The 117,080-nt window shown below is 58.6% G+C and overlaps 7 protein-coding genes across 7 annotated transcripts in view; 2 read left to right on the forward strand and 5 right to left on the reverse strand.

Annotated features, from left to right (window-relative positions):
- STRA6 (signaling receptor and transporter of retinol STRA6) overlaps nucleotides 1-229 on the forward strand; it is a gene marked incomplete at both ends in the record, with an annotated part of 16,938 nt that extends 16,709 nt beyond the window's left edge. Inside the window, one exon of the mRNA XM_082290644.1 lies at nucleotides 51-229. Coding sequence (XP_082146770.1) covers nucleotides 51-229 — 179 coding nt within the window. The remainder of the gene's footprint in view (nucleotides 1-50) is intronic.
- A 2,892-nt stretch (nucleotides 230-3,121) lies between these two features.
- On the reverse strand, nucleotides 3,122-6,542 carry ISLR (immunoglobulin superfamily containing leucine rich repeat). Its single transcript, XM_082290597.1, has 2 exons — nucleotides 6,455-6,542; nucleotides 3,122-5,240 (listed from the first exon to the last, which is right to left on the reverse strand). Exon 2 carries the CDS (start codon nucleotides 5,229-5,231, stop codon nucleotides 3,984-3,986), a length of 1,248 nt encoding a protein of 415 aa, XP_082146723.1. The 5' UTR covers nucleotides 5,232-5,240; nucleotides 6,455-6,542; the 3' UTR covers nucleotides 3,122-3,983.
- Nucleotides 6,543-13,406: 6,864 nt separating this feature from the next.
- On the reverse strand, nucleotides 13,407-15,542 carry LOC309578177 (immunoglobulin superfamily containing leucine-rich repeat protein 2-like; the record flags this gene model as incomplete). Its single annotated transcript, XM_082290596.1, has 1 exon — nucleotides 13,407-15,542. One exon carries the CDS (start codon nucleotides 15,540-15,542, stop codon nucleotides 13,407-13,409), a length of 2,136 nt encoding a protein of 711 aa, XP_082146722.1.
- A 36,880-nt stretch (nucleotides 15,543-52,422) lies between these two features.
- On the reverse strand, nucleotides 52,423-61,894 carry PML (PML nuclear body scaffold). The gene is made up of 7 exons (XM_082290965.1): nucleotides 61,811-61,894; nucleotides 59,734-60,307; nucleotides 57,720-58,297; nucleotides 56,771-56,814; nucleotides 54,086-54,154; nucleotides 53,811-54,003; nucleotides 52,423-52,930 (listed from the first exon to the last, which is right to left on the reverse strand). The coding sequence occupies exons 1-7, from the start codon at nucleotides 61,839-61,841 to the stop codon at nucleotides 52,842-52,844; spliced, it is 1,578 nt and encodes a 525-aa protein (XP_082147091.1). The 5' UTR covers nucleotides 61,842-61,894; the 3' UTR covers nucleotides 52,423-52,841.
- On the forward strand, nucleotides 61,840-77,757 carry LOC309578223 (zona pellucida sperm-binding protein 3-like; the record flags this gene model as incomplete). Its single annotated transcript, XM_082290645.1, has 10 exons — nucleotides 61,840-61,953; nucleotides 69,895-70,089; nucleotides 72,681-72,799; nucleotides 73,539-73,642; nucleotides 73,725-73,902; nucleotides 76,161-76,281; nucleotides 76,376-76,467; nucleotides 76,553-76,689; nucleotides 77,454-77,537; nucleotides 77,624-77,757. The coding sequence occupies 10 exons, from the start codon at nucleotides 61,840-61,842 to the stop codon at nucleotides 77,755-77,757; spliced, it is 1,278 nt and encodes a 425-aa protein (XP_082146771.1).
- A 1,606-nt stretch (nucleotides 77,758-79,363) lies between these two features.
- LOXL1 (lysyl oxidase like 1) lies at nucleotides 79,364-97,197 on the reverse strand. The gene is made up of 7 exons (XM_082290963.1): nucleotides 96,950-97,197; nucleotides 89,205-89,313; nucleotides 87,931-88,068; nucleotides 85,681-85,837; nucleotides 84,118-84,213; nucleotides 82,051-82,166; nucleotides 79,364-79,540 (listed from the first exon to the last, which is right to left on the reverse strand). Exons 1-7 carry the CDS (start codon nucleotides 97,158-97,160, stop codon nucleotides 79,534-79,536), a joined length of 834 nt encoding a protein of 277 aa, XP_082147089.1. The 5' UTR covers nucleotides 97,161-97,197; the 3' UTR covers nucleotides 79,364-79,533.
- Nucleotides 97,198-103,444: 6,247 nt separating this feature from the next.
- Nucleotides 103,445-113,837, reverse strand: INSYN1 (inhibitory synaptic factor 1; the record flags this gene model as incomplete). Its single annotated transcript, XM_082290964.1, has 2 exons — nucleotides 113,739-113,837; nucleotides 103,445-104,095 (listed from the first exon to the last, which is right to left on the reverse strand). Exons 1-2 carry the CDS (start codon nucleotides 113,808-113,810, stop codon nucleotides 103,445-103,447), a joined length of 723 nt encoding a protein of 240 aa, XP_082147090.1. The 5' UTR covers nucleotides 113,811-113,837.
- Between the last annotated feature and the right edge of the window lie 3,243 nt (nucleotides 113,838-117,080).

The following is a 117,080-nucleotide window of genomic DNA, read 5'->3' on the forward strand; positions in this document are numbered from 1 at the left end:
TCCACTTCGGCTCACGGAATCCTTTTCCCGTTGCTCCCGTCTCCTTCCAGGTCTCCACCTGCTGCATCACAAGCACCTGGCTCCGGGAAAAGCTCGGATCCGGCGCATCCGGGCCCGCTGGTGCCTGGCCTACACTCTCCTGCGCAACCCCTCGCTGACCTCTTCCCGAAAAACCGCGCTGGCCGACGCCTCCGCCAACGGCGCCCAGCTCGGCGTCCCCAAGCCCTGAATTCCTGGGAATTCTATCCCCATCCCATCCCATCCCCATCCCAACCCCATCTGCCCCCGGCAGGAATTTCGGGCGCTTCCCATCCCTTTTCCCAACCTCCGGATTCTCTCTGGGGGTTTATCCCTAAATTCACGTCGAGTCACTGCTGAGGTTCGGAGGTGAGGGCTCCGAGCCCGGCATGGATGGAGTAGAGCTGAGGAAAACCCTCCCAGCATCCTGGCAATTTTTTGGGAGTCACTTTTCCAGCATGGGGCAATTCCCAGGGAATTGGGAGAGGGAGAGGAGCGTGGTGGGATCCTCAGCCAGCCCTGGAGCTCCACATGCTCTCCCCACAGAGAAAATTCCCAAGTTTTCCTTCCCAATCCTGGCTCTGTTTGGGCTCCGGATCAACTCCCGGGATGGGATTTTTTGGTTTTTTCCCCAATTTTTAGAAGGATCAAATCCCAGCCGCTCCTGCTCTGCTCCCATCCTCTCCCATTCCCGGTTTTGTGGCTATCCCACGGTTTTCCAGGGCTGGGATCCATGGAAAACCTCCCTCGGAAGGATAATAAATTGATACCTCGTTCCTACACCCGGGATGTGCCTTTTCCCTTGGATATTCCCACTTCCGGCAGGATTTGGGATCATCCCAGCCTCGAATCCGGGGGATGTTTGGGATGACCTCACCCAGTGGAGATTTTGGGGATGCCAGGATCCAATCCTCGATCCAACTTTTTGATGGGAAAACCGCTCCCTTCGCATTCCCACGTTTCGGGAAAGCCCCAAAACCACAATTTTGGGAAGGGTGGGAATGGGAACAGGGAATTCCGGGGCTAAAACCCCAACGGGATGGGAACAAGGAGGTGTGGGATCACCTCTTCCTACCCTTAAATCCCGGAATTCCCGACTTTTTGGGCTGGACTCAGAGCTCCTGGGTGGCTCCTTCCATCCCAAACACCCCAAGGTTCCCTTGGGAATTCTCAGCCCGTCCCACACGGAGCTGCGGGATCATCCCGGATCATCCCAGGATCTCCTTGGGAGTGACCAGACCTGCTCCCCGCAGGATCCCAAGGACCCCATTCCCTCCCTCTGGAATGTCGGGATGGGTTGGAGGTCGCCAAGGGCCTTTCCCGTGCTTTGGGGTTTCCTGGGAGCATCCCCTCCCTTTTCCCAGGATTCCCTTCCAGCCCATCCCGACCCCTGCGGCTCCAAAAATCCCTAAAATTCCTTTAAAAAAATCCCTAAAACCAAAAAAATCCCCCAAATCCGTGGTGCCTCCACGCCATGGGCGGGGCTGGATTTTGGGATCGGTTTCCACAGCTCCATCCCGGGATCCCTGGGGATGGCAGGGGGTGTATCCATGGATTTGTGGGGTTTCCGGGATAGGAGCAGCACCCTGGGCAGGATTTGGGATTTTCTTCCCCTTCCAGGTGGTTCCTGGTTGGCCTGGAAACCCCAAATCCTCATCTTCATCCCTCCCATCCCTCTCCACGTCCATCCCGGAGGTTTTGGGAGGAGGTTTTGGGACCGATGCTTAAAACCACGGATAATTCCCATAAAACCCTGGCCGAGGGGGAAGAATTCCCTTTTCCAAAGCTGCCGTGGGAGGAGGGCAGAGAATTCCAGGCCTGGATGGAATTGTTTTAATCCCTGTCCCCAGTCCTGTTCCCAGCGCTGGAATTTCGGGAATAAATCCCAGCATCCCGCAATTCCCAGGGATAAAACTGAGCTTAAAGGTCGGATCCTGGGAAAACGAACCCGAAACTTCCATTGGGGCCACGGGTTTTTATCCCATGACGGGAAAAATTTATGGGAATCCAGGAGCTCCGGGATCTTCCTGGGATGTTTTCACCTCGGGACCCCCCTGGAGACCTCAACCGCCCCTTCCCTTTTTCCCTAAAATCTGGGAATTGTGGGGCTGGAGAGCTCCGGGCTTGGCTTTTCCCGCTTCTTTTGGGATCAGGCTGCTGCGAGCAGGGCTTGAGGGGTGGGGAGGGATTTTGGTGTTCCCAAAATCCCAGCAATGGGGTTTCTTTCCAGGATTGGGGTGGGGGAGGGGAAATTTGGGAGAGCTGAGGGGATTCTCTGGCACCAGGAAGGATTTGGGGATGTTCCAGCACCGGGAAGGATTTGTGGGATCTGAGGGAATTCTCTGGCACTGGGAAGAATCTGTGGGATCCGAGGGGATTCTCCGGCACTGGGAAGGATTTGTGGGATCTGAGGGGATTCTCCGGCACTGGGAAGGATTTGGGGAAGCTCCAACACCAGGAAGGATTTGTGGGATCTGGGAGGCTTCTCTGGCACTGGGAAGGATTTGGGAAAAGTGGGGAGATGCTCCAGCACTGGGAAGGATTTGGGAAAGCTGAGGGAATTCTCCAGCACTGGGAAGGATTTGGGGTAACTGGGAGGATTCTCCGGCACTGGGAAGGATTTGGGAAAGCTCTAGCACCGGGAAGGATTTGTGGGATCTGGGAGGATTCTCTGGCACTGGGAAGGATTTGGGAAAGCTCCGGCACCGGGAAGGATTTGTGGGATCTGGGAATGCCAGGAGGTGTCCCCTCATCCAGCAGGGTCTGTGGGATTCATGGGACCCCCAGGAGCTGCCGGCTCGGGGGGATTTGGGGGATTTTTGGGGGATTTTTGGGGGGATTTTGGGGTGCACAGAGCAAGAGGAGCTCGGCTGGTTTAGGGAAAAAAAAAAGGAGTTTATTAAAGGTGTTTAAAAAAAGTAATTCTTAATTAAAGGTAATTCTTAATTACAGGTAATTCTTAATTAAAGGTAATTGTTAATTAAAGGTAATTCTTTATTACAGGTAATTATTTATTACAGGTAATTCGTTATTAAAGGCACTTATAAAAGGTAATTATTAAAAGTGTTTATTCCAAGTATTTATTAATTAAAAGTAATTATTGGCATTTATTCCAGGTATTTGTTAATTAAAGGCATTTGTTAAAGCCAAGGCCAGGGGGCTGCAGGACATGCCCAGATCCCAGTGGGAATTCCGGCACCGGATCCCGATCTGGGGCTGATGAACATTCCCAAATGCCCCCCTCCGAGGGGTTCCCCGGAATTCCTGGATAAGGAATATTTATCCCGCCGGGAATGCTGAGGCCCCTGGGGAGTGGTTATGGCTTAAAGGCAGCTCAGCTCTGCTTTTCCCCATTTTCCCTCCATCCCGCTGCGTTTCCCACCGGGAATGGTTTGGGAATCTTTGGCTCAAGCCTTCCCCAGTGGGTCCAGCCCGGATGGGTTTTTAGGATGGCAGCGAAGGGTTTGGAATTCCTGCGGCATTCCAGGGGCTCGGAAGGATTCGGGAATGCTGCCAGCATCCGACAGGGAGAAAATCTGGGAATTTCTCCATAAAACTGCCCATTCCAAGGCCGTGGCTTCATCCCCATCCTGCTGTCCCCATCCTGCTCCCACCCCAGGCCCCCATTCCCAGGGGGAATGGATTTCCAGGGGATTTTATCCTCGGATCCCTCCCCGGTGGCAGCCGCGGCGGCTCCCGGCTGCCTCTGGCATTGTCCCCTTTGCCACACGTGGATCTCGGCAGGGAGAAAAGCGGGATGTGGCACATTGGGACCGCCGGGAAGCGGCAGCAGATCCCAGCCGGATCCAGCCGGGATCTACCCCAGGAAGGGCTGGACCACCAGCCCCTGGGCCCGCGGTGGCCCCCTCGGGTTCCGGAGCGCTCCCGGATCCCAGAAGCTCAGCAAAGGCACTACGAGAGGAAAAACTATGGAAAAACGGGGATCTGGGAGGCGCTGCCCCCCTTCACCAGCAGAGCAGCAGCCCCAGAGCCAGCAGAATTCCCACGCGGATCCGCGGCTCGGCCGCTCCCGCGCCGCTCCGCGCCTCCCTGGGCACGTGGTAGACGATGACCAACTTCTCGCCCATGCCCGAGGGATCCAGCTCGTCCCCCTTGGCACAGCTGTGCCCACCGGGGTGCCCGGCGTGGGGGTCATCGCGGGGCAGCTCCTCGGCCGGGTTCCCGGAGCCGGCCAGCGCCACGTTGACGGACACATCCCGAATTCCCACGTCGTTGACGGCCAGGCAGGTGTAGGTGCCCTCATCCTCCTTGCCAAAGTCGGGGATGGCCATGGTGCCGTTCTTGAAGGCCAGGAAGCGCTGCCGGCCCGCCTTGGCGCTGCCATCCCGCGCCACCGTGGGCCCGTGGATGTCCACTCGCCGGCCGGCCGTCCGGATTTGCCAATGGATCTCCGGAGGCGGGCTACCGGCCACGCTGCAGTGCAGGGTCAGCGTGAGGCCGTCCCGAGGCGTGGCGTTGGCCAGGCTGGACAAATAGGTCAGCTGGGCCGAGGGGGCCACGCAGAGCTGAGCGGGGATGTCGGTGACCGCTCGGCCGCGCAGCCGGGCCGGCGCGGCGCACAGCGTGGAGCCGGCCCTGGAGATGACCACCGAGGTGCCGTCCGCCCACTCCTTGAGCCAGAAGAGCTTGCAGGAGCAGTTGAAGGGGTTGTGGAAGAGCTGCAGCTGCGCCAGCGCCGGCAGCGCCTCGAAGGTGCCCTGGGCCAGCGTGGTGAGCTCGTTGTCGTTGAGCCACAGCGAGCGCAGCTCCCGCAGGCCGCGCAGGGCGTCGCGGGGCAGCCCCGCCAGGCGGTTGTTGCTCAGCTTGAGGATCTGCAGCGCACTCAGGTTGCGCAGGTCCTGCCAGGGGAACTCGGCCAGCCGGTTGTGGCTCAGGTCCAGGTTCTTGAGCTGCAGCAGCGCCGAGAAGGTGCCCGGCTCCACGGCCGCGATGTGGTTGTAGCCCAACCACAGCGACTGCAGCTCGGGCACCTCGGCCAGCGAGCCGCGGCTCAGGTGGCCCAGGCGGTTGGCGGAGAGCGTCAGGATGGTGACGTTGGGCGACAAACCCCGCGGGACGTCGCGGAGCTCCCGGTAGGCGCACTCGGCCAGCAGGCGCCCGTTCTTCTTGGTGGAGCAGGAGCAGGGGCTGGGACAGGCCAGGCTCGGTGACAGGAGCGTCGCCAGCGCCAGGCAGCCCAGCAGCGGCTTCATCCTGCCGGCCTGCCGGGAACACAGACGGGGAATGAGGGGATGCGGAGCCGCTTTGCCCTGCCAAACGGTGAAGAATTCCGGCTGGAAAAGGCCGTTTGGGATATTCCCTAATCGGGCCCAGGCGTCTCCTCACCACCAAGCCCGGCCTGAGCGGGGGGGAGCTTCCCCCCTCAAGCCTCTCCTTCTCCCTCTGGAAAACGCCTTTTCCGGGCCGGCGATGAAATCCCACCCTCGGAATGTTGTTTGGGACATGAAGTGGGAGTTGAGGGGTTCGGGAATGAGGAGGGATAGGGAGAGAGAAGCTCTTGCCCGACCACAAACCGTGGAATCGTTGGGATTTCCAGCGGCCTCCCAGACCTCAGACCAACCCCCCCTCTCCACCCGCCATCCCCTGCTCCAGATTTTCCCGTGTCATGGAAAAACCCGGCTCCTCTGGCGCTTCTCCTCAGCCAGGGGGGTGTGCGGTGTGTGGGAGGGAAATGTCTCCACACTAACTCCTTCTTCCCCCTCTTCCATGCTTTCCCAAGGCGCTCCAATCCCGGCTCCGGAGGCCGTGTCCCACCGGGAAGAGGTTAATTCCCGCTCCTCCAGGAGCTGGCAGCCAGACCCCTTTGTTTCAGCCTCGCAGGAAAATTTGCCTGCTTCTTCCAGCTCCCAACCCTGCCATTCCCAGCGGGAGAGCGCGGGCGGGCGGGGGTGGAAAAGACGTTTTCTTGGGAATGCAGAGGAGGAATAAACCCGCTCCGATCAGGGGGAGGGCTCAAAGCGGGGCAGGAACGGAGGGAGAGACCCCGGGATTGGGATTGGGATTGGGATTGGAGCGGTGGGGAAGGCGCCGCGGTGGCTCTGGGGGATCCTGGAGGGGGGAAGCGGGGGCTTGGTGACATTTTGGGATGCCCAGCAGGGGACAGACGCCAGATGTGGGGGGCGCAGGGATTGGGGAAGGGGGGATCCTGGAAGTTTTCTGCTCCAGGAGCTCCCAGCCCGCGCTCCGGTGCCATCCCAGCCCATCTCCGCCGGGGCTCCGGTCCCCGTCCAGCGGCGCGGGGGCGGCGTGAGCGGGGCCCGCACGCCGCATTCCAGAGCCGTGAATAAGCGCCCTGCCTCCTTCCTTCCCTCCTTTCCCCTCCTTTCCCCGGCTTTCCCCTCCTTTCCCCGGCTTTTCCCGGCTCTTCCCGGCTTTTCCCCGCTTCCCAAGCCCCCGCTCCCCCTTCCCCCGTCACCGGCGGATGGATCCCGCTTGTCCCCGCTCCTCTGGAATTCGCCACCGGCTCTCCCTGGGCCCTGCCCGGGCTTCTCCTCCTCCTCCTCCTCCCGTCCCCTCCCCGTCCCCCGGGCCCGGTTTGTTTTCTATGGCACCGACCCCGCTCCTGCCTGCGGGGGCCCTTCCTCCTCCCTCCCGGCCCCCAAAAACCCCGTCCGCTCCCCCCATCCCAGCGCCCCAAAATCCCTCCTCGCCCCCAAAACCTCTCCCCCCCATCCCCGCCCCATAAATCGGGGTTTGTCCTCGCCACCCCCTGGGCAGGGCGTGGGTGGCCTCTGCAGGACACGAGGTGGCCTCCGGTGAGTTGTGACAGGGTTTGGGGACAGCGGGTGGCGGGGTGACCCCAGGGAGGGGCTGCGGGGCCGGGAAAGGGCGCGTGGGGCTCGAGGGGTGGAGCAGGGAGCAGGAGAAGGAGATTCCAGATCCAGGGAGGTCACTCGGAGCTGTCCCTGCCCACGGAGGTCACTCAGAGGTGCCACTGCCCAGGGAGGTCACTCGGAGGTGTCCCTGTCCTGGGAGGTCACTCGGAGCTGTCCGTGCCCACGGAGGTCACCCGGAGGTGCCACTGCCCAGGGAGGTCACTCAGAGGCGCCACTGACCACTGAGGTCACTCGGAGGTGCCACTGACCACGGAGGCCACCCGGAGGTGCCACTGACCACTGAGGTCACTCGGAGGTGCCACTGCCCACGGAGGTCACCCAGAGGTGCCACTGACCACAGAGGTCACCCAGAGGTGCCACTGCCCACGGAGGTCACCCGGAGGTGCCACTGCCCACGGTGGTCACTCGGAGGTGCCACTGCCCACGGAGGTCACTCGGAGGTGCCACTGCCCACGGTGGTCACTCGGAGGTGCCACTGCCCACGGAGGTCACCCAGAGGCGCCACTGACCACGGAGGTCACCCAGAGGTGCCACTGACCACGGTGGTCACCCAGAGGTGTCACTGACCACAGAGGTCACCCAGAGGTGCCACTGACCACAGAGGTCACCCGGAGGTGCCACTGCCCACGGAGGTCACCCAGAGGTGCCACTGACCACAGAGGTCACCCAGAGGTGCCACTGCCCACGGTGGTCACTCGGAGGTGCCACTGCCCACGGAGGTCACCCAGAGGTGTCACTGACCACAGAGGTCACCCAGAGGCGCCACTGCCCAGGGAGGTCACCCGGAGGTGCCACTGCCCACGGAGGTCACTCGGAGGTGCCACTGACCACAGAGGTCACCCAGAGGTGCCACTGACCAGGGAGGTCACTCGGAGGTGCCACTGCCCACGGAGGTCACTCGGAGGTGCCACTGACCACAGAGGTCACCCAGAGGTGCCACTGACCAGGGAGGTCACTCAGAGGTGCCACTGCCCACGGAGGTCACTCGGAGGTGCCACTGACCACAGAGGTCACTCGGAGGTGCCACTGCCCACGGAGGTCACTCGGAGCTGTCCCCCAGCGCCACCTCCTCGTCCCTGCCGCCAATTCCCCAGGAAACTTTGGAAAACGGCCTTCCTGGGAATTCCATCCCGCCGATTTCCGGCCTGGGAATGTCGAGAGGGATCCTGGAGCCCCGCCCAGCCCAAACTGGTCCAACTGGGGCGGCTCCAGCGAGGATCCCGGGATGGAGCCGGGAGGAGAGGGATCCCCCCTTCTTCCCGGGAAAAGCTCCATCCTCATCCTCCGGGATGCTTTGGGATTCCCAGCGGGAATTTTTCCCGGGAAAAGCTCCATCCTCATCCCCCGGGATGTTTTGGGATTCCCAGCGGGAATTTTTCCCGGAAAAAGCTCCATCCTCATCCCCCGGGATGTTTTGGGATTCCCAGCGGGAATTTTTCCCGGGAAAAGCTCCATCCTCATCCCCCGGGATGCTTTGGGATTCCCAATTGGAATTTTTCCCGGGAAAAGCTCCATCCTCATCCCCCGGGATGTTTTGGGATTCCCAATTGGAATTTTTCCCGGGAAAAGCTCCATCCTCATCCTCCGGGATGTTTTGGGATTCCCAGCGGGAATTTTTCCCGGGAAAAACCCCCTCTGGAAGCAGAGCCCCGCCCCCTCTTCCTGTGCCTTTGGGATCCCTCCCGGCCCGATGCCGCGAATTTCCCGGGAAATCCACGATTCCCTAATTAATGAGGCCGCGCTGATTGTTCTTTTCCCATTCCCGCCGCGCCTCCCGAGCGTGACGCTCGATTATTGGGAATATCCACAGGCGGGAGGGGAGGGAAACGCCTGGAGGAGCCTCGGATTCCCGGGATTTTGGGGGAATTTTTGGGGATTTTTTTTTAGTTTTTGGGGATTTTTAAATTTTTTTTTTATATAATTTTTAGGGATTTTTTAGGGATTTTTTGGGGGGATTTTTGGGGGATTTTTTTGGGGTTTTTGGAGGGATTTTTTTGGATTTTTTTTTGTTTTTGGGGGAATTTTTTTGATTTTTTAATTTTTTTTTTTTAGGGATTTTTTTGGGGATTTTTGGGGGATTTTTTGGGATTTTTTCGGATTTTTTTTGGAATTTTTGGGGGACTTTTGGGGGACTTTTTGGGGATTTTTGGGGATTTTTTGGGGTTTTTTTTGGGATTTAAAAAAATTTTTTTAGGGATTTTGGGGGGGAATTTTTGGGGGGATTTTTGGGGGGGTTTTGGGGCGATATCTTTGGGATTTATTGGGGTTTGGGGGGGGACTTTTTGGGATTTTTTTGGGGATATTTTTGTGGATATTTTTGGTTTCTTTGGGGGGATGTTGGGGGAGACTTTTAAATATTTTTTAGGGATTTTTTGGGGACTTTTTGGGGATTTTGGGGGAGATTTTTTGGGGATTTTTTGGGGTTTCCTTGGGGGATTCTTTGGGGATTTTTTTGGGGGTTTTGGGGGGGATTTTTTTGGAATTTTTTGGGGGACTTTTTTTTATTTTTTAGGGATTTTGGGGGGGATTTTTTGGGGATTTTTGGGGGATTTTTTGGGGGATTTTGGGAGGGTTGGGGGGGGGAAGAATTTGGGGAGAAAAAGGGGCAGAAAAAAAAAAGGGGGGGGAGTTTAACCTGGGTTTTTTTAAAAAATAAATCCAAAATCCGCGGGGCGGGGGTTGCATGAATGAAATATGAAATGATATCAAATTAAAATGGGATTAAAAGGACGAGAAATTGAAAAGGTGGCAAAAAATTGGAGGCAAAAGGACGGAAATTGTATTTTTTAGAAAAAAATTAAACGCAAATGGTGGAAATTAGAGCGAAAGTGGGGGAAATTTTATGTAAAAATGAGAGAAATTCTGGGTAAAATGATGGGAATTTTATAAAAACATGAAAGAAAATCCGGATAAAATGATGGGAACGATCTAATAACGAAAGACAATACAGATAAAATGCTAGAAATTCATATCAAATGATAGAAATCATGCATAGAGTCACATAAAATATATAAAATGATTGAAATCATGCGTAAAATCATACAAACATATAGCTACAATCCAATAAATTATAGATAAAATGGTAGAAATGACATTAAAAATGAGAGAAATGACATCAAAATTATTGCAATGATATTAAAAAAAAGAAAGAAATAATTGATGGCACGAAATAAATTATTGATGCAATTAAATAAACTGCAGATAAAAATTAAATATGGCTAAAACGATGGAAATAATCCAGATAAAATGCTGGAACCGCAGGCGAAATGATAAAAAGATAGAAAAAATGGGTAGAAATTGATATAAAACGATAAAAAAATAGAAAAAGCCAACAAAAACCAGACCTCAAACGACACAAACTCGCCATAAAACCACAGAGATGAGACACAAAATCCCAAAACCCGCCTTAAGCCCCCATCCATCCCATCCCTCCGCCGTTTTTCCACTCCAGCGGCCACCAGGGGAGAGCAGAATTCCCATTTTTCCCTCCGGGCTGAATTTCTTGGGATTGGAGCTCTTCCATTTCCCCCCCCCCCCCAAGGAGCGCGGCTGCTTTTTTACGGCCGGAGAAATAAATGGAGCTTTTTCTGCCGGTGGCGAGCAGGCTTTGATTTCCTCGCCCAAAGGCTCCTGGGCGACTCCCTCGCGTCCCTCGTCGCCCCCCAAGCACCGAGGCGGTTCCGCGTTCAATCCCTTTTATTTCACTCTTTCACACACAGAAGCGCGCAGAAAGCAAAAAGCGCCCGCGGCTCTCGCCGGGAGCGGCCTGGGAGCCACCGTGGCCACCGTGGCGACCTCGGCTCGCGGCTCCGGGCGCGTCTGCGGCACAGACACTTGGCTACAAGGCTACTCTACCCAAAAACACATCGAGAGGGCCCCGCCGGCAGCGGGGATGGGGATCGGGGACGGCGCATCCGGGAGGGCCCGGTGCTTAAAGGGGAGCGGAGCTGTCCCGGCTCGCCCGGTGCTGAGCGGGGAGAGCGGCGGGAGCCACCGGGAGCCACCGGGGAGAGCCGGGAGGCACCGGGAATGGGGGTGGGGAGGGAAGGGACCGGGGAGAGCCGGGACCCACCGGGAATGGGGAGGGAAGGGACCGGGGAGCGCCGGGAGCCACCGGGAATGGGGAGGGAAGGGACCGGGGAGCGCCGGGAGCCACCGGGAATGGGGGTGGGGAGGGAAGGGACCGGGGAGAGCCGGGACCCACCGGGGATGGGGATGGGGAGGGAAGGGACCGGGGAGAGCCGGGAGCCACCGGGGAGCGCCGGGAGCCACCGGGAATGGGGGTGGGGAGGGAAGGGACCGGGGAGCGCCGGGAGCCACCGGGGGATGGGGGTGGAAAGGACCGGGGAGCGCCGGGAGCCACCGGGAATGGGGAGGGAAGGGACCGGGGAGAGCCGGGAGCCACCGGGGATGGGGATGGGGAGGGAAGGGATCGGGGAGAGCCGGGAGCCACCGGGGATGGGGATGGGGAGGGAAGGGATCGGGGAGAGCCGGGACCCACCGGGGAGAGCCGGGAGCCACCGGGAATGGGGGTGGGGAGGGAAGGGACCGGGGAGCGCCGGGAGCCACCGGGGGATGGGGATGGGGAGGGAAGGGATCGGGGAGAGCCGGGACCCACCGGGGATGGGGATGGGGAGGGAAGGGATCGGGGAGAGCCGGGACCCACCGGGGATGGGGATGGGGAGGGAAGGGATCGGGGAGAGCCGGGACCCACCGGGGAGAGCCGGGAGCCACCGGGAATGGGGATGGAAGGGACCGGGGAGCACCGGGACCCCACCGGGGGATGGGGATGGGGAGGGAAGGGAAGGGATCGGGGAGAGGCGGGAGCCACCGGGAATGGGGATGGGGATGGAAGGGACCGGCGAGCACCGGGAGCCACCGGGGAGAGCCGGGAGCCACCCGGGATGGGGAGGGAAGGGATCGGGGAGAGATGGGACCCACCGGGGAGCACCGGGAGCCACCCGGGAATGGAGATGGGGATGGAAGGGACCGGGGAGCGCCGGGAGCCACCGGCGGATGGGGATGGGGATGAAGGGATCGGGGAGCACCCGGACCCACCGGGGGATGGGGAGGGAAGGGATCGGGGAGCACCCGGACCCACCGGGGGATGGGGAGGGAAGGGATCGGGGAGCACCCGGACCCACCGGGGAGAGCCGGGAGCCACCCGGGGTGGGGATGGAAGGGACCGGGGAGAGACGGGACCCACCGGGGATGGAGAGGGAAGGGACCGGGGAGCACCGGGAGCCACCGGAGATGGGGATGGAAGGGACCGGGGAGCATCGGGAGCCACCGGGGAGCGCCGGGAGCCACCGGGAGACCGAGAGCAGTTCCCGGGGGTGGCGGGGACCGGGGAGCAGCAATATCCATCGGGGGATGGAGAGAACCGGCCGGGAGTGGCGGGGCCCTGGAATGTCGGCACCCATGGGGGAACGGGGGCCGAGGAACCCCGGGATCCACGGGGAGAACCGCGCGGGAAGTGGCAGGGACCGGGAATCGGGATGCACCCACCGGCGAGCGGCGGGGATCCACCGGCGAGCGGCGCGGGGACGGGGACGCCGAGGAGCGGCGGCGACAGCTCGGGGCTCGGTGGGGACAGCTCCGGGCTCGGTGGGGACAGCTCGGGGCTCGGTGGGACAGCTCGGGGCTCGGTGGGGACAGCTCCGGGCTCGGTGGGGACAGCTCCGGGCTCGGTGGGGACAGCTCGGGGCTCGGTGGGGACCGCTCCGGGCTCGGTGGGGACAGCTCGGGGCTCGGTGGGACCGCTCGGGGCTCGGTGGGGACAGCTCGGGGCTCGGTGGGGACAGCTCGGGGCTCGGTGGGGACAGCTCGGGGCTCGGTGGGGACCGCTCCGGGCTCGGTGGGACCGCTCGGGGCTCGGTGGGGACAGCTCGGGGCTCGGTGGGGACAGCTCCGGGCTCGGTGGGACCGCTCGGGGCTCGGTGGGGACAGCTCGGGGCTCGGTGGGGACCGCTCCGGGCTCGGTGGGACCGCTCGGGGCTCGGTGGGGACAGCTCGGGGCTCGGTGGGGACAGCTCCGGGCTCGGTGGGGCTGGACAGGGGAGCGACAGGAGAGAACCGGGGAGCAGAGGGGACTCACCGGGCACCGAGGAGCGGCGGGGACCCGCCGGGGACTGAACCGATTCCAAAAAAAGAGAATTTTGGGCTCCCGGCCTTTTTGCTTTTGGGCGTTTTTTCCCGTTTTTTTTCGTTGTTTTCCCGGGAGGGGGAAGCAAAGCCGCGGCTCGCGGGTGGCAGGGGCGGCCGGGGCACCGGGAATCGTTGTTGTTGTTGTCGCCGAGCCGGGAGCCCGAAATGGAAACGAAATCGTGGGAGGCTCATCCCGGAGGCACCGAGCATCTCCGGGGGCCGAGGGCCAGGAGGAGGAGGAGGAGGAGGAGGAGGAGGAGGAGAAGGAGAGGCGGGGATCGCTCCGCTCGTTCCCGGAGGATTTTCCCCGGGCGGAGCGGGGGGTGGGCGAGCGGGGGGCGGTGGGGCCGGGGCCGGGGCCGGGGTCGGGGGGAGTTCTGGGGCTCAGCGGGGCCGCTGCCGGTAGTTGCCGTTGATCTCCGGCGAGATGGTGACGGCCTCGGCGCCCAGGGGCAGCTTGTCGCTGTACTCGGAGCGCACCTCGAACTCCTCGGCGCCGCCCTTGGACTGCGACTCGGCCATGGAGCTGGCGGCCACGCTCTCCTCCCGCTCCAGCTCGGCCGCGCCTTCTCCCTCCCTCCTGCGCCTCCACCGCGCTCCTTCTTCATCCTCCTCCTCGTCCTCCTCGTCCTCCTCCTCGGCCTCGCCGGCCGGGCCGGGCTCGAAGTTCTTCTCGGACTCCAGGTAGGACGCGCGGGGGTCGAAGTCGGCGGCCATGCGCTTCTCCATCTGGTCGGGGTTCTGTGCCTTCATGATGAGCTTGTAGGGCTTGCCGTGCAGCTTGGCGAGCAGGTGGCACCACGTGGCGCCCAGCAGCGGCAGCGTGGCCAGCAGCAGCAGGAAGATGCTGACCACCACGATGATGATCAGCGACGGGATCTCCTTCTTGGTGCTGAACACCACCTGCACCTGGCACTCCTCGCCCAGGTAGCTCAGGCACACCGAGTAGTTGGTGCCGGGGTTCAGGCCCTGGAACCAGTACGAGTTCACGCCGGCCTCGATCCGCGACCACTGCACCAGGGCGTGGCCCCGGCGGCCCTGCTGGCACAGGTAGAGCACCCCGAGGTGGCCCCCGCCGGGCCGCGGCTGCGTCGGGGTGAGCTGGACGCGGGCATCGCGCTCCGCCACGTCCAGGGCGATGACGCCCAGCTCGAAGCTGTGCTGCTTGAAGTCGCCGCTCTGGTTGAAGGCGTGGTTGGAGATGTACTTGGTGCTGCTCGCCGCCGAGCCGCACTTCTTCTCCAAGGCTGGCGGCTCCAAAGGGACCCGGCCCTGGCCCTGCCCCTCGAGCTCCGTCCCCTCCTCCTCCTCCTCCTCCTCCGCCGCCGCCGCCGCCGAGGGCCGGCTCTGCCGGGTGGGGCCCAGCGCTTTGCTCCTCTCCTCCGGGGTCAGCACGCTGTTCTTCGCCCCCTTGGCGCCGGGTTTCTTGTCCCCCGCCTGGCCCTTGCCGCCCAGCGGGTCCCTGCCGGGCTGCAGCGGGTATTTCTGCGCGCCCGCCACCGCCACGTTGACCGAGGTGTGGTTGCTGCCCAGCTCGTTGGTGGCCAGGCAGGTGTAGGTGCCCTCCTCGCGCTTACTCAAGTGCGGGATCACCAAGGTGCCGTTCTTGAAGACCAGGAAGCGCTCGGGCTCCTGCTGCTGGGGCTGCTCCTTCCCGGCGCTCTCCGGGGGGCTCCCGCTGAGCTCCAGGCTCTGGCCGGCCGTGCGGATCTTCCAGCGGAGCTCGGGCGGCGGCGAGCCGGTCACGGCGCAGTGCAGGCTCAGCGTGAAGCCGTCGAAGAGCTCGGCCGCGTCCAGGTTGGGCGAGTAGCTGAGCTGCACGGTGGGCGCGGCGCACTGCAAGTCCGGCACCTTGGCCAGCGGCACCCCCCGCAGGCGCTCGGGCAGCGCGCAGGCGATCGAGTCCTTCTCCGGGATGGAGATGAGCGTGCTCTCCATCCAGCGCTTCAGCCACTGCAGCGCGCACGAGCACTCGAAGGGGTTGTTGTAGATCTGCAGGTGCGACAGCGAGCCCAGCGAGTCGAAGACGCCCTCGGGCAGCGTGGCGAAGCGGTTGTTGTTGATGCGCAGCGAGCGCAGGTCCTTGAGCGTGCGGAAGGCGCCCTGCGGCACCAGGGCCATGCGGTTGTTGTTCATCTTGAGCAGCTGCAGCGCGCTCAGGTTGCGCAGGTCCTGCCAGGGGAACTCGGCGATCTGGTTGTGGCTGATGTCCAGGTTCTTGAGCTGCACCAGCACGGCCAGAGCGCCGGGCTCGATGGCGGCGATCTCGTTGTGCGCCAGCCACAGCGAGCTCACCTGGGTCACCTCGGCGAAGGCGCCGCGGGGCAGCGAGCTGATCTTGTTGGCCGACAGGCTCAGGGTGGTCACGTTGGAGGGCAGCCCCGCGGGCACGGCCTGCAGCTCCTTGTAGGCGCAGTCGGCGAACTGGTGCGCGTACTTGTCCACGCAAGCGCACGGCTCGGGGCACGCCCGGCCCGAGGCCAGCAGGGCGGCCAGCAGCAGGGCCAGCAGCGGGGCCATGTCCCCCTGGCAGGGGACAGCGCGGGGCTCAGCGCCGCCGCCCCCCGGCCCCGCCCGGCGGCAGGAGGAGGAGGAGGCGGCGGGGCCGCGCCCCATTGTCTGTGCCCGGCTCCCCCCACCGCTCCCGGCTCGAGCTCGTCCCGTCCTCGCCCTCTCTCTCCCCCGTCGCTTTCCTCCGCTTCCCGGCTGGCTCTTTGCACCTTTCTCACTCTCTTTTTCCCGGCTCCATGGGGCTTTTCCTTCCCTCCCCTCCGGCCGGCTTTTCCCACCCTTCTCACTCTCTTTTTTTTTCCCGGCTCGATCGGGCTTTTCCTTCCCTCCCTCCCCCCCCACCTCCAAAATAATTAATTAACCCTCATTTCCTTTATCCTCTGCTTCAATCCCTCTCCCTTCCCAATTATTCCTCCCTCTTCCCTTTCCTCTCCCTTCCCTCCGGCTCTCCCAGTGCCCACTTCCCTCCCTCGCTTCCCCCGTCTCTCGCAGTCCATCCTCGCCCTATTCCCCCTCTCCCGTCCCCACCCCTGTCCCCGTCCCCCACCGCCACTTACCCTGTCCTAGGTGCCTCTAAGCCACCCGCAGCCCTTCCCGGCGCTCCTCATCCTCCTCCTGCGGAGCCTTCGCCAGCCGGGAGGGGCGGGGGGAACCGAGGGGGACCCCGCCCGCTGCCCCCGCGGCTCCGGGGCTGAGCTGCGAGCGGCGGCGGGGCCGTGCGGGCTCTGGGCTGCCAGAGAGGCAGCGATTTGCATTCCTGCCAGCCTCCCCCTCCGCTCGCCGCCCCCTTTTCCCAGCCCACCACCCACCCACCCACCCACCCGCCGCCTCCCGCCCACCCGCGGCCGCTCCCGCACCGCCGGTACACCCCAAAAAATAGAGGAAACCTCACCCTCCTCCCCCCCCCCAAAAAAAAAACCCCGCGGGGTCCGGCTCAGGCCGCGGGCGTTCTCCAGAGCTCCGCCGCCGCTTTCCCGTTCCCGGTTTTCCACCCGGTGCCGTCGGGGCGCGGCTCTCGCCGTCCCGTCTCGTGCCGGGCGTGCCTTGTGGGGTCGGGGGAAGGAAGATCGGACCTTCCCGTGCCGCTATTCCCCATCCAGGCGGGAATTGCAGCGGCCCCGTCCGGGCGCTCGGCGAGCGCAGAAGGGTTTTAAAGCCAGAGGGAGGACGGGGATGGGAGCGGGGGGAACCCGCAGGGGACCCCGAGAAGGGACCCTGCTCCCGCATCCGCATCCCGGAGGGGTCATGCCTTGGAAAAGCGGGATAAAGGGAGCCCCGCCTGGACGTGGGGGATGTTCCCCCCCCCCCACCTCCGACACTCAGCGCCTGGAGGGAGAAGCATCGATTTTGGGAGTGGGATCGATTCCCCGCCCCGCCAGCCCGCGGTTCCCCCGCTCCTGATCCCGCCATTCCCAACCCGGAGGGCCGGGGGGGATCAGTCGGGATTCGGGGGGGTCGTGACAGACATCGGCCCCATTCCCCATTCCCCATATCCTATGGATGGAGGGATGGATGGATGGATGGATGGATGGATGGATGGAGGGATGGATGGATGGAGGGATGGATGGAGGGATGGATGGATGGAGGGATGGATGGAGGGATGGATGGATGGATGGATGGAGGGATGGATGGATGGATGGATGGATGGAGGGATGGATGGATGGAGGGATGGATGGACACAGGGCTGGAAGGATGGAGGGCACAAATCCATTTCCTCACTCAGACAGGATTTATCCCACTTTTTTTTCCATCCCATTTTTCCTCTCTCCCGCTCCCGGATCCCTTTTCCCAGAGTTGCTTTAGGAATGGATTGATGGGGCCGTGAATTATTGATCCCATCCTGTTAGGATCATCAGTACCCTTCCAGCACAGCTACTCTGGCCCTAAAAACACCCGCAGAGTTTCCCGTTCCTCCCGGAAAACAGGATTTTCCTGGCTCCAAAGGGACGTTTGGTCAGTGGGATTTTTTGGGGGGGGAATTTTTAGACCCTCTTTCCCAGGATTTGGGGTTTTTTTGGGCGCTGTTCTTTCCCCTTGGAAGTTTCAGCCCCGTTTTTGTGGGATCGATGAGTTTTGGGGCAGGATTGGGGCAGGAAAAAGCTGATCCTGCTCCTCCAGGCCCCAGTGTTCCCAGTGTCACACGTGTGTCCCCAGTGTCCCTAGTGTCGGTGTCCCAGTGTCCCCAGTGTCACACGTGTGTCACCAGTGTCCCCAGTGTCCCCAGTATCGGGGTCCCCAGTGTCACCCTGTCCCCAGTGTCCCCAGTGTCACACGTGTGACCCCAGTGACCCCAGTGTCCCCAGTGTCCCACGTGTGTCCCCAGTGTCCCCAGTTTCCCCAGTGTCCCAGTGTCCCACGTGTGTCCCCAGTTTCCCCAGTGACCCCAGTGTCACACGTGTGACCCCAGTGTCTCCAGTGACCCCAGTGTCACACGTGTGACCCCAGTGACCCCAGTGTCCCCAGTGTCACACGTGTGACCCCAGTGACCCGAGTGACCCCAGTGTCCCCAGTGTCACACGTGTGACCCCAGTGACCCGAGTGACCCCAGTGTCCCCAGTGTCACACGTGTGTCCCCAGTGTGCCCAGTGTCCCAGTGTCACATGTGTGTCCCCAGTGTCCCCAGTGTCGGTGTCCCAGTGTCACACGTGTGTCACCAGTGACCCCAGGGTCTCCAGTACCCCCAGTATCCCCAGTGTCCCCAGTGTACCCAGTGTCCTCAGTACCCCCAGTATCCCCAGTATCGGTGTCCCAGTATCCCCAGTATCCCCAGTATCGCGGTCCCAGTATCCCCAGTGTCCCCAGTATCCCCAGTATCGATGTCCCAGTATCCCCAGTATTGGTGTCCCAGTATCCCCAGTATCCCCAGTATCCCCAGTATCCCGGTCCCGGTATCCCCAGAGCCGCCGCCGGCCCTGAGCCGCTGTGCGAGGGCGCCCCCTGGCGGTGGCTCTGCCTTGTCACACCCAGCCCCGCTCGGCGCCCGCGAGCCGCGGGCCACCGGGGCTACCCCGGGCCGGGCCGGGCCACCAGGGGTGCACAAGTGTCCCCAGGTGTCCCCAAGTGTCCCCAAGAGTCCCCAAGTGTCCCCACGTGTCCCCAGTGTCCCCCTTCCAGGGACAAGGTGTCACCAAGTGTCTCCAAGTGTCCCCAAGTGTCCCCTTGACAGGTACAGGGTGTCCCCAAGTGTCCCCAGGTGTCCTCAAGTGTCCCCACGTGTCCCAAGGTGTCACCCCTGCCAGGGACAAGGTGTCCCCAGGTGTCCCCAGGTGTCCCCAGTGTCCCCCTTCCAGGGACAGGGTGTCACCAAGTGTCCCCAGGTGTCCCCAAGTGTCCCCAAGTGTCCCAAGGTGTCACCCCTGCCAGGGACAAGGTGTCCCCAGGTGTCCCCAAGTGTGCCCAAATGTCCCGAAGTGTCCCCCCTCCTAGGGACAAGGGGTCCTCAAATGTCCCCAGGTGTCCCCCCGGCCAGGGATAGGGTGCCCAAGTGTCCCCAAGTGTCCCCAAGTGTCCCCAAGTGTCCCCCCTTCCAGGGACAAGGTGTCCCCAAATGTCCCCAAGTGTCCCCAGGTGTCCTCAGTGTCTCCCTGCCAGGTACAGGGTGTCCCCAAGTGTCCCCAAGTGTCCCCAAGTGTCCCCCTGCCGCCCGGGCCACCCAGGAGGACACGCCCCCGTCAGTGACCTCTCACTTACTTTGCGGCATTCATTTGTCATTGGATGTCATTTATTCCACAGGGATATTAATTAATGAATCAATCAATCGGCTTCATTAATTAATCGAGTAATAAAGGGTTCATCTCGAGCTGGCTTGGGCCATTCCTGGCACCCCTGGGGAGTTCCTGGGTCCTGCCCGGCTGGGGTCACCCCAGGGATGCTCCCACAGCCCCCTGAGGATGAGCTTTTACCCTGCCAGGACCTTGGCACAGGCACTCGAGTCCTTCACGGCTCTTCCAGCCCTCTGAGGATGAGCTTTTACCCTGCCAGGACCTTGGCGCAGGCACTCGAGTCCTTCACGGCTCTTCCAGCCCTCTGAGGATGAGCTTTTACCCTGCCAGGACCTTGGCACAGGAACTCGAGTCCTTCACGGCTCCTCCACCTCCCCAATGACGAGGTTTCGTCCTGCCAGGACCTTGGCACAGTCACTCGAGTCCTGCCCAGCTGGGGTCACCCCAGGGATGGCCTCAGAGCTCGCCAGGGAGAAGATTTTGCCCTGCCAGGACCTTGGGGCCGTTCCCAAGTCCCTCACGGCTCCTCCAGCTCCCCAAGAACGAGGTTTCGCCCCGCCAGGACATTGGCGCTGTTCCCGAGCCCTGACGAGCTTGGCCAGTGCCACCATCATAGGTCAGTCGGTGCCACCTCCATGGGTCACACAATGCCACCACAATGAGACCCTCGGTGTCACCTCCATGGGTCACTAAGTGCAACCTCCATGGGTCAGCAAGTGCCACCTCCATGGGACAACTGGTGACAGCTCCATGGGTCACTCGGTTCCACCTCCATGGGGTCACTCAGTGCCACCTCCATGAGTCACTCAGTGCCACCACCATGGGACACTCGGTGCCACCTCCATGGGACACTCGGTGCCACCTCCATGTCACAATCAGTGCCATCTCCACAGAACACTCAGTGCCACCTCCTTGGGACAATCGGTGCCACCTCCATGGGTTAGTCGGTGCCACCTCCACAGGACACTCAGTGCCACCTCCATGGGTCATTCGGAGCCACCTCCATGGGTCAATTGCTGCCACCTCCATGGGTCACTAATTGCCACCTCTTTGGGACACAGTGCCACCTCCATGAGGGCACCCGGTGCCACCTCCATGGGGTCCCTCAGTGCCACCTCCATGGGTCACTCAGTGCCACCTCCATGGGTGACACGGTGCCACCTCCTTGGGTCATTCGGTGCCACCTCCACAGGACACACAGTGCCACCTCCATGGGACACTTAGTGCCACCTCCATGGGTCACTCGGTGCCACCTACATGGATTATTTGGTGCCACTTCCATGGGTAACTCACTGCCACCTCCATGGGACAACCGGAGCCACCTCCATGGGGTCACTCAGTGACATCTCCATGGATTACGTGGTGCCACCTCCATGGGTCACTTGGTGCCACCTTCATGGGTGACTCTGTGCCACCTCTGTTATTTCACTCACTGCCACCTCCATGGGACATCCGCTGCCACCTCCATGGGACACTCACTGCCACCTCCATGAGGTCACTCGGTGCCACCTCCATGGGGTCACTCAGTGCCACCTCCATGGGACACTCGGTGCCACCTCCACAGAAGACTTGGTGCCACCTCCTTGGGACACTCAGTGCCACCTCCATGGGGTCCCTCAGTGCCACCTCCATGGGTCAGTTAATGCCACCTCCATGGTACACCCAGTGCCACCTCCATGGGGTCACTCAGTGCCACCTCCATGGGACACCCGGTGCCACCTCCATGGGTCACTCGGTGCCACCTACATGGATTATTCGGTGCCACCTCCATGGGGTCACTCAGTGCCACCTCCATGGGACACCCGGTGCCACCACCATGGGACACTCGGTGCCACCTCCATGGGACACTCGGTGCCACCTCCACAGAAGACTTGGTGCCACCTCCTTGGGGCACTCAGTGCCACCTCCATGGCTCAGTTGGTGCCACCTGTGGGGCACTCAGTGCCACCTCCATGGGTCATTCGGTGCCACCTCCACGGGTCACTTGCTGCCACCTCCATGGGTCACTAAGTGCCACCTCTGTGGGACACTCAGTGCCACCTCCATGAGGGCACTCAGTGCCACCTCCATGGGGTCACTCAGTGCCACTTCCATGGATCAGTCAATGCCACCTCCATGGGTCATTCGGTGCCACCTCCATGGATTATTCGGTGCCACCTCCATGGGTTACGCAGTGCCACCTCTGTGGGTCACTCTGTGCCACCTCCATGGGTCACTCAGCGCCACCTCCATGGGACAGTCAGTGCCACATCCATGTCACACTCGGTGCCATCTCCACAGAAGACTTGGTGCCACCTCCACAGGACACTCAGTGCCATCTCCATGGGTCATTCGGTGCCACATCCACAGGTCACTTGCTGCCACCTCCATGGGTCACTAAGTGCCACCTCTGTGGGACACTCAGTGCCACCTCCATGAGGGCACTCGGTGCCACCTCCATGGGGTCCCTCAGTGCCACCTCCATGGGTCAGTCAGTGCCACCTCCATGGGACAGTCAGTGACACCTCCATGGGAAACCCCGTGCCACCTCCATGGGTCGCTCATTGCCACCTCTGTGGGACACTCAGTGCCATCTCCATGGGGTCCCTCAGTGCCACCTCCATAGGGTCACTCAGTGCCACCTCCATGGGTCACTCAGTGCCACCACCATGGGACACTCAGTGACACCTCCATGGAAAACCCGGTGCCACCTCCATGGGTTACTCAGTGCCACCTCCATGGGACACCCAGTGCCACCTCCATGGGGTCACTCAGTGCCACCTCCATGGGACAACCGGAGCCACCTCCATGGGATCACTCAGTGACATCTCCATGGATTACGCGGTGCCACCTCCATGGGTCACTTGGTGTCACCTTCATGGGTGACTCAGTGCCACCTCTGTTATTTCACTCACTGCCACCTCCATGGGACACTCAGTGCCACCTCCATGAGGTCACTCAGTGCCACCTCCATGGGACACTCAGTGCCACCTCCATGGGGACACTCAGTGCCACCTCCACGGGTCAATTAATGCCACCTCCATGGTACAGTCAGTGCCACCTCCATGGGGTCCCTCAGTGCCACCTCCATGGGTCAGTTAATGCCACCTCCATGGTACACCCGGTGCCACCTCCATGGGTTAGTCGGTGCCACCTCCACAGGACACTCAGTGCCACCTCCATGGGTCATTTGGAGCCACCTCCATGGGTCACTAAGTGCCACCTCTTTGGGACACTCAGTGCCACCTCCATGAGGGCACCCGGTGCCACCTCCATGGGGTCCCTCAGTGCCACCTCCATGGGTCACTCAGTGCCACCTCCATGGGTGACACGGTGCCACCTCCTTGGGTCATTCGGTGCCACCTCCACAGGACACACAGTGCCACCTCCATGGGACACTTAGTGCCACCTCCATGGGTCACTCGGTGCCACCTACATGGATTATTTGGTGCCACTTCCATGGGTAACTCACTGCCACCTCCATGGGACAACCGGAGCCACCTCCATGGGGTCACTCAGTGACATCTCCATGGATTACGTGGTGCCACCTCCATGGGTCACTTGGTGCCACCTTCATGGGTGACTCTGTGCCACCTCTGTTATTTCACTCACTGCCACCTCCATGGGACATCCGCTGCCACCTCCATGGGACACTCACTGCCACCTCCATGAGGTCACTCGGTGCCACCTCCATGGGGTCACTCAGTGCCACCTCCATGGGACACTCGGTGCCACCTCCACAGAAGACTTGGTGCCACCTCCTTGGGACACTCAGTGCCACCTCCATGGGGTCCCTCAGTGCCACCTCCATGGGTCAGTTAATGCCACCTCCATGGTACACCCAGTGCCACCTCCATGGGGTCACTCAGTGCCACCTCCATGGGACACCCGGTGCCACCTCCATGGGTCACTCGGTGCCACCTACATGGATTATTCGGTGCCACCTCCATGGGGTCACTCAGTGCCACCTCCATGGGACACCCGGTGCCACCACCATGGGACACTCGGTGCCACCTCCATGGGACACTCAGTGCCACCTCCATGGCTCAGTTGGTGCCACCTGTGGGGCACTCAGTGCCACCTCCATGGGTCATTCGGTGCCACCTCCACGGGTCACTTGCTGCCACCTCCATGGGTCACTAAGTGCCGCCTCTGTGGGACACTCAGTGCCACCTCCATGAGGGCACTCAGTGCCACCTCCATGGGGTCACTCAGTGCCACTTCCATGGATCAGTCAATGCCACCTTCATGGGTCATTCGGTGCCACCTCCATGGATTATTCGGTGCCACCTCCATGGGTTACGCAGTGCCACCTCTGTGGGTCACTCTGTGCCACCTCCATGGGTCACTCAGCGCCACCTCCATGGGACAGTCAGTGCCACATCCATGTCACACTCGGTGCCATCTCCACAGAAGACTTGGTGCCACCTCCACAGGACACTCAGTGCCATCTCCATGGGTCATTCGGTGCCACATCCACAGGTCACTTGCTGCCACCTCCATGGGTCACTAAGTGCCACCTCTGTGGGACACTCAGTGCCACCTCCATGAGGGCACTCGGTGCCACCTCCATGGGGTCCCTCAGTGCCACCTCCATGGGTCAGTCAGTGCCACCTCCATGGGACAGTCAGTGACACCTCCATGGGAAACCCCGTGCCACCTCCATGGGTCGCTCATTGCCACCTCTGTGGGACACTCAGTGCCATCTCCATGGGGTCCCTCAGTGCCACCTCCATGGGTCACTCAGTGCCACCTCCATGGGACACTCAGTGACACCTCCATGGAAAACCCGGTGCCACCTCCATGGGTTACTCAGTGCCACCTCCATGGGACACCCAGTGCCACCTCCATGGGGTCACTCAGTGCCACCTCCATGGGACAACCGGAGCCACCTCCATGGGATCACTCAGTGACATCTCCATGGATTACGCGGTGCCACCTCCATGGGTCACTTGGTGTCACCTTCATGGGTGACTCTGTGCCACCTCTGTTATTTCACTCACTGCCACCTCCATGGGACATCCGCTGCCACCTCCATGGGACACTCAGTGCCACCTCCATGAGGTCACTCAGTGCCACCTCCATGGGGTCACTCAGTGCCACCTCCATGGGACACTCAGTGCCACCTCCATGGGGTCACTCAGTGCCACCTCCACGGGTCAATTAATGCCACCTCCATGGTACAGTCAGTGCCACCTCCATGGGGTCACTCAGTGCCACCTCCATGGGTCAGTTAATGCCACCTCCATGGTACACCCGGTGCCACCTCCATGGGTTAGTCGGTGCCACCTCCACAGGACACTCAGTGCCACCTCCATGGGTCATTTGGAGCCACCTCCATGGGTCAGTTGCTGCCACCTCCATGGGTCACTAAGTGCCACCTCTTTGGGACACTCAGTGCCACCTCCATGAGGGCACCCGGTGCCACCTCCATGGGGTCCCTCAGTGCCACCTCCATGGGTCACTCAGTGCCACCTCCATGGGTGACACGGTGCCACCTCCTTGGGTCATTCGGTGCCACCTCCACAGGACACACAGTGCCACCTCCATGGGACACTTAGTGCCACCTCCATGGATCACTCGGTGCCACCTACATGGATTATTTGGTGCCACTTCCATGGGTAACTCACTGCCACCTCCATGGGACAACCGGAGCCACCTCCATGGGGTCACTCAGTGACATCTCCATGGATTACGTGGTGCCACCTCCATGGGTCACTTGGTGCCACCTTCATGGGTGACTCTGTGCCACCTCTGTTATTTCACTCACTGCCACCTCCATGGGACATCCGCTGCCACCTCCATGGGACACTCACTGCCACCTCCATGAGGTCACTCGGTGCCACCTCCATGGGGTCACTCAGTGCCACCTCCATGGGACACTCGGTGCCACCTCCACAGAAGACTTGGTGCCACCTCCTTGGGACACTCAGTGCCACCTCCATGGGGTCCCTCAGTGCCACCTCCATGGGTCAGTTAATGCCACCTCCATGGTACACCCAGTGCCACCTCCATGGGGTCACTCAGTGCCACCTCCATGGGACACCCGGTGCCACCTCCATGGGTCACTCGGTGCCACCTCCATGGATTATTCGGTGCCACCTCCATGGGTCACTCAGTGCCACCTCCATGGGACACCCGGTGCCACCACCATGGGACACTCGGTGCCACCTCCATGGGACACTCGGTGCCACCTCCACAGAAGACTTGGTGCCACCTCCTTGGGGCACTCAGTGCCACCTCCATGGCTCAGTTGGTGCCACCTGTGGGGCACTCAGTGCCACCTCCATGGGTCATTCGGTGCCACCTCCACGGGTCACTTGCTGCCACCTCCATGGGTCACTAAGTGCCACCTCTGTGGGACACTCAGTGCCACCTCCATGAGGGCACTCAGTGCCACCTCCATGGGGTCACTCAGTGCCACTTCCATGGATCAGTCAATGCCACCTCCATGGGTCATTCGGTGCCACCTCCATGGATTATTCGGTGCCACCTCCATGGGTTACGCAGTGCCACCTCTGTGGGTCACTCTGTGCCACCTCCATGGGTCACTCAGCGCCACCTCCATGGGACAGTCAGTGCCACATCCATGTCACACTCGGTGCCATCTCCACAGAAGACTTGGTGCCACCTCCACAGGACACTCAGTGCCATCTCCATGGGTCATTCGGTGCCACATCCACAGGTCACTTGCTGCCACCTCCATGGGTCACTAAGTGCCACCTCTGTGGGACACTCAGTGCCACCTCCATGAGGGCACTCGGTGCCACCTCCATGGGGTCCCTCAGTGCCACCTCCATGGGTCTGTCAGTGCCACCTCCATGGGACAGTCAGTGCCACCTCCATGGGAAACCCCGTGCCACCTCCATGGGTCGCTCATTGCCACCTCTGTGGGACACTCAGTGCCATCTCCATGGGGTCCCTCAGTGCCACCTCCATAGGGTCACTCAGTGCCACCTCCATGGGTCACTCAGTGCCACCACCATGGGACACTCAGTGACACCTCCATGGAAAACCCGGTGCCACCTCCATGGGTTACTCAGTGCCACCTCCATGGGACACCCAGTGCCACCTCCATGGGGTCACTCAGTGCCACCTCCATGGGACAACCGGAGCCACCTCCATGGGATCACTCAGTGACATCTCCATGGATTACGCGGTGCCACCTCCATGGGTCACTTGGTGTCACCTTCATGGGTGACTCTGTGCCACCTCTGTTATTTCACTCACTGCCACCTCCATGGGACATCCGCTGCCACCTCCATGGGACACTCAGTGCCACCTCCATGAGGTCACTCAGTGCCACCTCCATGGGACACTCAGTGCCACCTCCATGGGGTCACTCAGTGCCACCTCCACGGGTCAATTAATGCCACCTCCATGGTACAGTCAGTGCCACCTCCATGGGGTCACTCAGTGCCACCTCCATGGGTCAGTTAATGCCACCTCCATGGTACACCCGGTGCCACCTCCATGGGTTACTCAGTGCCACCTCCATGGGGTCTGTCAATGCCACCCTCATGGGTCACTCAGTGCCACCTCCATGGGACACTCGGTGCCACCTCCATGGGGCTCTCGGTGCCACATCCATGTCACACTCGGTGCCACCTCCACAGAAGACTTGGTGCCACCTCCTTGGGACACTCAGTGCCACCTCCATGGCTCAGTTGGTGCCACCTGTGGGGCACTCAGTACCACCTCCATGGGTCATTCGGTGCCACCTCCACGGGTCACTTGCTGCCACCTCCATGGGTCACTAAGTGCCACCTCTGTGGGACACTCAGTGCCACCTCCATGAGGGCACTCGGTGCCACCTCCATGGTGTCCCTCAGTGCCACCTCCATGGGTCAGTCAATGCCACCTCCATGGGTCATTCGGTGCCACCTCCATGGGACACCAGGTGCCACCTCCATGGGGTCATTCGATGCCACCTCCATGGGTCAGTCAGTGCCACCTCCATGGGTCAGTTAATGCCACCTCCATGGTACACCCGGTGCCACCTCCATGGGTTACTCAGTGCCACCTCCATGGGGTCTGTCAATGCCACCCTCATGGGTCACTCAGTGCCACCTCCATGGGACACTCGGTGCCACCTCCATGGGGCTCTCGGTGCCACATCCATGTCACACTCGGTGCCAACTCCACAGAAGACTTGGTGCCACCTCCTTGGGACACTCACTGCCACCTCCATGAGGGCACTCGGTGCCACCTCCATGGGGTCCCTCAGTGCCACCTCCATGGGTCATTCGGTGCCACCTCCATGGGGTCATTCGATGCCACCTCCATGGGACACCCAGTGCCACCTCCATGGGGTCACTCAGTGCCACCTCCATGGGTCAGTTAATGCCACCTCCATGGTACACTCAGTGCCACCTCTATGGGGTCCCTCAGTGCCACCTCCATGGGTCATTCGGTGCCACCTCCATGGGACACTTAGTGCCACCTCCATGGGTCACTAAGTGCCATCCCTATGGCTCACTCAGTGCCACCACCATGTGACACTCAGTGCCACCTCAATAGGAAACTCAGTGCCACCTCCTAGGGTCGCTCAGTGCCACCTCCTTAGGGTCACTCGGTGCCCCCTCCATGGGTCAGTGAGTGCCACCAACATGTGACACTCAGTGCCACCTCCACAGGACACCCTATGACACCTCCATGAGGTCACTCGGTGCCACCTCCACAGGACACTCAGTGCCACCTCCACGGGTTTACTCGGAGCCACCTATGTGAGGTCATTCAGTGCCACCTCCATGAGGATAGCCAGTGCCACCTAAATGGGTCATTCGGTGCCACCTCCATGGGTCGCTCATTGCCACCTCCATAGGGTGACTCACTGCCACCTCCATGGGTCACTAGGTGCCACCACCATGTGACACTCAGTGCCACATCCGTGTAACACTCGGTGCCACCTCCACAGAACACTCGGTGCCACCTCCATGAGGTCACTCAGTGCCACCTCCATGGGTCACTTGGTATTACCTTCAAGGGTGACTCAGTGCCACCTCTGTCATTTCATTCACTGCCACCTCCATGGGACATCCGCAGCCACCTCCATGGGACACGCAGTGCCACCTCCATGGGGTCACTCAGTGCCACCTCCATGGGCTACCGCTGCCACCTCCATGGACCACTCGGTGCCACCTCCATGGATTACTCGGTGCCACCTCCATGGGTTATTCAGTGCCACCTCCTTGTGTCACTCAGTGCCACCAACATGTGACACTCGGTGCCACCTCCATGAGGTCACTCAGGGCTACCTCTGTGGGGTCACTCAGTGCCACTTCCATGGGACACTCACTGCCACCTCTGTGGGGCACTCAGTGCCACCTCCATGGGTCATTCGGTGCCACCTCCATGGGACACTCGGTGCCACCTCCATGGGTCACTCTGTCCCACCTCCATGGATTACTCGGCACCACCTCCAAGGGACAACCGGTGCCACCTCCTTGGGACACTCAGTGCCACCTCCATGGGTCAGTCAGTGCCACCTCCATGGGTCACTCAGTGCCACCTCCATGGGACACTCGGTGCCACCTCCATGAGGTCACTCATAGCCACTTCCAGGGAACACTTTTGCCGCCCCCATGGGGTCACTCGGTGCCACCTCCATGGCTCACTCGGTGCCACCTCCATCGGTCAGCCAGTTCCAGGTCCATGAGTTCACTCTGTGCCATCTCCATTGGACATTCAGTGCCACCTCCATGGGGCCAGCAAATGCCTCCTCCATGGGTCACTCAGTGCCACCTCCATGAGGTCACTCACTGCCATCTCTATGGGACACTCGGTGCCACTTCCATGGGACCCCCGGTGCCACATCCCTGGGTCACTAAGTGCCACCCCTATGGCTCACTCAGTGCCACCTCTATGGGGTCACCCGGTGCCACCTCCATGGGCTACCCGATGCCACCTCCATGGGTCACTCGGTGCCACCACCATGTGACACTCGGTGCCACCTCAATAGGAAACTCACTGCCACCTCCATGGGACACCCGGTGCCACCTCCATAGGGTCACTCAGTGCCACCTCCATGGGTCATTCGGTGCCACCTCCATGGGACACTTAGTGCCACCTCCATGGGTCACTAAGTGCCACCCTATGGCTCACTCAGTGCCACCACCATGTGACACTCAGTGCCACCTCAATAGGAAACTCAGTGCCACCTCCTAGGGTCGCTCAGTGCCACCTCCTTAGGGTCACTCGGTGCCCCCTCCATGGGTCAGTGAGTGCCACCAACATGTGACACTCAGTGCCACCTCCACAGGACACCCTATGACACCTCCATGAGGTCACTCGGTGCCACCTCCACAGGACACTCAGTGCCACCTCCATGGGTTTACTCGGAGCCACCTATGTGAGGTCACTCAGTGCCACCTCCATGAGGATAGCCAGTGCCACCTCCATGGGTCATTCGGTGCCACCTCCATGGGTCGCTCATTGCCACCTCCATAGAGTGACTCACTGCCACCTCCATGGGTCACTAGGTGCCACCACCATGTGACACTCAGTGCCACATCCGTGTAACACTCGGTGCCACCTCCACAGAACACTCGGTGCCACCTCCATGAGGTCACTCAGTGCCACCTCCATGGGTCACTTGGTATTACCTTCAAGGGTGACTCAGTGCCACCTCTATCATTTCATTCACTGCCACCTCCATGGGTCATCCGCAGCCACCTCCATGGGACACGCAGTGCCACCTCCATGGGTCACTCACTGCCATCTCCAGGGACACTCGGTGCCACCTCAATAGGACACTCAGTGCCTCCTCCAAGGGTCACTCACTGCCACCTCCACAGGGTCACTCGGTGCCACTTCCATGGGTCACTCAGTGCCACCTCCATGGGTCAGTCAGTGCCACCAACATGAGACACTCAGTGCCACCTCCACAGGACACCCTATGACACCTCAATGGGTCACTCAGTGCCACCTCCATGAGGGCACTCGGTGCCACCTCCATGGGGTACCTCAGTGCCACCTCCATGGGTCAGTCAGTGCCACCTCTGTGGGGCACTCGGTGCCACCTCTATGGGGACACTCAGTGCCACCTCCATGAGGTCAGTCAGTGCCACCTCCATGGGACACCCGCTGCCACCTCCATGGGTCGCTCATTGCCACCTCGATAGGGTGACTCACTGCCACCTCCATGGGTCACTCGGTGCCACCACCATGTGACGCTCGGTGCCACATCCGTGTAACACTCGGTGCCACCTCCACAGAACATTCGGTGCCACCTCCATGGTGTCCCTCAGTGCCACCTTCATGGGTCACTCGGTGCCACCTCCATGGGACACCCAGTGTCACCTCCATGGGTCAGTTAATGCCACCTCCATGGGTCACTCAGTGCCATCACCATGGGACACTCGGTGCCACCTCCATGGGGTCACTCAGTGCCACATCCATGGGACAACCGGAGCCACCTCCATGGGGTCACTCTGTGACATCTCCATGGATTACGTGGTGCCACCCCCATGGGTCACTTGGTGTCACCTTCATGGGTGACTCAGTGCCACCTCTGTTATTTCACTCACTGCCACCTCCATGGGACATCCGCTGCCACCTCCATGGGACATTCAGTGCCACCTCCATGAGGTCACTCGGTGCCACCTCCATGGGGTCACTCACTGCCACCTCCATGGGACACACAGTGCCACCTCCATGGGGTCACTCAGTGCCACCTCCATGGGTCAGTTAATGCCACCTCCATGGTACAGTCAGTGCCACCTCCATGGGGTCACTAAGTGCCACCTCCATGGGACACCCGGTGCCACCTCCATGGGTCACTCGGTGCCACCTCCATGGATTATTGGGTGCCACCTCCATGGGTCACTCAGTGCCACCTCCATGGGACACACAGTGCCACCTCCCTGGGACACACAGTGCCACCTCCCTGGGTCACTAAGTGCCATCCCTATGGCTCACTCAGTGCCACCACCATGTGCCACCTCAATAGGAAACTCAGTGCCACCTCCTAGGGTCGCTAAGTGACACCTCCTTAGGGTCACTCGGTGCCACCTCCATGGGTCAGTCAGTGCCACCAACATGTGACACTCAGTGCCACCTCCACAGGACACTCTATGACACCTCCATGAGGTCACTCAGTGCCACCTCCATGAGGATAGCCAATGCCACCTCCATGGGTCACTCAGTGCCACCTCCATGGGACACTCGGTGCCACCTCCATGAGGTCACTCATAGCCACTTCCAGGGAACACTTTTGCCGCCCCCATGGGGTCACTCGGTGCCACCTCCATGGCTCACTCGGTGCCACCTCCATCGGTCAGCCAGTTCCAGGTCCATGAGTTCACTCTGTGCCATCTCCATTGGACATTCACTGCCACCTCCATGGGGCCAGCAAATGCCTCCTCCATGGGTCACTCAGTGCCACCTCCATGAGGTCACTCACTGCCATCTCTATGGGACACTCGGTGCCACTTCCATGGGACCCCCGGTGCCACATCCCTGGGTCACTAAGTGCCACCCCTATGGCTCACTCAGTGCCACCTCTATGGGGTCACCCGGTGCCACCTCCATGGGCTACCCGATGCCACCTCCATGGGTCACTCGGTGCCACCACCATGTGACACTCGGTGCCACCTCAATAGGAAACTCACTGCCACCTCCATGGGACACCCGGTGCCACCTCCATAGGGTCACTCAGTGCCACCTCCATGGGTCATTCGGTGCCACCTCCATGGGACACTTAGTGCCACCTCCATGGGTCACTAAGTGCCATCCCTATGGCTCACTCAGTGCCACCACCATGTGACACTCAGTGCCACCTCAATAGGAAACTCAGTGCCACCTCCTAGGGTCGCTCAGTGCCACCTCCTTAGGGTCACTCGGTGCCCCCTCCATGGGTCAGTGAGTGCCACCAACATGTGACACTCAGTGCCACCTCCACAGGACACCCTATGACACCTCCATGAGGTCACTCGGTGCCACCTCCACAGGACACTCAGTGCCACCTCCATGGGTTTACTCGGAGCCACCTATGTGAGGTCACTCAGTGCCACCTCCATGAGGATAGCCAGTGCCACCTCCATGGGTCATTCGGTGCCACCTCCATGGGTCGCTCATTGCCACCTCCATAGAGTGACTCACTGCCACCTCCATGGGTCACTAGGTGCCACCACCATGTGACACTCAGTGCCACATCCGTGTAACACTCGGTGCCACCTCCACAGAACACTCGGTGCCACCTCCATGAGGTCACTCAGTGCCACCTCCATGGGTCACTTGGTATTACCTTCAAGGGTGACTCAGTGCCACCTCTATCATTTCATTCACTGCCACCTCCATGGGTCATCCGCAGCCACCTCCATGGGACACGCAGTGCCACCTCCATGGGTCACTCACTGCCATTTCCAGGGACACTCGGTGCCACCTCAATAGGACACTCAGTGCCTCCTCCAAGGGTCACTCACTGCCACCTCCACAGGGTCACTCGGTGCCACTTCCATGGGTCACTCAGTGCCACCTCCATGGGTCAGTCAGTGCCACCAACATGAGACACTCAGTGCCACCTCCACAGGACACCCTATGACACCTCAATGGGTCACTCAGTGCCACCTCCATGAGGGCACTCGGTGCCACCTCCATGGGGTACCTCAGTGCCACCTCCATGGGTCAGTCAGTGCCACCTCTGTGGGGCACTCGGTTCCACCTCTATGGGGACACTCAGTGCCACCTCCATGGGTCAGTCAGTGCCACCTCCATGGGACACCCGCTGCCACCTCCATGGGTCGCTCATTGCCACCTCGATAGGGTGACTCACTGCCACCTCCATGGGTCACTCGGTGCCACCACCATGTGACGCTCGGTGCCACATCCGTGTAACACTCGGTGCCACCTCCACAGAACATTCGGTGCCACCTCCATGAGGTCACTCAGTGCCACCTTCATGGGTCACTCGGTGCCACCTCCATGGGACACCCAGTGTCACCTCCATGGGTCAGTTAATGCCACCTCCATGGGTCACTCAGTGCCATCACCATGGGACACTCGGTGCCACCTCCATGGGGTAACTCAGTGCCACATCCATGGGACAACCGGAGCCACCTCCATGGGGTCACTCTGTGACATCTCCATGGATTACGTGGTGCCACCCCCATGGGTCACTTGGTGTCACCTTCATGGGTGACTCAGTGCCACCTCTGTTATTTCACTCACTGCCACCTCCATGGGACATCCGCTGCCACCTCCATGGGACATTCAGTGCCACCTCCATGAGGTCACTCGGTGCCACCTCCATGGGGTCACTCACTGCCACCTCCATGGGACACACAGTGCCACCTCCATGGGGTCACTCAGTGCCACCTCCATGGGTCAGTTAATGCCACCTCCATGGTACAGTCAGTGCCACCTCCATGGGGTCACTAAGTGCCACCTCCATGGGACACCCGGTGCCACCTCCATGGGTCACTCGGTGCCACCTCCATGGATTATTGGGTGCCACCTCCATGGGTCACTCAGTGCCACCTCCATGGGACACACAGTGCCACCTCCATGGGACACACAGTGCCACCTCCCTGGGTCACTAAGTGCCACCCCTATGGCTCACTCAGTGCCACCACCATGTGCCACCTCAATAGGAAACTCAGTGCCACCTTCTAGGGTCGCTAAGTGACACCTCCTTAGGGTCACTCGGTGCCACCTCCATGGGTCAGTCAGTGCCACCAACATGTGACACTCAGTGCCACCTCCACAGGACACTCTATGACACCTCCATGAGGTCACTCAGTGCCACCTCCATGAGGATAGCCAGTGCCACCTCCATGGGTCACTCGGTGCCACCTCTGTGGGACACTCAGTGCCACCTCCATGGGTCACTCAGTGCCACATCCATGGGTCTGTTAGTGCCACCTTCATGAGTCAGTCAATGCCACCTCCATGAGGTCACTCTATGCCACCTCCATGGGTCAGTCAGTGCCACCTTCATGAGTGACTCAGTGCCACCTCTGTTATTTCACTCACTGCCACCTCCATGGGACACCCGCTGCCACCTCTATGGGAGACTCAGTGCCACCTCCATGCGTCTGTCAATGCCACCTCCATGGGACACCCGGTGCCACCTCCATGGGTCACTCAGTGCCACCTCTGTTAGGTCACTCGGTTCCACCTCCATGAGGTCATTCAGGGCTACCTCTGTGGAGTCACTCAGTGCCACCTCCATGGGACACTCACTGCCACCTCTGTGGGATACTCAGTGCCACCTCCAAGGGGTCATTTGGTGCCACCTCCATGGGACACTTGGTGCCACCTCCATGGGTCACTAAGTGCCACCCCTATGGCTCACTCAGTGCCACCTCTATGGGGTCACCCAGTGCCACCTCCATGGGCTACCCGATGCCACCTCCATGGGTCACTCGGTGCCACCACCATGTGACACTCGGTGCCACCTCAATAGGAAACTAACTGCCACCTCCATGGGACACCCGGTGCCACCTCCATAGGGTCACTCAGTGCCACCTCCATGGGTCACTAAGTGCCTCCAACATGTGACACTCGGTGCCACCTCCACAGAATACCTGGTGCCACCTCCATGAGGTTACCCAGTGCCACCTCCATGGGTCGCTCAGTGACACCTCCATGAGGTCAATCGGTGCCACCTCCGTGAGGTCACTCAGTGCCACCTCCATGTGACAGTCAGTGCCATTTCCACAGGACACTCAGTGCTACCTCCATGAGCTCACTCAGTGCCACCTCCATGGGATACTCGCTGCCACCTCCGTGGGTCACTCAGTGCCACCTCCATGGGTCACTCGGTGCCACCTCTGTGGGACACTCAGTGCCACCTCCATGGGTAACTCGGTGCCACCTCCATGGGTCACTCGGTGCCACCTCTGTGGGACACTCAGTGCCACCTCCATGGGTCACTCAGTGCCACATCCATGGGTCACTCAGAGCCACATCCATGGGTCTGTCAGTGCCACCTTCATGAGTCAGTCAATGCCACCTCCATGAGGTCACTCTATGCCACCTCCATGAGTCAGTCAGTGCCACCTTCATGAGTGACTCAGTGCCACCTCTGTTATTTCACTCACTGCCACCTCCATGGGACACCCGCTGCCACCTCTATGGGAGACTCAGTGCCACCTCCATGCGTCTGTCAATGCCACCTTCATGGGACACCCGGTGCCACCTCCATGGGTCACTCAGTGCCACCTCTGTTAGGTCACTCGGTTCCACCTCCATGAGGTCATTCAGGGCTACCTCTGTGGAGTCACTCAGTGCCACCTCCATGGGACACTCACTGCCACCTCTGTGGGATACTCAGTGCCACCTCCAAGGGGTCATTTGGTGCCACCTCCATGGGACACTTGGTGCCACCTCCATGGGTCACTAAGTGCCACCCCTATGGCTCACTCAGTGCCACCTCTATGGGGTCACCCAATGCCACCTCCATGGGCTACCCGATGACACCTCCATGGGTCACTCGGTGCCACCACCATGGGTCACTCGGCGCCACCTCAATAGGAAACTCACTGCCACCTCCATGGGACACCCGGTGCCACCTCCATAGGGTCACTCAGTGCCACCTCCATGGGTCACTAAGTGCCTCCAACATGTGACACTCGGTGCCACCTCCACAGAATACCTGGTGCCACCTCCATGGGGTCACTCGCAGCCACCTCTCTGAGGTCACTCAGTGCCACCTCCATGAGGTTACCCAGTGCCACCTCCATGGGTCGCTCAGTGACACCTCTGTGAGGTCAATCGGTGCCACCTCGGTGAGGTCACTGAGTGCCACCTCCATGGGACACTCGCTGCCACCTCCATGGGTAACTCAGTGCCACCTCCATGAGGTCACTCGGTGCCACCTCCATGTGACAGTCAGTGCCTTTTCCACGGGACACTCAGTGCCACCTCCATGAGCTCACTCAGTGCCACCTCCATGGGATACTCGGTGCCACCTCCATGGGTCACTCGGTGCCACCTCCATGGGTCACTTGGTGTTACCTCCATGGGTAACTCAGTGCCACCTCTGTTATTTCACTCACTGCCACCTCCATGGGACACCCGCTGCCACCTCTATGGGAGACTCAGTGCCACCTCCATGGGGTCACTCAGTGCCACCTCCATGGGACAACCGGAGCCACCTCCATGAGGTCACTCAGTGCCACCTCCATGGGTCACTTGGTATTACCTTCAAGGGTGACTCAGTGCCACCTCTATCATTTCATTCACTGCCACCTCCATGGGTCATCCGCAGCCACCTCCATGGGACACGCAGTGCCACCTCCATGGGTCACTCACTGCCATTTCCAGGGACACTCGGTGCCACCTCAATAGGACACTCAGTGCCTCCTCCAAGGGTCACTCACTGCCACCTCCACAGGGTCACTCGGTGCCACTTCCATGGGTCACTCAGTGCCACCTCCATGGGTCAGTCAGTGCCACCAACATGAGACACTCAGTGCCACCTCCACAGGACACCCTATGACACCTCAATGGGTCACTCAGTGCCACCTCCATGAGGGCACTCGGTGCCACCTCCATGGGGTACCTCAGTGCCACCTCCATGGGTCAGTCAGTGCCACCTCTGTGGGGCACTCGGTTCCACCTCTATGGGGACACTCAGTGCCACCTCCATGGGTCAGTCAGTGCCACCTCCATGGGACACCCGCTGCCACCTCCATGGGTCGCTCATTGCCACCTCGATAGGGTGACTCACTGCCACCTCCATGGGTCACTCGGTGCCACCACCATGTGACGCTCGGTGCCACATCCGTGTAACACTCGGTGCCACCTCCACAGAACATTCGGTGCCACCTCCATGAGGTCACTCAGTGCCACCTTCATGGGTCACTCGGTGCCACCTCCATGGGACACCCAGTGTCACCTCCATGGGTCAGTTAATGCCACCTCCATGGGTCACTCAGTGCCATCACCATGGGACACTCGGTGCCACCTCCATGGGGTAACTCAGTGCCACATCCATGGGACAACCGGAGCCACCTCCATGGGGTCACTCTGTGACATCTCCATGGATTACGTGGTGCCACCCCCATGGGTCACTTGGTGTCACCTTCATGGGTGACTCAGTGCCACCTCTGTTATTTCACTCACTGCCACCTCCATGGGACATCCGCTGCCACCTCCATGGGACATTCAGTGCCACCTCCATGAGGTCACTCGGTGCCACCTCCATGGGGTCACTCACTGCCACCTCCATGGGACACACAGTGCCACCTCCATGGGGTCACTCAGTGCCACCTCCATGGGTCAGTTAATGCCACCTCCATGGTACAGTCAGTGCCACCTCCATGGGGTCACTAAGTGCCACCTCCATGGGACACCCGGTGCCACCTCCATGGGTCACTCGGTGCCACCTCCATGGATTATTGGGTGCCACCTCCATGGGTCACTCAGTGCCACCTCCATGGGACACACAGTGCCACCTCCATGGGACACACAGTGCCACCTCCCTGGGTCACTAAGTGCCACCCCTATGGCTCACTCAGTGCCACCACCATGTGCCACCTCAATAGGAAACTCAGTGCCACCTTCTAGGGTCGCTAAGTGACACCTCCTTAGGGTCACTCGGTGCCACCTCCATGGGTCAGTCAGTGCCACCAACATGTGACACTCAGTGCCACCTCCACAGGACACTCTATGACACCTCCATGAGGTCACTCAGTGCCACCTCCATGAGGATAGCCAGTGCCACCTCCATGGGTCACTCGGTGCCACCTCTGTGGGACACTCAGTGCCACCTCCATGGGTCACTCAGTGCCACATCCATGGGTCTGTTAGTGCCACCTTCATGAGTCAGTCAATGCCACCTCCATGAGGTCACTCTATGCCACCTCCATGGGTCAGTCAGTGCCACCTTCATGAGTGACTCAGTGCCACCTCTGTTATTTCACTCACTGCCACCTCCATGGGACACCCGCTGCCACCTCTATGGGAGACTCAGTGCCACCTCCATGCGTCTGTCAATGCCACCTCCATGGGACACCCGGTGCCACCTCCATGGGTCACTCAGTGCCACCTCTGTTAGGTCACTCGGTTCCACCTCCATGAGGTCATTCAGGGCTACCTCTGTGGAGTCACTCAGTGCCACCTCCATGGGACACTCACTGCCACCTCTGTGGGATACTCAGTGCCACCTCCAAGGGGTCATTTGGTGCCACCTCCATGGGACACTTGGTGCCACCTCCATGGGTCACTAAGTGCCACCCCTATGGCTCACTCAGTGCCACCTCTATGGGGTCACCCAGTGCCACCTCCATGGGCTACCCGATGCCACCTCCATGGGTCACTCGGTGCCACCACCATGTGACACTCGGTGCCACCTCAATAGGAAACTAACTGCCACCTCCATGGGACACCCGGTGCCACCTCCATAGGGTCACTCAGTGCCACCTCCATGGGTCACTAAGTGCCTCCAACATGTGACACTCGGTGCCACCTCCACAGAATACCTGGTGCCACCTCCATGAGGTTACCCAGTGCCACCTCCATGGGTCGCTCAGTGACACCTCCATGAGGTCAATCGGTGCCACCTCCGTGAGGTCACTCAGTGCCACCTCCATGTGACAGTCAGTGCCATTTCCACAGGACACTCAGTGCTACCTCCATGAGCTCACTCAGTGCCACCTCCATGGGATACTCGCTGCCACCTCCGTGGGTCACTCAGTGCCACCTCCATGGGTCACTCGGTGCCACCTCTGTGGGACACTCAGTGCCACCTCCATGGGTAACTCGGTGCCACCTCCATGGGTCACTCGGTGCCACCTCTGTGGGACACTCAGTGCCACCTCCATGGGTCACTCAGTGCCACATCCATGGGTCACTCAGAGCCACATCCATGGGTCTGTCAGTGCCACCTTCATGAGTCAGTCAATGCCACCTCCATGAGGTCACTCTATGCCACCTCCATGAGTCAGTCAGTGCCACCTTCATGAGTGACTCAGTGCCACCTCTGTTATTTCACTCACTGCCACCTCCATGGGACACCCGCTGCCACCTCTATGGGAGACTCAGTGCCACCTCCATGCGTCTGTCAATGCCACCTTCATGGGACACCCGGTGCCACCTCCATGGGTCACTCAGTGCCACCTCTGTTAGGTCACTCGGTTCCACCTCCATGAGGTCATTCAGGGCTACCTCTGTGGAGTCACTCAGTGCCACCTCCATGGGACACTCACTGCCACCTCTGTGGGATACTCAGTGCCACCTCCAAGGGGTCATTTGGTGCCACCTCCATGGGACACTTGGTGCCACCTCCATGGGTCACTAAGTGCCACCCCTATGGCTCACTCAGTGCCACCTCTATGGGGTCACCCAATGCCACCTCCATGGGCTACCCGATGACACCTCCATGGGTCACTCGGTGCCACCACCATGGGTCACTCGGCGCCACCTCAATAGGAAACTCACTGCCACCTCCATGGGACACCCGGTGCCACCTCCATAGGGTCACTCAGTGCCACCTCCATGGGTCACTAAGTGCCTCCAACATGTGACACTCGGTGCCACCTCCACAGAATACCTGGTGCCACCTCCATGGGGTCACTCGCAGCCACCTCTCTGAGGTCACTCAGTGCCACCTCCATGAGGTTACCCAGTGCCACCTCCATGGGTCGCTCAGTGACACCTCTGTGAGGTCAATCGGTGCCACCTCGGTGAGGTCACTGAGTGCCACCTCCATGGGACACTCGCTGCCACCTCCATGGGTAACTCAGTGCCACCTCCATGAGGTCACTCGGTGCCACCTCCATGTGACAGTCAGTGCCTTTTCCACGGGACACTCAGTGCCACCTCCATGAGCTCACTCAGTGCCACCTCCATGGGATACTCGGTGCCACCTCCATGGGTCACTCGGTGCCACCTCCATGGGTCACTTGGTGTTACCTCCATGGGTAACTCAGTGCCACCTCTGTTATTTCACTCACTGCCACCTCCATGGGACACCCGCTGCCACCTCTATGGGAGACTCAGTGCCACCTCCATGGGGTCACTCAGTGCCACCTCCATGGGACAACCGGAGCCACCGCCATGGGGTCACTCAGTGACATCTCCATGGATTACGTGGTGCCACCTCCGTGGGACACCCAGTGCCACCTTCATGGGTCACTCGGTGCCACCTCCATGGGACACCCAGTGCCACCTCCATGGGTCAGTTAATGCCACCTCCATGGGTCACTCAGTGCCACCACCATGGGACACTCGGTGCCACCTCCATGGGGTCACTCAGTGCCACCTCCATGGGACAACCGGAGCCACCTCCATGGGGTCACTCTGTGACATCTCCATGGATTACGTGGTGCCACCCCCATGGGTCACTTGGTGTCACCTTCATGGGTGACTCAGTGCCACCTCTGTTATTTCACTCACTGCCACCTCCATGGGACATCCGCTGCCACCTCCATGGGACATTCAGTGCCACCTCCATGAGGTCACTCGGTGCCACCTCCATGGGGTCACTCACTGCCACCTCCATGGGACACACAGTGCCACCTCCATGGGGTCACTCAGTGCCACCTCCATGGGTCAGTTAATGCCACCTCCATGGTACAGTCAGTGCCACCTCCATGGGGTCACTAAGTGCCACCTCCATGGGACACCCGGTGCCACCTCCATGGGTCACTCGGTGCCACCTCCATGGATTATTGGGTGCCACCTCCATGGGTCACTCAGTGCCACCTCCATGGGACACACAGTGCCACCTCCCTGGGTCACTAAGTGCCACCCCTATGGCTCACTCAGTGCCACCACCATGTGCCACCTCAATAGGAAACTCAGTGCCACCTTCTAGGGTCGCTAAGTGACACCTCCTTAGGGTCACTCGGTGCCACCTCCATGGGTCAGTCAGTGCCACCAACATGTGACACTCAGTGCCACCTCCACAGGACACTCTATGACACCTCCATGAGGTCACTCAGTGCCACCTCCATGGGTCACTCAGCGCCACCGCCATGGGGTCCGTCAGTGCCACCCATGTGAGGTCACTCAGTGCCACCTCCATGAGGATAGCCTGTGCCACCTCCATGGGTCATTCGGTGCCACCTCCATGGGTCGCTCACTGCCACCTCCATGGGTCACTAGGTGCCACCACCATGTGACACTCGGTGCCACATCCGTGTAACACTCGGTGCCACCTCCACAGAACACTCGGTGCCACCTCCATGAGGTCACTCAGTGCCACCTCCAGGGACACTCGGTGCCACCTCCAGGGGCCCTCAGTGCCACCTCCCATGGGACACTGGTTGCGGCCTCCATCGGTCCCTCAATTCCACTTCCATGGGTCACTCACTGCCACCTCCATGGGTCTCTCAGTGCCACCTCCATATTGTCAGTCACTCCCACCTCCATGGGACACCTGGCGCCACCTCCATGTGACACTCGATGCCACATCCACAGGACACCCGGTGCCACCTCCCGGGGTCACTCAGTGCCACCTCTGTGAGGTCACTCAGTGCCACCTCTGTGAGGTTACCCAGTGCCACATCCACGGGTCACTCAGTGCCACCTCTGTGGGACACTCAGTGCCACCTCCATGGGGTGCCTCAGTGCCACCTCCATGGGGTCACTCAGTGCCACCTCCATGGGCTACCCGGTGCCACCTCCATGGACCACTCGGTGCCACCTCCATGGATTATTCGGTGCCACCTCCATGGGTTATTCAGTGCCACCTCCTTGTGTCACTCAGTGCCACCAACATGTGACACTCGGTGCCACCTCCACAGGACACTCCGTGCCACCTCCATCGGTTCCTCAGTGCCACCTCTGTGAGGTCTCTCGCTTCCACCTCCATGAGGTCACTCAGGGCTACCTCTGTGGGGTCACTCAGTGCCACTTCCATGGGACACTCACTGCCACCTCTGTGGGGCACTCAGTGCCACCTCCATGGGTCATTCGGTGCCAGCTCCATGGGACACTCGGTGCCACCTCCATGGGTCACTCTGTGCCACCTCCACGGATTACTCGGCACCACCTCCAAGGGACAACCGGTGCCAACTCAATAGGACACTCAGTGCCACCTCCATGGGTCAGTCAATGCCACCTCCATGGGTCAGTCAATGCCACCTCCATGGGTCACTCGGTGCCACCTCTGTGGGACACTCAGTGCCACCTCCATGGGTCACTCAGTGCCACATCCATGGGTCTGTCAGTGCCACCTTCATGAGTCAGTCAATGCCACCTCCATGAGATCACTCTATGCCACCTCCATGGGTCAGTCAGTGCCACCTTCATGAGTGACTCAGTGCCACCTCTGTTATTTCACTCACTGCCACCTCCATGGGACACCCGCTGCCACCTCTATGGGAGACTCAGTGCCACCTCCATGCATCTGTCAATGCCACCTCCATGGGACACCCGGTGCCACCTCCATGGGTCACTCAGTGCCACCTCTGTTAGGTCACTCGGTTCCACCCCCATGAGGTCATTCAGGGCTACCTCTGTGGAGTCACTCAGTGCCACCTCCATGGGACACTCGGTGCCACCACCATGTGACACTTGGTGCCACCTCAATAGGAAACTCACTGCCACCTCCATGGGACACCCGGTGCCACCTCCATAGGGTCACTCAGTGCCACCTCCATGGGTCACTAAGTGCCTCCAACATGTGACACTCGGTGCCACCTCCACAGAATACCTGGTGCCACCTCCATGGGGTCACTCGCAGCCACCTTTCTGAGGGACACTCAGTGCCACCTCCATGAGGTTACCCAGTGCCACCTCCATGGGTCGCTCAGTGACACCTCCATGAGGTCAATCGGTGCCACCTCGGTGAGGTCACTCAGTGCCACCTCCATGTGACAGTCAGTGCCATTTCCACAGGACACTCAGTGCTACCTCCATGAGCTCACTCAGTGCCACCTCCATAGGATACTCGCTGCCACCTCCGTGGGTCACTCAGTGCCACCTCCATGGGTCACTCGGTGCCACCTCTGTGGGACACTCAGATCCACCTCCATGGGTCACTCGGTGCCACCTCAGTGGGACACTCAGTGCCACCTCCATGGGTCACTCAGTGCCACATCCATGGGTCTGTCAGTGCCACCTTCATGAGTCAGTCAATGCCACCTCCATGAGGTCACTCTATGCCACCTCCATGGGTCAGTCAGTGCCACCTTCATGAGTGACTCAGTGCCACCTCTGTTATTTCACTCACTGCCACCTCCATGGGACACCCGCTGCCACCTCTATGGGAGACTCAGTGCCACCTCCATGCATCTGTCAATGCCACCTCCATGGGACACCCGGTGCCACCTCCATGGGTCACTCCGTGCCACCTCTGTTAGGTCACTCGGTTCCACCTCCATGAGGTCATTCAGGGCTACCTCTGTGGAGTCACTCAGTGCCACCTCCATGGGACACTCACTGCCACCTCTGTGGGATACTCAGTGCCACCTCCATGGGGTCACTCAGTGCCACCTCCATGGGACAACCGGAGCCACCTCCATGGGGTCACTCTGTTACATCTCCATGGATTACGTGGTGCCACCCCCATGGGTCACTTGGTGTCACCTTCATGGGTGACTCAGTGCCACCTCTGTTATTTCACTCACTGCCACCTCCATGGGACATCCGCTGCCACCTCCATGGGACATTCAGTGCCACCTCCATGAGGTCACTCGGTGCCACCTCCATGGGGTCACTCACTGCCACCTCCATGGGACACACAGTGCCACCTCCATGGGGTCACTCAGTGCCACCTCCATGGGTCAGTTAATGCCACCTCCATGGTACAGTCAGTGCCACCTCCATGGGGTCACTAAGTGCCACCTCCATGGGACACCCGGTGCCACCACCATGGGTCACTCGGTGCCACCTCCATGGATTATTGGGTGCCACCTCCATGGGTCACTCAGTGCCACCTCCATGGGACACACAGTGCCACCTCCCTGGGTCACTAAGTGCCACCCCTATGGCTCACTCAGTGCCACCACCATGTGCCACCTCAATAGGAAACTCAGTGCCACCTCCTAGGGTCGCTAAGTGACACCTCCTTAGGGTCACTCGGTGCCCCCTCCATGGGTCAGTCAGTGCCACCAACATGTGACACTCAGTGCCACCTCCACAGGACACTCTATGACACCTCCATGAGGTCACTCAGTGCCACCTCCATGGGTCACTCAGTGCCACCTCCATGGGGTCCGTCAGTGCCACCCATGTGAGGTCACTCAGTGCCACCTCCATGAGGATAGCCTGTGCCACCTCCATGGGTCATTCAGTGCCACCTCCATGGGTCAGTCAATGCCACCTCCATGGGTCACTCGGTGCCACCTCTGTGGGACACTCAGTGCCACCTCCATGGGTCACTCAGTGCCACATCCATGGGTCTGTCAGTGCCACCTTCATGAGTCAGTCAATGCCACCTCCATGAGGTCACTCTATGCCACCTCCATGGGTCAGTCAGTGCCACCTTCATGAATGACTCAGTGCCACCTCTGTTATTTCACTCACTGCCACCTCCATGGGACACCCGCTGCCACCTCTATGGGAGACTCAGTGCCACCTCCATGCATCTGTCAATGCCACCTTCATGGGACACCCGGTGCCACCTCCATGGGTCACTCAGTGCCACCTCTGTTAGGTCACTCGGTTCCACCCCCATGAGGTCATTCAGGGCTACCTCTGTGGAGTCACTCAGTGCCACCTCCATGGGACACTCGGTGCCACCACCATGTGACACTTGGTGCCGCCTCAATAGGAAACTAACTGCCACCTCCATGGGACACCCGGTGCCACCTCCATAGGGTCACTCAGTGCCACCTCCATGGGTCACTAAGTGCCTCCAACATGTGACACTCGGTGCCACCTCCACAGAATACCTGGTGCCACCTCCATGGGGTCACTCGCAGCCACCTTTCTGAGGGACACACAGTGCCACCTCCATGAGGTTACCCAGTGCCACCTCCATGGGTCGCTCAGTGACACCTCCATGAGGTCAATCGGTGCCACCTCCGTGAGGTCACTCAGTGCCACCTCCATGTGACAGTCAGTGCCATTTCCACAGGACACTCAGTGCTACCTCCATGAGCTCACTCAGTGCCACCTCCATAGGATACTCGCTGCCACCTCCATGGGTCACTCAGTGCCACCTCTGTGGGACACTCAGTGCCACCTCCATGGGTCACTCAGTGCCACCTCCATGAGGATAGCCTGTGCCACCTCCATGGGTCATTCAGTGCCACCTCCATGGGTCAGTCAATGCCACCTCCATGGGTCACTCAGTGCCACCTCTGTGGGACACTCAGTGCCACCTCCATGGGTCACTCAGTGCCACATCCATGGGTCTGTCAGTGCCACCTTCATGAGTCAGTCAATGCCACCTCCATGAGGTCACTCGGTGCCACCTCCATGGGTCACTTGGTGTTACCTCCATGGGTAACTCAGTGCCACCTCTGTTATTTCACTCACTGCCACCTCCATGGGACACCCGCTGCCACCTCTATGGGAGACTCAGTGCCACCTCCATGCGTCTGTCAATGCCACCTCCATGGGACACCTGGTGCCACCTCCATCGGTCACTCAGTGCCACCTCTGTTAGGTCACTCGGTTCCACCGCCGTGAGGTCACTCAGGGCTACCTCTGTGGGGTCACTCAGTGCCACCTCCATGGGACACTCACTGCCACCTCCATGGGACACTCAGTGCCAGCTCCATGGGACACTCGGTGCCACCTCCATGGGTCACTAAGTGCCACCCCTATGGCTCACTCAGTGCCACCTCTATGGGGTCCCTCCGTGCCACCCCCATGGGCTACCCGATGCCACCTCCATGGGTCACTCGGTGCCACCACCATGTGACACTCGGTGCCACCTCAATAGGAAACTCACTGCCACTTCCATGGGACACCCGGTGCCACCTCCATAGGGTCACTCAGTGCCACCTCCATGGGTCACTAAGTGCCTCCAACATGTGACACTCGGTGCCACCTCCACAGAATACCTGGTGCCACCTCCATGGGGTCACTCGGAGCCACCTCTCTGAGGTCACTCAGTGCCACCTCCATGAGGTTACCCAGTGCCACCTCCATGGGTCGCTCAGTGACACCTCCATGAGGTCAATCGGTGCCACCTCGGTGAGGTCACTGAGTGCCACCTCCATGGGACACTCGCTGCCGCCTCCATGGGTAACTCAGTGCCACCTCCATGAGGTCACTCGGTGCCACCTCCATGTGACAGTCAGTGCCATTTCCACGGGACACTCAGTGCCACCTCCATGGGATACTCGGTGCCACCTCCATGGCTCACTCAGTGCCACCTCCATGGGATACTCGGTGCCACCTCCATGGGTCACTCGGTGCCACCTTTGTGGGACACTCAGTGCCACCTCCATGGGTCTGTCAGTGCCACCTTCATGAGTCAGTCAATGCCACCTCCATGAGGTCACTCTATGCCACCTCCATGGGTCACTTGGTGTTACCTCCATGGGTAACTCAGTGCCACCTCTGTTATTTCACTCACTGCCACCTCCATGGGACACCCGCTGCCACCTCTATGGGAGACTCAGTGCCACCTCCATGGGTCTGTCAATGCCACCTCTATGGGACACCTGCTGCCACCTCTATGGGAGACTCAGTGCCACCTCCATGCGTCTGTCAATGCCACCTTCATGGGACACCCGGTGCCACCTCCGTGGGTCACTCAGTGCCACCTCTGTGAGGTCACTCGGTTCCACCTCCATGAGGTCACTCAGGGCTACCTCTGTGGGGTCACTCAGTGCCACCTCTGTGGGGTCACTCAGTGCCACCTCCATGGGACACTCACTGCCACCTCCATGGGACACTCAGTGCCACCTCTATGGGGTCCCTCAGTGCCACCTCCATGGGCTACCCGATGCCACCTCCATGGGTCACTCGGTGCCACCACCATGTGACACTCGGTGCCACCTCCATAGGGTCACTCAGTGCCACCTCCATGGGTCACTAAGTGCCTCCAACACGTGACACTCGGTGCCACCTCCACAGAATACCTGGTGCCACCTCCATGGGGTCACTCGCAGCCACCTCTCTGAGGTCACTCAGTGCCACCTCCATGAGGTTACCCAGTGCCACCTCCATGGGTCGCTCAGTGACACCTCCATGAGGTCAATCGGTGCCACCTCGGTGAGGTCACTGAGTGCCACCTCCATGGGACACTCGCTGCCACCTCCATGGGTAACTCAGTGCCACCTCCATGAGGTCACTCGGTGCCACCTCCATGTGACAGTCAGTGCCATTTCCACAGGACACGCAGTGCTGCCTCCATGAGCTCACTCAGTGCCACCTCCATGGGTCACTCGGTGCCACCTCCATGGGTCACTCGGTGCCACCTCTGTGGGACACTCAGTGCCACCTCCATGGGTCACTCAGAGCCACATCCATGGGTCTGTCAGTGCCACCTTCATGAGTCAGTCAATGCCACCTCCATGAGATCACTCTATGCCACCTCCATGGGTCAGTCAGTGCCACCTTCATGAGTGACTCAGTGCCACCTCTGTTATTTCACTCACTGCCACCTCCATGGGACATCCGCTGCCACCTCTATGGGAGACTCAGTGCCACCTCCATGGGGTCAGTCAATGCCACCTCCATGGGACACCCGGTGCCACCTCCATGGGTCACGCGGTGCCACCACCATGGGACACTCAGTGCCACCTCCATGGGACACCTGGTGCCACCTCCATGGGTCACTCGGTGCCACCTCCGTGGGACACTCAGTGCCACCTCCATGGGACACTCACTGCCACCTCTGTGGGACACTCAGTGCCACCTCCATGGGTAACTCAGTGCCACCTCCAGGGCCCCTCAGTGCCACCTCCATGGGGACACTGGGTGCTGCCTCCATGGGTCCCTCAATTCCACTTCCATGGCTCACTCACTGCCACCTTCCTGAGGTCACTCGGTGCCACCTCCGTGAGGTCACTCAGTGCCACCTCTGTGAGGACACTCGGTGCCACCTCCGTGAGGTCACTCAGTGCCACCTCCATGAGGTCCCTCAGTGCCACTTCCATGGAACAATTGTTGCCACCTCTGTAGGTCAGTTAATCCCACCTCTATGGGGACACTCAGTGCCACCTCCATGGGACACTCGGTGCCACCTCCATGGGGTCACTCAGTTCCACCTCCATGTGTCGCTCGGTGCCACCTCAATAGGAAACTCAGTGCCACCTCCATGGGTCGCTCAGTGCCACCTCCTTAGGGTCACTCAGTGCCAACTCCATGGGTCACTCAGTGCCACCAACATGTGACACTCAGTGCCACCTCCACAGGACACCCTATGACACCTCCATGGGTCAGTCAGTGCCACCTCCATGGGTCATTCGGTGCCACCTCCATGGGTCGCTCATTGCCACCTCCATAGGGTGACTCACTGCCACCTCCATGGGTCACTCAGTGCCACCTCCATGTGTCACTCGGCGCCACATCCGTGTAACGCTCAGTGCCACCTCCACAGAACACTCAGTGCCACCTCCATGAGGTCACTCAGTGCCACCTCCATGGGTCAATTGGTGTCACCTTCATGGGTGACTCAGTGCCACCTCTGTCATTTCACTCACTGCCACCTCCATGGGACATCCGCAGCCACCTCCATGGGACACGCAGTGCCACCTCCATGGGTCAGTTAATGCCACCTCCATGGGACACCCGGTGCCACCACTATGGGGTCAGTCAATGCCACCTCCATGAGGTCACTCAGTGCCACCTCCAGGGACACTCGGTGCCACCTCCAGGGGCCCTCAGTGCCACCTCCCATGGGACACTGGTTGCGGCCTCCATCGGTCCCTCAATTCCACTTCCATGGGTCACTCACTGCCACCTCCATGGGTCGCTCAGTGCCACCTCCATATTGTCAGTCACTGCCACCTCCACAGGACACCCGGTGCCACCTCCATGTGACACTCGGTGCCACCTCCATGGGACACCCGGTGCCACCTCCCGGGGTCACTCAGTGCTACCTCTGTGAGGTCACTCAGTGCCACCTCCATGAGGCCACTCAGTGCTACCTCTGTGAGGTCACTCAGTGCCACCTCCATGAGGTTACCCAGTGCCACATCCACGGGTCACTCAGTGCCACCTCTGTGGGACACTCAGTGCCACCTCCATGGGGTCACTCAGTGCCACTTCCATGGGCTACCCGGTGCCACCTCCATAGATTATTCGGTGCCACCTCCATGGGTTATTCAGTGCCACCTCCTTGTGTCACTCAGTGCCACCAACATGTGACACTCGGTGCCACCTCCACAGGACACTCCGTGCCACCTCCATGGGTCACTCAGTGCCACCTCTGTGAGGTATCTCGCTTCCACCTCAGTGAGGTCACTCAGGGCTACCTCCTTGGGTCACTCAATGCCACTTCCATGGGCTACCCGATGCCACCTCCATGAGGTCACTCGGTGCCACCACCATGGGTCACTCGGTGCCACCTCCATAGGGTCACTCAGCGCCACCTCCATGGGTAACTCAGTGCCTCCAACATGTGACACTCAGTGCCACCTCCACAGAATACCTGGTGCCACCTCCATGGGGTCACTCGGAGCCACCTCCATGAGGTTACCCAGTGCCACCTCCATGAGGTCAATCCGTGCCACCTCTGTGGAGTCACTGAGTGCCACCTCCATGGGACACTCGCTGCCACCTCCATGGGTAACTCAGTGCCACCTCTATGGGACACTCAGTGCCACCTCCATGGGTCACTCAGTGCCACATCCATGGGATACTTGCTGCCACCTCCATGGGACACCCGGTGCCACATCCATGGGTCACTAAGTGCCACCTCTATGGGACACTCAGTGCCACCTCCATGGGTCACTCAGTGCCACATCCATGGGTCACTCAGTGCCACATGCATGGATCAGTCAGTGCCACCTTCATGGGACACCTGCTGCCACCTCTATGGGAGACTCAGTGCCAGCTCCATGGCTCTGTCAATGCCACCTCCATGGGATACCTGGTGCCACCTCCACAGGACACTCGCTGCCACCTCCATGGGTAACTCAGTGCCACCTCCAGGGGCCCTCAGTGCCAGCTCCATGGGGACACTGGGTGCTGCCTCCATGGGTCCCTCGATTCCACTTCCATGGGTCACTCACTGCCACCTCCATGGGTCACTCAGTGCCACCTCCATGGTACACCCGGTGCCACCTCCATGGGTCACTCGGTGCCACCTCCATGAGGCCACTCAGTACTACCTCTGTGAGGACACTCAGTGCCACCTCCATGAGGTTACCCAGTGCCACCTCCATGGGTCACTCAGGTCCACCTCCATGAGGTCACTCGGTGCCACCTCTGTGAGGTCACTCAGTGCCACCTCCATGGGTCAGCCAGTTCCAGGTCCATGAGTTCACTCTGTGCCACCTCCATGGGACATTCAGTGCCACCTCCATGGGTCACTTGGTGCCACCTCCATGAGGTCACTCACTGCCACCTCTATGCGACACTCGGTGCCACCTCCATGGGTCACACAATGCACCTCCACGGAACACTCAGTGCCACCTCCATGAGGTCACTCGGTGCCACCTCCATGGGTCAGTCAGTGCCCCTTTCATGGGTCACTCACTGCCACCTCCATGGGTGACTCTGTGCCACCTCCATGGGACACCCAGTGCCACCTCCATGGGTCACTCAGTGCCACCTCCATGGGTCACTCGGTGCCACCTCTGTGGGACTTCCGGTGCCACCTCCATGAGGTCATTCAATTCCACCTCCATGGGTCACTCAGTGCCATCTCCATGGGTCACTCGGTGCCGCCTCCATGGGACAACCGGTGCCAGTTGTGTGTGTCACTTGGTTCCACCACCATGAGGTCACTCAATGCCATCTCCATGGGTCATTCAGTGCCACCTTCATGGGCTACTCAGTGCCACCTCCATGGGTGACTCTGTGCCACCTCCATGGGGTCACTCAGTGCCACCTCTCTGAGGTCACTCAGTGCCACTTCCATGAGGTCACTCAATGCCACCTCCATGGGTCACTCAGTGCCACCTCCATGGGTCACTCGGTGCCACCTCTGTGGGACACTCAGTGCCACCTCCATGGGTTACTTGGTACCACCTCCATGGGTTACTTGGTACCACCTCCATGGTTCACTCAATGCCACCTCCATGACACAGTCGTTGCTTCCTCCACAGGATACTCAATGCCCCCTCCATGGGTCATTTGGTGCCACCTTCATGGGCTACTCAGTGCCACCTGCATGGATGACTCCGTGTCACCTCCATGGGTCACTCGATGCCACCTCCTTGGTTCACTCGGTGCCACCTCCATGAGACAGTCAGTGCCACCTCCACAGGACACTCGATGCCACCTCCACGGTGCCACCATGGCATGGCAGTGCCACCATCTCCAGGATGTCCTGGGGGTTGGGATCAGGATTTTAGGATCTCTCTGTGTCTCCCCCTCCCCCAGTAAAGGCCAAGGTCACTTTTGGGGATGCCCTTGAGGCTGAGGAATTCCAGAATCTGGGAATCCCAGGGGCTGGGATGGGGACTGAGCCTGGTGCCACCCCCACGCTGGTGTCCCCATATTCCCCAAATCCTGGAAGAGGTGGGAGAAGAGATCCCAATCCCATGTGGGAAGGCTGGGATGGCTCTGGGAGCACCCTTGGGAACAAGGAATGGGAATTTAATGCCATGGAAAAAATCCTGCCGCCGGGAAACCCCAAAAACGGGATCTGGGATCAAAGCAGAGCCCCAAATCCGGCCGGGATTGAGGCAAGAACGCAGAAATCCCAGGATTTTCGCTGCTTTCTGCTCATCTCATCTGGATGTGGCTCCATTCCATGAGATCCTCATGGAAAAAAAGGCTGAATCGGGCCAGGAGCTCGGGAATATCCCAGTGGGAAGAGAGGGATAACAACAAATCCGCATCCAAACCCCAGGTTCTTTCCCCGTTTTCCCTCCAGGACAATCCCGCCCCCTTTTCCTGGGAAATGGGGTGTCCCTTTCCCTCTCTCCCGGCTCTCCGCAGCCCCGGAGTGCTGGGAATGGGGTTGGAAGTGGGAATTTCATCCCTGGGATCTCTCTGGGATTTGTCCCATCCCATTGCAGGGATCCGTGCCAGGAGCAGGGAGCGGGGATGGGTTTTAACCCCGACATTCCCGGTTTTCCCCTCTGTTAGGGATGGATGGGGAGAGCCAGGAAAAGCAGGACGGGAAGGAACGAGGGAGGAAGTGGCGGCAGGGTCGGGATTTTCTCTGGGAGTGCGTTTATTGAGGGGAAATTCCGCATTAAAAAAAAAAAAACCCGGGATTTGAATCCCTCGTTCCGCCGGAAAACCGACCCCGATCCCAACCCCAAAGCAGCCGTGCTCGTTCCCGAAGGAATTCCTCGCTCCTGGTGCTGATGGGATCACTTGGGATCATCTCCCCAGTTTGATCCAAAGGGGAAATGTCCCCTGTGGAGGAGGCTCCAGAACAGGATCCGCCGGCACATTCCATCCCAAATTCCATTTTGGGATCAAAGAGGAGAGCCGCATTCCTGGGAACACCGGAAGCCTCAAAGGGGGGGGGGATCCCAGCTCCGAGCGGATCCCGGTGGGATTTGAGGCCGCTCCGGAATGGCCGGTCCAGGAGGAAATTTGGGAAGAAGAAGAGGCAATCCCAAGTGGATCTCTGGGAATGGGGCAGGCTCGGCCTTGAGCTCCGGATGGGAATTCCGGGATGTGGGAATCAGCAGGGTGGTGACCCCGTTGTCACCGTCACCACCACGGTGTCCTCGTCGCTGTCGTCCGAGCTGCAGATGATGATGCTGCTGATCTCTGCAAGGGAAATCCTGGGATTCGGCATCCCACGGGATCAACATTGCCAGGTTTTGCAGCGGGAACCACCCCGAGCTCGGTGGGAGCAACCCCTGCAATGGTGGGGACTTCATGGATCCTTCAGCCCATGGATCCTTCACATGGATCCTTCAGCCCATGGATCCTTCATCCCATGGATCCTGCACCCCATGGATCCTTCACATGGATCCTTCAGCCCATGGATCCTTCACCCCATGGATCCTGCACCCCATGGATGCTTCACATGGATCCCCCAGCCCATGGATCCTGCACCCCATGGATCCTGCACCCCATGGATCCTTCATCCCATGGATCCTTCACATGGATCCTTCATCCCATGGATCCTCCATCCCATGGATCGTCCATCCCATGGATCCTGCACCCTATGGATTCCTCACCCCATGGATCCTGCAACCCATGGATTCTGCACCCCATGGATCCCTCATCCCATGGATCCTGCATTGCATGGATCCCTCATCCCACGGATCCTGCATTCCATGGATCCTTCATCCCACAGATCCTTCACCCCATGGATCCTTCATCCCATGGATCCCTCATCCCATGAATCCTGCACCCCATGGATCCTTCATCCCATGGATCCTTCACCTCATGGATCCTTCATCCCATGGATCCTTCACCCCATGGATCCTTTATCCCACCGATCCTTCATCCCACGGGTTCTTCATCCCATGGAACCTTCACCCCATGGATCCCTCACCCCATGGATCCCTCACCCCGTGGATCCCTCACATCCATATCTTTGGCCAAGATTCCCCTAATGGGCACACAGAGAGGTCGGGAAAGATCCCACGGGATGGGGAAAAGCTGGGATCACAAGGATGCCGCCATTCCCGCTCCCCACCTGTGTCCTCGGCGCGGCTGCAGTTGTGCTGCGACGTGGAGGCGCAGGGCTCCCTCTGGAATTCCCAGTGGGATTCGAGATGGCTGGGGCCCGGCACGTGGTCACATTCCAGCTTCAGGATTTTGGGAGAGATCTGGCTGCCCCTCTCCACGTAGGGAAGCGGCCGCTTGGTCCAGCAGGAGAGCGGGAGAGGCTGGAAAAGAGGGATTGGGTGCTGGGGGTGGGAAGGCCTGGATCGCACGGGATCCCACCCGGATCCATGGGATGGGCCTCACCTGGTCCGTATGGATCTCCTCGGGGATGGGGGAGGTGCTCTGGTTTTTGGGATGGATTGGATCCTCTTCCTGCGGGAAGGGCGTGGAGCAGCGTTAGGATGAACTTGGATCCTTCATCCCAGGGATCCTTCATCCCACGGATCCTTCACATGGATCCTTCACTCAATGGATCCTTCATCCCAGGGATCCTTCATCCCATGGATCCTTCACATGGATCCTTCACTCCCTGGATCCTCCATCCCATGGATTCTGCATCTCATGGATCCTGCAGCCCATTGATGCTTCACTCCATGGACCCTTCACATGGATCCTTCATCCCATGGATGCTTCACCCCATGGATCCTGCATCGCATGGATCCTTCACATGGATCCTTCAGCCCATGGATCCTTCACCCCATGGATTCTGCATCGCATGGATCCTTCATCCCTTGGATCCTTCACCCCATGGATCCTTCATCGCATGGATCCTTCATCCCTTGGATCCTTCACCCCATGGATCCTTCACCCCATGGATCCTTCACATGGATCCTGCATTCCATGGATCCTTCATCCCATGGATCCTCCATCCCATGGATTCTGCTTCTCATGGATCTTTCACCCCATGGAACCTTCACCCCATTGATGCTTCGCCCCAGGAATGCTTCACCCCATGGATCCTGCATTCCATGGATCCATAATCCCATGGATTCTGTATCCCATGGATTCTTCACCCTATGGATCCTCTATCTCATGGATTCTGCATTTCATGGATGCTTCATCCCATGGATCCTTCACATGGATCCTTCATTCCATGGATCCTTCACCTGGATCCTTCACTCCCTGGATCCTCCATCCCATGGATTCTGCATCTCATGGATCCTGCAGCCCATTGATGATTCACTCCATGGACCCTTCACATGGATCCTTCATCCCATGGATGCTTCACCCCATGAATCCTGCATCGCATGGATCCTTCACATGGATCCTTCAGCCCATGGATCCTTCACCCCATGGATTCTGCATCGCATGGATCCTTCATCCCTTGGATCCTTCACCCCATGGATCCTTCATCCCATGGATCCTTCATCCCTTGGATCCTTCACCCCATGGATCCTTCACATGGATCCTGCATTCCATGGATCCTTCATCCCATGGATCCTCCATCCCATGGATTCTGCTTCTCATGGATCTTTCACCCCATGGAACCTTCACCCCATTGATGCTTCGCCCCAGGAATGCTTCACCCCATGGATCCTGCATTCCATGGATCCATAATCCCATGGATTCTGTATCCCATGGATTCTTCACCCTATGGATCCTCTATCTCATGGATTCTGCATTTCATGGATGCTTCATCCCATGGATCCTTCACATGGATCCTTCATTCCATGGATCCTTCACCTGGATCCTTCACTCCCTGGATCCTCCATCCCATGGATTCTGCATCTCATGGATCCTGCAGCCCATTGATGATTCACTCCATGGACCCTTCACATGGATCCTTCATCCCATGGATGCTTCACCCCATGAATCCTGCATCGCATGGATCCTTCACATGGATCCTTCAGCCCATGGATCCTTCACCCCATGGATTCTGCATCGCATGGATCCTTCATCCCTTGGATCCTTCACCCCATGGATCCTTCATCCCATGGATCCTTCATCCCTTGGATCCTTCACCCCATGGATTCTGCATCGCATGGATCCTTCATCCCTTGGATCCTTCACATGGATCCTGCATTCCATGGATCCCTCATCCCATGGATCCTTCACATGGATCCTGCATTCCATGGATCCTTCACTCCATGGATCCTCCATCCCATGGATTCTGCATCCCATGGATCCTTCATCCCATGGATCCTCCATCCCATGGATTCTGCTTCTCATGGATCTTTCACCCCATGGAACCTTCACCCCATTGATGCTTCACCCCAGGAATGCTTCACCCCATGGATCCTGCATTCCATGGATCCATAATCCCATGGATTCTGTACCCCATGGATTCTTCACCCTATGGATCCTTCACCCCATGGATGCTTCACATGGATCCTTCACCCCATGGATCCTCTATCTCAATGATTCTGCATTTCATGGATGCTTCATCCCATGGATCCTTCACATGGATCCTCCATCCCATGGATCCTTCACTCCATGGATCCTTCACCCCATGGACCCTGCATTCCATGGATCCCTCATCCCATGGATCCTCCATCCCATGGGTGCTTCACATGGATCCTTCACCCAATGCATTCTTTACCCCATGCATCCTTCATCCCATGGATCTTTCACCCCATGGACCCACCACCCCATGGATTCTGCATCTCATGGATGCTTCACTCCATGGATCCTTCACCCCATGGGCCCCAGTGGAGGTGCAGGAAGGCCCTCGGGAATGGGGAAACTGAGGCAGGAGCATTTGGGATGGCTCTGGATGCTGCATCCCTGCCTCGGCTCAAGGTTGGTGCCCTGCTCATGGAATTCCCTGTGGAAAACGAGGGATGGAGTGGGGGGGTGGGGTAGGACCATGCCTGGTGTGATGGGAATTCTTCAACCCCGGGAGCTCATTTTTGTGGGAAAACCGGGAATTACAGCATGGGGAGGGAGAGCAGAGCCTTGGGAAAGGCCGGGAAAGGCCGGGGCAAGGAGGGATGTGGGTTTGGGATGCGGCAGGAGCCCTCCCCACGCGTCACCACCCCGATGTCTCACCGGGTTGTTCTCCAGGGCCACCTTGACCTCGGGGACGTTGGTGCCTGTGAGGAGAAAATGGGGAAGTGATGCCAAGCCGGAGCCTCCCTCTTGGGAAAATCCCACCCTGGCAGCAAGGGAAGGGCAACTCCGATCCCCTTCCCTCCAGTTTGGGATGGCCCGGGGGGTTTGGGATGCTCTGGGAAGCCGGGAATGAGCATTTCCAGGGGCCTGTGGGACCGGGGGAGACCCCAAAGGGGCTTTGGCCATAAAAATGATGGAGGAAATCCCAGCTCTGGGGGGGATAAGGAGGTATGGGAGGAAAAGTGGGGAGAGGAGGAAGAGAAGGAGGAGGAGGAGAAGGAGGAGAAAACAAGAAGGAGGAAGGAGAAGGAGGAGGAGGAGGAGGAGGAGAAGGAGGAAGAGGAGGAGGAGAAGGAGAAGGAGAAGGAGAAGGAGAAGGAGAAGGAGAAGGAGAAGGAGAAGGAGAAGGAGAAGGAGAAGAAGGAGAAGGAGAAGGAGAAGGAGAAGGAGAAGGAGAAGGAGAAGGAGAAGGAGAAGGAGAAGGAGAGGAAGGAGAAGGAGGAGGAGGAGGAGGAGGAAGAGGAGGAGGAAGAGGAAGAGGAAGAGGAAGAGGAAGAGGAAGAGGAAGAGGAAGAGGAGAAGGAGACGGAGACGGAGGAGAAGGAGAAGGAGGACAAGGAGGACAAGGAGGACAAGAAGAAGAAGGAGAAAGAGAAGGAGAAGGAGGACAAGAAGAAGAAGGAGAAGGAAGAGGAAGAGGAGAACAACAACAACAACAACCCAAAGAAGAACCCGAAGAGGAGCAGCACCCCTGTTTCACCGCACCACCAAACGCACCCAAGCCCAGCCGGGACAGCCCTCAGCCCGCCCGCTCACAGCAGGGACTCTGCACCGGCCGAGCTCCGAGCTCCGAGCTCCCTCCGCACCTCCCGAGCCCTCTCCTCACCTGGGCGCCCCGTGACGCGCTCCACCAGCGCCCGCAGCCGCGCCCGGCACTCGGCGAAGTCCTGCGGCTCCCTCACCTCGGCGGGCTCGGGCGGCCGCAGCCGCTGCAGCTCCAGCAGCGCGCCCTTGACGAAGGGCTGCATGTCCATCAGCTCCTGCTCGCCGCCGTAGCGGCTCAGCCTGTCCACCACCCTCTCGGCCGCCTCCAGCCGCTGCAGCGTCCCCTCCACGCTCCGCAGCTCCTCCGCCAGCTCGCTGCGGCCGCTCTCCGGCCGCGCCTCCAGCAGCGCCCGCAGCTCCTCCGCCTCGCTGCGCACCAGCTGCTGCAGCCGCTCGGCGCTGGCCTGGACGCAGCACCGCAGCCGCTCCCGCTGCTCCTCCTGCCAGGAGGATTCGCTCCGCAGGCGCAGCAGAGCCGCCTCGAAGGTGTCGCGGAGCCGCCGCAGGTCCCGGCGCAGCGAGCGCAGCTCGTCCTGGCGCCGGCGGCTCTCAGCGCGCAGGTCGCGGAAGGGCGCGTGGCGAGTGTCCAGCAGCGCGCACGGACAGCACAGAGCCCGCTCGCAGCGCGGGCAGTAGATGCTGCCAGGGATGGAGGGGACACGAGGGTGGTATCGGGGCCGGGGTGGCATCGGGGCTGGGGTGGCATCAGCGCCGCGCGGTGCTGGTTCCACCCGGGAGTTGCTCCAGGGGGAGCGGGATTGGTTCCCGGCATCGGCTGCAGGTGTGGGATGGGCAGGGGGCAGTGATGGGCAGCGGGCAGAGATGGGCAGCGGGCAGAGATGGATGGGGGGCAGTGATGGACAGGGGGCAGTGATGGGCAGGGGGCAGTGATGGGCAGCGATGGACGGGGGCAGAGATGGGCAGTGGGCAGTAATGGGCAGTGGACAGAGATGGGCAGTGGGCAGCGATGGACGGGAGCAGAGATGGGCAGCGGGCAGAGATGGGCAGTGGGCAGAGATGGGCAGCGGGCAGAGATGGGCAGTGGGCAGCGATGGACGGGGGCAGAGATGGGCAGTGGGCAGTGACGGGCAGTGGGCAGCGATGGACAAGGGGCAGAGATGGGCAGCGGGCAGAGATGGACAGCGGGCAGCGATGGACGGGGGTTCAGGCACCCCAACAATCCCACCCTGTCCTTGGGGCAGTGCCCATTCCCTGCGGGCCTGGTCAGTGCCCAGCACCCTCTGGGAAGAGCCTGTTCCCGAAATCCCACCCGAACCCCCCTGGCACAGCCCTGGCCGGTCCCTGGCACACCAGGGTCTCTCTGGGGTCGCTGCTGTCGGGTGACAAAACCCCTTGGGCAGAGCTTTGGGGACAGGACGAGGTTTGGGGACGGGAGGAGATTGGGGGACGGGAGGAGATTTGGGGACGGGAGGAGATTTGGGGACAGGATGAGATTGGGGGACAGGGTGAGGTTTGAGTATGGGATAAGATTGGGGGACAGGACAAGATTTGGGGACAGGAGATTTGGGTATGGGATTAGATTTGGGGACAGGAGGAGATCTGGGGACAGGAGATTTGGGGGACAGGAGGAGATTTGGGGACAGGAGGAGATTTGGGTATGGGATAAGGTTTGGGGACAGGATGAGGTTTAGGGATGGGATGAGATTGGGGGACAGGAGGAGATTTGGGGACAGGAGGAGATTTGGGAACAGGAAGGGACTTGGGTACAGGTGAGGTTTGGGGACAGGACAAGATTTGGGGACAGGACAAGATTTGAGGACAGGAGATTTGGGGACAGGAGATTTGGGTATGGGATAAGATTTGGGGACAGGAGATTTGGGAACAGGATGGGACCTGAGTACAGGATGAGGTTTGGGGACAGGACAAGATCTGGGGACAGGAGGAGATTTGAGGACAGGATGAGATTTGAGGACAGGACAAGATTTGGGGACAGAAAAAAATTCGAAGACGGGAGGAAACGTGAGGAGACGATGCCATTTAGGATCACCCCGATCCTGCCCACTCCGGGCAGGAGCAGCACCCCAAATCCCAGGAGCACCACCGCGCTGTCTCACCTGCACACGCGGCTCTCCTCGGGGTGGCTGGAGCTGGTGCAGAAGAGGCTGCAGGAGCTCCTGGTGTCCTCCAGAAACGCCCGCGCCGAGCCCGCCCGCATCTCCTCCACCTTCCTCACCCTGTGCTCCTTCTTCTTGTGCCACCACTGGTGCTCCTCGAGGCAGCGGGCACAGAAGAACTCCTCGCAGTCCGAGCACCACACCAGCGCCCGCTCCACCCGGCAGCGGCTGCAGCTGGCACCGCCGGAGCTCCGGATCTGCCTCCACACCTTCAGGCGGCTCTGCAGATTGCTGACCAGCAGGTTGTCCATGGCCGCGGGCACGGGCGCGTGGCACAGCGGGCACTGCCCCGCCGGCTTGGCGCTGCCCAGGCAGCCGGGGCACAGCGTGTGCAGGCAGCGCAGCAGCCGCGGGTGCGGCGAGTCCTGCCCGCAGCCCTCGCACAGCAGGAACTGCAAATCCTCGTCCTCCTCTTCCTCCGGCTCCTCCTCCGGAGGGTGCGATGGGGTCAAGGCGGCCACGGGGGTGCCCGCAGAGGGTTCCGGCTCCCGGGGGGAGGAGGGGCCGGCTCCATCTGTGGGGGGGGAGGGGGAAATTCCTCGCCGTGGGATGGAGGACGTGGTTGGAGGCCGGAACTCCTGGCCCGGGGGCTGGTGCTGCTGGTCCGGAGGGTGAGGGTCGGGAGCGGGGTGAGGGTCGAGGATGGGAATGATCCGGGACTGGAGGAGATTGGAGGGCAGGAGGAGATTTGGGGACAGGAGGAGATTTGGGGATGGGGTGAGATTTGGGGACAGGATGAGATTTGGGGAGAGGGTGAGATTTGGGGATGGGGTGAGATTTGGGGATGGGGTGAGACTTGGGGACAGGAGCTTGGGGACAGGATGAGATTTGGGAGCAAGAGATTTGGGGGCAGGAGGAGATTTGGGGACAGGAGATTTGGGGATGGGATTAGATTTGGGGACACGAGATTTGGGGACAGGAGATTTGGGGACAGGAGGAGAGTTGGGGACAGGAGGAGATTTGGGGGCAGGAGATTTGGGGGCAGGATGAGGTTTGGGGTGGGACAAAATTTAGGGACAGGAGATTTGGGGACAGAATGAGATTTGGGGGCAGGAGGAGATTTGGTGGCAGGATGAAGTTTGAGGATGGGATGAGATTTTGGGACAAATTTGGGGAAAGGATGAGATTTGGGGACGGGACAAGATTTAGGGACAGGAGATTTGGGGGCAGGGATGAGATCTGGGGACATATTTGGGGGCAGGGATGAGATTTGAGGGCAGGAGGAGATTTAGGGACTGGAGATTTGGGGACAGGACAAGATTTGGGGACAGGATGAGGTTTGAGGCTGGGAATAGATTCGGGACTGGATGAGATTTGGGGACAGGAGGAGATTTAGGAACAGGAGGAGGTTTGGGGACAGGACAAGGTTTGGGGACAGGAGGAGGTTTGGGGACAGGACGAGATTTAGGGACAGGAGGAGATTTAGGGACAGGAGAAGATTTAGGGACAGGAGGAGGTTTGGGGACAGGACGAGGTTTGGGAACGGGATGAGGTTTGGGGCCCGGAGATTCGGGACACAAAGGGTTCTGCCCCCCCTGTGGGATCCCCGGAGGTTCTTCCCCACCCTCCCCGAGCTCTTTCTTTCCCTTCCCGGAACTCGGCATTTCCACACCGCCGACTCGGAGACGAAACGAAACCAAAACGGTTTCGGTTCCGCCGCCACCGCCGCCGCTTTCCCTTCCCGCCCCGACAGCGGGAAAAGCGGGAGAGGGGAAAGTGGGGGACACCCCGGCAGCGACCCCAAAGATCCCCGCAAAACCTCCCCCCGCCACCGCTTTGGGGTGCCCCCAAAAGTGCCCCCCTCGCCACTCCTCCCCCAACTCGGCAGCACCACCAAACCCCCCCCCCCCCCAAATAAATATTTAGGACACCCAAAGAAAGCCGGGACTCCCTTTGCCACCCCATCCCGGAGTTCCCTCCCCCTAAAATCCCACCCTAAAAACGCCCCCTCGCCCCCTCTCCAAGCGGGGCACTCGGGCTGGGTCCCCGTGGCCTCCCCGCGTCCCCTCCCCGGTACCTGGCGGGGCCGCGGCGGGGCTGCCGGGCATGGGCGGCGGGGCCGGGGGCGCTCCCGGACCGCGTTCGGTTCCCGGGGCCGGCCTGGAACGGGAGCGGCGGGAGGAGGAGCTGGAGGAGAGGGCGGAGAGCGGAGGAAGCGGGGTGGGAGGGACCGAGGGAGGGACTGAGGGGAGAGGGGAGAGGGAGGGGAGAGGGGAGCGGGAGATGCGCGGGGGTGCGGGACGGGGAGGCAGGAACTGGGATGGGGATGTGGGACTGGGATGGGGATGTGGGACTGGGATGGGGATGTGGGATTGGGATGGGGATGTGGGACCAGGATAAGGATGCAGGACTGGGATGGGGATGCAGGATTGGGATGGGGATGTGGGATTGGGATGGGGATGTGGGACCAGGATAAGGATGCAGGACTGGGATGGGGATGCGGGATTGGGATGGGGATGTGGGATTGGGATGGGGATGTGGGACCAGGATAAGGATGCAGGACTGGGATGGGGATTCTGGGATTGGGATGGGGATGTAGGACTGGGATGTGGGACTGGGATGGGGATGTGGGATTGGGATGAGGATTCTGGGACTGGGAAGAGGATGCGGGATTGGGATGGGGATTCTGGGATTGGGATGGGGATGTGGGACTGGGATGTGGGACTGGGATGGGGATGTGGGATTGGGATGGGGATTCTGGGACTGGGAAGAGGATGCGGGATTGGGATGGGGATTCTGGGATTGGGATGGGGATGTGGGACTGGGATGTGGGACTGGGATGGGGATGTGGGATTGGGATGGGGATTCTGGGACTGGGAGGGAGATTCTGGGATGGGGATGTGAGACTGGGATGGGGATTCTGGGATGGGGATGAGGATGTGGGACTGGGATGGGGATGCGGGACTGGGACGAGGATTCTGGGACTGGGAAGAGGATGCGGGATTGGGATGGGGATTCTGGGATTGGGATGGGGATGTGGGACTGGGATGAGGATGTGGGAATGGGATGGGGATATGGGACTGGGATGGGGATGTGGGAATGGGATGGGGATATGGGACTGGGATGGGGATGTGGGACCAGGATGGGGAATTTGGGAGAGGGATGGGGATGCGGGACTGGGATGGGGATGTGGGACTGGGATGGGGAATTTGGGAGAGGGATGGGGATGCGGGACTGGGATGGGGATGTGGGACTGGGATGGGGAATTTGGGAGAGGGATGGGGATGCGGGATTGGGATGGGGATGTGGGACTGGGATGGGGATGTGGGACTGGGATGGGGATTCTGGGACTGGGATGGAGATTCTGGGATTGGGATGGGGATGTGGGACTGGGATGGGGATGCTGGGACTGGGACGGTGATGTGGGACGGTGATGTGGGACTGGGATGGGGATTCTGGGATTGGGATGGGGATGCGGGACTGGGATGGGGATGTGGGACTGGGATGGGGATGCAGGAACTGGGAGGGAATTTGGGACCGGGATGGGGATGCAGGACTGGGATGGGGATGTGGGACCGGGATGGAGATGAAGGAGCGGGGGGGGGGAATCCCGGTGCCGGGACGGGGATTCCTGTCCCGGGAAGGGGATTCCGGTGCCGGGATGGGGATTCCTGTCCCGGGAAGGGGATTCCGGTGCCGGGAGGGCGCTGCCGGTCTCGGGGGCGGTTCCGGTGGCCGAGCCCCGCCCCGGCCGTTCCGGGGCCCTCTCCGGGCTGTCCCCGTTATCACCGGGGCCGCTCCAGCCCCGCCCCATCCCGAGGCGACATTCCCGGCCTTATTCCCACCCCAACCCCACAGGATCCCCTTCCCAACCGCTGACACTCAGGGGGCGGCACCTCCAGAAGGCCCCACCCGAGGGGGGCATTTTAGGGGAAAATAAACAAAAAAAACCCCTTTTCCCACCCATTTTGGGGTGCCCCGGCTGCCGAACCCAGCCGCGGGTTTTACCGGGAAGGATCCGCTCAGCAGGATCGGGATTTTCCCGGGATTTGGGATGGGATCCGTGCCTGCGCCGTCAGCAGCCACATGACGGGGCCACCAGGAAGCGCCACCGCTCGTCCTTCCTGTCCCCATCGCCACGGGGGCCACGATGGTCGCCAGAGCGGCAGCGGGAGCCCGGGAAGCTCCCGGAGTTCCCATCCCGGAGGGATTTGGGGACAGCGGGGATGGGAACGATCCGGGAGGGACCCCCCGGGGGGGACAGAGAGGGGAGAAGGGAGTGGGGACAGGGATGGGATTGGAACAGGGATTTGGGGACAGGGATGGGATTTGGGGACAGGGATGGGATTGGAACAGGGATTTGGGGACAGGGATTTAGGGACAGGGGTGGGATTTGGGGACAGGCATGGGATTGGGACAGGGATGGGGACAGGGATGGGATTTTGGGACAGGGATTTGGGGACAAGGCTGGGGTTTGGGGACAAGGATGGGATTTGGGGACCGGGTGAGGTTTAGGGGCGGGATGGGGTTTGGGGACAGGGATGGGATTTGGAACAGGGATCTGGGTAGATGAAGAGATTTGGGGTCAGGGATTGGGGACAGGGATGGGGACAGGGATGGGATTGGGACAGGGATTTGGGGACAGGGATGGGGACAGGGATGGGGTTTGGGGACAGGGATGGGGTTTGGGGACAGGGATTTGGGGACAGGGATGGGATTTGGGGACAGGATGGGGTTTGGGGACAGGGATGGGATTTGGGGACAGGCATGGGATTGGGACAAGGATGGGGACAGGGATGGGATTTTGGGACAGGGATTTGGGGACAAGGCTGGGGTTTGGGGACAAGGATGGGATTTGGGGACCGGGTGAGGTTTAGGGGCGGGATGGGGTTTGGGGACAGGGATGGGATTTGGAACAGGGATCTGGGTAGATGAAGAGATTTGGGGTCAGGGATTGGGGACAGGGATGGGGACAGGGATGGGATTGGGACAGGGATTTGGGGACAGGGATGGGGACAGGGATGGGGTTTGGGGACAGGGATGGGGTTTGGGGACAGGGATTTGGGGACAGGGATGGGATTTGGGGACAGGATGGGGTTTGGGGACAGGGATGGGATTTGGGGACAGGCATGGGATTGGGACAAGGATGGGGACAGGGATGGGATTTTGGGACAGGGATTTGGGGACAAGGCTGGGGTTTGGGGACAAGGATGGGATTTGGGGACCGGGTGAGGTTTAGGGGCGGGATGGGGTTTGGGGACAGGGATGGGATTTGGAACAGGGATCTGGGTAGATGAAGAGATTTGGGGTCAGGGATTGGGGACAGGGATGGGGTTTGGGGACAGGGATTTTGGGTCAGGGATGGGATTGGGACAGGGATTTGGGGACAGGGATGGGGACAGGGATGGGGTTTGGGGACAGGGATGGGGTTTGGGGACAGGGATTTGGGGACAGGGATTGGATTTTGGGACAGGGATGGGATTTGGGGACAGGGATTCAGGGACAGGGATTCAGGGACAGGGATGGGATTTGGGACAGGGATGGGGTTTGGGACAGGGATGGGGACAAGGATGGGGTTTGGGGACAGGGATCTGGGTACAGGAAGAGATTTGGGGTCAGGGATTTGGGGACAGGGATGGGGTTTGGGACAGGGATGGGGTTTGGGACAGGGATTTGGGGACAGGATGGGATTTCGGACAGGGCGAGGTTTAGGGGCGGGATGGGGTTTGGGGACAGGGATGGGATTGGGGATGGGGATTTCGGGACAGGGATGGGGACAGGGATGGGATTTGGGGATGGGAGGAGATTTGGGGACGGATGAAGTTTAGGGACAGGGATGGGATCTGGGGACAGGGTGGGGTTTGGGGACAGGGATTTGAGAACAGGGATGGGGTTTGGGACAGGGATGGGATTTGGGGACAGGCATGGGATTGGGGATGAGAGGAGGTTTGGGGACAGGACAGGATTTGGGGACGAGGCTTGGGGACAGGGGGAGATTCAGGGATGGGAGGAGATTTGGGGCCAGATGAGGTTTGGGGACAGGGATGGGATTTGGGACAGGGATGGGGTTTGGGACAGGGATGGGATTTGGGACAGGGATGGGATTTGGGACAGGGGTGGGATTTGGGACAGGGGTGGGATTTGGGACAGGGATGGGGTTTGGGACAGGGATGGGATTTGGGACAGGGATGGGATTTGGGACAGGGATGGGATTTGGGACAGGGATGGGGTTTGGGACAGGGATGGGATTTGGGACAGGGATGGGATTTGGGACAGGGATGGGATTTGGGACAGGGATGGGATTTGGGACAGGGGTGGGATTTGGGGACAGGGATTTGGGATCCGGATGAAGTTTGGGATCAGAATGAGATTTGGGGACAGGAGGAGATTTGGGGACAATGATTTGGGATCATCCCAGTGCTGCCCCTCCAGGGCCGGATTTCCCGGGAATCGCCGCTCCCACCCTGCTGGAAAATGTGGGAAAATGTTTTGGGTTCTTTTCCCCATAAAAATTCCAGGATTTTCTGTGCTGCTGCTGCCACCTCCAGGGGAAAACCGGGATTTGGGGCGGAGCCATTGATTTATGGGAGAATCCCAGGGCTGCTTCCCGGAAAAGTTCAAATCCCTTGGAGTGACCCCACCCCAGGTGACCCCAAACCCTCGTAGGATTGGGATTGGGGTCCTGGAATTCCCCGGGATTGGTCACTTTGGGTTCACATTCCTGACCCCAAATCCATTTGGGAATCCCATCCCAGAATTCCCGGTGATCCCTGTGCTTCAGGATCAGCAGGGTTGGGATTGGGATCCCGGAATTCCATGGGATTGACCCCATTTGGGATCACATTCCCAACCCCAAACCCACTTGGGAATCCCATCCCGGAATTTTCCATGGAATCCCCTTTGGAGATGGGAATTGCCCCCGCTTTGGAGCTGCCTTGGGAATTCCTGGATCCCCTTGGAGACAAAAATCCCGGGATTGGGAAAACCGGGAATGCTGAGATGACCAAATCCTGGGAGTTTTCCAGGATTTTTCTCACCGGGAAAAGCTCGGAATTCCCAGCTGGACACCGGGATGGGAGCGTTGGGATCAATCCCAATTCCCATGCGAATCTCCTGGAATATTCTCCCGGAATCCCGGGAAGCTCTGAGCCCATTCCCGACATCCAGGGCTGGGAATTCCTGGATTTATCCCATGGGAATGAGCCTGGAGCTGCTCTTTGGGGCACATTCCAAGATTTTTGGGGGCATTTCAGGATCGCTGGGGTCAAATCCCGGGAAAAGGGGGAGGTTTGGGATCCTGGCTCCCGATTTTTGCATTCCCAGGAATCCCAGGAATCCCAGGATTCCCTCCCTTCTCCATCCAGCTGGAATTTTTCCCTGGAAAACCTCGGGAAAAAGGGAAAAGCTCCTTCCCGGAGGAGTCGAATCCAACATTCCCGAGAATTTCCCTTCCCAAATCCCAGATTTTTTTTCCCCCCCTTCCCTCTGGAGCTTTCCAGACCTCATCCCTCTCCAGGAGCTTTTCCCAGAATTCAGGAATTTTCCCCATCCATCCTTGACTATTTCCAGGGATTTTTTTTTTCCCCCTCTGGATTCCACGCTGGAAAATCCGGGAATTCCAGAAAACCTCGGAGGGGGGGTTTTGTGGGATGAGGGAAAGAGAGAGGCGGGAATTCCAACCCCGAAGGAATTCCAAGCCCGGGAATTCCGCTGGCTGCTCCAAGGATTGTTTGGAATAGCTGGATCCCGGCAGGATAAACAATCCTTGGAATTGCTGCGCTTGGAATTCCTTCCTTTGCTCCCAGGAGGGGCAGAAATTCCCTTTTTCCCTCTTTTTTTCCCCCCGTCTCCCTCCGTTTTTGATGGAATTCCACCTTTTCCCGGCTCCCCCCATCCCCAAATCCCAGGATTCCATGGGCGAGAGGGGTTTCCAAATCCTTGGATTTCCTGGGGTTGTGGAAAACCGGGAATTCCACAAGCTGGGGGGGGGGGTTGGGGGGGGGCTCATCCAGGAAATCCCAGGATCATCTCCCCCGGAATTCCTTGGGATGAGATTCCGAGGTGAATTTGGGATTCCGGAGGATCTAAATCCTTGGATTAGGGAAAGAATTCCCGAATCCCTTCCCCCATCTGCACCTTTCCCAGGGTTTTTTTGGGATCATCCCATGATCCAGAGGGATTTTGAACTTCAAACCCTTTGGGAAGATCCCAAATCCCACCCCTGGAGCCGGGAATGAGGGGAAAAATCTGGGAGCCAAAGCTGCTCCCGAAAGAAATCTGGGATAAAGGAAAAACCCTTGGAATTTCCGGAGTCTCCGTCCCATTCCCGGGTAGAATTCCCAGCCCTCGGAAGAGATTTGGGATTAAAACGTTGTTTTTAGGGGGAACGGGATGGGAAAAACCCCTGGATTTGGGGCTTTCCCAGCGTGCCGGGAATTCCCAGTCTCGGCTTTTCCCCAAAAAAAAAATCCCCTTTTCCTTGTGGAAAAATCCCCCACTGGGATCCATCCCAAAAGCCCCAAATCCCAAAAGAATCCTGGAATTTCCTGGGATGAGCCGAGGCCTCTCCCGGTGCATGGAGGGGCCTTGGATCCAAGGATTCTCCCCCGGCCTCGGAATTCCCGTTATCTCCCTGACAACCTCTGGAATTCCGGGAATTTCCACTCGGCCAGCGCCGCTTCCAAGGTTTTGAAGCGTGGCAAGAAAAACTCCGGGATTTTGGGATGAGCGGGAAGGTCCTAAAGCAGCGCAGGGATCGACTCCGATCCATAAATGGGGGGTTTTTTTGGGAATGCCGAGGCGGCGCCAGCTCCAAACCCTCGGGAATTCCTTTGGGAATTCCTTTGGGATGCGGAGCCGATGGGGAAAGTGACGAGGGGCAGAAATTCCATCAAAATCCCGCACCAAAACCAAGAGGAAAAGGAGGAATGAGGCTGGAAAATCCATGGGATTCCTTCCTCAGGAGCTTTCCCGGTTTTTCCGGCTTCTTTTCCTTCGATCCATCGGGAACGGGAAGAGCTGGGAGGGATTAAAATGAAGGAATTTGGTTCCGGGGCTGGAATTTTGGGGTTTCCATCATTCCCGATGATCCCAACCCCTCTGGATGCCCCGAATCCCGGGGGTTTTTTTGGATAGAACGGGGGGAAAACAAGGCTCCGGGGGTGCCGGGGTTATCCCTGGAACTTGGGATCCTGGGAGAGGGAAAAATCCTTGGAATCTCCTTGGATGAGGATTTTGGGGTGGGGGGAGGGGGGAATCCCACCTTTTATCCCAAAAACCCCGGGATTTGGGGCATCCAGAGGGGCTCGAATCATCGGGAATGATGGAAACCCCCCCAAATTCCAGCCTCGGGAGCGAGGTCGGAGCCAAATTCCTTCGTTTTTTTGGGATAAAAGGTGGGATCCTCCCAAAATCCTCATCCAAGGGGATCCCAAGGATTTTCCCCTCCCGGGATCCCGAATTCCAGGGATCATCCCCGCATTCCCGGAGCGTTTTTTTCCCCTTGGATGAGGATTTTGGGGGAGGGGCGATCCCACCTTTTATCCCAAAAAAACGAAGGAATTCGGCTCCGGGGCTGGAATTTGGGGGGGTTTCCGTCCTTCCCGATGATTCGAGCCCCTCTGGATGCCCCAAATCCCGGGGTTTTTTTGAGATAGAACGGGGGGAAAACAACGCTCCGGGGGTGCCGGGGTTATCCCTGGAATTCGGGATCCCGGGGGGAGAGGAAAATCCTTGGAATCCCCTTATCAGCCGGGAACCCAAACAATCGCTGGCTCCACGGCTCCGCGGCTCCGCGCTGGATAAACAATTCCCAAAAATCCGCCGGGAATGCTCATCCCCATCCCGCTGCCAGCCCGGAACTGCCGGCGACCGTCCCTAGGGATGCCCTTGGAATTCGGGAAGCGCGGCGCTGGGGGGGTGGGGGTGGGGTTCATTCCAAGCGGGATATAAACCCAGCCCTCTCCTCCGCTCTTCCCACTCTGGAATTCCCAGGGATTTCCCGGGATGCGCTCCCAAATCCGCCTCCTCCTGGCGCTGCTCTGCTGCTGCGCGGCCCCGGCGGCTGCGGCGCCGCCTCCTTGGGAAGGGGCGTGGAGCGATCCCAATTCCTGGTCGTGGGGTTGGGATGATTCCCATTCCCAATCCCAATCCCAATCCCAGATTCCCGTGGCCGTGCAGTGCCAGGAGGCGCAGCTGGTGGTGACGGTGCACCGGGATCTCTTCGGGAACGGGCGCTTGGTGAGCGCCGCCGAGCTGAGCCTGGGCCCCGCCGCCTGCAAACATTCCCGGCTGGATCCATCCCGGAATACCGTCACCTTCAGCGCCGGCCTCCACGAGTGCGGCAGCACCGTGCAGGTGAGTCCTGGCTCCAGCCGGGAATTCCCACCGGGAGACGCTCCTGGAATGTGGGGATAGATCCCGGTGAGTCCTTGTCCCGATCCCGGCATTCCCACCGGGAGCAACTCCCGAGGATCCTGCGGATTCCCGGTTTTGAGGGAGATCCAGGTGAGTCCCTGTTCCGTTCCGATCCCGGGATTCCCACCGGGATTCCCACCGGGAGAGGCTCCTGAGGTCCTGCGGATTCCCGGTTTTACGGGAGATCCGAGTGAGTCCCTGTTCCGTCCCGATCCCGGCATTCCGGCCGGGATTCCATCCTGGAGCGGCTCCCGCGGTGTCGGGATAGATCCCGGTGAGTCCTTGTCCCGATCCCGGCATTCCCACTGGGAGCGGCTCCCGGGGGTCCTGCGGATTCCCGGTTTTGAGGGAGATCCCGGTGAGTCCCTGTTCCGTTCCGATCCCGGGATTCCCACCGGGAGAGGCTCCCGGGGTGTGGGGATAGATCCCGGTGAGTCCTTGTCCCGATCCCGGCATTCCCACCGGGATTCCCACCGGGAGCGGTTCCTGAGGTCCTGCGGATTCCCGGTTTTGAGGGAGATCCAGGTGAGTCCCCGTTCCGTTCCAATCCCGGGATTCCCACCGGGACAGGCTCCAGCGGTGTCGGGATAGATCCGGGTGAGTCCTTGTCCCGATCCAGGGATTCCCACCTGGAGCGGCTCCCGCGGTGTCCCGCGGGATAGATGCAGGTGAGTCCCGTCCCGATCCCGGCATTCCCACCGGAATTCCCGCCTGGAGCCGCTCCCGGGTCCTGCGGATTCCCGGTTTTACGGGAGATCCAAGGGCTGGATCCAGCAGCGCTCCCGGGGAGGGAGGAGCGGGAATTCCCTTGGGATCGCAGCGGTTTTCCCACCGTTCGTGTTCCCATTCCTCCGGGAAAAGCCCCTTTTCCCTCGGCTTTCATTCAACTCCCTGAGAACTGAGATTTTCCACCCCCTTTTCCCACTTTTCCACCCCCTTTTCCCCCTTTTCCACCCCCTTTCCCCTCTTTTCCCCCTTTTCCACTCCCTTTCCCCACTTTTCCAGCCCCTTTCGCCCCTTTCCCACAAGGTGTTCCCACTTTCCCATCCCCACAGAGCTTTTCCATCCCTTTTTCCCCTTTTCCTCCCTCTTTTCCCATTTTTCCATCCCCTTTCCCATTTTTCCATCCCCTTTCCTGCTTTTCCATCCCCCTTTCCCCCCTTTTCCCACTTTTCCAGCCCCTTTCGCCCCTTTCCCACAAGGTGTTCCCACTTTCCCATCCCCTCAGAGCTTTTCCTTCCCCTTTCCCCCCTTTTCCTTCCTCTTCCCCCCTTTTTCCAGCCTCTTTTCCCCCTTTTCCATGGATCCCCCAGCATTCCCGGTCCCTCGGGCGATGCCCCTGGATTGTGGGACCACCTTTCCCATGGAATTCCCCGGTTTTATTCCCAAATTCCCCCCGAATTCCCGCATTTCTTTGAATTCCCGGTCACTCTGATGACGTCACCATGGCGTGGGATTGCCTTTCCCATGGAATTCCCCATTTCCCATTCCCAGACCCCCCAAGTTCCCACATTTCTTTGAACTCCTGGTCACTCTGATGACGTCACCGTGGCACAGAACTGCCTTTCCCACGGAATTCCCCATTTTCATTCCCAAATCCCTCCCAATTCCCGCATTTCTTTGAGTTCCCCATCACTCTGGCCATGCCCCCGCATTGTAGAACCGCCTTTCCCACGGAATTCCCCATTTCTCATTCCCAGATCCCCCTGAATTCCTGCATTTCTTTGAACTCCCCATCACTTTGGCCATGCCCCCGAATAGTGGGAACCGCCTTTCCCACGGAATTCCCCATTTTTATTCCCAAATCCCTCCCAATTCCCGCATTTCTTTGAGTTCCCTGTCACTCTGGCCATGCCCCCGGATTGTGGGAAGCACCTTTCCCACGGAATTCCTCATTTTCCTTCCCAAATCCCCCTGAATTCCCCCATTTCTTTGAATTCCCGGTCACTCTGGTGACATCCCCATGGTGTAGGACCATCTTTCCCACGGAATTCCCCATTTTCATTCCCAAATTCCTCCCAATTCCCCCATTTCTTTGAATTCCTGATCACTCTGGTGACATCCCCATGGCATGGGAACTGCCTTTCCCATGGAATTCCCCATTTTTATTCCCAGATCACCCCAAATTCCCCCATTTCTTTGAACTCCCCATCACTCTGGTGACATCACTGTGGCACAGGACCACTTTTCCCATAGAATTCCCCATTTTCATTCCCAAATCCCTCCCAATTCCCTCATTTCTTTGAGTTCCCCATCACTCTGGTGACATCCCCATGGTGTGGGACCACCTTTCCCATGGAATTCCCAATTTTCCTTCCCAGATCCCCTCTGAATTCCCCCATTTCTTTGAACTCCCCATCACTCTGGCCATGCCCCCGAATAGTGGGAACTGCCTTTCCTACAGAATTCCCCGTTTTCATTCCCAAATCCCTCCCAATTCCCCCATTTCTTTGGACTCCCCATCACTCTGGTGACATCACCATGGTGTGGGACCACCTTTCCCATGGAATTCCCGATGTCCCCATTCCCAGATCACCCCGGATTCCCTGATCTACCGCACGCTGCTCACCTACGAGCCCAGCCCCGGCAGCAACCCGGCCATCGTGCGCAGCAGCCCGGCCGTCGTCCCCATCGAGTGCCACTACCCCAGGTGACCCCATCCCAGTGTTCCCAGTCCATCCCAGTGTCCCCATCCCAGTGTTCCCTCCCCATCCCAGTGTCCCCAGTCTCATCCCAGTGTTCCCAGTCCATCCCAGTGTCCCCATTCCCATTCCCAGTATCCCCGGCCATCGTGCGCAGCAGCCCGGCCGTCGTCCCCATCGAGTGCCACTACCCCAGGTGACCCCATCCCAGTGTTCCCAATCCATCCCAGTGTTCCCATTCCATCCCAGTGTCCCCATTCCCAGTGTCCCAATCCCATCCCAGTGTTCCCATTCCATCCCAGTGTCCCCATTCCCATTCCCAGTGTCCCTATTCCCAGTATCCCCATCCCATCCCAGTGACCCCATCCCAGTATCCCCATTCCATCCCTGTGTCGCCATCCCACCCCAGTGTCCCTATTTGCATCCCAGTGTTCCCATCCCAGTATTCCCATTCCCAGTGTCCCCAATCCCAGTATCCCCAATCCATCCCAATGACCTCATTTCCAGTGTCCCCATCCCATCCCAGTGTCCCCATCCCAGTGTCCCCACTCCCATCCCAGTGTCCCCAACCCAGTGTCCCCACTCCTGTCCCAGTTTTCCCAGTCCCACCCCAGTGTCCCCATCCCAGTGTCCCCATCCCATTCGTGACCCCATTCCAGTGACCCCATTCCCATCCCAGTCTCCCCATTCCCATCCCAGTCTCCCCATCCCAGTATCCCTGACCCCATATCCCTGTTTTTTTCCCAGACGGGACAACGTCACCAGCGGTGCCATCCGCCCCACCTGGGCACCCTTCAACTCCGCTCTGGTGGCTGAGGAGAAGCTCCTGTTCTCGCTGCGCCTCATGAACGGTGCGTGGGGGAATCCGTCGGGATCTTTTTGGGATCGCGGTGTGCGGGGGATTAACGGGGCCGCGCCGTCGGCTTTTCCCAGACGATTGGAGCGCCGAGAGGGCCTTCACGGGCTTGCGGCTGGGAGACGTGCTGAACATCCAGGCCGAGGTGGGCACCGAGAGCCACGTGCCGCTGCGGCTCTTCGTGGACTCCTGCGTGGCCACCCTGAGCCCCGGCGCCGAGGCCTCGCCCCACTACGCCATCATTGACTTCAACGGGTCAGTTTGGGGATGGTTTGGGGATGTTTTGGGGACGTTTTGGGGTCTTGGGGGGCATCCACGGGGTGGTGGCACCTCACTGCTCTATCATTGACTTCAATGGGTCAGTTTGGAGATGTTTGGGGATGTTTTGGGGTCTGGGGGGCATCCACGGGGTGGTGGCACCTCGCTGTTCCATCATTGACTTCAACGGGTCAGTTTGGGGATGTTTGAGGTCTGGGATAGGGTCAGGAGGTGGTGGCACCTCACTGCTCCATCATTGACTTCAACGGGTCAGTTTGGGGATGTTTGGGGATGTTTTGGGGTCTGGGACAGGGTCAGGGGGTGGTGGCACCTCATCCCACCCCACTGCTCCATCATCGACTTCAATGGGTCAGTTTGGGGACGTTTGGGAACATTTTGGGGTCTGGGGGGCATCCAGCGGGTGGTGGCACCTCAATGGTCCATTATTGACTTCAACGGGTCAGTTTGGGGACTTTTCAGAACGTTTTGGGACGTTTGGGGACATTTGAGGACATTTTGGGGTCTCAGGGACATCCCGGGGGTGGTGGCACCTCACTGCTCCATCATTGACTTCAATGGGTCAGTTTGGGGACATTTGGGGATGTTTTGGGGACGTTTTGGGGTCTGGGATAGGGTCAGGGGATGACGACACCTCATCCCACCCCACTACACCATCATTGACTTCAACGGGTGAGTTTGGGGACATTTTGGGACATTTGGGGACATTTGAGGACATTTTGGGGTCTGGGGGGCATCCAGGGGGTTGGTGGCACCTCAATGGTCCATCATCGACTTCAACGGGTCAGTTTGGGGACGTCTGGGGACATTTTGGGGACACTTTGAGGACACTTTGAGGACACTTCGAGGACATTTGGAGGACACATTAGGGACACTTTGGGGACACTTTGGGGACATTTTGAGGACACTTTGGGGACCTTTTGAGAACATTTTGGGGACACTTTGGGAGCATTTTGGGGTCATTTGAGCACATTTTGGGAACATTTTGGGGACACTTTGAGGACCTTTTGGCGACCTTTTGGGACACTTTGAGGACCTTTTGGGAACATTTTGGGGACATTTTGGGGTCACTTTGAGGACACTTTGGGGACACTTTGGGGACACTTTGGGAGCATTTTGGGGTCATTTGAGCACATTTTGGGAACATTTTGGGGACACTTTGAGGACCTTTTGGGGACCTTTTGGGACACTTTGAGGACCTTTTGGGGACCTTTTGGGGACATTTTGGGGTCACTTTGAGGACACTTTGAGGACCTTTTGGGGACATTTTGGGGACACTTTGGGAACATTTTGGGGTCATTTGAGCACATTTTGGGAACATTTTGGGGACACTTTTGGGGACCTTTTGGGGACCTTTTGGGACACTTTGAGGACCTTTTGGGAACATTTTGGGGTCACTTTGAGGACACTTTGGGGACACTTTGGGGACATTTGGGGACACTTTGGGGACATTTGGGGGACCTTTTGGGGTCAGGGGGACACCCAGTGAGTGCTGAGCCCTTGTCACTTCTCCGGGTGAGCTGGGGACATTTTGGGGACACTTTGAGGACATTTGAGGACATTTTGGGGTCATTTGAGCACATTTTGGGAACATTTTGGGGTCACTTTGAGGACACTTTGGGAACATTTTGGGGACACTTTGAGGACCCTTTTGGGGACATTTGGGGTCACTTTGAGGACCTTTTCGGGACACTTTATGGACACTTTGAGGACCTTTTGGGGACATTTTGAGGGCACTGAGGACCTTTTGAGAACATTTTGGGGACACTTTGGGAACATTTTGGGGTCATTTGAGCACATTTTGGGAACATTTTGGGAACACTTTGAGGACCTTTTGGGGACCTTTTGGGACACTTTGGGGACCTTTTGGGAACATTTTGGGGTCACTTTGAGGACACTTTGGGGACACTTTGGGGACATTTTGAGGACACTGAGGACACTTTGAGGACACTTTGGGGACATTTTGGGGACATTTTGAGGACACTTTGACGACCTTTTGGGCACCTTTTGGGGACATTGTGGGAACACTTTGAGGACCTTTTGGGACACTTTGGGGACCTTTTGAGGACCTTTTGGGGTCACTGAGAACCTTTTGAGAACATTTTGGGGTCACTTTGAGGACACTTTGAGGACTTTGGGGCCACTTTGGGGCCACTTTGAGGACACTTTGGGAACATTTTGGGGTCACTTTGGGGCCACTTTTGGTGCCACCCCGCGCTGTGAGCCACGCCCCGCAGGTGCCTGGTGGACGGGCGCTCGGATGCCACCGGCTCGGCCTTCGTCACGCCGCGGCCCCGGCAGGACGTGCTGCGCTTCCAGATCGATGCCTTCCGCTTCGCGGGCGACCCCCGCAACCTGGTAGCGCCCTTGGGGCCACCCCGAGGACCCCAAAAGCCCTTCCCGCGCCTCGGTGGCCCCGCGGCGTGTCCCCAAAGTGTCCCTTCCCGCGCAGATTTACATCACGTGCCACCTGAAGGTGACACCGGCCGAGCAGAGCCCGGACGCGCTCAACAAGGCCTGCTCCTTCAACAAGGCCCTCAACACGTGAGTGGCACCCTTGGGGGCATCTCGGCACGCTGGTGGCACCGGGTGGTGGCACCGGGTGACCGCTGTCCCCTCGTCACCGCAGCTGGGCGCCCGTGGAGGGGACAAGGGACATCTGCAGCTGCTGCGAGCTGGGCAACTGCGGCTCGGCCGCGCTGGCCCGGAGCGTGCGGCCAGCGGAGAACTGGAGCGGGCATCGCTTCCGCCGGCAGGATGGGGATGGTGAGGGGACAGGGGGACACTGGGGACACTGGGGACAGCAGGGGGACACTGGGGACACTGGGAACAGGGGGACACTGGGGACATTGGGGACACTGGGGACAGCAGGGGGCACTGGGGACAGGGGGACACTGGGGACACTGGGGATACTGGGGACACTGGGGACAGGGGGACAGGGGGACACTGGGGACACTGGGGACAGGGGGACACTGGGGATACTGGGGACACTGGGGACAGGGGGACAGGGGGACACTGGGGACACTGGGGACACTGGGGACAGGGGGACACTGGGGATACTGGGGGACAGGGGGACACTGGGGATAGGGGGACAGTGGGGGGCACTGGGGACAGGGGGACATTGGGGACACTGGGGACAGGGGGACACTGGGGATACTGGGGGACAGGGGGACACTGGGGACAGGGGGACAGCGGGGGGATCCCTCGTTGTGGTCCCTCATTGTTGTCACACATTGTTGTCCCCTCTCTGTCCTGTCACTGTCCCCTCCCTCTCCCTCTCTGTCCCTCCCTGTCCCCTCTCTGTCCCTCCCTGTCCCCTCCCTGTCCCTCTGTCCCCTCCCTGTCCCTCCCTCTCCCTCTCTGTCCCTCCCTGTCCCCTCTCTGTCCCTCCCTGTCCCCTCCCTGTCCCTCTGTCCCCTCCCTGTCCCTCCCTCTCCCTCCCTGTCCCCTCCCTGTCCCTCTGTCCCTCCCTGTCCCCTCCCTGTCCCTCTGTCCCCTCTCTGTCCCCTCCCATCCCTCCCCATCCCCAGGCCCTGCGGCCGAAGCCGACGTGGTCATCGGTCCAGTGCTGCTCTCCAGTGGCCAGCGGGGCCAGCGGCCACAGGGCCACCAAGGTGAGTGCAGCGGGCCGGTGGCCGCGGTGCCCAGCGGGCGGTGCCCACGCCGGTGCCCTCGGTGCCACCTTTGTGTCCCTTTGCAGGAGAGCCGCCGCTGGGCACGGGCACGGTGCTGGCCTGCGCCCTGGCCACCGTGGCCGTGGCCGGAGTGGCCGTGGCTGGAGCCGTGCTGGCCATCGGCCTGGGGCGCCGTGGGGGCGGCCGGAGCACGGCCTGAGGTGGCCACAATTCCCAATAAATGCCCGAAGGACCAGCGGGGTCTCTGGGGGGCCACTGGGGGGAACGGGGCGGGGAAGGGGGTGGGAAGGGCGGCTGGCGCTGGGCCGGGGTCCACACTCCGGTGCCAGTGTCACCAGTTCATCCCAGTGTCACCAGTTCATCCCAGTGTCACCAGTTCCCATCCCAGTGTCACCAGTTCATCCCAGTGTCACCAGTTCCCATCCCAGTATCACCAGTTCATCCCAGTGTCACCAGTTCAGCCCAGTGTCACCATCCCAGTGTCACCAGTTCAGCCCAGTGTCACCAGTTCATCCCAGTGTCACCATCCCAGTGTCACCAGTTCATCCCAGTGTCACCAGTTCCCATCCCAGTGTCACCAGTTCCCATCCCAGTGTCACCAGTTCAGCCCAGTGTCACCATCCCAGTGTCACCAGTTCATCCCAGTGTCACCAGTTCCCATCCCAGTGTCACCATCCCAGTGTCACCATCCCAGTGTCACCAGTTCCCATCCCAGTGTCACCATCCCAGTGTCACCAGTTCATCCCAGTGTCACCAGTTCATCCCAGTGTTACCATCCCAGTGTCACCAGTTCATCCCAGTGTCACCAGTTCCCATCCCAGTGTCACCATCCCAGTGTCACCAGTTCATCCCAGTGTCACCATCCCAGTGTCACCAATTCATCCCAGTGTCACCAGTTCATCCCAGTGTCATCGGTTCCATCCCAGTGTCACCAGTTCCCATCCCAGTGTCCCCATTCCCAGCGTCACCAGTTCATCCCAGTGTCACCAGTTCCATCCCAGTGTCACCATCCCAGTGTCACCAGTTCATCCCAGTGTCACCATCTCAGTGTCACCATTCCATCCCAGTGTCACCAGTTCATCCCAGTGTCACCATCTCAGTGTTACCAGTTCCATCCCAGTGTCACCAGTTCCCATCCCAGTGTCACCATCCCAGTGTCACCAGTTCATCCCAGTGTCACCATTCCATCCCAGTGTCACCATCCCAGTGTCACCAGTTCATCCCAGTGTCACCATCCCAGTGTCACCATCCCAGTGTCGCCATCCCAGTGTCACCAGTTCATCCCAGTGTCACCAGTTCCATCCCAGTGTCACCAGTTCCCATCCCAGTGTCCCCATTCCCAGTGTCACCAGTTCATCCCAGTGACACCATCCCAGTGGCCCCATTCCATCCCAGTGTCACCATTCCATCCCAGTATCCCAGTCCCCATCCCAGTGTCCCCACCCCCATCCCAGTATCCCCATCCCCATCCCAGTGTCCCCAGTCCCATCCCAGTATCCCCATTCCATCCCAGTATCCCCATCCCAGTGTCCCCATCCCAGTGCTCCCATTCGCATCCCAGTGCCCCCAGTCCCATCCCAGTGCCCCCAGTCCCATCCCACTCTCCCCACCCCCACCCCATTCCTTCCCCCATTCCCAACTCAAAAAATTCCCAATCCCTCCTTCCAGTCTCTCCCAGTTTAAAAAAGCTGCGAAACCAGAAAAAATCCCCTGGGAAACCCCTTGGGAATTCCATCCCAGAATTCCCGGAGCTGTTTCTTTTCCCGAAAATTCCCAAGGATTTCAGAATTCCGGAGCCGCCCGGATTTCCTTGGATTCCCTCGGGAAACGGGGGAAAAAACTGGGGAAACTTTGGGATGGGAAAGATTCCGAGGAGTCCTCGTGGCTCCGTCTCTTTTGAATGGGAAAAGTGGGAATTTTGGGGGAGGGGGATGCGGAGAGCGGGAGCGGCGACGTTCCCGGGATTCGGCTGCCGTCAGGATCTGCAGGGAACCACGGGAAAATGCTGGAAAATTCCGTGGGAGAGGAGGGAAAACCCCAAATCCAACCCCAAATCCAACCCCAAAACCTGGAAAATTCTGTGGGAAAGGAGGAAAAAACCCCAAATCCAACCCCAAATCCAGCCCCAAAACCTGGAAAATTCTGTGGGAAAGGAGGGAAAAACCCCAAATCCAACCCCAAATCCAACCCCAAATCCAACCCCAAAACCTGGAAAATTCTGTGGGAAAGGAGGGAAAAACCCCAAATCCAACCCCGAATCCCAGAAAATTCCATGGAAAAGGAGGGAAAAACCCCAAATCCAACCCCGAATCCCAGAGAATTCCATGGGAAAGGAGGAAAAATCCCAGATCCAACCCCAACCCCAAATCCCAGAAAATTTCGTGGGAAAGGAGGGAAAAACCCCAAATCCAGCCCCAAATCCTGGCAAATTCTGTGGGAAAGGAGGGGAAAACCCCAAATCCCAGAAAATTCCATGGAAAAGGAGCAAAAATCCAACCCCAAATGGTGAAATCTTAGAAAATTCCATGGAAAATCAACAAACCCCCAAATCCTGGAAAATTCCGTGGGAAAGGTGGAAAAACCCCAAATCCTGGAAAATTCCGTGGGAAAGGAGGGAAAATCCCCAAATCCAGCCCCAAATCCAACCCCAAATGGTGAAATCCCAGAAAATTCCATGGAAATTTCTATGGAAAAGGAGGAAAAAACCCCAAATCCAACCCCAAATGCCAGAAAATTCCGCGGGAAAGGAGGGAAAACCCCCAAATCCTGGAACATTCTATGGAAAAGGAGGAAAATGCCAAATCCCAGAAAATTCCATGGAAAAGGAGGGAAAAAACCCAAATCCCCGATTTCCTTTCGGACTCCAAAAGGGGCTGGAAAAAAAACCCAAAACCCCGAAAAAAGCGGGAAAAAAGGCGGGAATTGGTTGGGAATTGGTTGGGAATTTTTTGGGAATTCTTTGGGAATTGGTTGGGAATTCTTTGGGGGAATTTTTTTGGGAATTCTTTGGGAATCATTTGGGAATTGTTTGGGAATTGTTCGGGAATTATTTGGGAACAGTTTGGGAATTATCTGGGAATTGTTTGGGAATAGTTTGGGAATTTTGGGGGATTTTTTGGGGAATTTTTTGTTCGGGAATTGTTTGGGAATTATTTTTTGGGAATTCTTTGGGAATTTTTGGGGAATTGTTTGTTTGGGAATTGTTTGGGAATTATTTTGGAATTATTTGGGAATAGTTTGAGAACTGGTTGGGAATTTTTTGTGTGGGAATTTTTTGGGAATTGTTCGGGAATTGTTTTGGAATTATTTGGGAACAGTTTGGGAATTATTTTGGGGGAATAATTTGGGAATTGTTTGTGTGGGAATTCTTTGGGAATTGTTCGGGATTTTTTTTTGGAATTGTTCAGGAATTGTTTGGGAATGGTTTGGGAATTTTTTGGGAATTGTTCAGGAATTGTTTGATTGGGAATTTTTTTTGGAATTTTTTGGGAATTGTTCCGGAATTATTTGGGAACAGTTTGGGAATTATCTGGGAATTTTTTGGGAATTATTTGGGAATTGTTGGAGAATAGTTCAGGAATTGTTTGGGAATTATGTTTTGGGAATTTCTTGGGAATTGTTTGGCAATTGTTTGGGAATTATTTGGGAATTGTTCCGGAATAGTTTGGGAATTATCTGGGAATTCTTTGGGAATTGTTCGGGAATTTTTTCGGAATTGTTTGGCAATTGGTTGGGAATTATTTGGGAATTATTTTGGAATTATTTGGGAATTGGTTGGCAATTGTTTGGGAATTGTTTTGGAATTATTTGGGAATTGTTCGGGAATAGTTTGGGAATTTTTGGGGAATTCTTTGGGAATTGTTTGTTTGGGAATTCTTTGGGAATTGTTTGGGAATTTTTTTGGAATTGTTTGAGAATTGTTCCGGAATTATTTGGGAACAGTTTGGGAATTATCTGGGAATTGTTTGGGAATTTTTTGGGGAATTTTTGGGGAATTTTTTGTTTGGGACTTATTTTTTGGGAATTCTTTGGGAATTGTTCGGGATTTTTTTTGGAATTGTTCAGGAATTGTTTGGGAATGGTTTGGGAATTATTCGGGAATTTTTTGGGAATTATTTGGGAATAGTTTGGGAATTCTTTGGGAATTGGTTGGGAATTCTTTGGGAAATATTTTTTGGGAATTTCTTGGGAATAGTTTGGGAATTGTTCGGGAATTGTTTTTTGGGGATTATTTGGGAATCATTTGGGAATTATTTGGGAATTCTTTGGGAATTGTTTGGGAATTCTTTGGGAATTGTTTGGGAATAGTTTGGGAATTATTTGGGAATTTTGGGGGGAATTTTTTTGGGAATTCTTTGGGAATTGTTCGGGAATTGTTCAGGAATGATTTGGGAATAGTTTTGGAATGATTTGGGAATCATTTGGGAATTGTTCAGGAATTTTTTGGGGAATTGTTTGGGAATTCTTTGGGAATTTTGGGGGAATTCCGTACTGGGCCACGCGGCAGTTGGAAGCGGAGACGAAGCGCCCGGTGTAGTGGATGTGGCAGCGAACGACGTTGTTGGTGAAATCCGACTCCAGCACCAAATATTTGGGATTCACCTGGACCTGGGAATGCGGGAAAAGGCGGGAAAAGGTGGGAAAAGGCGGGAAAAGGAATCCCGGCAATCAGGAATGGCGGGAAAAGGGCTCGGAAATGAGGGAGAGGCGGGAAAGGGGAAAAGGATCCCGGAATTCGCCAGGGAAATGGGAAAATTGGGGAAAAATCCCAATAATGAACAGGGGAAAGGGGGAATTGGGGGAAAAATCCCAAAATAAGGAGGAAAATGGGAAAAACCCGCCAAAATCAACAGGAAAATAACAAAGAAATGGAAAAAATCAGGGGGAAAAGCCCCAAAAATCAACAGGGGAAAAAAAGGGAAAACTGAGAAAATCAGGGGGGAAAATCCCAAAAATCAACAGAAAAAAAGGGGGGGGAATGGAAAAATCAGGGGAAAAAAACCCCAAAATGAACAGGGAAATGGGAAAATCAAGGAAAAAACCCAAAAATCAACAGAAAAAAAACCCCCAAAATGGGAAAATCAGGGAAAAAACCCAAAAATCAACAGAAAAAAAAGGGGAAAAAAGGGAAAATCAGGAAAAAAACCCCAAAAATGAACAGGGAGAGACGAAAATGAGGAAAATCAGGAAAAAAAACCCCAAAAATTAACAGGAAAAAACCAAAAAAAAAGGGACAATCAGGGAAAAAAACCCAGAAATCAACAGAAAAAAAGGGGAAAATTGGGAAAATCAGGAGAAAAAACCACAAAAATGAACAGGGAAATGGGAAAATCAGGAAAAAAACCCAAAAATCAACAGAAAAACCCCAAAAATATGGGAAATTCAGGGGAAAAAACCCCAAAAATCAACAGAAAAAAAAGGGGGGGAAAGGGAAAATCAGGGAAAAAACCCCAAAAATGAACAGGGAGAGACGAAAATGAGGAAAATCAGGAAAAAAAACCCCAAAAATTAACAGGAAAAAAAACAAAAATAAAAAAGGGAAAATCAGGGAAAAACCCAAAAATCAACGGGAAAAAACAAAAAAAAACCAAAAAAAAATAAAAAGGGAAAATCAGGGGAAAAAACCAAAAATCAACAGAAAAAAAGGAAAAAACTGGGAAAATCAGGAAGAAAACCCCAAAAATGGAGAGACGAAAATGAGGAAAATCAGGGAAAAAAACCCCAAAAATTAACAGGAAAAAACAACAAAAAAGGGAAAATCAGGGGAAAAAGCCCCCAAAAATGAACAGGGAAATGGGAAAATCAGGGAAAAAAACCCCAAAAATCAACAGAAAAACCCCAAAAATATGGGAAAATCAAGGAAAAAAAACCCAAAAATCAACAGGACAAAAAGGGGGAAAAAGGGAAAATCAGGAAAAAAACCCCAAAAAATTAACAGGGAAAAGAAAAAATAAAAAGGGAAAATCAGGGAAAAAACCCAAAAATCAACAGAAAAAAAGGGAAAAAATGGGAAAATCAGGGAAAAAAACCCCAAAATTAACAAGGAGAGACGAAAATGAGGAAAACCAGGAAAACAACCCCTAAAAATTAACAGGGAAAAGGGAAAATCAGGAAAAAAAACCCAAAAATCAACAGAAAAAACCCAAAAATATGGGAAAATCAGGGGAAAAAACCAAAAATCAACAGAAAAAAAAAGGAAAAATCAGGGGAAAACCCCCAAAAATTAACAGGAAAAAAATTAAAAAAAAAAAAAGGGAAAATCAGGGAAAAAATCCCCCAAAAATGAACAGGGAAATGGGAAAATCAGAAAAAAACCCCAAAAATGGACAAGGGAAAAAGGGGAAAAATGGGAAAATCAGGGGGAAACCCCCAAAAATCAACAGAAAAAAAAGGGGAAAAAAGGGAAAATCAAGGAAAAAAAACCCAAAAATGAACAGAGAAAAGGGAAATTCGGGGAAAGCAGCCCGGCTAAAACCCCCCCTAGTGGTGGGAAAATCCCGACGGGAGCCGAAATTGGGATTTTTTGGCCCAAAATCGCGGCCGGAGCGGCCCCGGGCACCTTGAGGACGTAATTGCCGGGGGGAACGTCGGTGATGTCGATCCACTGGCAGTCGATGTCGGCGTTGTAGGTGTCGTAACAGCCCGGGCTGAGCCCCTGCGGAAAAGGGGGAAAAATTGGAGAAAAAGGGAGGAAAAGGGAGAAAAAAGGGAAAAAAGGGGAAAAAAGTGGGAGGAAAGGAGAAAAAACGGGAGAGAAATGGAGGAAAAGGGAGAAAAAGGGGAAAAAATTGGAGAAAAATGGACCAAAAAGGGAGGAAAAGGGGAAAAAAGAGAGAAAAAGGGACAAAAAACTGGGGGGAAATGGAGGAAAAGGGACAAAAATGGGAGAAAAGGGGGGGAAAGAGAGAAAAAAGGAGGAAAAGGGACCAAAAAATTGGAGAAAAATGGGCTGAAAGGGACAAAAAAGGGAAAAAAGGGGAAAAAGGGAAGAAAAGGGGGGGAAAGGGGGAAAAAAGGGAAACAAAATTGGAGAAAAATGGACCAAAAAGGGAGGAAAAGGGAGAAAAAGGGGAAAAAGGAGAGAAAAGGGGGGGAAAGGGGAAAAAAAAGGACAAAAAAATGGAGAAAAATTGAGCAAAAAGGGAGAAAAGGGGAGAAAAAAGAAAAAAAGGGGGAAAAAGGGGGAAAAAGGAGAAAAAACTGGAGAAAAATGGAGCAAAAGGGACTAAAATGGGAGAAAAAGGGAGGAAAAGGGGGGGGAAGGGGAAAAGGGGGGGGAAAGGGAGAAAAACTTGGAGAAAAATGGAGCAAAAGGGGCAAAAAAGGGAGAAAAAGGGGGAAAAAAGAGAAAAAACTGGAGAGAAATGGAGAAAAAGGGAGAAAAAGGAGGGAAAAGGGGGGAAAAGGCGGGGGGAAGGACAAAAATTGGAGAAAAATGGAGCAAAAGGGACCAAAATGGGAGAAAAAGGGAGGAAAAGGGGGGAAAAGGGGGGAAAAGAGGGGAAAAAAGGGGTAAAAAGGACAAAAAACTGGAGAGAAATGGAGCAAAAGGGGAGAAAAAGGGAGAAAAGGGGGGGAAAGGGGGGAAAAAGGACAAAAAAGTGAAGAAAAATGGACCAAAAGTGACTAAAAGGGACAAAAAGGGGGGAAAAAGTGACAAAAAAGGGGGAAAAAGGACAAAAAATTGGATAAAAATGGAGCAAAAGGGACCAAAATGGGAGGAAAAGGGGGGAAAAAGGGACAAAAAGGGGAGAAGACAAAAAACTGGAGGGAAATGGATGAAAAGGGACCAGAAGGGAGAAAAAAAGACAAAGAAGGGACAAAAAAAAAGGGGGGGGGGGGGAAGGGAGAAAAAGGGATCAAAAAAAGGGGATCAATAAAAGGGAGTAAAAGGGGCAAAAAAGGGGGGGAAAAAGGGACAAAAAGCGACCAAAAAAGGGAGAAAAGGGGGCAAAAAGGGACCAAAAAAGGGGAGGAAAAGGGACAAAAAGGGACCAAAAAAAGGGAGAAAAGGGGGAAAAAAGCGACCAAAAAATGAGGAAAAAAGGGGGGGGAAAAAAGGCAAAAAAAGGGGCAAAAAAGGCCAAAAAAGGGCAAAACGGGAGGAAAAGCTTGGGGTCACCTGGGTGTGGGCGGTGCAGGCGTAGCGCTTGAGGTGGCCGAAGTCGCAGGTGGTGTCCTCGAGGCAGAAGCTCGCCTTGTGGCCCTCGGCCACCCGGCGGCCCGAGGTGGCCTCCAGCAGGTCGTAGTGGCTGAACTCCGCCATGCTGTGGTAGTGCCTGCGGGCGGCAGGGGGCGCTCGGGGGCGCTCGGGGATGCTCGGAGATGCTCGGGGGCCGCTCGGGGATGCTCGGAGATGCGAGGGGGGGATCGGGGATGCTCGGGGATGCTCGGGGACAGTCAGGGACGCTCGGGGACGCTCGGGGACACTCAAGGAAACTCGGGGATGCTCGGGGGCGCTCGGGGGCACTCGGGGGATGCTCAGGGACACTCGGGAACACTCGGGGGACACTCGGGAACAGTCAAGAGACACTCGGGGATGTTCGGGGACAGTCAGGGACGCTCGGGGATGCTCGGGGATGCTCGGGGACGCTCGGGGACACTCGGGGGATGCTCGGGGATGCTCGGGGACACCCGGGGGCGCTCGGGGAACACTCGAGGACAATCAGGGATGCTCGGGGACGCTCGGGGATGTTCAGGGGCGCTCGGCGACAGCCGGGGGCGCTCGGGGAATGGTCGGGGGTGCTCGGGGACGCTCGGGGGTGCTCGGGGACAGTCAGGGACGCTCGGGGATGCTCGGGGGCGCTCGGGGATGCTCAGGGGACAGTCGGGGACGGTCGGGGACACTCAAGGACACTCGGGGATGCCCGGGGGCGCTCGGGGACACTCGGGGGATGCTCGGGGACACCCGGGGATGCTCGGGTGTGCTCGGGAACACTCGGGAACACTCGGGGGACACTCGGGAACACTCGGGGGACACTCGGGAACAGTCAAGAGACACTCGGGGACGCTCGGGAGTGCTCGGGGACAGTCAGGGACGCTCGGGGACAGTCAAGGATGCCCGGGGGCGCTCGGGGGATGCTCGGGGGCGCTCGGGGGTGCTCGGGGATGCTCGGGAACACTCGGGAATGCTCAGGGACACTCGGGAACACTCGGGGGACACTCGGGGACACTCGGGGAACACTCGAGGAAACTCGGGGATGCCCGGGGGCGCTCGGGGGGCACTCGGGAGATGCTCGGGGACAGTCACGGACGCTCGGGGACACTCGGGGGCGCTCGGGGAACACTCGAGGACAGTCAGGGATGCTCGGGGGCGCTCGGGGACGCTCGGGGATGCTCGGGGACGTTCGGGGACGCTCGGGGGCACTCGGGGACAGTCAGGGACGCTCGGGGATGCTCGGGGCACTCGGGGACGCTCGAGGGTGCTCGGGGATGCTCGGGGGCAGTCAGGGACGCTCGGCGACACTCGGGGAAACTCGGGGATGCTCGGGGACAGTCAGGGACGCTCGGGGATGCTCGGGGACACTCGGGGACGCTCGGGGACGGTCAGGGACGCTCGGGGGACACTCGGGGGTGCTTGGGAACGCTCGGGGACGCTCGGAGGTGCTCGGGGATGCTCGGAGACGTTCGGGGGATGCTCGGGGGCACTCGGGAACAGTCAGGGAAACTCAGGGACGCTCGGGGATGCTCGGGGACACTCAGGGACAGTCAGGGGACATTCTGGGGACACTCGGGGACACTTGGAGACACTTCAGGGACAGTCAGGGGACACTCAGAGGACAGTCAGGGGACACCAACCCCACCGAGACCTCAAAGCAACGGCACCAAACGGGGGAAAAGCCACTGAAACCCCCTGGAGATGCCACCAGACAAGGGGGATGATGGGGTTGGGGACAGGGCTGGGGACAGTCCCTGGTGGCACCTGTGCCACTCCTGTCACCATGGTGGCTTTGGGGACAAAGAGCCCGAGGAAAACTCCCCACCTTAGGAAGACCCCAAAAAACGTCACCAAAAGGGGGAAACTCCAGGAAAAAGCTGCCACCCGAGGCTGGGGACAGGGCTGGGGACACTCCCTGGTGGCACCTGTGCCACTCCTGTCAGCGCGGTGGCTTTGGGGACAAAGAGCCCGAGGAAGGTGACACCGAAATGGGGGAAAAGCCACAGAAATGCCACTGAAACCCCCTGGAGATGCCACCAGAGGGGATGGTGGGGTTGGGGATAGGGCTGGGGACACTCCTGTCAGTGCGGTGGCTTTGGGGACAAAGAGCCCAAGGAAGGTGACACCAAAATGGGGGAAAAGCCACTGAAACCCCCTGGAGATGCCACCACCAGCAGGGATGGTGGGGTTGGGGACGGGGCTGGGGACACTCACTGGTGGCAGCTGTGCCACTGCCAGCTGTGGCGGGGCTGGCTGGGCAGGAAGTCGGCCGTGCCCTGGTTCTTGACGCGCTGCGGGAAGCGCAGCAGCACCCGCACGTCGTAGTCGGTGGCCTCGGCCGCGTACGCCGTGCTGGGGACACGGGGACGGGCGCTGGCCACGGTGGCACCGGCACTGGCCCCTCGGCCCCCACCCCGACCCCCCCACCCCCGGAGAGGGAATCCCCTTTTCCATCGGGAATTCCCGTAGGGAAAAGGAAGGGGTGAAAGGGAGGAACCGTCTGTGCTTGGCTTTGCTCTTCCTGGTGCTTTTGCCTTTTTCCTTCCCTTTCCCCTTTCCCCTTTCCCCTTTTCCCTTTCCCCTTCCCCCTTTTCCCTTTCCCCTTTCCCCTTTCTCTTCCCCTTTCCCCTTTTCCCTTTTCCCCTTTTCCCCTTTCCCCTCTTCCTTTTCCCTTTTCCCCTTTCTCTTCCCCTTTCCCCTTTTCCATTCCCCCTTTCCCCTTCCCCCTTTTCCCTTTTCCCTTTTCCCTTTCCCCTTTTCCCTTTCCCTTTCCCCCTTTCCCCTTTTCCCTTTCCCTTCTTCTCCTTCATCCTTTTCCTTCATCCTTCTCCCTCCATGTCCCCATTTCCCCTTCATCCCAGGAATCCCCTTTATTCCCATTTCCCCTCATCCCAGGATTCTCCTCCTCCCCTCCATGTCCCCATGTCCCCATCATCCCCAAATCCCCTTTAACCTCATTTTCCCCTCATCCCAGGCCCCACTTTTCTCCCATTTCCACCTCATCCCAGGAACCCCCTTTATCCTCATTTTCCCTTCATCCCAGGATTTCCCTCTTCCCCTCCATGACCCCATTTCCCCCTCATCCCAAGATCCCTTTTATCCCCATTTTCCCCTCATTCCCGGACCCCCTTTTTCCCCATCTCCCCCTCATTCCGAGACTCCCTTCATCCCCATTTTCCCCTCATCCCAGGATTCCCCTCTTTCCCCTCCACGTCCCTATTTCCTCCTCATCCCAAAATTCCTTTTATCCCCATTCCCCCCTCATCCCAAGACTCCCTTCATCCCCACTTTCCCCTCATCCCAAGACTCCCTTCATCCCCATTCCCACCTCATCCCAGTCCCCTCTTCATCCTCACATCCCCCTCACCCCAATCCCCCCCTTAGTACCCATCACCCCCTCCCCCCAGCCCCCCTTTTTTCCCCCACACCTCCCGATCCCGATCCCGATCCCGATCCCAGCCCGCTGCCATTCCCGGGAATGCTCTCACCTGGCCAGGCACTTCTCCTCGGCGGCGCAGCGCAGCGAGTACAGGTGAGCCCTCTGCACGTACGTGGAGGCCTGCACGTAGTTGGGGTCCGGGATCAGATCCGGGAGACCTGCGGGGACACGGGGACCGGGATTGGGGACAGGGACATCCCATGGGATTGGGGACACAGCTCCTGGAGTCCTGGTTGGGATCCAGGATTAGACCTTGGAGACCTGCAGGGACACGGGATTGGGGACAGGGACATCCCATGGGATTGAGGACACAGCACCTGGGGGTCAGGACGTGGTTGGGATCCGGGATCAGATCCAGGAGACCCACAGGGGCAGGGGTTGGGGACAGGGACATCCCATGGGGTTGGGGACAGGGACATCCCATGGGGTTGGGGACAGGGACATCCTGTGGGATTGAGGACACAGCTCCTGGGGGTCTGGATGTGCTTGGGATCCGGGATCAGATCCAGGGGACCTGCGGCGGCAGGGATTGGGGACAAGGACATCCCATGGGATTGGGGACACAGCTCCTGGGGGTCAGGACGTGGTTGGGATCCGGGATCAGATCCAGGAGACCTGGGGGACTGGGATTGGGGACCGGGACTGGGGACAGGGATTGGGGACAGGGACATCCCGTGGGATTGGGGACACAGCTCCTGGGGGTCGGGATGTGGTTGGGATCTGGGATCAGATCCAGGAGACCCACAGGGGCAGGGATTGGGGACAAGGACATCCCATGGGGTTGGGGACAGGGACATCCTGTGGGGTTGGGGACAGGGACATCCCATGGGGTTGGGGACAGGGACATCCTGTGGGATTGGAGACAGGGACATCCCGTGGGATTGGGGACACAGCTCCTGCAGGTCAGGACGTGGTTGGGATCTGGGAATGACCACGGGGACATCCCATGGGCACAGGGCCATCCTTGGGGACAGGGATCGGGCCCGCGGCAGCCGAGGCCGGACGGGGCAGTTTCGGGTCCCCAGCCCTGCCAGGTTTTCCCGATTTCCAGCTGGAAAATCCTCCCTTCCCTCCCTCCCTCCTCTGGCAGATCCCAATCCTCCATTTCCTGCTCCCCTGGAAGCCATTCCCAAACCCGGCCCCGGGATGTGTCCCTGGAATAGTAGGATCCCTCTTTCCTGCCCTATTCCCTGCTTTTCACCCCAAACAGGGGTTAACCCTGCCGTGATCCCTCCTTCCCCGAAATTCCAGAGGATTCCCTGGGTTTGGAGAGAGCTGGGACAGGCAGAGGGACGCAGGGAAAGGCGGGGCTGCAACCATTTGCCAAATTTATGGAATTCCGCCCCAGGAGCCGCCCAGTGCACCTCCCCTTGCCAAAGGCTCCTCCAGCACCTGGGAATTGGCCTGGAATCACCCCTCGGGAAGGATCGGGATTTTGGGGTGGGGGGGGGGGGTGTCCCCAGGCGTGCCGTGCCTCAGTTTCCCTTCTCCCTGTCCCCATTCCCATCCCCATAAACGTCATCCCAATCCTTATCCCCATCCCTATCCCCATTCTCATCCCTATCCCATTCTCATCCCCATCATCTTCATCCCCATCCCATTCCCAACATCCCCATTCCCATCATCCCCATCATCTTCATCCCTATCCCCATTTCCCAAAATCCCTATCCCATCCCCATCCCATTCCCACAATCCCCATTCCCAAAATTCCCATCCCATCCCCATCCCATCCCTATCCCAAAATCCCCATTCCCAAAATCCCCATCCCCATAATCTTCATCCCTATCCCATTCCCATCCCCATTCCCACAATCCCCATCCCATTCCCAAAATCCCCATTCCCATCCCCCTAATCTTCATCCCTATCCCCATTCCCATATTCCCCATTCCCACAATCCCCATCCCATTCCATCCCCATCCCATTCCCAAAATCCCCATCCCAAAATCCCCAACCCCATATTCCCCATCCCATCCCCATTCCCACCCCATTCCCGAAATCCCCATTCCCAAAATTTCCATCCCCATAATCTTCATCCCCATTCCCATAATCCTCATCCCCAAATCCCCATCCCCAAATTCTCATCCCCATTCCCATCCCATTCCCAAAATCTCCATCCCATAATCCCTATCCCAAAATCCCCATCCCCATATTCCCCATCCCATCCCCATCCCAAAATCCCCATCCCATTCCCACAATCCCCATCCCCGTCCCAAAATCCCCATTCCCAAAATCTCCATCCCAAAATCCCCATTCCCAAAATCCCATCCCCATCCCATCCCCATTCCCAAAATCCCATCCCCATCCCATCCCCATTCCCAAAATCCCCATCCCCATTCCCATCCCATCCCCATTCCCATCATCCCCATCATCTTCATCCCTATCCCCATTCTCCAAATCCCCATCCCAAAATCCCCGTTCCCAAAATCCCCATCCCCAAATCCCCATCCCCTTTCCCAAAATCCCCATTCCCATCCCCATTCCATCCTCATCCCATTCCCAAAATCCCCATCCCCATCCCCAAACCCCCATTCCCAAAATCTCCATCCCAAAATCTCCATCCCATCCCCATTCCCAAAATCCCCATTCCCAAAATCCCCATCCCCATTCCCAAAATCCCCACCCCACCCCATTCCCACCCCCCCAGCATCCCCCCCATCCCCCAAATCCCGCTCCCCCTTCCCCATCCCCCATCCCAATTCCCACTTTTTGCCCGTTTTTCCCGGCTTTTCCCCAAAAAGGAGAACAATGCCTCCTTGTTTTGGGATCCCCGGAGGGATCGCGTCATTCCTTTGGAGCTCATTTCCTGCCCCATTCCCACCTCATCGCCGCTGACCTCATTCCCGGTGGGATCCAGGGGGAAAAAAAACCGGGAGAGCTCGGAAAAACTTCCCATGGAAAACCCCATGGAAAACCCCATGGAAAACCCCGCCGGGCCTGGCCATGGGGATGTTTTTCCATCCTTCGGGAACTTTTTCCCTCCCCTTTCCCACTGTTTGTAAGGAATTCTTGGAAGCTCCGGAGTGAAATCCGACTCCCGGATCGCCGGCGACTTTTATGGGATTTGGATTTTCCCTTTCCCGCTGCGTTTTGCCCCGGGATGGCCCCGTTTGTTTTTATAGGATCGCGCGCCTTGTTTGGGGTCAAACTTCTGGAATTGATGGGATATTGGGATCTGGGATCCTGGAATTGACCCCAAACCCCTGGAATCGATGGGATATCGGGATCCCGGAATTGTCCCCAGATCCCCTGGAATCGATGGGATATCGGGATCCTGGATCCCGGAATTGACCCCAAATCCCCCGGAATCCATGGGATCTTGGGATCTGGGAATTGACCCCAAATCCCCTGGAATCAATGGGATATCGGGATCCAGGATCCCGGAATTGACCCCAAATCCTCTGGAATTGATGGGATATCGGGATCCGGGATCCCGGAATTGACCCCAAATCCCCTATAATTGATGGGATATCGGGATCTGGGAATTGACCCCAACTCCCTGGAATCAATGGGATATCGGGATCCCAGAATTGACCCCAGATCCCCTGGAATCGATGGGATATCGGGATCTGGGAAGTGACCCCAACTCCCTGGAATCAATGGGATATCGGGATCTGGGATCTGGGAATTGACCCCAAACCCCTGGAATCAATGGGATATCGGGATCCCGGAATTGTCCCCGAACCCCGGGAATCGATGGGATCTCGGGATCTGGGATTGGGATCCCTGGAAGCTGCATCCCAAATGTCCTCATCCCACCCCAAATTCCAGGGGGTTTTGCTGAGCCGGTGTTTTCCCTCTTCCCAAAAATCAGGGATCTGGCCCCCCCAACTTTGGGATCGGCCCCTAAATCGGGATGATCCCAGCAGGAGAACGTTCAGATTTCCCGCCTGGCCCCTCAGCGATGGGGATGGGAATGGGAATGGGAATGGGAATGGGGATGGGAATGGGATGGGGATGGGGATGGGGATGGGGATGGGAACGGGAATGGGAACGGGAATGGGAATGGGGATGGGAATGGGGATGGGGATGGGAACGGGAATGGGAATGGGAATGGGATGGGGATGGGGATGGGGATGGGAACGGGAATGGGAATGGGATGGGGATGGGAATGGGAATGGGGATGGGAATGGGGATGGGGATGGGGATGGGGATGGGGATGGGGATGGGAATGGGAATGGGAATGGGAATGGGGATGGGGATGGGGACACCTGGAGTGACCAAGGGGTTTGCATCATCCCATCCCAATCCCAATCCCATCCCAATCCTATCCATCCCATCCCATCCCATGGATCCCATCCCATCCCATCCCATCCCAATCCCATCCCATGGATCCCAATCCCACCCCAGCAGATTCCCTCCTCCATCCCCACGCAATCCCAGCATTCCCAGCCGCTTGTGACACCCCCGGAATCATCCCAACCCCAAAGCCAACCCCACCAAAGGGAGACTTCCCCAGGAATTCCGACACCTCCCGGCCCATCCAGGGGTGACGCCCACCCCACTCTGGCTCAGTGGGACCCGAGCTCCGTCACCCCCTGGAATTCCCAAATCCCACTTTCCTTCCAAAACCAACCCTGGGCCACCCAATCCATGGGGTCACGGGGAAAAACCCTCCTGGAGATGGGATCGGGGCTGGGATTGGGGTGAGGAACCGCTGGAAATGGGATTGGAGTGAGGAACCCCTGGAGATGGGATCGGGGTTGGGATTGGGATGGGGAACCCCTGGAGATGGGATTGGGGTGAGGAACCCCTGGAGATGGGATTGGGGTTGGGATCAGGGTGAGGAACCCCTGGAGATGGGATCGGAGTTGGGATCAGGGTGAGGAACCCCTGGAGATGGGATCAGGGTTGGGATCAGAATGAGGAACCCCTGGAGATGGGATCGGGGCTGGGATCGGGGTGAGGAACCCCTGGAGGTGGGATCGGGGTTGGGATTGGGATGGGGAACCCCTGGAGATGGGATTGGGATGAGGAACTCCTGGAGATGGGATCGGGATTGGGATTTGGATGGGAAAGCCCTGGAGATGGGATCAGGGTTGGGATCAGAATGAGGAACCCCTGGAGATGGGATCGGGGTTGGGATCAGAATGAGGAACCCCTGGAGATGGGATCGGGGTTGGGATCAGAATGAGGAACCCCTGGAGATGGGATTGGGGTTGGGATCTGGGTGAGGAACCCCTGGAGATGGGATCGGGGTGGGGGAACCCCTGGAGATGGGATTGGGGTTGGGATTGGGATGAGGAACTCCTGGAGATGGGATCGGGGTGGGGGAACCCCTGGAGATGGGATTGGGGTTGGGATTGGGATGAGGAACCCCTGGAGATGGGGTTGGGGCAAGGAACCCCTGGAGATGGGATCAGGGTTGGGATCAGAATGAGGAACCCCTGGAGATGGGATAGGGGTGGGGGAACCGCTGGAGATGGGATTGGGGTTGGGATCAGGGTGAGGAACTCCTGGAGATGGGATTGGAGATGGGATTGGGGTGAGGAACCCCTGGAGATGGGATTGGGGTTGGGATTCGGATGAGGAACCCCTGGAGATGGGATTGGGATGAGGAACTCCTGGAGATGGGATGGGGGTTGGGATTGGGATTGGAAACCCCTGGAGATGGGATCGGGGTTGGGATCGGGGTGAGGAACCCCTGGAGATGGGATGGGGGTTGGGATCAGGGTGAGGAACCCCTGGAGATGGGATCGTGGTTGGGATCGGGGTGAGGAACCCCTGGAGATGGGATGGGGGTTGGGATCAGAGTGAGGAATCCCTGGAGATGGGATCAGGGCTGGGATCAGGGTGCGGGATCCCTGGAGATGGGATCGGGGTTGGGATCCAGTTTGGGATCTGGGTAGGGACCACTTTTTGGGCTCTGCATCCCCCTTCCCTTTCCCACCCCTCCAGGAGCTGCTCCTCTCCTCTCCCAGCTCCGGATCAGGCCTGGAATCTTTCCCAGCCCCTCTTCCCAGATTTCCCCACACGCTTCCGACCATCCCGTTCCCACAGAAACCCCGATAATTCCCCCATAAAAAGCAGCAGCGGGATCGGATTCCTTCATTAACCCCCAGCCGGGGGCCGGGAATGCCGAGCATTCCTGGCACAGCCGAGCCGGGATTAGGAGGCTCCCGAGGAGCTTTGGCCACGGAATTAATTAATAATTAATAATTAATTAATAACTGACAATTAACGCCCAAATTGTTCGCTCCAGTTAGGATCCCTGGGAAGTGACAACATTCCCAAAGCACCGCGAGTGGCCGGGATTTCACGGGATCCAGCTCGATTCCCGTTACATTTATCCAGGAAAAGCAGGGAAGCGGGAGGGCTCCGGGAATTACTGGGGTTCCCGAATTCCAGGGATCCCGGAAGGACACGGATGCCGCTAATGGGGACAGCAGGAATTTTTCCCGGAATTTTTCCCGCTTCCCGGGTCATCCGTGGGTCAGCTGTCGCCAGCGTCCCTCCGGAGCCTCGGGAATGCCGGCATTCCCGATCCCTGTGCGTCCCTAAATCCCTCACATCCTTCACTCCCTCCAAACCCCATTCCTGCCATCCTCTCCCTCCAAACCCCATTCCCGAGTTTTTCCCGGCCGGAGCTCGGAGCGTTCCCTCCCTGTCTGTGTTTACTCCCCGGGCAGGGCTGGGATGGGCCCTTCCCACGGCCCCAAATCCTCCGGGATGGGCTTTTCCCAGAAAACAGGGATGGGGCTGGACGGGCCACGGGGTCAGGCTGGGATGGGATTCCCGAGGGATGGGCCGGGAACGGCTCCGCAGGCTCCTCACGCCCTCCAGCTCCAGCACAGAGTGAAAACTCTCGGAAAACTCGGCCAAAATCCCCGGGATTCCATCGGGATCGGGGGCAGCGGGATGGGGAGGGATCCGTCTGTCCATCCCTCCGGGAATGGAGCAGGTCCGGCCAGGAAAACGGGGATCCAGCGCTGCCCCATGCCAGGAGCACGGGGTGATCCCAATGGATACCCCATGGATGTGGGATAATGGGGATCCAGCCCTGCCCCATCCCAAACACCCCACGGATCCGGGATAATGGGGATCCAGCCCTGCCCCATCCCAAACACCCCACAGATGTGGGATAACCAGGATCCAGCCCTGCCCCATCCCAAACACCCCACGGATCCAGGATAACGGGGATCCAGCCCTGCCCCATCCCAAACACCCCACAGATGTGGGATAACCAGGATCCAGCCCTGCCCCATCCCAAACACCGCACAGATGTGGGATAACCAGGATCCAGCCCTGCCCCATCCCAAACACCCCACGGATCCGGGATAACCAGGATCCAGCCCTGCCCCATCCCAAACACCCCACAGATGTGGGATAACCGGGATCCAGCCCTGCCCCATCCCGATGTGACCCCAATCCATGGCACATGGACACCCTATGGATGTAGGATGAGCTGGGACACAGCACAGTCCCATCCCAAAAGTCTGGGATTACCTTGGACACGGCACAACCCCATCCCAAAACGAGGGAATGACCTGGGATAGACCCCAGGAATGACCCGGCACACTGCACAGTCCCACCCCAAAAGTTTGGGATAACTGGACACGGCCCAGCCCCATCCCAAAAGTTTGGGATAACTTTGGACACGGCCCAGCCCCATCCCAATCCCAATCCCAGCCCCCCCAGCCGGGTCCTGCTCCTTCCCTTCCCTTCCCTCCCTGCTCCCGTCATTCCCAAAACCCCCCGGCTCTCCAAGAACCCCTTGGGATTTCTCCCCACACCCAACCCCGAGCGAATCCCGGCAATCCCAGCCCCATCCCATCCCAAGGAAAACCCCAAACTCACCCCGCGCCCCAAAGCTGGGCCTGTAGACGCTGCCCACGCTGAGCCGGGCTTGGCTGTCGGGCACGGCCTGTGGGATTTCGAGGCTCCGGCCGGGAATGAAAGGCTCGGGATGGGCGATCCCAAAGGATTCCCGGAAGGGCGGCTGCGGCTCTTGGGGTGGGAGCTGCTCCCCAAATCCCAGCGGCAGCTGCAGGTTTTCCATGGAGGCCATCCCGGCCTGCGGCTCGGCATCGTGGTACAAACTGTGGGAATACCGGCGATCCAGCGGGAACGCGGCTCCGTAGGGAATCTGCTCCTCGCCCAACTCCTCGGGATGCAGCGGGAACGCCATCCCCGTCCCTGGCCCCATCCCGGTCCCCATCCCTGGTCCCATCCCGGTCCCCATCCCGGTCCCCATCCCGGTCCCCATCCCGGTCCCTATCCCGGTCCCCACCGCGCTCCGCGACGCGGGGACACCCTCGGAGCGCTCCCCGTGCGGTGCCACCCCCGAGGGGACGAACGGCGGCTGCGGGGCCACCCCCGAGGGGACGAACGGCGGCTGCGGGGCCACCCCCGAGGGGACGAACGGCGACTGCGGGGCCACTCCGGAGGGCACAAACGGCGACTGTCCCGCCACCCCCGCGGCGACAAACGGCGGCTGTCCCGCCGCGGCGAAGGCGAACGAGGACACCGAGGCCACCGAGGCCACGCCGGGGGCTGTGCCGGTGGCTTGGCGGCCCCGCGCCGGTGGTCGCCGCTGTGCCCCCGCTGCCAGCCCCGCGCTGTCGCCCAGCGGGCCGTCCCTCCAGTTGGGCGGCACTTGGCCGAAGCCGAAGGGATGTCGCGCTTGTCCCCGCACTGTGCCCGAGGCGGGGGCCTGGCGGCGGACGCTGCCCGCTGTCCCCGCTGTGCCCGCTGTCCCCGCTGTCCCCGCTGTCCCCGCTGTCCCCGCTGTCCCCGCTGTGCCCGCTGTCCCCGCTGTCCCCGCCGTGCCCCCGGTCCCCGCCAGCCACAGGCGGTTCCCCGCGGGCCGCTCGCGGCGGGCGGGCAGGAACTCGGCGCCGCTGTTGAGGAGGCTGTAGAGCCGCCCGTTGTTCTCCCACTGGATCAGCTGCCGCCACGGCTCTTGCGCCGCCGCCAGCGCCACCAGGCCGGCCCAGAGCGCCCAGCGCCGCCACAGCGCCGGGGACGCGGCCGGTGCCAGCCCCGGGGCCATGGCGGAGGCACCCGCGCGGCGCTCGCGGGCTCAGCGCAGGGCCCGTCCCAGCTCGGAGCGCGCCGGGAGCGCGGGCGCGGCAGCGAGGCCGCCTCCTGCTGCTGCTGCTGCTGCTGCTGCTGCTGCGGCTCCGAGCCTTCCTCCCTCCTGCTCCTCCTCCTCCTCCTGCTCCTCCTCCGGCTCCTTTTCCGAGCCCTTCTCCCTCCCGCTCCTCCTCCTGCTCCTCCGCCTTTTCCAAGCCTTCCTCCCTCCTCCTCCTCCTCCTCCTCCTCCTCCTCCTCCTCCTCCTCCTCTTCCTCCTCCTCCTCCTCCTCCTCCTCCTCCGGCTCCTTTCCCGAGCCCTCCTCCCTCCCTCTCCTCCTCCTCCTCCTGCTCCTCCTCCTTTTCCGAGCCTTCCTCCCTCCTCCTCCTCCTTCTCCTCCTCCTCCTCCTCCTCCTCTCCCTCCTCCTCCTCCCGCTCCTCCTTTTCCTTCTCCGCGGGGGCAACACGGGCGGGAGGCGCGCAGCGAAGTTTGGCTGGAATTCCGCGGGATTCGGTCCCGGGAATCCCTCCCATAGCGGATCCCGAAACTCCAGGAGAAGGCGGGAAGTGCATCCAAGCGGGATAAAAACCTGGAATTCCACTTTTCCCGGCTTTTTTTCAACCCTGGAATGACTCACGGAGCAAAATTTGGGTGGAATTCCGCGGGATTCGCTCCAAGGAATCCGTCCCAGAGAGGATCCCGAACTCCGGGATCAGCAGGAAGTGAATCCAGGTGGGATAAAACCCTGGAATTTTCACTTTTCCCCGCTTTTTTGGGCCCTTGAAGGATCCCTTTTCCCCCCAAATTCCCACCGCTTCCCGATTCCAGGCTCTGGAAAAGCGTCGTGTTCCCTCTCCAAAGCTTCCCAAGGGAAAACTGTGCCCCCCAAAATGGGAATTTCTCCCAGATTTTGTCTCTTTGGGTCCATTTGGGATTTTCCCCCTGGATATTAAATCCCAAATGATGGCAGGAAATGCCTGGAATTAACCCGGAATTGGGCTGGAAACTCCTTTTTTTTTTGGGGGGGGGGGGGGGGGGGTGTTGAATAAAAAGCAGGATCTGAGGAGAGAATCCCAAATTCCCAAATCCCAAATCCTCAAATTCCCAAATCCCCAAATCCTGAAATTCCAAATCCCCAAATTTGGCTCGGAGCAGGACCCAGATCCCGAAATTCCACCTCGAGCCAGATCCTACTGGAATTCCGATGAGCACATCCTGGGATCCAGGGATCCCAAAGTCCCACCCCGAGCCGATCCAGGGATCCCAAAAATCCTTCCCTGGGATTGGGGATCCCAAAATCCCATCCCTGGGGCTGGAGGATCCCAAAATCCCATTTAAGGCTGATGGATCCCAACAAGGCTGATCCAGGGATTCTGAGCCTGATCCTGGGATCCAGGATTCCCAAAATTCCCATCCCTGGGATTGGGGATCCCAAAATCCCATCCCTGGGGCTGGAGGATCCCAAATTCCCATCCTGAGGCTGATCCAGGGGTCCTGAGGAGCTTCCTGGGATTTGGGATCTCAAAATCCCACCCTGAGGCTGATCCAGGGATCCCGAGCAGATCCTGGGATCCAGGGATCCCAAAATCCCATCCCTGGGGCTGGAAGATCCCAAAATCCCATTTAAGGCTGATGGATCCCAACGAGGCTGATCCAGGGATTCTGAGCCGATCCTGGGATCCAGGATTCCCAAAATTCCCATCCCTGGGATTGGGGATCCCAAAATCCCATCCTGAGGCTGATCCTGGGATCCCAAAATTCCATCCTGAGGCTGATCCTAGGATCCCGAGCAGCTTCCCGGGATTTGGGATCCCAAAATTCCACCCCGATCCCTATCCAGGGATCCTGAGCAGCTTCCAGGGATTTGGGGCGATCCCAAAATCCCATCCCCGGGATTTGGGGGGATCCCAAAATTCCACCCCCAGCCGGATCCAGGGATCTCAACTTTCTGTCCTCAGGCCGATCCAGGGATCCCGAGGAGCTTCCTGGGATTTGGGATCCCAAAATTCCATCCGTGGGGCTGGAGGATCCCAAATTCCCATCCTGAGGCTGATCCAGGGATCCCAGGGACCTTCCTGGGATTTGGGATCCCAAAATCCCACCCTGTGAATGATCCAGGGATCCCGAGCTGATCCTGGGATCCAGGGATCCCAAAATCCCACCCCGATCCCGATCCAGAGATCCTGAGCAGCTTCCAGGAACTGGGAGATCCCAAAATCCCATCCTGAGGCTGATCCAGGGATCCTGAGGAGCTTCCTGGGATCCAGGGATCCCAAATTCCCATCCCGATCCTGATCCAGGGATCCTGAGCCCCTCCCTGGGATCCTGGATCTCCAAGGGCAACGTCCCCAGTGGTCGAGAGGGAAAAATTCCGAGGAGAAGCTGGAATTCCTTCAATCCTTGAACAATTCCCAGCTCCGGGGGATGGAATTCCAGCCGGGAGAGCGGGAATTTCATCCCCCAATTTTCCTCCAAAGGAAATTCAGGATCGTTCCCACGCTTCCCACTTTCCCATCCTGGGATCGGAGCCTTTCCGAACCCCTGGAGCTGGAAGAGAATTCCCAAATTTTGGGGGGCTGCTCCCGTTTTTCCTGCCCGTCCTGGTTTTTCCCGGAAGCAGGGAAAGGCCGGGAACAGCGGGAACGTTTCCCTGGGAGAGGCCGGGATTGGATCCAGGCCACAATCCCTAAAAATAGTACCAGGCTGGAAAAGCTGCGGCTGAGCCAAATTTATCCAGCTCAGAGACAGCCAAATTCCCAAAAAAAAATCCGGGAGTGGCTCCCTGGGGTCCCCAGAGATGGGAGGGATCCCCCGGGATCCGGAGCATTCCCGGGAATGTGGCGGAAGAGGGAAGAGGGAATCGGCACTGTCAAAAATGGGAATATCCGGGATTGGGAATGCGGGATGGGCGTCGGGATCAGTCAGGATCGGGGGGCACGGAAGGATTCCCAAAAAAAGTCGTTATGCCATGGATTTTTTTCCTGTATGGATGTGAATGCCGGCGTTCCGGGCTGAGTTTTCCAAGGGCGGTGTCGGGGTGGAGGCGGGGGGCGGGGGGAAATTCCCGGATCCAGGGGCTCCGGAAGGTTCTGACCCCAACATCTGGGGAAGGTTCTGATCCCAGGATCTGGACAGGACATATCCCATTTTCCAGAGGCTCCAGAAGGTTCTGATCCCAACATGTGGAGAAGGATCCCATCCCAACATCTGGGCAGGAGAAATTCCCAGATCCAGGGGGTGGACAAGGATCTGAGCCCAATATCTGGAGCAGGTTCTGATCCCAAGATCCAGACAGGACAAATCCCATGATCCAGAGCTTGGAAAAGGTTCCCACCCCAACATCTGGAGAGGATCCTATCCCAACATCTGGGCAGGAGGAATTCCCAAATCCAGGGGCCAACATGTCGAGAAGGTTCCATCAGGATCCCATTTCACCCCAGAGGAGCAAAGCCAACGACGGCTCCAGGTATAAAATGGGAAGAACTCGGAAAGATCAAAATATTCCCCAAAAACGGGATCAAAACCAAACGAGGGGAGATGGGATGGATGGATGGATGGATGGATGGAGGGATGGATGGATGGAGGGAGGGAGGGAGGGAGGGAGGGATGGATGGAGGGATGGATGGATGGATGGAGGGATGGATGGATGGATGGATGGATGGATGGATGGATGGATGGATGGATGGATGGATCGATGGATGGAGGGATGGAGGGATGGAGGGATGGATGGAGGGATGGATGGATGGAGGGATGGATGGATGGATGGATGGAGGGATGGATGGAGGGATGGATGGAGGGATGGAGGGAGGGATGGATGGATGGAGGGATGGAGGGATGGATGGATGGATGGATGGATGGATGGATGGATGGATGGATGGATGGATGGAGGGATGGATGGATGGATGGAGGGATGGATGGAGGGATGGAGGGATGGATGGATGGATGGATGGATGGAGGGATGGATGGATGGATGGATGGATGGATGGAGGGATGGATGGAGGGATGGATGGATGGATGGATGGATGGATGGATGGATGGATGGAGGGATGGATGGAGGGATGGAGGGATGGATGGATGGATGGAGGGATGGATGGATGGATGGATGGATGGAGGGATGGATGGATGGATGGATGGATGGATGGATGGATGGATGGATGGAGGGATGGATGGAGGGATGGATGGAGGGATGGATGGATGGAGGGATGGATGGAGGGATGGAGGGATGGAGGGATGGATGGAGGGATGGAGGGATGGAGGGATGGATGGATGGATGGATGGATGGAGGGATGGAGGGATGGAGGGATGGATGGATGGAGGGAGGGATGGATGGAGGGAGGGAGGGATGGATGGAGGGATGGAGGGATGGAGGGATGGATGGATGGAGGGAGGGATGGATGGAGGGAGGGATGGATGGATGGAGGGATGGATCCCACAGCCCTGAGTTGTTCCTTCATCTTGAGCATTCCCAGTGGGAGCAAAGCAATCCCAGGAATGTGCTGGCATCAGCACCACCAAGGTGCAGGGGCTGCGCTCTGCTGCCACCTGGATGGATTTTCCCGGCTGGATCCCTTTAGATCCATCCCTCCATCCCTTCCCTGGGATTTCCGAGTTTCTTGTGCCTTGACCCGGAAAAGGGGAATTCAGGAGCTCAGGAAAAGCAGGATTTTCCCGCATTTTCCGATGGATGCGGACTCGGGGCCAGGGATATTCCCACTGGGAAAGTTGGGAATTGAGAGGCGAGGAGTTCCCAAGGCCGGCTCCTCATTCCCGGGTGGTTTTGGTGATCCCCTTCTTGTCCCTCTCAGAGTTGGGAATGACATTTCAGTGCCATTCCGGTGCCATCCCAGGGATATCCCGGTGCCCCAAAAATCCCATCCCACTGATTTTTCCTAACCCAAACAGGGATAAAACATCCCAGCCAAGGGAAATTCCCCCTTCCCCATCCTGCCACCTGCTCCGACATTCCCACATCCCAATCTGTGCCCCATTCCCATCCTCCGGAAGCGCCAGCCGGCCCCTCCTGCCACATCCATATCTTTAATGATTTATTGATCTCCTTCAAATTCCCTGAGCCTGGAAAATGATCGGGATACGGGGATATTGTCGGGATATTATCGGGATATTACCGGGCTATTCGGTGCCGCTGCTATGAGGAGTACGGATTTATTGAAATATATATTTATATTTATATCTATATTTATATTTTCCAGCCCCTTTCCCAGGGATTTTGCCCACCCCTCATCCCGCCCCGAACCCATCCCAAACCCGGATCCGGGCTCAGTTTTTGTTGGGAATTCTCTGCCTGGCCGGGACGTACGGCAGCAAGGTCTGCGTGCTCTTATCGGCCACGGTCTGGGTGCTGCTGTTCCTCGTGCTTCTCCGCATCGGGATCGTGCCCGGATTCCTCGGGAGCTGCTCCCGAGGCCCCTTCCTGGCGGGATCCTCGGCACCGTCGGCGCCGGGAGCGGCCGCGGCGTCGCCGGCGTCGCCGTCGTCGTCGCAGCACAGGGCATGGTAGAGCACCTTGTCGCTGAAGCGGACGCGCTCCCGCGTCCCCGGCGGCCGCGGCGCCGGCATTTTGGGAAGGGCGGCGCTGCCGAAGCATTCCTCGCTGGAGGAATCCGGGGTCCCCCCGCCGCCGCGGGGGCCGTTGGCCAAAGGGACCCCCCCGTTCATCAGGCGGGCCGGCAGCGGCCGCGGAGCCTCCGGACAATCGCCGGGGTCCGAGGGCGTGGAGGCGTCGAGGAAGGAGCAGAATTCCCAGCTGTCCGAGAGGATGTCGGAGGAGGCGAAGTCCAGCGGGCCCAGCTCGAGGCTGGCGCCGCCGCGGTCGCTGCTGGACGTGCTGCTGGCCGTGGCCGGAGTCCAAGCGTCCGGCTCCAGGTCCAGGGCGAAGTCGGATGTCAGGCGGTCGATCTGAGCCACGACCTGAGGAGACAGGGATGGATGGAGGGATGGAGGGATGGATGGAGGGATGGATGGATGGATGGATGGATGGATGGATGGATGGATGGATGGAGGGTTGGATGGACGGATGGAGGGATGGATGGATGGATGGATGGAGGGATGGATGGAGGGATGGATGGATGGATGGATGGAGGGATGGAGGGATGGATGGATGGAGGGATGGATGGATGGATGGATGGAGGGATGGATGGATGGATGGATGGAGGGATGGAGGGATGGATGGATGGATGGAGGGATGGAGGGATGGATGGATGGATGGATGGATGGATGGATGGATGGATGGAGGGATGGAGGGATGGATGGATGGATGGATGGAGGGATGGATGGAGGGATGGAGGGATGGATGGATGGATGGAGGGATGGATGGATGGATGGATGGATGGATGGATGGATGGAGGGATGGATGGAGGGATGGATGGATGGATGAATGGATGGATGGATGGATGGATGGATGGATGGATGGAGGGATGGATGGATGGAGGGATGGATGGATGGATGAATGGATGGATGGATGGATGGATGGATGGAGGGATGGAGGGATGGATGGATGGATGGATGGAGGGATGGATGGATGGATGGATGGATGGATGGATGGATGGATGGAGGGATGGATGGAGGGAGGGATGGATGGATGGATGGAGGGAGGGATGGATGGATGGATCAGGGATGGATTGATGGATGGGGATGGATCCAACTCCTCCCCTGGGATTTCCCAGTTCCCCCTCCCCCCCCCCCAAAACTTCCAGGGACAATGGGGTCCCTCCGTCCCTCGCCCTTTGGCTTTGAAGCTTCTTGGGAACATCCACAGGGAAGCCTGGAAATCAGGAAAATTCCCTTTTCCCTTCCAGATCTCTTTTCCTTTAATTTCTTCCTCTTTTTTTTTTTTGGATAAGAAAGGGGAAATCTCAAGGAAAAGTGTAAAAAAATGGATTCTGTGACCTCCTGGTTTTTGGGACAAGGAAGAATCGGGATGAAGGCCGGGAATCTTTGGGAATACCCGGTTACCCAATGGTTGTGCTGGAATGGGATCCCCTCTGTTCCCACCGGGAATGTCAGTCCCAGCCTGTCCCCGCCACCTGAGGTCCCTTCCCAGCCTCCCTAAAGGGATCAGGATGGAGCAGGGACAGCGGGAAGGGCATCCCAATCCCAATCCAAATCCCAATCCCAATCCTGGCCCCATCCTGGGATCGATATCACTCACAGCTGTCCCCATCCCGATCCTGTCCCAATCCCAATCCTGTCCCCATCCCAATCCTGTCCCCATCCCAATCCTGTCCCCATCCCAATCCCAGCCCCATCCCAATCCTGTCTCCATCCTAATCCCAGCCCCATCCCAGACCTGTCCCCATCCCAATCCCGTCCCCATCCCAATCCCAGCCCCATCTGTCCCCATCCCAATCCTGTCCCCATCCCAATCCCGTCCCCATCCCGATCCTGGCCCCATCCCAATCCCAGCCCCATCCCAATCCTGTCCCCATCCTGATCTTGTCCCCATCCCAATCCTGTCCCCATCCTGATCCTGTCCCCATCCCAATCCCGGCCCCATCTGTCCCCATCCCATTCCTGTCCCCATCCCAATCCTGGGATTGGTGACACTCATGGCCATCCCCATCCCAGTCCTGTCCCTTTCCCGATCCCAGCCCCTTTCCGGGATTGGTGTCACTCATGGCTGTCCCCATCCTGATCCTGTCCCCATCCCAATCCCGGCCCCATCCCAATCCTGGCCCCATCCCAATCCCGGCCCCATCTTGATCCTATCCCCATCCCAATCCTATCCCCATCCCAATCCTGTCCCAGTCCCAATCCTGTCCCCATGCTGGGACTAGTGTCACTCATGGCTGTTCCCATCCCAGTCCCGTCCCCATCCCAATCCTGTCCCCATCCCAGTCCCGTCCCCATCCCAATCCTGTCCCCATCCCAGTCCTGTCCCTGTCCCAGTCACGGCCCCAATCCAATCCCGGCCCCAACCCAATCCCGGCCCCATCCCAATCCCAGCCCCATCCCAATCCCGGCCCCATCCCAATCCTGTCCCCATCCCGATCCTGTCCCCATCCCAATTCTGTCTCCATCCCCATCCCGGCCCCATCCCAATCCCAGCCCCATCCCAATCCTGGCCCCACCCCAATTCATCCCCATCCCGATCCCAGCCCCATCCTGATCCTGTCCCCATCCCAATCCTGTCTCCATCCCAATCCTGTCCCAATCCCAATCCTGTCCCCATCCCAATCCTGTCCCCATCCCAATCCCGGCCCCATCCCAATCCTGTCCCCATCCCATTCCTGTCCCCATCCCAATCCAGGCCGCATTCTGGGACTGGTGTCACTTGTGGTTGTCCCTGTCCCAATCCCAGCCCCATCCCAATCCCAGCCCCATCCCAACCCCAGCCCCACGCCAGGATTGGTGTCACTCGTGGCTGTCCCCTCCCAATCCCAGCCCCATCCCAATCCCAGCCCCATCCCAATCCCGGCCCCATGCCAATCCTGGCCCCATCCCAATCCCGGCCCCATCCCAATCCCAGCCCCATGCCAGGATTGCTTTCACTCATGGCTGTCCCCATCCTAACCCCAGCCCCATCCCAATCCCGGCCCCATCCCAATCCCAGCCCCATCCCAATCCCGGCCCCACGCCAGGATTGGTGTCACTCGTGGCTGTCCCCATCCCGATCCTGTCCCCATCCTGGGATTAGTGTCACTCGTGGCTGTCCCCATCCCGGGATTAGTGTCACTCGGGGCTATTTTTAGGATCACTCCCTATTTTAAGCCGGGGCTTAAATCCCTTGGTGACACTCGGCTCCTGGGGCGGATTTACACGGAAAGAAGGATTTGGGATTTGCTCCCCCCCTGCCCTTTTCCTCCCTCGCCAGGGCTGGCAGAGCTTTTCCACCTTTGGGAGGGAAAAATCCCTCCCCAGTTCCCCGGGAATATCCCCAAGGATTCATCCCAACCCTCCCACCTGCTTGGAGGGGACGAATTCCCAGGAAACCGGGGAGGATTTGTCCCCCCCAAGCAGGGAAAGAGGTTTGGGATGAGATCCTGGGGATATTCCCAGGGAATTGGGGGGATTTCCAAGGGGAGGAGCTTTGGGATGAGTCCCTGGTGCCAGCCAGGAGCTTCCCAATAAAATCCCGGCTGTCCCAAACTGGGAATGTTCCCACCCGGCTCCAGGGACAGCTGGAGCCCCATCCTTGTTTTTATGGGACTTGGGCATTTTGGCTGCAGACCGAGCCCGAGGTCCCTGCCAAGGGTTGGGATCGGTGGCTGCAGATCCCAGATTTTGGGCTGGGATTGAATGGGGGGGATCCGATGGGATCCAAGGGTTGGGATCTGACTGGATCCAAAGGTTGGGATCTGACGGGATACAAGGGATGGGATCCAATGGGATCCAAGGGTTGGGATCCAACGGGATCCAAGGGATGGGATCCAATGGGATCCAAGGGTTGGGATCTGACTGCATCCAAGGGTTGGGATCTAATGGGATCCAAGGGTGGGATCTGACTGGATCCAAGGGTCGGGATCTAATGGGATCCAAAGGTTAGGATCTGACGGGATCCAAGGGATGAGATCCAACGGGATCCAAGGGTGGGATCTGACTGCATCCAAGGGTTGGGATCTAATGGGATCCAAGGGTGGGATCTGACTGCGTCCAAGGGTTGGGATCTAATGGGATCCAAGGGTGGGATCTGACGGGATCCAAGGGTGGGATCTAACGGGATCCAAGGGTTGGGATCTAACTGGATCCAAGGGTGGGATCTGATGGGATCCAAGGGTGGGATCTAACGGGATCCAAGGGTTGGGATCTAACGGGATCCAAGGGTGGGATCTGACGGGATCCAAAGGTGGGATCTGACGGGATCCAAGGGATGGGATCTAACGGGATCTAAGGGTTGGGATCTAACGGGATCCAAGGGTGGAATCTGATGGGATCCAAGGGATGAGATCCAATGGGATCCAAGGGTGGGATCTGACTGGATCCAAGGGATGGGAACTGACGGGATCCAAAGGTGGGATCTGACTGGATCCAAGGGTTGGGATCTAATGGGATCCAAGGGTTGGGATCTAATGGGATCCAAGGGTGGGATCTGACGGGATCCAAAGGTGGGATCTGACTGGATCCAAGGGATGGGATCCCAGGGATGGGATCCAAGGGATGGGATCCAATGGGATCCAAGGGTGGGATCTGACAGGATCCAAGGCTTGGGATCTGATGGGATCCAAGGGCTGGGATCTGATGGCCCCTCCATCCCCACACAGGTTTGGGAAGAGGATCGGGAAGCAGATCCAAGCCCGGCCCTGCTTGGGGGGTTCCCCCCCATTCCATTGGTTTTCCCAATCCCGAGCCCAGCCTCTCGTCCTCCCAGGGATTTGGGGATGCATCCCACAATCCCTCGGCTGCTGCTCCCCTCCCAAGCACGTCCGGCAGCGCATTTCGGGATCCAAAGCTTTCCTCTGGAATTCCCGACCCGTTTGGGTTGGCATTCCTAAATCCCGTCCCATTCCCATGGGCAGGAACACCTCCCGCCATCCCAGGTGTCCCATCCTGGGAGCCTTCCAGGGATTCAGGGTTTTCCAGCTGATTTTCCAGGCTGGATCCAGGCAGGGATTCCCCAGCCCTATTCCCAAATCATCCCAAAGGTCTTTCCCAGCATCAATCCCTGGAAAAAAGTCACCCCAAAGCGCCCCCACAGCCTGGAATTCCCGGCAGGGCCCTTCCCGCTTCCCTTCCTGCTTCCCGGACAATGTTTAACGAGGGATAAATCATTAACGGGGGCTGGCAGCCGGGAGCAGGGACTGCAGGGGCTGCTCTTCCTGGAGCTGATCCCGGAAAATGATCCTTCCAAGGATCCGGGGTTCAGCTGCTGCACCCCAAACCCAGCTCCCAAAATCCCCCAAAAACCCAGCTGCCAAAATGCTCCCCAAATAATTCCCCAAATCCCCTAAAACCCAGCTCCTAAATCCCCAAACTAATTCCCGAAATTCCCAAAATCCAGCTCCCAAAATCCCCCCAAAACAAATCCCAAAATCTCCCCAAAACAAATCCCCAAATCCCCAAAACGCAGCTCCCAAAATCCCCCAAAACCAGATCCCAAAATCCCCCCAAAACAAATCCCAAAATCCCCTAAAACCCAGCTCCCCAAATCCCCCCAAAAATAGCTCCTAAAGTCCCAAAAGCCAGATCCTAAAATCCCCCCAAACCCAGCTCCTAAATCCCCCAACCGATTCCCGAAGTTCCCAAAACCCAGCTCCTAAAATCCTGCAAAACCAGCTCCCAAAATCCCCCCAAACCAGCTCCTAAAATCCCCCAAACCCAGCTCCCCAAAATCCCCAAAAATAGCTCATAAAATCCCCCCAAACAAATCCCCAAATCCCCCCAAAACAAATCCCAAAATCCCCCAAACCAGCTCCCCAAATCCCTCCAAAACCAGATGCCAAAATCCCCTAAAACCCAGCTCCCCAAATCCCCAAACCAATTCCCGAAATTCCCACAACCCAGATCCCAAAATCCCCCCAAAACTGCTCCCAAAATCCCCCAAAACTGCTCCCAAATCCCCCCAAACCCTGCTCCTAAATAATTCCCAGCCCTCTCCCAAAGCCGTTGTTTTTGGGATAACGATCCCAGAACATTCTCAGGTATTCCCAGTTAATCCCCTCTTGATCTCGGCATTATTATGGAATTTCTTCTCCTCGGGGATCGCCGGCAGGATTTTTCCAGGGAAAAAGCCGGGAGGGAATCCCTTGGGGTGCTGGGATCTCGTTGATCCCATGCCAGCAATTCCAGGTGGGATAAACCCTTCCCATGGGAATTTTTCGGGGGTGCTAAACCCATATTTAGGGTTTTTCCCACCATGGAATATGGACGATTTCCAACCTCAACACGAATCCCACAGGAATGGGAAGATCCTCGGGATCTCCTGGGGCATCCCATTCCAGCAGTTCCAGAGGGGATGGATCCCTTCCCATGGGAAATTTTTTTGGGGAGGGTTTGAATGGATATTTGGGGATTTTTCTATCTAAGGATTGGGAATGATCCTTTTCATTCGGGGACCTGGGAATGAGCATGGACACAAAAGGATGGGAAGGAAGGAGAGAGAGAGACCGGGAAAAGCGGGATGTGACCAGAGCTGGGACACTTTGGTGGCCCTGAGGGGAGATGGACACAGGGATGGACATCCCAAAGATTCCATGGGGACATCCCAATGTCACAACTTCGAGGACCCTTTGGTGGCCCTGATGGGAGATGGACACAGGGATGGACATCCCAAAGATTCCGTGGAGATCTCCCAGTGTCATAATCCCAGGACACTTTGGTGGTCCTGAGGTGACTCCAATCCATGATCCCACGTGGGCTTGGAGCCACCAGCCAAGGACATCCCAAAGATTCCATGGGGACACCCCAATGTCACAACTTCCAGGACCCTTTGGTGGCCCTGATGGGAGATGGACACAGGGATGGACATCCCAAAGATTCCATGGAGATACCCCAATGTCACAACTTCCAGGACACTCTGGTGGCCCTGACCAGAGATGGATACTGGGATGGACACCCCAGAGATTCCATGGGGACACCCCAATGTCACAACTTCCAGGACCCTTTGGTGGCCCTGAGCAGAGATGGACACAGGGATGGACATCCCAAAGATTCCATGGAGATACCTCAATGTCACAACTTCCAGGACACTCTGGTGGCCCTGATGGGAGATGGACACAGGGATGGACATCCCAAAGATTCCATGGGGACACCTCAATGTCACAAACCCAGGACACTCAGGTGGCCTTGAGCAGAGATGGACACTGGGATGGACATCCCAAAGATTCCATGGGGACACCCCAATGTCACAAACCCAGGACACTCAGGTGGCCTTGAGCAGAGATGGACACTGGGATGGACATCCCAAAGATTCCATGAAGACACCCCAATGTCACAACTTCTGGGACCCTTTGGTGACCCTGAGGAGACCCCAATCCATGATCCCACGTGGGCTTGGAGCCACCAGCAAGGGACATCCCAGAGATTCCATGGTGGCTCCATGGGGACACCTCAATGTCACAAACCCAGGACACTCTGGTGGCCTTGAGCAGAGATGGACACTGGGATGGGCATCCCAAAGATTCCATGGGGACACCCCAATGTCACAACTTCCAGGACACTCTGGTGGCCCTGAGGTGACCCCAATCCATGATCCCAGCTCTGCTCAGAGCCACCGGCCAGGGACATCCCAAAGATTCCATGGGGACACTCCAATGCCACAACTTCCGGGACCCTTTGATGGCCCTGAAGGGATCCCAGTCCATGATTCCACCTCAGCTTGGAGCCACCAGCAAGGGACATCCCAAAGATTCCATGGGGACACCACAAAACCAGAACTTCCAGGACATTCAGGTGGCCCTGAGCAGAGATGGACACAGGGATGGACACCCCAAAGATTCCATGGGGACACCCCAATGTCACAACCCCAGGACACTCTGGTGGCCCTGAGGTGACCCCAATCCATGATCCCAGCTCTGCTCAGAGCCACCACCCAGGGACATCCCAAAGATTCCATGGGGACACCCCAATGTCACAACTTCCAGGACACTCAGGTGGCCCTGAGCAGAGATGGACACAGGGATGGACACCCCAAAGATTCCATGGGGACACCCCAATGTCCCAACTTCCAGGAGCACCCTGGGATGGTGGAAGGTTTCCCTGCCTGTGGAATTTGATCTTTTCCGCCCCAAACCCATCCCGTGAATTCCCAAAGCTCAAATCCTGTGGGGTTTTGGGAAAAAGTGAAGCTCTGGATGTTGGAATCTTGGGTTATCCTGGTGAGACTGGTGAGATTTAGGTCGGGAACCGGAATTTTGGGATGTTTTGGATAAATTTTGGGATGAAAAAAGGGGGAGATTGGGATTGAAGAAGGGGAAAATTGGGATCAAAAAAGGGGGAAATTCAGATAGAAAAAAGGGGAAAATTGGGATGAAAAGAGGGGAAATTGGGATCAAAGAAGGGGAAAATTCGGATAGAAAAAGGGGGATATTGGGGTCAATAAAAAACGGAAATTGGGATGGAAAAAGGGGGAAATTGGGATCAAAGAAGGGGAAAATTCGGATAGAAAAAGGGGGAAATTGGGGTCAATATAAAGTGATAATTGGAATGGAAAAAGGGGGAAATTGGGATTAAGAAAGGGGGAAATTGGGATCAAAAGAGGGGAAAATTGGGATCAAAAAAGGGGGAAATTGGGGTCAATAAAAAAGTGATAACTGGAATGGAAAAAGGGGGAAATTGGGATCAAAGAAGGGGAAAATTGGGATGAAAAAGGGGGGGAATTCGGATAAAAAAGGGGGAAAACGGGGGTGAAAAAAGGGGGAAATTGGGATCAATAAAGGGGAAAATTCGGATAGAAAAAGGGGGAAATTGGGATGGAAAAAGGGGGAAATTGGGATTAAGAAAGGGGGAAATTGGGATCAAAAGAGGGGAAAATTGGGATCAAAAAAGGGGGAAATTGGGGTCAATAAAATGGGAAATTGGGATCAAAAAATGGGAAAATTTGGATAGAAAAGGGGGAAATTGGGGTCAATAAAAGGTGGAAATTGGGATGGGGGAAAAAAGGGGGAATTTGGATAGAAAAGGGGAAATTGGGGTCAATAAAAGGGGGAAATTGGGATGGAAAAAGGGGGAAATTGGTCTCAGTAAAAGGTGGAAATTGGGATAAAAAAGGGGGAAATAGGGATCGAAGAAGGGAGAAATTGGGATGAAAAGAGGGGAAATTGGGATCAATAAAAGGTGGAAATTGGGATAAAAAATAGGGGGAAATTGGGATTAAGAGAGGTGGAAATTGGGATCAAGAAAGGGGCAAATTCGGATATAAAAAGGGGGGAATTGGGGTCAATAAAAAGTGATAATTGGGATGGAAAAAGGGGGAAATTGGGATCAAATAAGGGGGAAATTGGGATGAAAAGTGGGGAAATTGGGATCAATAAAAGGTGGAAATTGGGATGGAAAAAGGGGAAATTGGGATCAATGAAAGGGGAAATTGGGATAAAAAAGGGGAAATTGGGATCAATAAAAGGGGAAATTGGGATAAAAAAAGAGAAGTTGGGATCAATAAAAGGGGAAATTAGGATCAATAAAGGGGAAAATTTGGCTCAAAAAAAGGGGGAAATCGGGATCAAAAAAGGTGGAAATTGGGATCAAAAAAGGTGGAAATCGGGATCAAAAAAGGTGGAAATTGGGATCAATAAAGGGGAAATTGGGATCAATAAAGGGGAAAATTTGGCTCACGAGAAGGGGGAAATCTGACATCGCCTCTTTCCCTCCTTGTTTCAGGGAAAATCCAGCTCAGGGAGATCCCTCCTGAGGCTGCGAGTGCTGAGCTGGCTCTGCCTCCCCATCCCGGCCCGGGAATGAGGAAAATTGCCTCTGGAATGAGGACACATCCCTCCCTTTTCTCCTCGCCGTTATCCCTCGGCTTTTCCTACCTCACCATCTCTCCAACCAAGCCCAAATTCCCTCTTTTTTGATGCAAATCCGCCTCAGGAACATCCCACCGACAACGTTACCGGGGTCCCTCTCCCCGCATTTTTTTTCTTTCCCCCCCACCTCGCCCTTATCCCGGGAATTCTCGCACCTCGCGGAGCTCCTTGGCCACCTCCTTGAGCTCGTGCAGGATGCCCTCGAGCTGCCCGATCACCATCCTCATGCGGCCGCGGATGCGCTCCCGCTCGCCCTCGCTACGGCCGCCGCCGCCGCCGCCGCGGGGCCGCTCCGTGCGCTGCGCATCCCGGCGGCTCCGCGAGTCCATCCTTCCCTAGGCTCCCGGGATGGCCGGCCCGGTGTCCATCCTGCTGCTCCCCGCCCGGCCCGGCCCGGGCAGCTCTCACCATCTTAACGCTACCGCGGCTCCCCGGAGAATTCCAGCGACGCGCTCGCGCTTCCCGGTGGGATCGGGGCGCTCCTGGGGGAAGCGGGAGGCGCCGGCCGGGTGCACCATGCGGGAGGGGGGTGGCTGGGCTGGTGGCCTCGGGGTGACACCGCCGCGAGGAGGATGAGGATGAGGAGGAGGAGGAGGAGGAGGAGAGGCTCGGGATTTCCCGCCAGGCGGAATTCCAGCGGGAAGGCGACGCGCGGCTCGGTGCCCCCCAGGAGGGGCCGCTGCTCCTCGCGGCGGGGCCGCAGGTCCGGCGGGTGGTCAGCGGGGGTGTCCGGCTGTCCTGGGAGGCGCGGGGGGGGTCCCTTCCTGCGGGGACAGAGGGACAAGGGCAGGGAAATGGGAAAGGGCCGGGAAAATCCTCGGGAAGGGGCTCTGGCCGCTCCTCCCCGCCCCCCCCCCCCCCCCCCCCGCCGTGTCGCGGTGTCCCCGGAATGAGGACAAACGCCAGGTACCCCCTCAGGACCCCCCGCCAGGTCGAGGTGGGGGGACAGGATGGAGCCGGGAATGTCACTGCACCCCCTCTTTGGCCTCCCCCAGAACCCCCAGGGAACGCTGGGGCCTCCCGGGGCCGGAGGGATGGACAGGGGGACACAGGGACACCCCGAGGGACACCCAGGGGGACACCCGGGGGGACACCCGGGGGGACACGGGGAGAGCTCCGGGCCTCACCGGCGCGCTCCAGCCGCTCCTGGGCTCCGCTCCAAGCTCTTCCTTGTCCTGTTTTTCCCCCGGCTCCTTCCCTCGCTTCCTCCCCCTCCTCCTCCTCCTCCTCGCCGCCGTCTCCCTCCTCCCTCAGGGCTTTTCCGCCGACGCCGGGGCCGCTCTCCTCCGGTGGCTGTGGCGGGGGGTGACACGTTCGCGGCGGTGACAGCCCGCGGGGGGGGGGAAGGGGCACACGCGGCCCCGGGGACCGGCACGGGGGGGGGCACCGGGAGCCTCCGCCCCCTCCCGGGGCCCTTCCCACCGGCAGCCTCCGCCCGGAGAGCTCCGAGCCCGGCTCCGCCCCGGCCCCCGAGTGCCCCCCGGGAACGGGAACGGCGAGGGGGGAGCGGAGAGGGGGGTGCGCACGGGGAGGGGGGGCTCGGTAGGGCCGCGTTTCCCTCCCCGGTACCGGCATTCTCCATTCCCAGTACCGGCACCTCTCAGCCCCGGTATTGGAATCCCCCATTCCCGGTACCGGTATCCCCCATTCCCGGTACCGGTATCCCCCATTCCCGGCACCGATATCCCCCATTCCCAGTACCGGTATCCCCCATTCCCCTACTGGCATCCCCCATTCCCGGTACCGGTATCCCCCATTCCCGGTACCGCCATCCCTCAGCCCTACCACCGACATCCTCCAGCCCCGGCATCGCCATGCCTCAGCCCCGGTACCGGTATCCCCCATTCCCGCCACCGGCGTCCTCCAGCCCCGGCACCGCCATCCCTCAGCCCCGGTACCGGTAGCCCCATTCCCGTACCGGTATCCCCCATTCCCCTACTGGCATCCTCCATTCCCGGTACTGGCATCCCCCATTCCCGGTACCGGTATCTCCCATTCCCGCCACCGGCGTCCTCCAGCCCCGGTACCGCCATCCCTCAGCCCCGGTACCGCCATCCCTCAGCCCTGGTCCCCACGTCCTCCGGGGCTCCCCGAATCCTCCATCCCGGGAGCCTCCATCCTCCATCCCCGCTCCCCGAACCCTCCAGCCCCGGTACCGGCATCCCTCAGCTCCGGTCCCCGCGTCCTCCCTCCCCGGTTCCCGAATCCTCCAGCCCCGCTCCCTGGAGCCTCCAGCCCCGGTTCCCTCATTCTCCGTCCCCGCCGCTCTCATCCTCCATCCCCGCTCCCCGCACTCTCCACTCCCGAATTCTCCATCCCCTGTCCCCGCTCCCCGCATCCCCCTCCGTCCGTCCCCGCCGCTCTCATCCTTCATCCCGGAGCCTTCATCCTCCATTCCCGACCCTTTATCCCCGCATCCTTCGGAGCCCGGATCCTCCGTTCCCGGTCCCTGAATCCTCCATCCCCGCATTCTCCATCCCCGGAGCCTCCATGCCCGATTCCCGCTGCCTGCATTCTCCATCCCCGGTTCCCGCATCCCCTCATCCCCTCTCCCCTTGTCCCCTCTCCGGGACCCCCGGGACGCACCGGCGGCGCGGCGGGCTCCGGGCCGGGCTGTCCCCGGGCTCCGGGCGGCCGGAGCCTCTCCCCGTGTCCCCATTCCCGGTCCCGCACTCCCGGGGACTCACCGGAGCCTCTCCCCGTGTCCCCATTCCCGGTCCCGCACCCCCGGGGACTCACCGGAGCCTCTCCCCGTGCCCCATTCCCTCATCCCTTCCCCGTTCCCTCCCCAGGGACGCACCGGCGGCGCTGCGGGCTCAGGGCCGGGCGCTCCCCGGGCTCCGGGCGGGCGGAGCGGGCCCCGGGCAGGGCCATGAGCGGCGGAGGGCCCGGCCCGGCCCCGCTCCGGCCGCAGCCTCCCCGCGCTCCTCCCGCCCGGCCCCGCGCGGCGCTGCTGTGTCACCGGAGGGGCCGGGCCTGCCCGGGAAACGGGAATTAAAGGCACCGGGAGAGGGAATGCAGCGGGAACGGGGCGGGAACGGGGAGGGAATGGAGCGGGAACGGAGCGGGGATGGAGAGGGAACGGGGCGGGGATGGAGAGGGAGTGGAGCTGGGATGGAGCGGGGAATGGAGAGGGAACGGAGTGGGAACGGGGCGGGAACGGAGCGGGAACGGAGCGGGAACGGGGCGGGGATGGAGCGGGAACGGAGAGGGAACGGAGAGGGAACGGGGCGGGGATGGAGTTGGGATGGAGCGGGGATGGAGAGGGAACGGAGCGGGAACGGAGAGGGAACGGGGCGGGGATGGAGAGGGAATGGAGTTGGGATGGAGCGGGAATGGAGTGGGAACGGGGCGGGAACGGGGCGGGAACGGAGCGGGAACGGGGCGGGGATGGAGCGGGAACGGGCGGGGATGGAGCGGGAACGGAGCGGGGATGGAGCAGGAACGGAGCGGGAACGGAGAGGGAATGGGGCGGGGATGGAGCGGGGATGGAGAGG

Source organism: Coloeus monedula (assembly GCF_965178545.1).
Source record: "Coloeus monedula genome assembly, chromosome: 14".
In the NCBI taxonomy this organism is placed as follows: Eukaryota; Metazoa; Chordata; class Aves; order Passeriformes; family Corvidae; genus Coloeus; species Coloeus monedula.

Excerpts from the sequence above, each read along its gene's own strand:
- ISLR (XM_082290597.1), bottom strand. The coding sequence starts at position 5,231 with ATGAAGCCGCTGCTGGGCTGCCTGGCGCTGGCGACGCTCCTGTCACCG.
- PML (XM_082290965.1), bottom strand. The coding sequence starts at position 61,841 with ATGCCCGGCAGCCCCGCCGCGGCCCCGCCAG. Across the intron at positions 54,004-54,085 it reads AGGAGATCCATACGGACCAG|CCTCTCCCGCTCTCCTGCTG; the intron begins GTGAGGCCCATC and ends CCTCTTTTCCAG. Across the intron at positions 52,931-53,810 it reads CAGCCGCGCCGAGGACACAG|AGATCAGCAGCATCATCATC; the intron begins GTGGGGAGCGGG and ends TTTCCCTTGCAG.
- LOXL1 (XM_082290963.1), bottom strand. The coding sequence starts at position 97,160 with ATGGCCTCCATGGAAAACCTGCAGCTGCCGCTGGGATTTGGGGAGCAG. Across the intron at positions 88,069-89,204 it reads GAGGAGAAGTGCCTGGCCAG|CACGGCGTACGCGGCCGAGG; the intron begins GTGAGAGCATTC and ends CCGTGTCCCCAG. Across the intron at positions 85,838-87,930 it reads CAGTGGCACAGCTGCCACCA|GCACTACCACAGCATGGCGG; the intron begins GTGAGTGTCCCC and ends TGCCGCCCGCAG.